At 55.3% G+C, this 121,171-nt stretch overlaps 1 protein-coding gene and 1 long non-coding RNA gene across 2 annotated transcripts; one reads left to right on the forward strand and one right to left on the reverse strand.

The window, feature by feature from the left end:
• Positions 1-11,598: 11,598 nt before the first annotated feature.
• On the reverse strand, positions 11,599-13,780 carry LOC109550680 (uncharacterized). The gene is made up of 2 exons (XR_002177294.3): positions 13,600-13,780; positions 11,599-11,852 (listed from the first exon to the last, which is right to left on the reverse strand). It is a non-coding gene; the product is annotated as an uncharacterized lncRNA (long non-coding RNA).
• An 11,111-nt stretch (positions 13,781-24,891) lies between these two features.
• Positions 24,892-115,428, forward strand: CFAP46 (cilia and flagella associated protein 46). The gene is made up of 59 exons (XM_073793776.1): positions 24,892-25,007; positions 25,477-25,601; positions 25,756-25,887; positions 26,545-26,609; positions 28,190-28,354; positions 29,216-29,339; positions 29,806-29,900; positions 30,849-30,959; positions 34,003-34,102; positions 40,188-40,286; positions 42,084-42,274; positions 46,709-46,937; positions 47,098-47,218; positions 48,478-48,601; positions 48,812-48,942; positions 49,480-49,607; positions 50,627-50,760; positions 52,026-52,238; positions 53,371-53,536; positions 54,246-54,395; positions 55,248-55,355; positions 55,859-56,025; positions 64,004-64,187; positions 64,512-64,760; positions 66,450-66,534; positions 68,669-68,807; positions 69,170-69,353; positions 72,045-72,219; positions 72,674-72,879; positions 73,740-74,003; positions 74,617-74,766; positions 79,653-79,801; positions 80,825-80,923; positions 81,557-81,689; positions 82,393-82,539; positions 84,177-84,377; positions 84,478-84,584; positions 85,815-85,991; positions 86,860-86,995; positions 90,634-90,822; positions 91,554-91,742; positions 93,427-93,561; positions 93,643-93,822; positions 94,254-94,424; positions 99,015-99,112; positions 99,600-99,676; positions 99,837-99,967; positions 100,258-100,385; positions 101,163-101,242; positions 102,173-102,334; positions 108,788-108,858; positions 108,960-109,020; positions 109,091-109,126; positions 109,616-109,718; positions 110,234-110,346; positions 111,613-111,694; positions 112,339-112,475; positions 112,574-112,654; positions 113,421-115,428. The coding sequence occupies exons 1-59, from the start codon at positions 24,959-24,961 to the stop codon at positions 113,543-113,545; spliced, it is 8,061 nt and encodes a 2,686-aa protein (XP_073649877.1). The 5' UTR covers positions 24,892-24,958; the 3' UTR covers positions 113,546-115,428.
• The last annotated feature ends 5,743 nt before the right edge of the window (positions 115,429-121,171 follow it).

The raw sequence follows: 121,171 nt of genomic DNA on the forward strand, positions 1-121,171 counted from the left end.
CTCTAATATCACATGATGTGGAGCATCTTTTCACGTGCTTATCTGCCATCCCTATATCTTGTTTGGAGAGGTCCGTTCAGATCTTTATCCCAATCGTAAATCATGCCGTTTGTTTTCTTATTTTTGAGTTTAAAAGTTGTATGTACATTCTGGATCTGAATCCTTGATCAGATGTGGCTTTGAAACATTTCCTCCCATTCCGTGTCTCGTATTTTCATTCTCTTAACAGTGTCTTTCACAGACGCAGGAATTTTGGGATCATGCTTTTGCTGTTGTATCTAAAACCTCATCACCAAACCCCAGGTCATATAGATTTTCCTTTATGTTGCCTTCTAGGAGTTTTACAGTTTTGCATTTCTGAGTGAGTTTTGAGTTTATTCTTTGCGTGTCCGGTGGTCCCAGCACCAGCTGTTGGAAAGTTTGTCCTTCCTTTACTGAATTGGCTTCTCAGGGACCCACACTGCTGGGCAGGGAGCAGGGGGTGTTGGCACCGGAGCTGCCCTCCCACCCTCCAGTTCCGGGCACGGGAACAAGGTGGCGCTGATCAGGGGCCGCAGCCGGGTGCGTCCAGAGCCGCCACCACCGGCTACCATCAGCTGGCAGCACCCTCAGCGGTGGGCTGGAACCCGGTCCTCCCAGAGGTGGAGGCCCCTTTGCAAAGGGAACCAAGGCGAGGGGTCCCCCGTGTCAGAACTTCTGCTGGTCACCTGACGAGCCCTCCCTGCTCTTCCTGCCACCCGGGGACGCCTGCACTGCCCCCCAGAACGACGGGCCTCTCCTGACCCCGTGCGGGCCTCCTGCTGCTCTCCGGGGCCGCCCTGTTGGCCATGAGCTGTGGACCCCAGAACTACCCGATGGAAGCCAGCACCAGCGGATGAATGCTCTCCTCCTGCATTTAGGGGGCTTAATGGGGGCCCTGGGATAGGCAGCCACCGCGCCCCGCTGCAGCCCACTGTCCTGAGACCCAGGCGCACAGGGAGCGACCCAGGCGTCCGTCTCGGCTCTGCTTTCTGCGGGAATTGGGCCCGCGAGACCGCGTGCCGTTGGCCCAAAACCCAGCGCCTGGGTGCGGGAGGAAACTACACGTGTGTGCATACACGCTTACACATAAGATGCACACACGTACACTCACAGGTGTGCACACATGATTGGTGCCCCTACACGTACACACTCATGCACACCCGCACACACGTGCACATATAGACGCGCGCACACACATACAGGTGCACACGTGTACGCACACATGTCCTGGTACTTGCATTTGACAGGCAGTGAGGGTCCTGCAGGTGTGGGATGAAGGATGCCCCCTTCGTGGTTGCCAGAGGCCCTCGGGGCTGGCGGGAGGGGTCCCTAGGAGACAAAGCAGCTGTCTCCAACCCCGGTCCGCTGGGAGTCCTCTCCAGGGACAGCTTAAGGGTCTTCAGAATCAAAGCTACAGAAACACCCCAGGACAAGAGGCCAGCAGTGAGCTGCCCTCAGGGTGTCCCCTGCCACACCCCTGCCCCAGGATGGAGCCAGGCCTCGTGGTGGTGGCACAGAATTGGGAGCCAAGCCCCGAGTTTGCACAGGCTCTGAGCCACGGCCACAGGACTCCCACACGCATGAAGGGCTCCCATTCCTCCCCTGGGCACGGGCCTAGAATATGTTTACATGTAAAAGGTCCGAAAAGCATTTGTTTGTTCTTGTTATAAAATTACGGCGTTTTCTTGTCTAAGGAATGCTAACTCGCTCTTTTCATTTCGATTGGGATAAAGCCACCAATAAAATCCCAACAGACTCCAAGGGGCGGCGCAGAAACCCCTCCTGTGCTTTCTTGGACCTCGACCTAGCCCTTGACCAGACCGTGTCAGCCCCACGGGCAGCAGCACAGGCCCCTGGTTCCAGGGGACTCTTTGTGATTCTGTCTCGTTCTCTATCACACACCAACTTTTCTTAATCCTTCCTCAAATATAATGCAATTCCCCACATGGTAACGACGCTGATTTATTATACCATTGGGAGGTTCAAGTGACTGATTTAAGTATTGATTCGAGTGATTTATTACAGTATTGAGGGGCAGGGTCTTTTCTCAAGACTCCAAGCACGGCTACAATCCACGCACGCAGGCTTTGAAGGACGCTGCCTCTGAGGACTAGGCTGTGCCCCCGTGGGAGGGAGGGACGGAGCCGGCCGCCTCTGAGGACTAGGCTCTGCCCCCCGTGGGAGGAGGGACGGAGCCAGCTGCCTCTGAGGACTAGGCTCTGCCCCCCGTGGGAGGGAGGGACGGAGCCGGCCGCCTCTGAGGACTAGGCTGTGCCCCCCGTGGGAGGGAGGGACGGAGCCAGCTGCCTCTGAGGACTAGGCTCTGCCCCCGTGGGAGGGAGGGACGGAGCCAGCCGCCTCTGAGGACTAGGCTGTGCCCCCCGTGGGAGGGAGGGACGGAGCCGGCTACCCTGGGGGGCAGTCCCCCCACACCCAGCTCCACTCCTGCTTCTGGGGCAGGAGCGTATCTCAGGGCTGGAGCTGTCTTTGTGACCAGCCCGTCCAGAGCCCCGGCCCTTGTCTGACGGTGCAGCACACGGGCCTGACCTCTTGACACGTGTAATCTGACAGGGCTCTAGGTCCTGGCTGTTTATGCTGAGATCTTAGCAGTGTCACCTGCTTCTGGAGTCTGCGTCCTCCTCCCTCTCTGCTCCCCACCCCCCTCCCTGCTCCCCTACCTGACCCCTCCCTGCACGCAATCAGTGATCATTCATTCCGTGCCATGTGTGCGGCGTGGCACTGGCACCAGAGGCCGCGTTAAACGGGCACAGACCATCTCCCCAGTGTGCACGCAGGACGCACTGCTTCCTGGTCCCTGGGCTGCGCCAAGCCTCTTTCCTTATTTAACCCTCAAATAGCCTTGTTTGTCTCCGCCTTTCCCAGCTGGGGGATCCGGCCTGGGAGGCTCACCAAGGAGCCACAAGTGCTGACTCCAAGCGGGGGAGCTGCTCACCAGCCCTGGCCCCCGTCTGGCTGGTGAGCCCCAGAGCCTCGGGGGATTATTTGATGAAGCTGGAGCTGTGCGCAGCAGGGGCAGAGCGGGAGGTTCTGGTCCCCTCGCTGTCGGCCCGGGGCAAGCTGAGGGCTCAGCAGCCTCCAGACCAGCAGCATCTCTCAGGAGAGCCTTGGGAGATGCTCAGACCACTGTGCCCTTGGAAGCCATTATCAGAGCCCACCCTCTCGGGAGCCCTTGTCATTCTTCGTCCTAATTCCTCAGCCTGAACCAGCCCATCCTGAAGCTGGCACTCCGCTTCCCTGCCACGGTCCAGCCTGGAGAAGCCGCTCTGTGTGCACTTACGCGCACCCAGGGTTTCTCTGCCTGGACTGGCCATGTAGCTGGGCGGGTGGTGACAGACACACAGGACGCTCTGTGCTCACAGGCTCGGGAGATGTGACGGGAACTTGACGTTTACCAGATCGCCCCCAGTCGGGTCTCCCTAGGACCAGAGGGACGCGCCTCGTGTTTACACATCCATCCCTGGACAAACCGCCCCGATGAGCCGGGAACAGTTCTTCCCTGTAGAAGCATGTGGCGTTTCATCAGCACACGTGCTCTGATCCTTTCTGATTTTAGAAGGTGGCTCTGGAACACCAAAGGGCGAAGCTCCTCGGGGCGCCTGACCAAGAGCCACCTTTTGTCTGCTGACTCTCCCTCCAAGGCTGGGCGCTGGCCCTCTATCTGTGTAATTAACCGTGGCCCACAATGTTTAATCATAGCTGGTGCTCCTTGATCCAGAACCCCAACCCCTCAAAATCTGTCCCAAAGCAGATGCTGGCTGATCCAGTGATGGGCTCGGAAGCAGGACCAGTTGGGACGCAGGGGCCAATGCCGCCCCTCCGTAGGCCAGCTCGGAAACCCTGGAGGGGGAGCCCTCGCGTTCACGGGGTCTGACTCACCCAGGAACTTCACGAAAGCAGACAACCCTGGGAAGGGGTTCACTGAAAAGAGGGGTTGGGAGCCCAAAGGCGGGTTCAGGTGGGGGTGGGAAGTCAGAATGGAGAGGTCAGTCTCTGGGGGGCCCTCTGAGCAGGCCTCACCCTCTCAGCTCTGCAGGCTGCCCTGATGCTCCAGCCCCGGGAAAGGCACACCCGCTGTCGGCACGTATGGAAAGGGCCCAGGTATCCCAGAAATGCCCCAGGAAGAGGGGCCGGACTGTTTGCAGAGAGATCAGCCCTGCGTCCTCCGTCCGTCCTTCCAGAGGAGGAAGGAGGGCGGGTGGCCCGGTGGTTTCTGCGCCATCCCCGACGGCAGTGGCTTCAAAGATCGCAGCTTTTCCCTTCTGTTAGAGTGTGTTTGAGGGCCCCTCGGTCTGGAGGGTGCACGGGCGGGTGGAGTCCCACTGGGCCCACCGGGCCCCTCCATCCACCTTGCCCCAGGGCACTTCAGCTGAGCTTTGGAGAGAGGCAGTGAGGCCCCTCCCACTCCTGTGCCCACTGACCCCCCACTTAACCCGGCTGTCTGGGGCAGCCCCGTACAGACGGCACCCCGGCCGCTCTCCGCTCCCCAGAGCCAGGCTGAGAGGCAGCTCATCCCACCTCCCGTCGCCCGCAAATACTGACCCTGGGTGAAGCGCAGTCAGGTCCCTGAAGCGTGTGGGCTGGGCTGTGGCTTCCTCTGGGCAGACGGCCTCTCAGGTGCGCAGGTCCTGGGGGCCATTGCGGTGTGTCTCTGCCCTCCTCCGGCATGTGCGGGGACAGTGACAGAACTGCTGACCTTCAGGGCATCAGGCTGACCTTCGGAGACATAGCCGCTGACCTTCGGGGCCTGCCATGAGCCCCAGTCCCCTGTGAGAGGCACTGCCTGCTGGGGATTGCAGAGGCGCCCGTGGGAGGGGCCCGTCCACACCCACCCCTCCGCTCCCCGCCACAGGAAGGAGTCCAGCAGGGTAGACAGCCCTGTCCCCAGGGCCGCTGCTGGAAGACCCTTCCTAGGGCCCTCACCCCTCGGTCTGCGGACCCTTCCCTCCCAAACGAGGTCTTTGCGAGTCCGTGCAGCCCCCACTTACCCATCTCAGCACGGAGGTCTTCGCAACTGGAGGGCGGGGACGGTTCTGTCTCCCTGCACCTGCTCAGGCTTAATACAGAAACATTCAGGAGGCTTCATTTCTCTTCTTGAGGCGAGAGTGGAAGATGGCCTGCCGCTGGGGGAGCCCATCTTCGCACGGCCTGTTCCCTGACCCTGGGTGCAGGGGTCTGTGTGCGACCACAGAGCCGGGCCAGCGCACCCCTGGGGCAGCAGGAGGCCCCAGGTGCCGGGACCCCGGCCAGGCGCCCCTGCCCAGCCCCTCTCCCAGGTGGTCTCGGGCCTCCTCAGCAGAGTTCGTGGGCATCACCTCCCCCAGGCCCAGACCTGCAGCGCAGCCCCTCTGGGCTCGGAGTGTGGGCGGGCGCGGCTGGACAGGGAGGGCGAAGGCACTGTCCTGGGGCCCAAAGGGGACGGGCTGTCTCCCTCCGGTTGCCTGGACTCCGCAGGACCAGCGGGAATCCTGCAGGGTTTCATGGCATGAGCTCCCGGAAACACTGGCTTCTACTGCGAGGAGCTCGTGAAACAAGAAGTTTTGTTCTCAAATACCCGCCAGGCTCCAGACCAGGAGTTTTAACTAAGTGGCCAGGGGAGGGGGACGACTTGAGCCATAGGGGGGCCGAGGGCAGGGGACTCGCTCAGTCCAGGGCCTCACATGGAGGCGAGTCAGGGCGCCCCCACACACCGAGACCCCGGGAACCCCCGGAACTGGTGGAGCCGGGTCACATTTCTTGGGGCCCCTGTGACAGGGCTGCTGCCCTAGCCCACTGCGCGCTGGCCTTGGGGGCTCCACGCCCTCAGCTCTCGGGGCCTCACCCTCCGGTTCCGAGTCTGCGAGGAGGGTGTGGCATTTAGTCCTGTTTCCCTCTGCTCTGTCCACGGTGTTTTCCTTCTAGGCCCAAAGAGCAAAGCTCTCCCTGGGGGATGAAGCCGAGCGGAGTCTGGGCACCAGAGGGTCCCCGGGCCCGGGGACAGGCTGCATCGGGCAGGGGCCCTGAGCGTGAGGCAGCACGGACCCTGCACAGAGCCCACCGCCCCAGGCACCCCCCCCGGGGTCACAGTGAGCCCTGCTCCGGCCGCTGTAGAAGCAGGCTGAGGGCCCTTCCAGCCACGTGCTCCGGCCCTACACCTGCCCGCACGTCACCTCTGGGAAGACGAGGGGCTCCAAGAGCCGCCTGTGAGGCAGGGAGCGGCTGGAGCCCCACCCTGGGCCCCTGGGGTGACACTGCACCCCGGGCAGCTGCGGAGGCTCTCAGCTGGGTGACCCCCAGCTGCCCTGAGGACACGAGTCTACACTGTGGCCGGCGGTGACTTTAGAGTTGCCCCCACCAAGCGTGCTTTCCCAAAGGCGCTCTGTGTCCACACGCCCCGAGGAATCTCTGCTCGCTGACCCCTGCCCGTCCACAGGGCTGCCGTGCAAGCTTTCCCGCCATGCAGGGAGGTTTCGCCAGGTTGGGGGGCTGCCCCGGAGGGTCTGAAAGAAGTGGCCAATCCAATCTGTGCTTGCAGTTTCAGCTGCTGGAGGAGATTGTCTGAATGTGTAAACGACGTTAAATGCTTAGGGAAACTGTCGTGTGTATGAATTAATCAAATGGCGAGTAAGATGACTGACATTTATTATTTTATGCCAATATTAATAAATCCATAAATAATATAACAAGATCTGTGAGTTCAGCCTAGAGGCTTAAGGAAAGACATTTAAATTTGTAACTTGAATAATATTGATTAAAACCCAAGGACTGTTAAGTGTTTCCTCTGGAAACATGCTTGCATGGTTGGGACCCGGGACCGGCTCCACGCCCCAGTTGGTCTCTGATCTTCATTCTGGCCACAGAGATGCTCTGGCCCACCAGAGTCAGGCCTTGCCCACCTCCCAGCACATCTCAGGGGCGCTCATGGCTCAAGGACACTGCCTGGTTTTCTCTTGCTCACTTCTGGACGCATTCGCTTCATTTGTTTGTCTCCCGACTGGAGGTAATTTCAGGGAGTAGGGCGCTCCCATCTTCACCGTGGGCGGAGTGGGGCGTGGTCAGGTCCCTGATCTGAGAACCCAGTCAGAGACCCACCTGGAAGCACCGTTGTCGGCAGCCTCACCCCAACACCATTCCAGTGGCCCCAGGGTCTCCCCAGACGGTATACGAGCTGATCCTCACCAGTGCTCTGTTCTTCAAGAGGATGCCCCCTCTCCCCTGCTCTCTCCTCCGAACACTCCCCACCTCTCGAGGCACCGCCCAGTCCCCTCTTCCCCACTCATTGAGGCCCTTTGGGCCAAGTCTCTTCCCGCAGAGAGGGGCCCGCAAGGTTACCCTCCCCTCTGGCGTGACCTTGCACTCCTGCTGGGTTTGGTGAGGTCTGGGGGAGGAGGATGCTCTGGGAGGACAGGACTCCAGACACAGGGTGCCCCAGACTGCAGGGTGCTTGGGTCACCTGGTGCTTTCGTTCTTTCAAGGAGGCTCTGGCCTCAGGCTCGTTTTCACTGTATATAAACAGCACTCTTCATTTACCTCCATGTGGGCTTTTAGAAATGGCTAGTGTTCACGGTTTCTAAAGAAGACGCTGGCAAGCACACAGAGCAGCTTCACGTTCTGATGATCTGGGTTCATCTGAAGCAGCCTCTGTGTGACTGAAGCCCTTTCTTTTCAGGTCCAAGTTTTTGAATTAAAGAAAGTGTGCGCGAATCCTTCAACTGATGATGGATAAACAAAATATGCCATCTCCAATGATGGAATGTTATTCAGCCATTAAGAGGAATGAATCGCTGATTGATGCTAAAACACGAGTAGACCCTGAGAACCTTAGGCTAAGTGAAGAGTGCCAGTTGCAGAAGGCCACATTTGTATTGCTCCATTTACAGGAGATGCTCAGCATAGACAAATCCATAGAGACACAAAGTGGATGAGTGGTTGTCTGGGGCTGGGGAACAGAAGGGATGAAGGGTTACTGCTCATGGGGTTTCCTTTTGGGGTGATGAAAATGTCTGGAATTAGATAGTGGTGATGTTACATAACTGTGAATTTACTAAAAACCACTGAATTGTACATGTAAAAAGATGAATTTATGGTATGTGAATTATATCTTAATTTTAAAAATATAAATAGTCTAAATACACCAAATAGAAGATAGAGATTGGCAGAGTAGTTTAAAAAACATGACCCAACCATTTGTTGTCTACCAAAAGCTCACTTCAAATATACAGGCCGGTGGAAGGTAAAAGAATGAAGAAAACTATATCATGCATACATTAATCAAAAGAAGTAGAAGTGGCTATATTAGTATTGATAGTATAGACTTCAGGGCAAAGAAATTACAGACAGAGAGACAAGGAGGGATATTATATAATGATAAAAGGGTCCATTCACCAAGAATACATAGCAGTCTTAAATGTGTATGTACCAAACAGCAGAGCTTCAAAATGCTTGAACCAATACTGACAGAATTTAAAGGAGAAATAGTCAAATCCACAATTGCAGTTGGGGAGTTAAACATCCCATCTATCTCTCTGTACTGAAAGATAGAACATCAGCAAAGATATAGAAGAGCTCAACAATACCATTAACCAACAGGATTTAATTGACGTTTAAAGAACCTCCACCCAACAACAGCAGAATTCTTTCAAGTGGCCACGGAACATATACAAACATAAACCATGTCCCAGGCCATAAAGCAATCCTCAACGAATTTAAAAGAACTGAATCCATACAGGGGGTGTTCTCCAACCACAATGAAATCAATAACAAACAGATAACAGGTAAAACTATACATGCTTGGAAAATAAACAACACACTTCTAAGCGACCCATGAGTCAAAGAGGAAGTGTCAAGGGAAATTTTAAAAATACACAGAACTGAATTAAAATAAAAATACAACACATCAAATATTGTAGGATGCAGCTAGGGCAGGGCTGAGAGGTAAATTTGTAGCACTAAAATGTATATATTAGAAAAGAGGAGATGTCTAATCAATAATCTAAGATCCCACGTCAAGAACCTAGAAAAGGAAGAGCAAAATAAATCTAGAGCAAACAGAGGAAGGACATACTAAAGAGCAGAAATCAATGAAATTGAAAATAGTAAAATGGAGCAAATCAATGAAACAAAGAGATGATTCTTGGAAAATATAAATAAAATTGACATATCTCTATAAAGAATGATTAAAAAGAGAGAAAATTCAAATAACTTATATTGGGAATGAAACAGGGGATATCAATTCAGAGCCTGCAGACATCAAAAGGGTAATAAAGGGAGAGCTACTACAAACAAAATTAAACACATAAATTTGAGAACTTAGATGAAATGGACCAATATTTTAGAAAACATAAACTACCACAACACACTCAGTATGAATAAATAATTTGAATAGCCCTATAATTATGAAGAAAGTTGAATTTATAATTAAAAGATTCTCCCAAAATTAATCTCCAGCCCCAGATGATTTCCCTAGAGAATTCCATCAAGCATTTAAAGTTGAATTAACACCAATTCTATACAAACTCTTCCAGAAAATAAGAGGAGGGAAGACTTCGTAATTCACTCTATAAAGCTAGTAATTACTCTAATACCAAAACCGTACAAAAAGAGAGAACCACAGACCATCATCCCTCATAAATATAGACACAAAAATCCTTATAAAAAATCAGTAAATAGAATTCAGCAACACATAACAAGAATTATACAGCACGAAAGTGCGTTCATTTCAAGGATGAAAGGCTGTGTTCAGTTTTTGAAAATCTATCAGTGTAACCTACCATCTGAACAGGTTGAAGAAGAAAAATCATGTGTTCGTATTGACTGATGCAGAAAAAGCATTTGAAAAAGTCAATATACATTCATGATGAAAATTCTCAGAAATATAGGAATAGAGAAAAACTCTCAACTTGTTGAAGAACATCTAAAAAGAACCTGCACTAACTTTATACTTAATGGTGAAAGTCTAAATGTTTTCCCCCTAAAACAAGGCACAAGACAAGGATGTCCACTCCCATAACTCCTATTCAACATTGTACTGGGAGTTCTAGTCAACATAATAAGGCAAGAAGAGGAAATAAAAGCCATACAGGCCAGAAAGGATGAAGTAAAACTGTTCGTGTTTGCAGATGACATGACTGTCTATGTAGAAAATCCCAATGACTATCAAAAAATCCCAGAAATCAAAACAAAACAAAAACCTCACAGAAAACAAAAACAAACAAAAAACTACGAGAACTAATAGCAGTTCTCAGAATACAAGATCAAAAAAATCAATTATATTTCTATATACTATCAGTAAACACATGGAAATCAAAATTAAAGATAAAATGACATTTAAATCGCAAAAGGAAGGAAGAAAGGAAGAAAATGAAGGGGGAGAGGAAGAAAGATTTACTTGTAATAAATCTACCAAAACATGTACAGAACTTTTATGTAAGAACCACAAAATGATAATGAAAGAATCAATGAAAGATATCAACTCTCTCCAATCGATATACAGGCTTCAACAACTCATTAAAATTCTAGTTAATTTTTTTCATACATACAGGCAAGGTTGTTCTAAAGTGTATATGGAAAAGTAAAAAAGAAAGAAAGAAAAGAAAAAGTGGAGGTATTTGTCTATCCAATTTCAAGACTTATTCGGAAGACTGGATAGTGTCTATGGAGGGACGGACACACAGATCAGTGCGACAGGACAGAGGAGCCAGACGCAGACCCACACGAATGTGCTCAACTGACTTGTTAGAAAGACACAGAAACAATCCCACGGAGGAAATACAGCCTTTTCAACAAAGGGCACCGGAGTAAGTGGGCACCCAGGCAAGAAAGGACCTTGGCTGAAACCTCACACCTTACACGAAAATTAACTCAAAACAGGCCACGTACTTCAACGTGAAACTTAAAGCTAAAGCTTTTAGAAAAAGCAAAGGAGAAGATGTTTGATAATATCTCCAATATCTAGGGCTAAGCAGAGCTCTCAGACTCGACATCAAAGGCTCAGCCCATAAATGGATACATTGATGGGCTGGACTTCATCAAAATCCAAAACATTTGCTCTACGAAAGACCCCATTAAGAGGAGGAAAAGATAAGCTATGGCCTGGGAGAAAAAACTACAAACTGCATATCTGACAAGGGACTAGTATCTAGAACATATAAAGAACTCTCAAAACTCAACAGTTTTTTTTTTTTTTTAAAAAGAAAGAACAAATAACCCAGTTATAAAATAAGCTAAAGTCACAAAGGGCTTTCCACCAAGAGGATCTACAGATGGCAAATTAGCACATGAAAAGATGTCCAACATCATAGCCATTAGGAAAATGCAAATTAAAACCACAATGAGGTATCACTACACGGTTTTCAGAATGGCTAAAATAAAAAATCCCAAATTCTGGCAGGAGGCAGAGGAAATGGATCCCTCAGATACAGCTGCTGAGGAGGTACAATGGTAGGGCCCTCTGGAAAACAATTGGGCAGCTTTTAAAAAAACAACTAAACATGCAATTACTATATGACCCAGCAATTGCACTCCTGGGCGTTTATCCCAGAGAAAGGAACATTTTTTTCCCACAAAAAACCTGGGCACGAATGTTTATGACAGTTTTATTTATAACAGCCAAAGTGTAGGAACAGGCCAGATGCTCTTCAACAATAAGGTAGCTGAGATGCGCCCAGACCACGGACAACTACTCAGCCCTAGAAACGAGGGGACGACCCGGTGAGCCTCCAGGCAGCCACACTCCTTGTGTGAGCCTCCAGGCAGCCACACTCCTTGAAAAATGCCAGTCCCCAGGGTTACGCACGGCGTGATTCCTTTTCTGTAACATTCTGGAAATGGAAAACCTGCAGAAACGGAGAAGAGATGAGGAGTTGGTGGAGCTGAGGGGGGTGGGGGGAGGGCACACGTCCGTGTGTGGCTGGGCCTGCAGGTGAGTGTGGTGTGTCTCGTGTGCACACGTGTGCACACCTGTCCGTGTGGGGGTGCGTGAGTGCATGGGTGTGTGCACACCTGTGCGTAAGTGTGTGCATGTAGGCGTGCCCAGGTGTGTGAGTGTGCATGCGCTGTGCATGTACAGAGCGTGCACAGTTATTCACCTGGGTGCCGCCTGTCCACTCCACTCCTGGTGCCTGGCCCGAAACAGATGACTTCACTACGTCCTGGGGCCAATGTGCTTTCTGGAAAAGTCCATGTCTGCAGTGGCACTGGGAATGGGGCAACAGGACTCGGCTCGGAGAGTGTTTACTTTACACGGTTCCTTTGGACCAGCTCCATGTGCGAAAGGAAGCCGGCCTGTGGGAGGGGCTCCTTCAGACCCGGAGTGACAGGGTCTGTGTCAGTCACTTGTGGAAGCCTGTTCCTGGTTTTAAGGAAAATAAAGTGAGCTGGCATCACCTGCGTCAGCTCCTGCATCATCTCCTGCATCGAGGCTCAGCAAAGCTCCTTTTAAATAGAGAGCTCTTCCATGGGCTGTATTTAGAATATAACTCGATTAACTGAAAATAAAGTTTTGCACAACCCATCAGAACGACATCATCAGGCGAGCAGAGCCCATGGTAAGCAGCTCGGGAGCCGCGGGCCAGGCCTCATGCCATCTATGAACTGCAAGTGTCCCCCACCACGTGCTGGACAAGCTGCCGCGTTCGTTCTGGAAATCAGCGTGGTAGGAAAAGACCATGTCCTCCGCCACCTCAGAATAGGGTGTCTTAAGGCTCCCTTTCATACATTTTTTTAAAACCAGTGAAAACACGTCTTTCACGATTACAGAGCCGACTCATGCAAACCCAGATACAGACGACCCAGTAGGTCTTTGCACAGAGGGTCCCCAGGAGCGACCTCTGACAACAGCGGCATCCACCACCTCCCTGCCCATCGTCCCTGGTCAGCCCCGAGTGGGGCCACACCCAAGGCCAAGTCCACTCGGCGCCCACACCGGCAGGGAGGCACACCCCGCACCACCGGCCCTCACCCACGGGGAAGCTAGGGATGGAGAGGCCAGTGGGGGGCCCTGGGCACGGGAGGGCGCCTCCTGGCTGGCGGGGTTCAGTAGGCACCAGCTCAGCCAGCAATGAGCAGAACAGGAAGGACGAGGGCCAGGGTCTTCAAAGAAAAACGGAGGGGGCGGGGAATCGTGTTTAAACTCAGAGAATGAAAACACAAAGTGGCAGAAATTGCACATCAGAGCGAGCTCGGCAAGTTTTGGTCACGGGCGGGGCCACACATCAGCATCAAAGCGTTGGTACGCAGAGGCCGGCAGCTGACTCCCGGGAGGCACTGCTCTGACGGAAGGCAGCATCCTCACGGGGGGGTGAGGGGCTTCCTGGGAAAAGCAGACGGTGGGCGTGGAGGGAATCAGAGATGCGGCCTGGCGCTGGCCTGCAGAGCGGGTCCCAGAGAAGTGGCTGCTCTGCGTGGGCGGGCAGGGCTGCTGGGCTCCCGCACAGACGGAAGGGCAGGACCAGGCCCCTGGGCTCGGAGGCGGCGGCAGCGGCTCCGGCACCGCCCGGGCTTGGGTCAGCTGCAGTCACTCCTCCCGCAGACAGAAGCCAGCTCGGGTGGGCTTCTCCCCTCCACTGCCCACTGACCCCTCACCTGCCGTCCAGCCCAGGTGGGCACCAGGCAGGGCTGGGGGTGAAGAGAGCCCGGTGAGTGCAGTGGGCCAGGATGGCATCCATCCAACAACAAACAACACGATCCTGGATTTCTAGTCCCCATGACGACAGCTAGGAGCATGGTGGTCGCTTGTTCTGGTTTTATCAACGTCGAAGCACAGATAACGTCTTCGGGCCGAGCTAAGCTCAGCCAGGAGGCCAGGCCAACGCCTCTGACAACGTGTTCTGAATAGTGAGCTGTCATCATCGTCTGCATTTGCTTTATTCTTCTGACAGCAAAGACTTTGCCCTGGGCTGATTTCCCACAGAGACAGGCCAGACAAGGCTGGCGCAACGGGAGAGGAGGCCGCGTGAGTCATGGAGCCAGACGCTTCCCAGCAGAGATGGCCTCAGTCGGGCAAGGGGTGCCGAGCTTCTCGGGCACAGGCTGGAGCCCAGCGTCTCCAGAGGAGGAATTTTGACAACTTTTCTGTACACACATTCAGAAAAATTGCTCTTTCTACAGAAAGTGAATGCCTAACCTAACCCTAACCCTAACGCGTCCACCAGCACAGCCAGGCTCGCGGGCTCAGAGAGCCCTGTCTCAGGCCAAACACACAGCCACCGCCTCCTCCAGCGCTGTCACCACTGAGCGGGGGCCCAAGTAAGGAGGAGTCAGCCCCACCCCACCCTGACCCGTCCTCGCCCCAGATACCTGGTGACGGGCCATGCAGTCTGGACGCAGGTTTCCTCTAACGGGTGACCAGAGCCCTGGCTTTCTACCCTGGCCCGAAGACCCCCTCCCCTGACACAAGCTCACGTTTGGGGCCCAGTCCCCAAAGGCCGCCAGCTCGCCCTGCAGAGACCCACGTGGAAGCTGAAGGCCTGCAGCCATCGCGGGAGGAGCCGGCAGATACCAGGTAGGGGCCAAGCCCGGGCCCGGCACAGCCTGGACGGACCCACACGCTCCTTTCTGGTCTCCTGGGTCAAAGGTGACCTGCTGCTGGGACTGTCACTCTTCTGCCTCGGCCCCCATGTGGGCCCCGTGCGCTTCCCGGGACGGGGGTCTCCATCGTGGCAACTCCTGGGGACCCTCCCTCTGCCCACCCAGAGCCAAGACAGTCCTTTGAAACCCTTGAGCTCCGCAGCTTCCCTCAGACGAATGAGGTGCCCCTGGTTGACAGGTGGGACACACAGGGACCTGGGGTGGCATCTAAGGGAGAGACGATTGGCGTGGGGACCCGAGACACCAGACAAATGGAAATACGCCCACGGGGCACGTGTCCACGGCCGCAATCAGGGAACGTGTTTTCGTGGGGTCTGAGTCCTGTATTCCCCCGAACAATCCTTTGCTCTGAGATAAATACAGAAAAAGCCCGACCAGCTAAGGAAGAAACACAGTGTATAATCCCATTCCTCAAAACTGCTATTAATTCAGACCCTCCCCCGAGGGCCAAGTCCAGCTAGAAGCAACCGTGGACGGACCTGCTGCCTCGGTTGCACGCGGCTTCCATTCCACCAGCCCCTGGGGAATTGCTGCTGCAAAGATGACAAACTTCCCCCAAGAGGCGCTGGTTTATTTTTATACCCAAAGTGCTCTGAAAGAGGCCTTTTTATTATTTTGAGGATCTCACCTAATTGTGTTCATCTAAGTGATAACGTTTGTTAAGATTTTTAATTTAAGAAACCACACAAGTCATTTATTTTATAAATACAAAACCGCTCAAGCCCAAGATGTATTTAAATGAAAAAGAATCAGCTTCCCTGCTCTGCCTCATAATTCAGCGCAGCTAAGAGAGTTTCAAATTGTATGAATTTTCACATCAGAATGACAGTTGATAAACAGATAACAGGGGCTGCTTGACGCTGAGCTCCGCTAATGCTTATTTTAAATATAAGGTAACACATGACTGAACCTATGTCAGCAGCATATTTATAAACTGTGTGCTTTGTATAGACACCCGAGTGCATGCAGTCACTCTCCTGTACGGGAGAGGGATGAGATTTCCTCAGAAAGTTAAACCTAGAACTCCATAAGACCCAGCAATTCTACCCCTGAGTATACACCCAAAGAACCGAATACGAGAACTCAAACAAAAACTGTGCACTGTGTTCACTGCAGCACGATTCACAGTAGCCCAAAGGCGGGAAGAGCCCGAACGTCCATCAACAGGTGAGACTGAATAGATGAAACCCCCGGAACGTGACTCGGCCGCGAGAAGGAGTTAAGCCCTGACACTCGCTACAACGGGGGTGAACGCTGAAAACACTGTGCTCCGTAGAAGAGGCCAGACCAAAGGCCACGTGTTATATGATTCCGCGCATACGAAGTGTCCAGAAAAGGTGACTCCAAAGAGACAGGAAGCAGACCCGTGTTGTCAGGGGCTGGGGGAGGGGCACGCGGAGCGGCCGCTGGCGGGCGCTGGCGCTCGGGGATCAGAGGGTCCTGGAGGCGGACAGTGTGATGTCTGCACAACTGGGAACATGCACTGAACGCCCCGAATTGCCCTGGAACCTGCCGGCAAGGGGAGGGGGGGGAGCCGGGAGAGGAGATTGAGTCGGAGGAGGGAGGTCTCGCCCAAGGTCCCCCGAAGCAGGCCTCCAAACAGGCCAGGGAAGCAGGCGTGCGTGAGCGCGTGGACGCCCCAGCCGGGTTCCTCCCTGCCGGGGCTCTGGGGGCAAACTCGCTTCACGGCCTCTGTCGGGGCGAGGCAGACGCTGCGAGAGGCCGGTGGAGCCCGAGGCCGGTTCTTCCCATAAAAGGCTCTGCCTGGGTCCTTCTGCATCACAACAAACATCACAGAGAGTTTTCTCATGTCTCATTTGCACAAAGGAAACGCCAGTCTTCTATTCGGCCAAAGGTGACCTTGTAATTAATGTGTCACACTGAAGCTGAAACAGGAAAACTGGACACTTTCAAATCCTTTCAGCTGTCGAGTATCCAAAAATCCTTCTGCCCCTACTTTGGGAGCCCAAATATTTTATTGCAGAGGTTATGTTAAGGACTAAAAACAGATATAGCACCTGAATTCTGACAGTAAAGAATGCTAGACGTGGGCTTCCCTGGTGGCGCAGGGGTTGAGAGCCCGCCTGCCGATGCAGGGGACACGGGTTCGTGCCCCAGTCCAGGAAGATCCCACATGCCGCGGAGCGACTGGGCCCATGAGCCATGGCCGCTGAGCCTGCGCGTCCGGAGCCTGTGCTCTGCAGCGGGAGAGGCCGCAACAGTGAGAGGCCCGCGCACCCCCCCAAAAAAAACAATCTCAAGTCAACGACAGGTCCAAGGTCCCTGTGGCATCGGGGAGCTGGACCACCCACGGCAGGGGCAGGCCTGGCCACAGAGCAGAGGGTGAGGGACCCGTGGGCGCGGGCGATGCCAGGATCCAGAGGTGCCTATGGGGCTGCAGAGCAGAGCCTGCAAGGGCCGGCCGCACCCACCTCCAATCCCCCGACCGCGTGCCCTCCACTGTCTCCACCCAGGACTGTTCCGGGGTGATCTGTGGTGTCCCCTCTGGGGGGGAGAGTCTCTGCTCTGCAATGTCATCCCCCATCACTGCCCAGCCGACAAGGAAGGAGCCCAGGAGCCGCCACCATCATACTCTCACAGGCTTGTCCACAGACTAGCTTCTCTGACCAATCCTGCCCCAGTCCTCACCACAGAAGCAGCAAAGGACCCCCTGGACAGCCTGGGAGCCCTCGGGGCCTTGCTCCGAGCCCATGGGATCCAGGAGGTTATCAGCCCAAGGAGCGCCCTCAGTGATGCTCAGCCCTGGGATCCCAGCCGTGCAGTCAGGAGCCTGGTGGAGAACCGGCAGGAGGGCCCAAGGCTGCCATCAGAGCATCATCTCCCTCTGGTGGCCACTTCCTGAGGGCGCACACTCCTCAACTCCACCCGAGGCTGCATCCAAAGCCCAGGATGCCAGCGATCACCCTCCCCACCCCAGGGACACCGCCGTCACCTCCCCACCCCAGGGACACCACCGTCACCTCCCCACCCCAAGGACACCGCCGTCACCTCCCCACCCCAGGGACACCGCCGTCACCTCCCCACCCCAGGGACACCGCCGTCACCTCCCCACCCCATGGACACCGCCGTCACCTCCCCACCCCAAGGACACCGCCGTCACCTCCCCACCCCATGGACACCGCCGTCACCTCCCCACCCCATGGACACCGCTGTCACATCAGACAAGGTTGGACTCCAGGCAAAAGAAATGAACAATACGACAGAGGTGATAACCCACAGTGCAGGTGGAAAGGCTGCCCACCCAATGTGCCACGTGACACAGGACCAGAGGCCCTGAAAGCAGGGAAGCCCGCAGGTGAGCACGGAGACCCAGGCAGAAGCACACCAGTGATGCTGTGTTTTCAAAGGTGAGGATGCAGAGACCTGGACAGTAGAATCGGCGCCAGGTTCTAACTGACGTGTCATGATGTTTCCAGTGCCTGCGGGACCGTCCTGAGAACCGGTTGCATATCTGGCCCAAGATGCAGAGCAAAGCAGGCGCGGCCGGGACAGTGGCTCTGCTCACAGTGCGGCACCGCGAGAAGTTGAAGCGGCAGGAAACAAAAAACTTTCAACTTGCATAAGAAACTCCTGAGCCAGAGAAGAAAGAACTCTCATTACAGACTATCTAGAAAGCAATCCTAGGGTAATCCCTGCTGCTCGAGAAAATGCATCCAGAATTTGGAAGTAAGGCAGCTAGGGGCTCTGGTTTTCAGCATCAGGCCACGCCCTCGCCCGCCCCGTGCAGCGGGCAGAGCTCTGGGGGCTCCTGTCGTGACCCCAGGGCTGGCCGGCCAACCTGGGAAGCCAGAGGTCACCCTGTGGAAAGGGGATGGCGTGTGGGTACAGAAGTGACCCCAAGGCTATACACTCATCGTCCCGTGCGACGTGCACCAGGTGTGGATCTGAGGCAGGAAACTGATTCACTGTCCCTGGTCCACTGGCGGGACTCTATGTCCTGCAACCTCGGACCTTATGGCCATCCGCCAGTTTCCTCATCAATGGGCTAGCGGGTTCTCTGCCACAGCCCCAGCTATTTGTATAAAAAACACATTTCAACAGTTTGAGAATCAGGCTTCTGCATTATATATCAGAAATCATCGGATACAGCTAACAGAGCGCTCAGATGAAAAGTCACTCTTTTTTACTTATATTAATTACTAAGAAAAGGTGAAAAGAATAAAGCAAGCATCCAATTCAATAAGAACTAAAAATACAGCTAAGTTAAGCAGACAGGAGGACGAGATAAGAACCAAGGAAGAAATTAATGATTTAAAAAATAAAAAATGATAGGATCAATAAATGAATCCAAAAGCTGGTTCTTAAAGATAGGAAAACAATAACATTTAAAAATAAGTTAGCTAGCCTAATCAAGAAAAAAAGAGAGATACAGAAAATAAGGAAATAAGAAGAAAAATCAGCCCCAGATACAGAGAAAATGGAAAACAACCATAAATGACTACTTTGTTCAACCCCATGCATATTACAATTTGGATGAAATGAATGCTTTTCTAGGAAAATATAAATTACCAAATTGAGTCAGGAGGAGCCAGTTACCACAGATGAGAGTGTTGCGAAAGAGCTGCAACAGTACACACGCGTGCAGCACACACACGCACACACACACACACACATCCATACACATGTACACATACGCCAGACACACACACGAGCATATATGCACACGTACATATCCACACAAAGACCCCCACACACATACACAAAAGCACATATACGCACATCACACACATGCACACACACACACACACACCTGCTCAAAACAAGAAGAGAAAATGTCCAGTTTCACAAGCTCTAGTGAACCTTTAAGAAACACATAATTACAACGTTATGAAAACCAGTTCAAGAGCGCAGGAAAAAAAGGAAAAAAGGACAAGCTTCCCAATTATTTGTTTGAGAAGAAACCGCAGGACAACCTTATGTACTGAGGCGCATATTGTAAGCGCAGTGCTCGCAGTGCAGGAGCAGGACCTTTCCTCACGGCCCAGAGGGAAGCCCACGGGGCTGCGGAGCACAGGCAGGAAGCAGCCACGCGGAGGGCTCTGCGGAGCTGCCTCCTGGGCGGTCAGTGGGCCCCACCTGGGCAGACGCCCGGCCTTCTATCCAAGCTCCTCTGCACGCTGAGCTTTTGGAGGGAGCGGAGGAGGATTTCAGGGGGAAACGCGTGGCGCCCCACAAGTTCCAAGTTGATTCTTGGGGAGATAAAGCAAAGAGTGGGCCTGACCTGAACTGTCTTTGCTAAATGAAATACCATCCGGCAAAAAATAATTTTTGTTTTCCACTCTTAATATTTAAGGCTGCTGTAAAACTGGAAACAGGAGTTTTAATATTTAATGCTCTAGGACTCTGAAAGTCTTACTACACAATGTCTGTGAGACACTTCCTCGGTGGGAATAAATACTTTATAACTGCTATGCGTATGGTGCCGGATGTCTTTATGAATAAACAAAGACATGTTTGAGAACCATCTGTGAGGACTAATTGCTGGCTAATTTGACAGGGACTGGAGCCTTCTCCCTCCAAGGTGGTGCACGGCTCCGGACGCCGAGGAAGAAGGGTGTTTAGGTTTCAAAGTGATATCCAGGGAGAACTTCTTTTGTCATGTGTGTACACTTGTATCCATATTTCATCATGCGCTGGGCTCTAAACTTTAGCTAAGAAAACCTAGACACTTGTCAGAAAATGTGTCAGACGTCTTCCCTCCCTCCTACTGCCCTGTGATCTGCATTTGCGTCCTAACCTTCACCAACGGGCACAGCTAAAGCCCTGGTGAGGATGGCGGTTGGGGGTGTCTCAGGAAACACAAAGCAGCCGTGAATTCAACAAGAGAGAAGTCTACTTCTTTCTCACATGAGGCTACCCAGGACTGAGCAGCTGCCCACAGAGGGGACCCGGGCTCCTTCACCCCAGCACAGAGGTTTCCTCTTCATGGCACAAAGTGGATGCTCAAGCTCCAGCCTTCATAGCCACTGTCCCACCAGCAGACAAAAGGGCCAAAGAAGGGGCTGCTCTCCCTTTGAGCACACTCCCCTAAGGCTGCATTGCAGTGACCAGAGCTGGGTTACTTGGCCATACTGGTCATAAGGAAGGCAGGAACTGGGGACGTCTTGTGCCTGCTAAAAGCTGGGATCTATTCCCGAGGAAGAAGGGGAGAAGACAGAGTACGACAAGATCTCCCCGAAGCCTGGGAGGCCAGGTGAGGGAGGTCTGCTCTACTGCCCCTCTGCTGCTGACTGTCAAATCAAATCATCCACGACACCTTCCTGTTTGCAGGCTGGCCTTCTGGGCTCTGGCAGCCACGGCACCAGAGCCCAGCCCCGCCCAGGGCACCAAGACCCACCCCACCCTGCCCGCCAGCTTCCCCTCCCGGTCACCTCCGCCCGATGCCTGCACCCACCTCCCCTGCTCCTTCAGCCTCCCACCCACAGAGGCCCCAGGGGACCTTCTCTCACCCTGGACTTGGGCAGCTGTGCCCTGCGGGAGCATCTTGGGGATGGGGGTGCCACTCGGGGTTCATGGCCCCACAACGCAGGGCCCACAGGAGCTTCTTGTCACCCACTCGCTCACCCTCCTCCACGCCCAGTCCTCCCCAGACCACCTGGCCTCTCTCAGCTTCCCAGGCAAAGCGCCCGCCAGCTGACCCCTGGTTCTGGTCCACCCGCCCGGCCCGCGGACCCCGGCTCTGAGTGGGCCCAGCTCATGGTTCATTCCGGCTTGGCTGTCATCACAGTAAAAGAAGATGCCCCTGCTTTAAATGTCGCTTCGCTGCATTTTGAAAAATGCATACGACCACGTGCCCAACTGTCCAGTCAAGACGTGGACCTTGTATGCCACCCCTCCCCAGTCAGGCCCCCACCCGATTTCTGTCACCTCAGTGTCCCTTTGCCTGTCCTAGAATTTTGTGGAAACGGGATTGTGCAGATGGTTTCCACGCCTGGTGCTTTTGCCCCGATTCATCCACCTCGGGGTCGTGTGGCTGGTTCACTCTCGTTGCCGAGTTGTGGTCCACCGTGGCTGTGCCACAACTGTCTACCGTTGGGCGTTTGGGGTTGTCTCCACCTTGGGGCCATTCAGGATAAAGCTGCTGTGTAAATTTCTCGTACACGTCCCTGTGCGTACATGTGGTCATTCCTCTGGGTCAATGCCTGGGAGAAGGATTTCTGGGTCAGAGAGTAGGGGGATGTTCAACTTTATTAAAAACATCGTTTTCCAGTGATAGCACATTTCATATCCCCACAAGCAGTGCGGAAGAATCCCAACCTCCACCTTTGTCGGCTGTCTCCATTGTAGCCGTTCTAGTGGGTCTATGGCGACATCTCTTTTTGAACATTTGTAATTTGTATTTCCCTGATTACCGACGATGTTGAGCACCTTTTCACGTGCTTATTGGATATTCAAATATCTTGTATTTTTGAGAGTCTATTCAAGTTTGTGCCCGTCTTTCAAAATTTGTGTTGTCTTTTTATTGGTCTATTGGCTTCCTTTCTATAACCTGGATACATGTCCTTTGTTAGATGTTCACTGTGGTTATTTTCAACCACCCTGTAGTTTGCCTTTTCATCTTAACAGTGCCTTTCGAAGAGCAGAGGCTTCACTTTGGATGAGGACAGCTTTCTTTCTTTTCCTTTGATGCCATTTTTTATTTCCTACCTAAGAAACCGTTGTCTGCTCCAGGGTGGTGAAGTATTTTGTTTTACTCAAGAAGCTGTACGCACTTAAATTTTCCTTTTAAAGTCTACCTATGGTCCATCTCAAATTAGTTCTGTCCATGGTGTGATGCAGGTTCCAGGCAATTCACGGCCCACTTGTTCTGGCATCACTTGTTGCGAAGACTTTCCTTTTCCCCCTTGAAGTGGCACATGTGGCAAAAGCAATGGACCGAATCCATGTGGGTCTGGTTCAGAACTATTTATTCTGTTCTATCGGTCTATTCATTTGTCTTTCACCAACACCACACTGTCTGAAACACCGTGGCTTTATTTATTTTTTATTTTTTGCCGTACGTGGGCCTCTCACTGTTGTGGCCTCTCCCGCTGCGGAGCACAGGCTCCGGACGCGCAGGCTCAGCGGCCATGGCTCACGGGCCCAGCCGCTCCGCGGCATGTGGGATCTTCCCGGACCGGGGCACGAAGCCGTGTCCCCGGCATCGGCAGGCGGACTCTCAACCACTGCGCCACCAGGGAAGCCCACACCGCGGCTTTAGAGTAGGTGTTGAAATCCAGGAGTTTGAGTCCCCCAACTTTGTTCTTCTTCCTCAAGGCTAGCTTGGCCATTCTAGGCCTTTGTGTTTCCATATAAATTTTAGAATCAGCTTTCAATTTCCAGGAAAGCACTTCTGGGATTCTGACTGAGATTTCATTGAGTAGAAAGATCAGCCTGGGGAGAAGGACATGTCACAGATAAGCTCCAGTTCACGAGCTCAGCGATCCTCTCCTTTCACGGGGGTCTCCTGGAGTTTCGCACAGCAAGATGTTGTAGTTTTCAGTGGAAAAGTACTAACACATCTTTTGTTAAATTTATCCCAAGGTAGTTGGTTTTGATGCTATTTTAAATGGTACGTTTCTGCCCTTCTCTGTTGGTTGTCAGTATACACAGATACAATTGATATCCACGCATAGCACTGTATCCTGCTCCTTGCCAAGTTCACTTAGTAGTAGTTGTAGTAGTTTTGTAGATGCCACAGGATTTTTTACACCCATGATCACTTTGTTTACGAATAAAAGCCCATCAACTTGAAAAGTGCTTAATTGTCTTTTACCTTTAATAAGACACCTCCCCAGACACCAAAGGCCCTACATCATCTCCCCCAAGTCTCTTTCCTCCCCATTAAGAGCCAGACTTCTTAAAGAATTATGTACCCAAGTCTTTCCCTCTGCCTCCTCTCCCTCGCTCACTCTTCCACCCCCTCCAACACCCCCCCTCCCCCCCTCCAGTTAGAGATGTAGCTATTCCTGAGTCACCGGCCTCCTCCCCCGGGTGCTGTTAAACCCGACACTGGCTTCCCAGGGCTCACCTCACCACTGTCTGGGCCACATTTGACCTGGCCGATCCCTCTCTCCCCCTTGCCTTGGCTTGTGGACTCAGCCCTGCACAGGCCTCCTGTCCACCTCTCCAGTCTCCCCCGCACCTGCTTCCTGCCCACGGCCCAGGGGTCTCAAGAGCTGCCTCCAGCACTCCTCGCCCCGCCACGCTCCCCCTCTGCAAGCTCACCCGCACGCCGTCACCTCTGCACACCTGCTCACAGGCCTGAGCCTCCAGCCCCGGACCTCTCCTCCCAGCTCAGACACCTCCCACAAATGTGGGCTCTGAGCACCCGATCCACATGTCCCACAGAGAAGGCCCGACGTCCTCCTGAGCCCCACTCCACCCGCCCTCTCCCGGAGCTCCCCAGGCTGGCCCGTGCCCCCATCCACCCCCAGGTGTGTAGTCCCCTGGCCCTCCCTGGCGCCACATCCATCACCCAGTCTTCACCTGGCGCCCACGGAACATGCTCAGACCCACGCACACCGCTTAAAGCAGTAGGAACGAGAACCCGCCCTGGCAGTCGCGCTCTCCTGCCCCCACCCCCATCCGCACTGCTGTGCCCCCCACCCCGCGTGCCCCTCCCCAGGCCTTGGCAAGCGCTACTCCTTGGACATCCTCTCCCCTTCCTTCTCTGTCCAGCACCTGGCCCCTCTTTCAGACCTCAGCCCAACTGCCCTGAGCTTGGGGCACTCTCCCCAACACCCACCTCGGGACCACACCCCTCTACAAGTGGCCTGGCTCCCGCGCTTGCCCTGGCGGCGCCCCGGGCGCACAGTTACTCCGTGCGGGTGTGATGTCCTCTCCCCACGGGGGCGGCCGTCCACCCGGCTGCCTTTTCAGGCCCAGCTCAGCCCCGGCCAGTGGCAGGGGGCAATTAACTATTTGCAGGATACATGAATGAATGAGCTAAGGAATGCAGGACCGCTTTGTGGGAGACTGCGAGGGGGTTTCAGCAGAGGGTCAGGGCCCGAACCCTGGGCATCCTGGACCGGCAGGGACCCAGATCGGAACCCGCGGCAGCTGCACTGGGCAGCCCCGCTACGGGGGTGAGCACGGGCGGGAGGCGGGGCAGAGCCTGCGGACCCGCCTGCGAGGACGCGACCCCGGTCAGGCGGGCGCCTCGCCCTCACGTCCTCTCCGAGGGGCTGAAGGCGCTCTCACCGGGTGGGCGCCGGAGCGCTTCGCCTCCGGACAAGTATGGCCCCGCCGCCGACCCGTAGGTCCGGCGCCCTTCTCTGTCGCTAGGCAACCCCTGGGCCGCGGAGATAAAGCCAGCGGACGTTGGGCAGCGGGCGCCTCAGACGCCGGCGCCATGGACCCGGTCATAATGCAGGAGCTGGCCCGCGCCGAGAGCCAGCAGGGTGGGTGGGGGGCCGGGACCCGCCCGCTCCCCGCCCCTGGGGAGACCCCGGGACCCGCCGGTCACCGCCCTCCCACCGGGAGGCTGTCCCCACCCTGTTGACCCCCGCCCTGCCTGATCCAGTGACCCCTTGAAGCCAGCGCTTCGAGGATTTGTCTGACTTGGGCAGACTAAGGCGCCTTTTTAAAAGGAAGCCTTTCGTCCTTCCTAACCGTTCCTCAAGGATTGTTCACCTCACGCTGCTCCTGAAGCCGGAGCCGCAGGGCTGCTGCGGGGCCCGGAGGGCTGAGCTCGGGGCATCTCGCTGCTGGGCTCCTTCCCCCGGCGAGGACCGGGCCAGCGCGGGGGCCAGCACGGGCTTGCCTGCCCGACCCCAGCCCTGTCCCGGGTCCTCCTGACCGTCCCCACTGCTGCTTGGTGGGGCAATGGCTGCGTGATGACCAAATCTGCCTCAACTCCTGTCCTGATAGATGCTGCGTCCCTGAAGAGGGCTTATCAGTTGATCAAGTCCGCCAACCTGGGGAAATCAGAGTTCGACCCCACAGAAAGCTTCAGCCCCGACCTGTTTGTTTTGTGTGCAGAACAGGCCCTGAAGGTGAATAATCCCAGGGGTCCTAGGGAGGCGCCTTCAGGGGACCCCGATTTCTTGGTTTGTACTAGAATCGGGAAGCGGCAGCCCCTGGTGGGTGGTCCACTGGGCCGCCCCCTCTGCGAACCTCCTGGGGGGGGGGATCTGTGTTCTTGCGCAGATGGGGCAGCCCGAGATGAGCGAGGACTGCATTCGGATGTACTTCAAGGTGAAGGGGCCGGTCACCCAGTTTCTGGGCCGAGCGCACCTGTGCAGGGCCCAGCTGTGTGCGCCCAAGTCCACCGAAAACATGGTGAGAGGCGATTCCGGGCCCTGTCCCAGCGTCCCCGCCAGCCCTGCGCGCTGCTTCCGCCGGATTTTCTTTACTGTCCTTTGGATCGTGAAGGCTTGGTGTGCACAGCCTTGAGTGTCTTGGCGAGGTGAAGCGCACCCTTAGCTAGCTTGCCATCCTGAAATGAATGTGTAATTGTCCTACTGTGTTTTTCCCCTGAGAGGTTGCTTCCATTCTCCTCAAAGTTCCACGGCTTGTACCGCCACAGTTAAAATTCCCCCACCTCCAGACGGCGTCAGGCTAGACTCACCTTAAAACGGCTTTGTTGGGAGTTGGGTGACCAGATTCTTCTTCAGTGAAGTGAGATGCCGCATTTCCCATCTGTGCTTTTCCCTGAGGGGTCTGGCTTGTGTCCTTTTGACCTCTGCCCTTTGTGTCCCCGTGCCTGGTGGTGCCTGCAGCACAGGTGGGGCGCAGGGTGGGATGGGGGTGGACTTCCAGGCTTCCAGGGAGGGGGCGGAGCTCCTGAGAGCTTCTGTGGGCGTCCACTCCCCCTGTTGACACCCTGGGGGCCAGGCCGTCTTCAGAGAGGCTTAACGTTCAGGGGAGTGACGGTGAACAGTGATTGATGTTCTAGTAGCAAATTTGATCTAATTGTGCATTCTTTATGTTGTTTAGGAGGAATTTGAAAATTGCGTGACTCAGTATATGAAGGCAATCAACTTTGCAAAAGGAGAACCAAGGTGAGCATGACGGAACGGCCGTTTCTAACTGAGTGTGTACAAGGTTTAGAACCAGAACTTACCAGGTGGTTCTGTCTGTTTGGACGCCGGGATTTTTGTCTTGTTTTGTTCGTGTTTTACTGCATCTATGGCTGTGGGCTCACGTCTCTAGCGTTGGAGCTGGGCCGCGTGCACACTGGACCCTTTAGCTGCACCCTCTTCCGTGTGCAAAGGTCTCTATGACCTGCAGATGCCTTTTGCCTGCTTTCTCTGTGGGAACCTCGCCTTTGACCAGTCCCCAGGCACCTCCCTTTCTTGTCCTCTCTGGGGGGTTGGCATCTGGGCTCCCTCCCTGCCCTGCCCCCACCGACCTGTGCTCCCCCTGGCAGATCGCCTGGCCCACGGCTTCGTGTCTGGAGGTTTGATTCCTCTGAAACTCCAGCACAGTTTTCTACTTAATTACTGCTTAAATATTATTGAAATTGTTAAGTTTGCATACAAACTGGTATTGATACAGCCTATTTAAACAGGACACAACGTTTAAAGCACATTTAAGTATAAACCCTAGGTTCATTCATTCCTTCTCCCAGTGTCGCTGTGGATGGCCTCCGCTGGCCAGCCCCTGTCGTAGGTGCAGGGGATACAGGGCCCAGCTCCGCAGACCCTTCCTCAGCGGGGACATCTGGACGGCAAGGCCCGGCCTTGAGCCAGAGGTTCTAAGGACAGTGGGTGTTTCAGGGGGACCATGCCCTGGAGCCCTGAGCCCACGCTGTGGGCACCCTTGGGGAGGGGCCTGGTCAGTGCTGCACTGCAGGGGTCTTGGGGGGACGTGCAGACTGCCTGGGGAGGACCAGGAGCCTTGGGGGCTGATGAGGGGTCTGAGTAGACCCCACGAAGGAGCAGGCAGCCTTGTCTTCCTGCTGGGCCTGGCCTGCCCTCCTCTGGGTCGCAGTGGTCATCGGCAGCACCGTCCATCAGACAGCCAGCACCGCCAGGTACCTGGGTCCTGCAAGGCAGAGGTGGCCCCTCCAGAGAGGCGCCTGTGTTCCCTCACTCGGGTTCTCCTGGGGGCTCCTGCAGCCCTCAGGGAAAGGCCCAGCTTCTCGGGGCGCTCTGCTTCTGCCCCAGCATTCCTCCTCACCCACCGTGCACTTCATCCGCTCGCACGGGGACCCCACCCAAGCCGCTTTCCCTGTACTGCTCTCCTGGCTGATTCCTCCAGGCAGCCTTCCTCGATGCCCCCTGCGCTTGCCCATTCTTGTCTATCCCTTGAAAGCCGAAGGAGGCCTTCCTCATTGGGTACTTTTATGGGGAGCTGATCGCTTTCCAGAATGACCAAAAGAGTGATGGGATTCTCTGGTCTGGACCCAGGAGCCTGTGGCGGGGTCTGAACTGGAGCCACCTACGCGGCTGAGCAGGGCACGTGGCTGCCTCTGGGAGGATGCTGCGTCCACCCGACATGTATATCTGGCAGCCAGGCCAGGGCGGCTCGGGCAGGGCTGTTGCACCTGCCAGAGACAGAGGCCCTGGGTTCCCTCAGGAAGGGGCTCAGGACGGACTGGCTCTGGGTGAGCCTCACCCACCCTCTTCTTGTGCCCCAGGTATTACTTCCTGGTGTATAATGCATCGGTCCTCTACTGGCAAATGGTGAGGCCATTTCGCAAGCCTGGGTATCATCACCGCCTGATCCCCAGCCTCTCCCAAATCGTGAGCGTGTTGAGTCAGACTGAGGAGGAAGACAAAGGCTGGCGGGCCGAGCTGATGCTGTGAGTCCCCACACACCCGGCAGACGCTGGCCTTCCCCTCCCCGCTCCCGTGACCACATCTCACACCGCAGCCCTGGCAATGCTCTCTAGCCCGAAGTTAGAATCAGGTTTTGTGTGTCTTGTCTGCACATGTTTCTAAACTCTGCAGATGGCATCACAGTGTCCTGATCAGACAGGTGTTACCACAAAACACGTGCTTCTACTCAGAACCCAGGAAGTGGGAGCCTGTGTCATAGTCCTGGCTCGTGGTTTTGAAAATAAATAAGTTGTGAATCTAGTAGACATTCTAGCAACATACAGCTTGGCCCGAGTGCTCACGCATCCAGGTGGCCCCACTTAGGGAAGCTTGCCCTGAGCGCATAACCCCAGGGACAGACAGCCCTGCGTGGATGTCAGCAAGTGGTCCCCAGGCGGGCTGAAAGGCGCTCGGTGACACTTTCCTGTATTTGGGTGGCATTGTTTGCGGCCAGTGACTTTGTGGATGCTACTGGCGGGGCCCAGAGGGTCGGCCCTGAAGTTGGAATCTAGAGTGTGCAGGCGTTCCTCACCTGCCTTACAGTTATTTGGGGAGGCTTTAACCGAAAATAAGTAAAACTATGCTCTTTCTGTAAAACACCGTTGTTTGAGTCCTTGGTACTCACAGCCAAACAGTCCCCTTTCCCTTTGCAGGCAGTGGCTGAGCTTTCCAGCCCCGGCCTCAGCTCAGTGAGCCCCATACTGGGCGTGGGGTAAGGAGCTGGCCAATCCCTGCATCTTTCTGAAATTTGTAAAACATGAAAATATAATAACCGGGTTATTAGGCGTTTGCAGCAGAAAATGACTTCATCCAGGTTTAATATGGACGATTTCTGTATTATCCAGGGAGCTTCTGGAGTGTTATCTACAAGCTGGAAGAAACGAGGAGGCCGCGAAGTTTTGTGCCACTGCAGCCCCGTTCATCAAGGCTAATGCGCCACAGAAGTATCGACAAATATTTGCTCTTATGGTAAGTTGGAATATTCCAAACTGTAGAAAGAAGTATTTTCTTAAGCCATTGTTCAGGAAACTATGTATAAAAAACAGACAAGACCATCCACTGAGAGATACAAAAACATACATACATATGTACCAGCATGAACAGAGCAAAACAAAATCTTTTCCTTCGTTGTGACTGAGTATTTCCTTTTTAACAGCACTGAATTTTTAAAAAAGTGAGCAGAAAATTAGTAATTTAAGTAATTACGGCAACAGTGTGTAAAGAGCATTCATCACCTATTAATTTTTTATATAGGAATCAAATTGTATAAGAAAAACTAAACATAAAGCATAATAAATGAGAAAATAATTGTTAATTACGGAATTTTACTTTTAAAGGAGGAATGTTTGTAAAATAATAGCTAAATAAGATATCTGGTCTTTCCCTAATTATTTGCTCAAATCTCTGTTAATATTCTGTTTTCATCTTACAACAGGTCCGACATGAATTAATGGATGAGCTTCAGTTAGAGGAAGAAGAGAGAAGCTCTGTCAGCCTGTCTGTCACTTTCCAGATTAATGTGCTAAAAGCGTAAGTGCTTTGGGAAGGGGGATGGGCGCCGACCAGTCTCTGTGCCCGGGGCGGGTGGGGGGGGTGGGGGGGGTGGGGGGGGGTGGGGGGGGTGGGGGGGGTGGGGGGGGTGGGGGGGGTGGGGGGGGTGGGGGGGGTGGGGGTGTGGGCGGGGCGCACGTGCAGGGATGGTGAGGCTGGATGGCGGCTCGGCCTTGCCTCCCTTTACTGAGGAGCTCCGGGGAGGATGCCAGAGTTAGTGCAGCTCGTCAGCAGTGAGGAGGGTGGTTTTAGAAGAGAGGGACGGCAGCCATGTCAGATGCTTCAGTTGGCCCTGCCAGAGGAAGCTTGAGACCTGGCCATGAGCTTGAACAAAAAAAGAGTAGTCGTGGGTGAGACCCTCATGGGACTGGGTGACAGTGCATGGGGGAGATTATACCGAGGTAGAGACCTGCTGTGGCGAGAGGGAAATAGATGGTAGAGAACCTGGTGTGTGTGGTGAGGAGATCCCGGTGTGTGTGAGTGAAGAGAACCCGGCGTGTGAGGAGATCCTGGTGTGGGTGCGTGAGGAGATTCCAGCGTGTGAGTGAGAAGATCCCGGTGTGAGTGGGGAGGACAGCTGTCCAGGGGGAGGCAGGTGCTGGTCTGGGTTGGATCTGGGCAGATGGGAAGGGCCAAGCCTCCCTTTCGGTGGGCTCTTGGTGTGGGACTCGTTCTGGGTACAGGGCCTGTGCACGGTGTCCTCGGGATCCGTCCTTAGTGATGGAGGGAGATAGAGCCTGGGCTGGCAGTGAGGGAGGAGGGCGTGAGAGGTCATCAGGAGAATGGAGAAGGAGAAGGTGTTACCTTAGACCTTCTGTTCAGTGAGGACACAAGTTCATGGACTTCAGATTTTTTTAGGATAATTTAAAGAAATCTGACAGGATCTTTTGGTTATTTAATATTTGATTAAATCAATCTATATTCTAGAAAACTGGATAAAAATGATTTATCTGAAGATACCAACAAAATTCTGAAGGATACCTATAAATGTTTAAGTTATTACGATCACCAGAACTTGCCTTCGGTCAGAGAGGAAAAGTAAGTGTTTATGTTTCTGCAGTTTCACATCTATGTACAGCATTTCGTAGCTATAGGAGAATGTGGAAAACCACACAACCATCATTACGGAAGCAAGTGTCAGGCATCGTGGAGGTGTCAGTGTTTCCCTCTAGTCTTTTCATGTCCTGAGGTGTGTACTGCTTGGCAGCACCTGGGTTATGAAACTTCACATCGTACTTTTTAAAGGTCAAATTCGACTTCTAATCACAAGTGCTTTTCAAGTTACGACACCATCTTACACCTTCTGAATAGACGCCTCACAGTTGAGCCGCAGAGGAGCGTGCCTCTCCCTGAGCAGTTCCGTTGTCAGCTCTCTGCTGCCTGAGTCCTGCGAGCACTGCTCAGAGCTCAGTCCTGGATCGGATTCCTGGGAACTTGTAGTTGAGCCAGAGGCTGAAAGAAGGGTCTGGAATGTACCCCCAGTTCAGCTCTTTCATCAGGTTCTCTGAGTTGCTCTAACTCAGAGCAGGTCCTGCTCGTCCCGTGCCTGGGCACAGCCTCCCTGAGGGGCCCTGGGAGGTTCCAGAGGGGGGACCGTGGGGACAGAGGGGACCACATGACACCAGGACACCTGCCCCACCTCCTAGGACTGCACTGACTCCACTGCAGGTCCACTCCCTGCTGGCGAAGTGGAACTTTTTTCATATATTTATGGACATTTTTTTTCCTCTCGTTAATTTTCCAATGATTTCTTTTGCCCAGTTTTTAAAAAGTAGGTTGTAAATCATTTTACTAAGGACTTGCAAAAGCTTTTTCTGTTTCAAAATTTGAGCCCTCCAATTCCAGTATAGTTATCAATTGTGTCAGTATGTTTACTTTTTAGGTCTTTTAAAACAATTTTTGATGTACAGATGTGTTTTATTTTTATTTTTTTATTTATTTATTTTTGGCTGCACTGGGTCTTCGTTGCCGCGCACGGGCTTCTCATAGCGGTGGCTCCTCTTGTCGCGGAGCCTGGGCTCTAGGCGTGCGGGCTTCAGTAGCTGTGGTGCACGGGCTTAGTTGCTCCACGGCATGTGGGATCTTCCCGGACCAGGGCTCGAACCTGTGTCCCCCGCATTGGCAGGCCGATTCCTAACCACTGCGCCACCAGGCAAGTCCCCAGCTGTGTTTTATTTAAGATAAGAATAATTTGAGCTGACGTTCATCCCCCAGCATCCTGGACCAGGCTCCATTTGGACCCGTCAGGGAGTCCCCACGCTTCTGGCCCAGCAGCCCGGTCTGTGGGCGCTGACCTGGCTCCCCCAGGAGCCCCGGCATGTGGCCTGCACGGAGCCAGCTGCGCCCCTGCTCCTGCGCCCGCCACACGCCCCCCTCCCCCACCCCGCCTGTGGGCCTGTGGCTTCGCGGTTGCCAGGTTACTGCATGTGGCTTGTGATGTGGCTTCCCGAGTGCTCAGCCCAGCTGCTCCCCAGGCCTGGGAGGGGCGTGGCCCCTGCTGGCCTGGGTCACAGGCTCAGCCGCTTGGAGATGCTGTCTGTGGGGTCAGGTCCTTCCTCAGCCCTGAGGCTCCAGCCGTCTGTGAGGCGCCCGCTGACCCCTCCCCACCTGAGCGTCTGTATCTAGAATTCGGGTAGAAATAAAAGTTCTGTGAGGTTAAGACCGAAAAAGCACTGAAAATCAGTGCTGGCTCCCTGTGTGGGTTCTCCCTTCTTCCCTGCACAACAGGCCCAGGTGGCTGGAGCTCGGGGAGGTCAGAGGGGCTGTGGGTCTGGAGGCCCCACCAGGGTGCTTGGAGGTCCGGGCTGCACGGGTCGGGGCAGAGGGCAGGAACCTGCACCCACCCCCGTGAAGGGAGACGGGAGGGCGCCTATTGCAGCGGACAGGGTGCTTGCTTCCGGGGTGGGTGCTGAGAGGTGGAGGTGTTGGATAATGTTCTCCCGGCTGAGAAGCGTCTCTGAGACTGAAAAACAAAGCAGGCAGCTCTGTAAAGTGCAGTTAGGAAGTTCATTGCGGGGACTGACACACGGGCAGGACCGGTCTGCGGACAACAATCCAGAGGCGTCCGCAGCTGTGCTCCGAGCCACCAAAAGGGGCGCAGGGGACTTAAGGAGGACTTAAAGGGGCAGAGCTAACACTGGCACCTGACTACCAGTGGGACCGAGGGTCTACCTCCCCTGGGGGTTCCGTGACCACTGTCAGCACAGGGCACTCTTCAGTTTTCGTATCAGGTGAAGGCAAGGGTTAGCATTGCCGGGGCTCCTCTGCTTTGGACGCATTCCTTGTGAGTGGGCAGAAGCTGGGTCGCGGTCACTAGAAGGAGGCGGGGGTGAGACTGCGGGCCTGAGAGGAGCTGACCAAGTGCAGCCCGTGTGGTCCAGCCACAGTCAGGTTATGACGCCTGCCTCGGAAAGAGCAGGGAGGTGTTGGCTTATCCCCAAGGGAGGCTGGCATGTCTGGGGACGCTGCTGGTGGCCACCGTTGCTGGTGACCAGGGGTGCCGCTAAACACTCCACCGTGTGCAGGACGGGTCCCCACCCAGCAGAGAACTGCCTCATCAAGACGTGATGGTGTCAGGCTGGGAACCATTGCCTTGATTCCTGCAGTTTTATATTAAGTCTTAAAATCAGGCAGTTTAGTCCTCTGACTGTTCTTTTTCGGAGTTGCTTAGGAGAGCCTAGGTCCTTTGCATTTCCGTGCACATCTTAGCATCAACCTGCTGATTTCCACAAAGACCACGATTGGCACTTGGTGACTGTGAGTGCTCTGGTCACGGCCCCGAGGAAATGTGTGTCTGTCTCTTGTCACCCCTGCCCCCCACCAAGGGCTCAAATGGTGATGCCCAGGGCTCACAGCCCCTCATCAGGCTGCACCTGCACCTGCCCTGAGTCAGTGGAAGTCCCTCCAAATCCTGTGTCAGGGCCAGAGGGGGCTGGGCTTAGGGACCCTCACCATAGGATTTCTCTTCTCTTCCATTTTATTCCTGCCTCCCGCAAATGACAGCTGAAGACTTATTCTACCCACAGGTGGGTGTTTCTTGTTGTCTCCTGTTGACCCAATGCTGTTTTGTTTCTGTTTCCAGAATTCTTTTGCTTTTTGAATTAGCTCATCTTTCTCTGATCTTGAAATGTGGGGAGATCACCTCTGACTGCCTCTCAGACTTGAAGAAGATGGACAGCAAAGTAGGTGGTCAGGGACTGGGTGCACCACCCCTACTCACTGTGATCTTGACATGAAAGGCAAAAAAACAAAAACAAAAACGGGAAAGGAATTCAAAAGCCCCTCACCAGGAGGGCCTAAATTGTTGTATTGGTAAATTTCCTTTCAGTCTTTTTTAAGTGCAATTCATACAGTTGAGATGATGTGATTTTTGCAGTTTTGCATCAATAGTATCATTAATGATAAATGGATCAATTTGTCAAGAGGATATAACAATTGTACATGTATATGCATCCAACATTGGAACACCTGAATATATTAAGCAAATACTAACAAATCTGAAAGCAGAAATAGACAGCAATGCAACAATAGTAGGAATCTTTAATACCCGCCTTTCAACATGGATAGATCATCCAGACAGAAGATCAATAAGTATGTATTGGGCTTGAACTACACTTTAGACAAAATGAGCCTAATAGACATCCGTAGAACATTCCATTCAATGGAGGAAAATACACATTCTTCTCAAGCGCACATGGAACATTCTCCAGGACAGATCATACATTAGATCAGCGGTACCCAACATTTTGGGCACCAGGGACCAGTTTCAAGGAAGACAGTTCTTCCACAGATGGTGGGTGGGGGTTGTTCAGGTGGTAATGCGAGTGCTGGGGAGCGGCAGGTGACACTTCGCTCGCTTGCCTGCCGCTCACCTCCAGCTGTGCGGCCTGGTTCCTAACAGGCTGTGGACTGGTACTGGTCCACGGACCAAGGGTTGGGGACCCCTGTGTTAGATCATGAAACAAGTCTCAACAAATTTAAGATGATTTTCTGACCACAGTGGTGTGAAACCAGAAATCAGCAACAGGAGGAAAGCTAGAAATTCACAAAAGTATGGAAATTAAACAACATACTCCTGAACAAAGAAAAAATCAAAAGGGAAAAAAAGATTTTGAAACATAGGACAATGGAAATACAACATACCAAAACTTATAGAATATAGCAAAAGCAGTCCTAAGAGGGAAGTTCATAGCCGAAAACACCTACAATAAGAAAAGAGAAAGATTTCAAATAAATGACCTATATTTATACCTCAAGGAACTAAAAACAAAAAACAAAAAAACAGAACAAAGCCCAAAGTTAGCAGAAGGAAGGAAGTAACAAAGATCAGAGCAAAAAACAAATGAAATAGAGACCAGAAAACAAATAGAAAAGATCATTGAAACTGACAGCTGGTTTTTTGAAAAAATAAACAAAATTGACAAACAGCTAGACTAGGAAAAAAAGAGAAGACTCAGAATCAGAAATGAAAGAGGAGACATTACAACTGATAACATAGAAATACAAAGGATCATAGAGACTACTGTGAACAATTATATGCCAGGAAGATGGGTATCCTATAAGAAATGGATAAATTCCCAGAAGCAAACAACCTACCAAGACTGAATCATGGAGAAATAGAAAATCTGAATAGACCAGTGAGTAAGGAGATTGTATCAGTAATCAAAAAATCTCCAAACAAGGACAAGATGACTTCACTGGTGAATTCTACCAAACATTTGAAGAAGAACTAATGCTAATCCTTCAAAAATTCTTCCAAAAAATTGAAGAGAAAGGAACACTCCCCAATTCAGTTTACAGGGTGAGCATTACCCTGATACCAAACCAGACAAAGACACTATAAGAAAAGAAAATTACAGGCCAATATCCCAGATGAGCACAGATGCAAAAATCCTCAACAAAATACTAGCAAACTGAATTCAGCAGAACATTGTAAAGATCAAACACCACGATCAGTGAGATTTATCCTGAGGTTGAAAGGATGGTTTAATGTAGGCAAATCAATAAATGTGATATATCACGTTAACAGAATGAAGGGTAAATATATGATCATCTTAATAGATGCAGGAAAAGCATTTGACAAAATTCAACATCCTGTCATGATAAAAACTCTCAACAAATTAGGTATAGAAGGAATGTACCTCCACATGACAAAGACCACATATGACAAGCCCACAGCTAACATTACATTCAATGGTGAAAGAATGAAAGCTTTTCTTCTAATACCAAGAATGAAACAAGGGCGCCCACTCTTGCCACTGCTGTGCAACATAGTACTGGAAGTTCTAGCCACAACAGTCCGACGAGAAAAAGATATAAAGGTCATCCAAATCAGAAAGGAAGAAGTAAATGTGTCTCTGTTTGCATTTGGCATAACCTGTTTATACAGAGAAAACTCTAAAGACCCCACCAAAAACCATGAGAACTAATGAGCAAATTCAGTTAAGTTGCAGGATTCAAAATCATCATCCAAAAATTGGTTATGTTTCTGTTCACTAAAAATGAACTATCTGACAGAGAAATTACGAAAACAATTCCATTTACAATAGCATCAAAAACAGTAAAAGACTTAAGAATACATTTAACCAAAGAATTGAAAGACTTGTGCACTGAAAACTAGAAGACATTGATGAAAGAAATTGAAGAAGACACAAAGAATGGAAAAATATCCCATGTTCCTGGATTGCAAGAATGAAAATTGTTAAAATGTCTATACTACCCAAAATCACCTACAGATTCAATGCAATCCTTATTGCAATTCCAATGGCATTTCTCAAGAAATAGAAAAAAAAAAATTGTACGGAACCACGGAAGAGCCAAAGCACTCTTGAGAAAGAAGAACAAAACTGGAGGCATCACACTTCCTTATTTCCAACTATACCACAAAGCTATAGTAATCAAAACATATGGTACTGGTATGAAAATAGACACACAGACCAATGGAACAGAATTGAGAGCCCAGAAATAAGGCCACACACATAATGTCAACTAATCTTTGACAAGGGCAACAAGAAAACGCTGTGGGGAAAGGACAGCCTCTTAAATAAGCGGTGCTGGGAAAACTGGCCACATGCAGATGAATGAAATTGGACCCGTACCTTACACTACTCACAAAAATTAAATGGATTACAGACTTTAAGACCTGAAATCGTAAAACTCCTATATGAATACATAGGGCAAAAACTTATTGACATTGTTCTGGGCAATGATTTTTTGAATATGACAACAAAAGCAAAAGTAAACAAGTAGGACTACATCAAACTAAAAAGTGTCTGCACAGCAAAGGAAACAACACAATGAAAAGGCAACCTATGGTATAGGAGAAAAATATTTGCAAACCATGTATCTGATAAGGGTTTAATATCTAAAATATATAGGGAACTCATACATCAGTAGGAAATCATCATCATCCAATGGGAAACATGGGCTAAGGACCTGAATAGACATTTTTCCAAAGAAGATACTCAAATCGTACATGAAAAGGTGCTCAACATCATCAGGGATATAAAATCAAAACCTCAGTGAGTATCACCCCACACCTGTTTGAATGGCTGTTATCAAAAAGATGAGATGACAAGTGTTGGTGAGGATGTGGAGAAAAGGGAACCCTTGTGTTCTGTTGTTGGGAATGTAAATTGATACAGCTATTATGGAAAACAGTAAGGAAGTGCTTTAAAAAATTAAAAATAGAACTACTATATGATTCAGCAATCACACTTCTGTGTGTACGTCCAAAGGAAATGAGATCAGGGTCTCAAAGAGATACCTACACCCCCATGTTCACTGCAGCATTATTCACAAAAGCAAGATGTGGAAACAACCTAGGTGTCAGTTGATGGATGAATGGATAAAGAAAATTGTGTGTGTGTGTGTGTGTGTGTGTGTAATGCAGTGTTATTCAGCGATGAGAAAGGACATCCTGCCATTTGTGACAGTGTGGATTAATATGCTCAGTGAAAGAAGCCAGACAGAGAAACAGAATAGCCTGGGGGTTGCCAGGGCCTGGGGGTGCAGGAAGTGGGGAGGTGCTGATCAAAGGGGACAAACTTTTAGCTTTAAGACGAATACGTTTTGAGGATCTAATGTGCAGTTTGGTGACTACAGTTCAGAATTTTGTAGAGTATACTTGAAATTTGGTAAGAAAGATCTTAAGCATTCTCACCAAAAAGAAAACAAAACAATAACAATGTGAGGTGATGGATGTATGAATTCATTTGATTATGGGAATCATTGCACAATGTCTATGCTTGTACACTTCACTCTTTAAATATATACAATTTTATTTGTCAATTATACCTAAATTAAAATTTTTACATAAAAATAAAGCAGAGTAGACATTTCAGAAAAAAACATTAGCAGACTTTCGAAGGTATAGTAATGCAAACTATCTAAAATGAGACAGAAAGGAGAAACACTAAGGAGGATATAGGGAACATCAGTGAGCTTGGGACGACTTGAAGCAGACTCTAATGTATATGTAATCAGAGTCCCTGAAGAATAGAGAAAGAAGGGGACAGAAAAAAAATATTTTAAGAAATAACGGCTCAAAATTCTAAATTTAATCGTCTGTAAAGAGCAGGAAATTATGTACTGAGGAACAGAGAGAAGAATGACAGCAAACTTTTTGTAGGAAATAATACAAGTCAAAAGACATAAGATCAACATCCTTAAAATATTAAAATAAAATTAAAAATAACTATCAACCGGGCTTCCCTGGTGGCACAGTGGTTGAGAGTCTGCCTGCCGATGCAGGGGACACGGGTTCATGCCCCGGTCCGGGAAGATCCCACATGCCACAGAGCGGCTGGGCCTGTGAGCCATGGCCGCTGAGCCTGCGAGTCCGGAGCCTGTGCTCCGCGGTGGGAGAGGCCGGAACAGTGAGAGGCCCGCGTACCGAAAAAGAATAAAAAAACAAAACCAAAAAAACTATCAACCTAAAAAATCTACACTCAGGGAAAATATCTTTGAAAATCAGAGGCAAAATAAGTATTTATTAAAATATACAAAATCTGAAAGAGTCTGACTTACACTACAAGAAATTTTAAAGGACTTTTTCAAGCAGAAGGAAAATGATGGCAGGCAGAAATCTGGATCCACACAAATAGTGAGGAGGACCAGCAAGGGGAGCCGCATGAGTCACACAGAGACGGAAAAATCTGTAAATCTCTTGAAAAGATAATTGGCTATTTAAAGCAAAGATAACAACATGGATCAAAAGACTCAATATTGTTAAGATGTCAGTTTTCTCCAGATTGAACTGTACATTCAATGCGATTCAATCAAAGTCCCGGCAGGAGTGTTTCAAAAATTGGCAAGCTGAGTATAAAATTTATGTGGAAATGCAAAAGATCTAGAATAGCTAAAAGCAGCTTTGAAAAAGCAGAACGATGTCAGAAGACGAGCACGACCTGATAGAAAGTCTCCATGGTTGAGACAGGGTGGCCTTGACGTGGAGACTCACAGAGACTGAGGGACAGGACAGGGTGCAGAAGGAGACCCACAAGCGCGGGGCCTCCAGCTTGCATGAGGTGCAGAGGCTTCCGGTGGGTGACAGAGCATCTCATCCACAAATGGTACCGGACAAGGAAACAACCACGTGCGAGAACGCGAGCATCGGCCTGCACTTCATACCGTGGACAGAAATCAACTCAAAATGCATCATAAACCAAAAGGTGAGTGAAAATGATAAAACTTCTGGGGAAAACGTTAAGAGAAAACAATAAGAGGAAACTTTGTGAGCTGTTATCTCACAAGCACACACCTAGTAGACGGCTAAGCTGGAGACTAGCCGCCCCAGATGGCCAGGAGCGGGACGGGAAACGGCAGCCCCTGGGAAAAGAGCTGAGCAGTTTGTAGAAGTAAAGTGTGTGTCAGCCACCCACCCAGCAAATCCCAGGCCCCCACCACCCCGCCGCCTCCAGCAGGACGCCCCGTCCAAACCCGGCAGGGATTCAAAGAAAGAAATCAGCCGTTTCATAACAGAGCGTTTGTCTGAAGTTGGTGTAGTTATTTAAAAGTTCTGTGTCCAGTGAAATTAACTATCAAAGGTGAAAAACAATTTTTTTCTAGCTTTCTCATTCAAATCTTTGCATCTTTTGGAAACATTTGAAGTTTTTCTTATATATATTTGTATCATCTAATTTTTATTTGTTGAATTTCTACCTAGTACACGAGTCATATTTTTAAATGGTCTTTGAAGTTAATGAATGTGCGTGATCGCTTTCGTTAAAACTCTCCATCTTACACAGCAACTCCTGTGCCCCGCAGGATCCCGGGGAGCTAATTGAAATCGAATGCCTGGAGTATGAATTGGAAGCTGAAAGACTTGCAAATAAAATGAAAATCTACACCCGAGAGGCTGTGGAGGTAAGTCCTTGACTGGGAGCCGCAGCAGATGCTGAACTGTTGTGCAGGTTCCCTGGACCCTGTGATTTGACTGGTGCCAGGTTTGGGGGGGAGACCTGACAGGCACGGGCCAGCCCCCTGTGCCCTGGTTTCCCACCCGTGACTGTGGCCTCTCTGGCAGGAGCTCCAGGGGCCTGGGTGTCCCCCAGCTGCCGAGGCCGGCTGCCGTCCTCCTCTGCGGCACGGAGCTGGACCCCCCACGGCTCCCAGGGCCACCTTGGCCTGCCGGACGTCTGGGTTCATGCAGCCCATTCTCTGGGCCAGGGGCTGGGGTGGGACCATCCTCTGGCCAAGCCCTCCTGCGGCCTGTGTGGAGCGGCCCACCCCAGCACACTGATAACACTTGCCATTGGTGATCGCTGAGTCCCCATGAGAGCACTTTGCCATCCTGACTCAGGTCCAGGAAGGCACACGTTGCCCCGGCTCTAGTGCGGGGCTGTCGGCCTCGCTGGGCTTGGGAAACAGAGGGGCTCCAGTGAAGTGGTGAGGTCATCACGGGATGGGGGAAGGGGGACCTCGGGGAGGGTGGAGGGCAGGTCCAGAGGACCCACACGAGCGTTCCTCCCTCGCTGCCCCCTTTGGAAATCCCTGACTTGTCTAGAATATTCCACTGGTATTTACTGAGGAGGCAGCTGTCTCTCTGAGGAGTTGGCGCACGGCAGCCTGGTGAACACGGTGGCAAAGTGACAGACCATGTGAGCTCAGCATCCTATGTAATGCAGTCAGAGCTGGTCCAGCAGCCACCGCCCGAAAAGGAATCCAGCAATCATTTATGTTCTTTAATAAGAATCCTGCAGTTGGAAAAAGGGAACCAAAATACCCTGAAACAGAGTGATGGCGGCTGGCATTTCTTTGGGGCCCAGGTGTCCGCCCCCTGGCTCAGCTCCTGGGACCCTCTCTGGAGCCCTGGAGCCGGGCTGTGCTGCCCCTCTGGAGCAGGAGAGGCAGCGTCGGTGCCGTGAGCTCTGCCAGGGGACGATCAGCTGGGCCGGGGCTCCGCGAGTTCGAGGCCACCTGGGGGATGTGCGTGTTCCCTTTGGACTTGCCCAGGTGGCTGCCCCTGCCGGCGTTGATCTTCTCGAGGGAGGTCGTGGGCTACCTGTTGACCGCGTGCTGGTGCTGGCTGGTGGTGGCACAGAGACTGCAGGGCTGTGTCCCTCTGCCTTTGTCGGCCTCGGACCTCGGGCCAGGGGCCCTTCAGGGGCACCGGTTCAATGAGGCCTTGATGGACACATCTTGGCAGGCAGGAGTCACAGGGTCTGGACCCCAAGCCTGAGCTGGTCCCTGTGGCTTGGGAGCAGCACGAGGGGAGGCCCCCAGGTGCCAGAAGCCCATGGACATGGCTGAGCTTAGGCGGCAAGGCAGCCCTAGCGGGCGCTGAGGGAGGCATGGAGCTGGTGAGGCCCCTTGCACAGGCTGAGGCCGGCCAGCGCCTGTCTGCTGGGCAGGGCGTGTGGGGCACGGCCTGGAGGAGCTGTTCACTGGACGTCACTGGGCGTGGGCCCCATAAATATACAGGGCCAGGAGATCAGCAGCTTCGCTCAGATGGGCTCACAGAGGAGAGACGCACCCAGAGGGCGCAGAGCCCGTTCTAAGGCAGGGTCTCGACCGCAGGCCATTTCCACGGACAGACTCAGACTGTGGGCCTGGGCGCCCCCTGCGGCCTCCTGGGCTCAGGGTCGGCCGGGGCTGCCCTGGCTCGCCCTGTGCTGCGCGTTTGCCCCCAGCCTCACACATGGGCCACTGTCTTTTGTGCAGACCCAGCTGAATATAGTACAGAGACTGGACATGGTGCTCCGGCGAGCTGTGCGCCTGGGCGACCCGCGGGTCATCCACGTGGTGTGCGCCACGCAGTGGAACACCTGCCTCCCGCTGCTGCAGCACGACCTGCGGCACCATCTACGGAAGTCGCTGGCCAGCCTCGCGGAGGTCCTGGAGAAGATGGACAGGTGGCGGTCCTGGGCTCTCCCCGCGGGGGGAGACAAGCGGGCGGGAGACCCTTGGGGTAAGGACGAAGTCCAACTCATTTTCCCAAAAAAGTGGGCAGGAAGGGCAGCAGGACTCCACGGCTCCCCGCAGAAGGGCCAGCTTGAGAGGCCGGCAGGCCGTGGGGGAGGTGTGTCTGGAGTGCGGGGGGCAGGGCCTTGAAGGGGGGAGGCTGGGGGGCACCCGGGCGGCGCCCATCTGAGGTCGAGAGGGGCTGAGGAGATAGGGCTTTGTCAGGAGGGTCCTGGGCTGCATGGCAGGGGGATGGCAGGGCACAGGGCCTGTGGGCACAGGCGCAGGAGGGAAGGTGGAGTGGGCGGTGAGGCAGTGAGGCCCCCCGGCTGGGGGTCGCAGCCCATGGGGATGCTGCAGTTGGTCCCTGGCAGACAAGGGGTCTGGGAGACGGGGACTTGGTGTGTGGGCAGAGAGGAGCTGTGGGGGGTCACCCAGGAGGGGCTGCAGCCGCCGGGAGGGGCGGTGGGGAGAGCTGCCCTGCCCCGTCTGCTCCTGTGATTAATTAGGGTTGGGTTTCGTCGCCTACTTGAGCCCTCGGAACAGGGGTCTCGGCAGGGGAGCCAGGGGCCTGGTTGTCAGCCTGAGGGTGGGCAAGGGGGGTCCCCAGGGTCTCCGGTATGGTTCATTTCCTGCCGGCACCTGGGGGTCTTGGCTGTGAAGAGCTGCATCTCTCTTCAAATCTGGGATTTTTACCCATTTTGAAAATAGTTTCTCCTTCTGGAATCCCATGGGGATGTATGACAGGCTCCTAGCCCAGCTACCAACCCCCCCCACCCCGCCCCCAGCGAACTTTCCACGCTCACGGCCCCACCCCCCATGTGTGACACGCTGAATTCTGACAGATTTCCTCCAGGCCATTAGTACTCTTTTATTTTACAAATTCTCTAATTTTCCTTCCTTTCTTTAGCCTATGTTTTTAAATTTTAATGACTATTTCTTCCAAAATATCCTTTTAGTTTATTTTCATATTTGCCTGATTTTTAAAAATAATGTCTTCTAGTTGCCCTCTTTTCCTCTGACAGCTCTTTTTCTGATTAACTTTATTGAGATATAATTGCACACAATAGAATACAAACATTGTTAATGTCCCTTCGTTGTGTTGTTTTTTAATCATGGGTGGGTGTTGAGTGCCGTCAAATGTTTCTTCTGCATCTATTAAAAGGTCTGTGACTTTTCTCTTTTGTTCTTTAATCTGGTGAATTATGCTGATTGAACTTTGAGTGGTGAACCAACCTTGCATTCTCTGCATGGTCCTGACATATGTCAGCGTGTTGTTAAGGATTTTTACGTGTAGGTTCATGAGGACGTTGGCCTGTGATTTTCTTCTTTTGTAATGTCTTTGTCAGGTTTTGACATCAAGGTCATGCTGAATTTATTAAATGAATTGGGAAGGTGGGAAGGATTCTTCCTCCTCTGCTTTCTGAAGGAGTTTGTGCAATCTTGGTGTTTTCTTCCTTAAATGTTTGATAGAATCCAGTGAAACCATCTGGGCCCGTCTGAAGCATTTCTTTTTCCATCCTTTCAATTCTCATCCTCTGTGGATCTTCCAATTTAAAGTGTAGAACACAGCTTTTAATAGCATGTAGTTTGGCCTCACTTCTTTCTGTCTAGTATGATAATCTCTGCCTTTTAACTGGAGTGTTTAGTCTCTTTGCGTTTAGTGTAGCTTTGAACTTGTCTACAATCTCATCATTTGTTTCCAGTTGTCCCTTCTGTTCTGCTGCTGCTCTTTCCCTGCCTTCTTTGAGGTTAATTGAATTTTTTACCATTGGATTTACTTCCTCTATCAGCTTTTTTGTCCACTGTACCCTTGGGGTGGGGGGGATTGCTGTAGGGATAACAGTGCACATCCTCCTTAGCTAAGTCTGTGTGAGGTGGTGCTTCCCACCCGGCAAAGGGAAAACCTCACGCATTTCCCGTCATCTACCCCACTTTGTGTGGTTGTTGGCATGTCTTTTACTTCTCAATGTGTTATGGGCCTCATCTTACAGGTCATTGTTTTGCTTTTAGCAGCCAGTGGTTTTTTAAAGAAAATTACAGAGAAAATCAATAGTCTCTTATATTTGCCCACTTCTTTGTCAATCCCACAGGCTCGCTCTTCTTTCTTACCCTCAGATCCAAGTTTCTTTCTGCTGTTATTTCAGCCTGAGGAACTTCCTTTATTTTTTTCTTGTAATGCATGACTGCTGGTGATGAATTCTTTTGGCTTTTGTTGATCTGAAAATGACTTCACCTCACCTTCATCTTTGAAGATTATTTTCACCAGTTGCTGGATTCTGGGTTTACAGATTTTTTTTTCTTTAAACCCTTTGAAGAGGTTGTTTCATTTTCTTCTGGCCTTCGTAGTTTCTGATAAAAACCCAGCATCTGGCCCCTCTTACGTTCTGACTGTGGGTTACCTTTTCCTGTTTCCTTGCATGTCCAGTAGTTTTTTATTGTGTACCGAATGTTGTGGTTGGTGCACTGTGGAGTCTGTGGATTCTGTGATCTTTTTAAAGAGAGTGTTGCTTTTTGTTCTCTTGGGTACTTCAGTTACGGGTTGAGAGCTGGCTTCTTGTTTTGTTGGCCATATCTCTGGAAGTTTACAGTGTCTTCCAGCCTGTCTCAGTGGGGCTCAACCTCTAGCCCAGTTGCACCCGCGATCTCCGTGGGCTCGGCTGACATCTGGGGTGTGAGTGAGGGATACCCAGCTCTCTCCTCTCTGGTGGGCAGGCCTGCAACAGCTGCTCTGGTACCCGGCTCCTCTTCTCCAGCCTGGAGCAGCCTTCCCAGCCCAGAGCAGAGACCCTCCCTGTGGACGGCAGGTGCCCTGGTTCTGGGCCCAGTGCTCTGCCCGTAATGCCACGGGACACTGTCTCCAGGCAGGGTGCGGGCTCCTTCCTGAGTTCCCGCCTCCAGGGACCCCAGGCTTGTGCTGCTCAGACCCAGTGCTGTGTTTGGTCCAGCTTCACAGTGGATACTCGTGGCAGAGACTTGATCACAGTTGGAAGCAGAAGGAACTCTGAAAATTACTCATTTCTAATCCTTTTCATCTGGTCCCATTCATCCTGTTTTGACAGGGACGGAGTCTCTCATTCGAGTCTGCTGTGCTTACTCACCATCATCTCTGTGGCTTCCTTGAGCCAATGGTTTACCAGGTTGTTCCTGACGCTGGCTGTTCCGCTGTGTAGCCCTCTCCGCCTGCCGGGTTGCTCCTGACCAGGGCTGTGCCTCTGTGTAGACCTCTCCGCCTGCCGGGTTGCTCCTGACCAGGGCTGTTCTGCTGTGTAGACCTCTCCGCCTGCCGGGTTATCCCTGACCAGGACTGTTCCGCTGTGTAACCCTCTCTCTGTGGTGTCAGCTTGCCTCAGATGGCTCCTCGCGTGGTCCAGCCCTGGATGAGTCTCGCATTATGGATTCAGGGTCAGGCTGCCCAGAGCACACAGTTCGGTGCTGGTCCAGCTCCCATTCTGTGGGCCTCCTCTTCCGCTGCCTCAACACAGAAGAAAGTGGCCTATTACTGGCTGCTGTCCAGGCTTCCGGGCAGAGTCCGTGGAACCTGCTTCCCTGATGGGAGCGCAGACCTCACCCTTGGCATCAACCAGGTGCCCTCTCCTGCCCACCACTCCCGGCCCCCGAGCAGCGGAGCGCCAGCCTCCAGGCGCCTTGGGCACTGCGTGCTCTTCCCTGAGGTCACGGGCCTAGCGTGTGACGCTTGTGCCTTGCCGTGGCTGAGGGTCGGCTCATGGGTCTCCTAGAACTTTAATTCGACCAAATTTGTTGGCTTTTCTGATGCTCACGTCCAGGGTGGAGGCTGTGGCATGGGGCTCTGCGTGCTGTGGATGAAGGGCTTTGAGGAGACTGTGTTACCAGCTTAGACACGGCCGTCTCCAGCCCCGCCCAGCCCAGGAGGCTCCAGCAGAGGCAGCAGCAGGAGCAAACGCCAGGCAGGGCCACGGGTCCACGAGAGGCGTTCTGAGCAGGGGAGTGTGTGCTTCGGCCGATGAGATGGAGAGAACTCAGAGCAGAGCCGAGACGGCCCATCCGCTGAGGCAAAGCCTGGGCTTCGGTTGTGCTAAATTCACCTGCTTGGCCTCGCCAGGAGCCTCCCGGGGTGCTGGACGAGACGCAGCGTCGGGCGCCCCGCGTTTGCTGAGCCCACCACCTGGCTTTCGTGCCGCAGTCGTTCTCTGTAGCGTGGAGCCCGGCTGGGCCCAGCTGCCGCTCCTTGGCCCTGGTGCGCCTGTGGGCTCCGAGGTCTCCTGTGGTCTGCAGGGACCACCTCTTGGTCCTCCGTGGGTCCTTGGGGTAACGAAGGGCAGAAGGCGGGGCTGGAAAACCAGGCACCAGGGGTGTCCCGCGACAGCCCCGCCGGGCTCTTGCAATGCTGTCTGTCCCCGCAGCCTCATGGTCCTGTTCCGTTGCCAAGTGCACATGGAGATGGCGTACATTGAGGAGGGTGCGGACCGGCTGGAGCCTGCCATGGGGCACCTGAGGAAGGCCGTGCTCCTGGACACCCTGGGCCTCTACCAGGACACGCTCAGGATGGCCCTCAACCGCCTGCACCTCTGCGCCACGCCGTGCCAGGTCCCCGAGCGCACCGAGGACAAGGCCACCTTGGCCATTGAGCAGGTGCGCCCCGCCCCCCCGGACCTGGGCCCTGGGGCCTCTGCGCCTGGGGAGGGCAGGCATCCGGGGCGGGGCCCCGTCAGGCCAGGAGCGCTCAGCAGAGACGGGCAGCGGAGCTGCTCTGGACGACGTGGGTGCTCATCACGCCATCTACCCTTCGCAGGCAAAGAAAGCGATGCCGGAGGACAGTGTGCGCAAGAAGCGGGCGCTGCTGGTGACCGCGGGCCTGGCCCTGGCCCCTGACACCTTCCAGATCGTGCTCGACAGTGAGAACGAGGCCAAAGGTGTGCAGGCTCTCTCAGCAGCGCACACACGCCTGAACCCACCCGCCCTCGACCTCCGCCCACACGGGCCTCAGGTGCTGGTGTGCAGCCTCCTGTCCCCACTCTGCGCGACAGAGCACCTCCCGTGGCGAGGGGGGAGGCTCACACAGCCTGGAGGCCCGAAGCCTGAGACCAAGGGGCTGGAGGGAGGGGCCGCCTGGGCCTGTCTCCGGGACCCACACGGCTGGCTTGCCTCTGCACCCGTTTCTCTCTGTGTCCAATTTCCCCTTTTAAGGACACCCGTCATAATTGATTAGGGCCCACCCTAATGACCTCACTTTAACTTGATTTTTCCTGGTAAGACCCATCTCCAAACAAGGCCACATTCTGGAGTTCTGGGGGTCAGGGCTTCCTCGTATACTTTAGGGGGCACTGCCCCCATGCCACTGTCCCCCTCGAGGATGGGGGTCCTGGGCTTCTCTGCATTACCCCCAAGTATATCGAACCCTTGCAGATGGCAGATTAGCGCCCGGCTCTGGAGCACCCCAGCGCCCTTCCTCTCAGAGTCCCACCTGAGGTTGCCCAGGGCTCCCTTAATGTTGGCTCCCCCGGCAGCCTTCAGCCGGGCAGCCCCTGCCGTCTGCAGATAGGAGCCGCGGAGGGAGCCCACGGTGGCCAGTGTGGTGGATCTGGGATGTGGACTGGGGGATGGCTCTAGGATGTGACCCTTGGCCTCGGTGGGCCACGGACCTTGTGCTGTCTCTGTGGCCGCCACACGTCACCAGGTCCTGTTGTCACCCCGTCCGGGGCGTGGTAGTGCCACCCCGTGCTTCCTTCTTGTCCTGCTGGGTGTGAGGGGCACGGGCCCAGTGGGCAGCCGCCCCGGACACGCTCGGGCTCTCTTGGTGCGTTTCACTCGGCGAGGGGCCGGGCAGGAGTACCTGGCCAGGCGGGGGCCTTCCGCGGGGTCCCTGCCAGTTGGCTCCTGGAGGTGGGGGGCCGTGGGGACAGAGGCCACCACTGTGCTGGGCGCGGGTGGAGGCTCTTGGGGCCGGCCTGGCGGGTGCAGAGGGGGTCGTTCTGTGCACCAGCTGCCCCTGGTGCCCGGCGCCCCTCCCCTACAAAGGCACAGCTAGCGGGACCTAATCTTCATGAAAAGGTCAAAAGACGCCCGGGAGGCGCCACCACACCCGTCCAGAGTCCTGCGCGCTGGGGTTGCGGGAACGTGCCCTGACCCGGGACCCGCCGCGTCACTGCCCCGTCCCGCTGTCCACCCTCAGTTTCCACCGGGGAAAAGCGGGGCCGCTTCACCTACCTGTACGCGAAGGCGCGGCACCACTCCCTCAGCGTGGATGAGGCCGCGGGGCACGTGCAGAGCCTGCAGGGCCGGAACGCCAAGGAGAGGTGAGTGGGCGGTGGCCGGGGGGCGTGCGGGGGCTCCTGGGTCGTCGCGGCGGGGGCACCGGACCGCTGCCCGCCCCCTCGCCTGGCCCCGGGCAGCACCCCCGCGGGTCTGCCCGTCGCCTCGCGTCCAGGCTGGGACGTCTATTGGGCTCGTGGCAGGAGCCCTGCGCCGGTTCTCCCGAGCAGAGAGCTCATCGTGCACCTGTGCAGGGTACAGATCTGGGCCGAGCTGGCCAAGGTGGCCCGGAAGCAGGGCGTGTGGGATGTGTGCCGGACGGCCAGCCGCTTCTGCCTCGCGTATGACGTCGGCAAGGTGGAGCGGCAGGCGAGGCTCAGGCGAGGTAGGCCCCGGGGCCATACCTGGGCGCCCGCACTGGCGGGATCTCCCCAGGCGACCTGGGGTTGCTGCGGGGCCCGCGGGGCTCAGCGAGGGGACCCAGGGCTGCAGGCGGGGGCCTGCGGGCAGAGCGTGGGCCTGGGCCGGCTACCCCGTCAGCGCTGGGTCCGCACGAGTCCGGCCTGCAGGTCTCTGGAAGAGGTTGGTTTTGCGGACGGTGAGGATGGGGGGGCCTGCAGGCAGTCCCAGGAGGCCCGGGGCCTGGGTGTTGGGGGCGGGGCCGGGGCCTCTTGAGGGGCAGAACAGCGCAAACAGAACCAAGAGCCCAGCTGTCAGGGAATCGGTGGGAGACTGGCCATGGCCAAGCTGGCTTTGGGGACACCTCGCCACCCCGTGGGGCCCCTGCGCTTGGGAGGTTTCTGCCAGCCCCTCCTGGGCACAGTGCCACCTCGCAGAGACCCCGCCGCCGCACCCGGGGCTGCGCCGCGTTCCCTGAAAGGCTGTTCGGGTTCTGAGCATCCTGCCGCTCTGCTGTTTCCAGGGAAGAAGAAGAAGGGCGGGGACGGCGCGGAGCAGGACTCCTCGGGCCAGTCAGACGCCACCCTGCATAGGCCGGTGTCCCCCAGCCTGCTGCGCGAGTTCGCGGAGGTGGGGTTCATCAACGCTGAGGTGCGTCCCTGCCCACGGCCCCTCGGCCCCCGTGTCACCTGCCTCTGCACGGACGTGGCCCTATACCCCAGCCCTGCTCCCGAAGGAGCCTGTCCTTTAGGGAAGTTTTCCCGGGTTCTTGGGAGATTTTCTGGGAGAAAGACATAAATCAGAATGTATCGTGAGGGGTGTAGATGTTAATTTTCCTTAGAAGTAATGTTTGAACTGTGAATCCACGGTGACGTAGGTACTGCAGGCTGATGGTTACTGGATTTGGGAGTGCCCTCTGCATGGGGATAGCTTCAAAAGCACTTTGAACCCATTGTAAGGGAGGAGCGTGTGTTCTCATCTCAGCCCCTCAGAGGCCGCTGAAGGCTGCTGGCGACCACCCCCCTCAGCCCTGACCTGGGGTCACTCCCGCCCCCTGCAGTGAGCATGCAGAGACCCCAGCGTCAGCCAGGTGGCTGAGCTGGGTCTAAGCTGGCACTGGCATCCCTGCACCTGCACGTGGTGGTGATTTTGGTGATACTTTGTAACTTCGGGATTCTTGGGGCCACTCGAGGTTGTTTATTTTGGGGGTCGATGGGGTAACCTGGACAGAACTCCCCGGCTTGTTCAGTGAGGGTTTGCTGAGCGCCTCCTGAGGGCCAGGCCATGCTGAGAGCTGGGGGCAGGTGACCGCGGAGCCAGGGATGGAGCCGGCATCACCCCCGGGAGGCAGGCAAGGCCACCTGCCCCCCGTCCTTGGTCCTGTCAGCCTGCAGGGCTTCCGTGCACAGCCGTGGAGGGACGGGGACTGGGTTGCCGTGGACGCCTGTGGTGTGACAAGGGGACGTTTGTGTCCCTGGGGGCTCAGGCTGTGCTCTCGAAAGGAGCCGGTCTCTCTCTGAGATGCAGCGTGTATGGGTGAAGCAGCGGCGTGGGGTGGGGGAAGTGTCGCTGCAGGCAGGGAGGACCCAGGGGCTGGGAAGGCCCTGGGGGCATTGCGCTGGGTCTGTGCTCCCGGGACCTCTCCTCCACTCCACTCACTTCCTCTGCAGGCCACCGTCCACCTGCTGCGATCAGAGGGCGTGCAGCTAAATGACCATCCCACGCCCCCCGAGGACCTGAGTCAGCACCCGGTGGGCTACATACCCGAGTCCCCAGAGGACAGCGCCGAGTGGGTCACGTACCGGTAGGGGAGCCGCGGGGGCGCGTCCTATGCACCTGGCACCGCTCATGTGTGGCCCGGGGGCATAGGCTGGGCCGCGGGCCGCGCCCAGACACGTGAGAGAAGTGGCCGGCTGTCCAGCACGGCTCACTAGCTCACGTCGTTGTTCGCTGTGGTTAGTCTTCCTCGTTATTGGTGGAAACGAGATGTGAGGGAGTTGGTGTCTGCGGAGGGAAGCGGTAGTCGGGGCTGGCCATGGGAAACTGTCCCGGGAAGTATGTGCATGGAAAGAGGGTCCACAGGGAACCCCCAGAGACTTGCCCACGTGAGATGCCAAGTGCGGTTTAATCATGAAATCGAGGTGCTGTGGAAACAACCACAGTTTTTAGCCATTGTTTCATCTAAAATTAAATATTCGAGAGGTGAACGCGGTGGTGAGTGAGAGTCCGCATTGCGGTGTCGCAGGAGCCGAGGCTGTTGGCTGCTTCCCGCTGAATGCGGACAGGGGCCACTCTCCTGTTTGTTGCACCCAGTGGACGGGCCCGCACACCCGCCTGCTGTGGAGGGGTTGGGGATGCCGCCGGACTCCCTCTGCCCACGAGAGGCACAGGGAGGAGGGCCCTGATTTTGCGCAGATGGGGTTTGTCCTGGTGTTTTAAGTCGCCTGTGAGAGCACAGCCCGCAGCCTTCCCCAGGGGCCGCCGCCGCTTCCGACTGGGTCGGGCTCCCCACGCCTGGGGGAGGGCCCAGGCCACACCTGACCACCGCTTTTGTACAGCCCACGAGCTAACGGTGGTTTTGATGGCTTTTAAGTTTGTGAAGTTAAATAGCGAGAAACACACAACAGAGACTCCATGCAGCTGTCGAAGCCCAGGGTACTAACTGTCTGGCCCTTTAGAGAAAGGGCTTGCCAGGCGCTGGTCTGAGGCCAGCAGGTCCCACGCGCCCATGTGGACGGAGGAGGGCAGCCTGTGTGTGATGGGCCGGGGAGACTGGGCACAGGCAGGTGCAGAGCTGGACTGGCGGCCTGCAAGCCTCGGCCAGGGGTCCGTCCTCGGCCAGGGAGGGGCAGGGCGAGGGGCATCCAGCAGGGAGATGGGAGAGCCAGGCGGATGGGGTGGAGGTGGGAGGAGATGGGCAGGCTGGGTCCTTCAGCGGGAGTGGCGGGCAGCCCCCAGCAGGGCAACTTTCTGACCCCTGGGCTCTAGGGATGGCTTCACACTGGTGTCTTCCTGCCGCTTTGGGAAGGGTCTTAATCCCGGGGAGAGCCTGACGCACGCCTTCTGTAGGACCTGGATAGAGGGCCTGTCGCAGTACACCATGAACAGCTGGCTGCGCTCGGCCGACATTGGGCAGATGATACAGGAGGCGTGGCTCGTGCAGAACGCCGTGGTCTACGTCCTGAATCACAACCAGCACCTCATCACGGCCGGGCGCCAGAGGGAGCTCGTGGACGCCTTGTACCACCTCCTGGGCATCGTCAAGGCCATGGGCCACAGCGGGTGGGTGAGGCTGCCGGTCGCTGTGTGCATCCTGGCTTCCCAGGAGGGCCCCATCCTGCCCCTGCCAGAGACCCTGGGATCGGGCCGGGAGCTGTGGGGTGGGACGTGCGGGGCCACCCTCACCTAGTGCGTAGCAGTGACAGGGCCTCTGTGTACTGGCCGTGCACCCCGAGCAAGATACTCACCCTCTCTAAGCCTCAGGGCACCGTGTGGGGATCGATGAGGTGCTCAGACGCCCTCGGGCCCGTACACGGATTCCCAGCAGCACCACTGCCACGCAGCTTCCCGGCCTGTCACACTCTTGTTGCAAACAGTGCGATTCTGAGGGAGGTTGGCGAGGCCCAAGCCTCGTAGGAACAGGGGTGGAAACCGACCTTGGTCTGATTTGGGGCGGGTTGGAAATCAGTGTCCGGGAGTTTTCATATCCAGGTGGTGTGAACTCATGAGAGACCGATGTTTTCACTACCTGAAGTTGGAAGTGTGAAAGCGTCAAGTCAGGCCAGACCTTTACCTAATGAGGGTGACTGTGTGAAGCCCTCTTTGTGTTCTCTGCTGCTTGGGCATTTAGTCTAAACACTCAACTTTAAAGTTTTCCGCCAGATCCCGAAGCAGAAAGGCTTGAGTGAGTCAGGACGCAGCTACATGTGCACATGGGGACTTTTACACTGCGAATAGGACGGAGCAGCCATGGAGGACGGCCTGCCAGTGCCCTCACCTCTCCTCTGGGCGCGAGGCCCTGGCAGGGTCCCCAGGACTGTAGGGGTTGCGGGAGCTCCTCTCTTTCTAGGCGGGTGTCCGTGTCTCTGTCGTAGACACAGGTCGGACCGCGTTTGATGGTTTTAAATGTTTTGGTGCTGAGACGTTTCAGGAAGAAGCAGGGAGGTTCTGGTCCAAGCCCGCTCCATCCGTCGCCCAGTGGAGGGCCTGCTGGACGGCCCGGCAGTGGGCACGGTGGCCAGGTGGGCCTTTCTGTCCAGGCCCCGCAGGACTCCCTGAGGAGTCCAGCCCACACGGCACAGGTGTCTCCCAGGCGTGAAGGCCGCCTGGTGGAGGACGAGCCTCCACCGCAGCCAGTCCTGTCACCATGGCTTCCTCCCTGGGATGGCCTGGCCCGGACATGCTTCTCTTCCAGAGACTTGGCGCTGCTGGCGACGCTCTGCAGCACCCTGGCACGAGGCCTGATCATCGCCTGGATCCCAGCCCTGACGCCAGAGAAGTCTAGAAGACACACACGCTCAAACCCACTTCATACGCCGCTAGACCCTGAGGCCGCCTCTGAAGTCAGGACCGCAGTGGAGGTGCCGCGCCCGAGGGTGGGATCGGAGCCGGGGGAGTGGCAGACCCCGGTCAGTGCAGGCGTCAGTGGGAGAGCAGTTGAGGAAGGAAGCTGCAGGCATTCTCAGCTGCCCAGAAATGGGGCGTGGGGTGGGGGGACACGCTTTCTCTAAGAGCAAGGAAACAAGACGAGAACACCTGGGTGTCAGTGGTGGGGACGTCCCTGCAAGTCCCAGAGCTCAGAAAAAGGTGGACATAAGGCCAGAAAAATAGGACCAGTGCCAGTTCAGAACAGGAAAGCCGCAACACCAAAGGAAAGATGCACAGGCCGGGGATACGGGCGGTTCCACGGTGACCGAGGGGGGCTGTTTGTGCCCTGATTGCGTCTCCCGGGGACGTGGACTGTGTGGCGGTCTTCCCAGTCGAGGACGAGGGATGTTGATGGGTGCTGACAAGCACGGATGATCCCTCACCCATTCCTAGTAAACGTGAGCGAAGGTGAGTTCCGTAGTGAGCCTGAGGGAGGCGCAGAGCCTGCGGCTGCCCCAGGTGTGGCCGGGAGCGGTGCCTCCTTCCCGCTGAGGCTGTGCCTCAGCCCCAGGACTAGTGCGTGTTCGGGCCACCGTCCCTTCTGGACCCAGCGCCGGGTCTGCTTGTTTTTGCAGCTTTAGGTCTTGGCTCGGGTCCCCTGTTTGGATTCAGGTGTCATGAGCAAGGACACCTCCGTTTCAGGTCTGCGAGTTCGCCCTGAACCTGACCAACGGGACGGTGCCTGAGGAGGCGGTGCCCGTCAGCATCCGGCAGCAGCTCATCGCCACGTGGGTGAAGGCCAAGCAGCTGCTGTGGCAGCAGATCGGGCCGCGCCTGGGCACGGACGAGCAGGTGCCAGCCGGGGGGCGCCCCCGCTGAAGTCTTCCCCACCCGAGGGCGAGCAGCCTGGGGGACGGGGCGGCGGGGCTGCGGAAGGGGTGCTTCCCTTCAGGAGGGTCCGTCCTTGCCCAGGCCGACCCCCGAGAGATGGGGCGTGAGGCCTCCTCTGCCTGCCTGGCCGCTGGAACATCCCCTCGTTCCTCCAGCCGACTGGCCACGGTTCTAACTGTCCACCAAGAGCCGCTGGGCCTCTGGGGGCGCTGTCCACCCTCGGTGACACCTCGCTGTGGCTTTATCTGGAGGTGTGTCTAGGCTACAGGGGGACACCTCCCTGGCAGGGCCCCACGGGCCACCTGAGCTGTGAACGCAAGGCCGTCGGGGTGAGGATGCAGGGACCCAGAGGGGAGGGGGCAGGGCCAGCCCCACGGCTTCTCCTCCTGCAGACGTGGGCTGTGGATGGAGGCCAGTGGGAGGTTCCTTGGGTCCCCAGCTGGAGCCAGGACACGTGGCTCAGGTGGGAAGTGAGGCTGGCAAGGCAGGGACCATCAGGGAGGGGCATCTGAACCTGCCGGGAGTGAGCACCGGGTTGGAGCAGGACCAAGGGAGGGGCCTCTAGGCAGAGGGCCACCGCTGTGCCTGGCCACCTGCCCTCCACCTCTGGCCGGCTCAGCCAGCCTCCGGGCCACCTTGGGGGCTGCAGCGCCTACTCCTCTTTATTACGTGAAGAGGTAGCTTGGAGACAAACACTTACACAAACAGCTCCGATCGTTGCCGCAGAGCTGATGTTTCACAGGGTCACTTCCCGAGTAGTCCAGATTCTCCAGCCCCGGGGCTGACGGGCCCTCTGCACTTCCTTCCCACCAGAGCGCCAACGAGGGCATCAACTCGGTGACCGGAGTCCTCGTTGCTCTGGAGATGCACTCCTGCAACGGGCTGGGCCTCATGGACTTCACGGTGCCCCCCTTGGCTCAGGTAGCTGTCGCTCCCTCACCCCACAGGTGTCACGTCCCCCCAGAAGTCACCTTCCTCCCCCTTGGCCCATGCAGGTGTCACTAGGTGCCTGGTAGGCATTCCAGGGGCTGTGCCCCGACAAGGCTCCCCAACTCGAGGTGCTTATTCGAATTGTGCTGTCGAGACAAGGAGCCCCAGGTGGCCAGCGGCCCTGCCGTGTTCTCTGCACAGCGCTCCCAACAGAGCCGAGGGTCCCCTCAGGGCCCCTGAGTCTGGTCTCCTGGCTCGTCAGAGGGCAGGGCTGCCCATGTGGCAGGAACGCAGTGTGGACACTGGGACATTTGTCCTCAACCCACCAGCCCCACCCAGGCTTGGCCGCAGTTGGCAGCTGGAGCCTCAGCCTTGCAGGTGACTCGGCCTAGGCCGGGTGACCACTGGACCCATCCATGTGATGTCAGCCGTGAGCTGGCAGCAGAGACGCCCCCCACCCACTCACAGACGCCCCTCTCCCCCGCCACTGGCAGCTGGTGAAGATGGCCTTGGAGTGCAGCTGGTCGGACCCCTTCGTGGAGCTGCAGACCCTGACGCGGCTGACCCACTTCACCTACGTGGCCCGGGACCACGAGGCCACCATGGCCTGCTCGCAGAAGGCCATCCAGACGGGCATCAAGCACCTGCAGGCCTTCAGTTCGTGAGTCGCCCCAGCGCCCGACCTGTGTCCCTGTGGCGCGGTGCGTCCTCTGAGCCCGCCAGGCGGGGCAGCCTCACCCACTCGGCCCTGGAGCCACCCCGCCAGCCCCACGCCGGCCGGGGCAACGCCTCAGCTGCGGCCCCTGGAGAGCCGTGTTCAGCAGGGTCCCGAGGCCCCACGAGCCCCGCCAGCTGCGGGCGTGACGGGGGCTCAGAGGCCGAAAGGGCCGCAAGGCTCGACCGGCGGCCGCTCCCACAGGCAGGCAGCTTTGTTGAGTTAGTTTTGAGCAGGCGACTTAGGAGGCCACGTAAATTCGGAAGTAACTGAAGGGTGATTTCAGTGAAATGAAAATAGCCCCCCTGCCACTGGCTCCTCTCCGCCCGAGCGCTGCTGGCGGTGGGCTCTCCAGGGTGCCCGGGATGGCCGCAGGCGCTCCAGGCCGCTTGCTCCTGTGCCCCGGGCCCCATTCAGCTCGTGGGTAATCAGGGCTTCTGATCCTTCCGTCTTCCTAAGCAGGAGGTTGTTTTAAAGTTGTTTCTGTTGTGAGTATTTCTGCTGTAAAGACTGTTTCCCTTGAGGCTCTTCTCTTTGCCTTACTTCTGAGTCTATTTCCTGAAAGACAGGATCCTGGCCCCCAGGCCAGGAAGATACCCATCGTGGCCGCACAGCCAAGCTGACCGCTCGAGGCCGGATCCAGGGAGGCCTGGCCTCCTGCCTCTGGGTGATGGGAGTGGAGGCCTGAGCCTCTTCCGGTCAGGATCCCGGGGCCAGCTGCGGGAGCGCGGCCGACACGTCCCAGCAGCTGCTCTGGGGCCTGCGTGGGACACCCCCGTGGGTGTTTGGGGGCTGACAAGTGACCATGACCCGAGCTGTGGTCACCCGCCTCGCATGCAGCCAGGGCCACAGGCTGCTCCGAGCTCCCGTGGAGGCCCCACCCGCACCTCATCTGTCCCTGCAGCGGCTCCTGGGCAGGGGCTGCCGTGCCCGCACTGGGAGCAAGGAAACCAAGGCAGGCAGAGGCTGAGGCCCTGGCCGAGGCCACCCAGCAGGTGGAGGCGCAGCGGGGAGCCCCGGCAGCTGCTGGCGTGAAAACCAAGGCAGCTGAAGCAGAGGCTGGACGGAGCCCCCAGGCCAGCCCAGCATGTCTCACTGCGCCCACCCCCGCAAGGGGCTTTCCCTCGTGACTGCCTTTCCTCCAAAACGGAGGTGGCTTTTGCTCAACAATCCATCCTGAGAAGGACTTGGCTTCTGAAAGGCTTTCGAACGTCCTGCCCTGGCCTCACCGTGCAGCAGGTGGGGGCCGAGGGCTCCGTGACGGCCAGGGGGCCGCTGGCTCAGGTGCCCAGCCTACGGAGATGGAGAAGGCGCAGCGGTAGCGCACGGAACACCCGCCCCCCCCGGCAGGACATCTGATAGCAGCCAGGGACTCGGGGTTATTCCCGGAAGCCTCTGGTCCTTAGCACAGGGGTCCCCACCAGACACTGGTCTCCACCAACAACTGTAAACCTGTGCTCGTCAGCAGACGAGCCCTTCCGAGCTCCCCACAGCATCTTATACACACTCTCCAGTGTGAACCGAGGTTCCTCAGACTTTTGAGAGGCCCTCAGCTCTGAAGAGAAGACCAACGAGAAGAAATAGGGAAAATTACTCTGGAAGAAACTGTCAACTTTTATAATATAATATGTCCAGTTATCTCACCAGGAGAGGCGGGTTCATTCAGGAATAGCAGAGGAATTGCAATTAGGGAAATGCAAACTTCGGTGGACCACAGGAAATGTGGAAAACAAGGAGGGGGATCTTGCTTTTCTAGGAAAAAGGGGGAGTCAGGGGGGGCTGTGATAGCCAGAGTCCACTGGGGGAGTTGGGGGTCCAAAGTACCGAGGCTTCCTGTTGGCTGTCTGTGCCGGACTCTGATCGGCCGGGCTGTTGGGGGTGGAGGGAAGGTTCCTTCCTCCTGCTGCACAGTGAGTAGAGGCCCCTTCCTGTCTGAGATGTAGGCGAGGCCCCTTCCTGTTTGGGGTAATTGCGGTGCGTGGCGGACGTGGGACCTCCCTGACAGGCCTGGCCTGACTCTAGCTGTAGCTGAGGTTTCTGTAATTCATTCCACAGAACAGATTACATGATGATCAGAAGAAGTATTAAAAAAATAATAATAATAACGTCCAAGGTATTTGAGAAGATGCAGCATTTAGAAGTTAAAATGTGTTATGGAAAAGGAATGAGGAATAAAAGGAAAAGGACTACAGAGCTCTTCAAAATTAAAAAGGTAATTTCTGAAGTTGAAAATAAAGTCAGTGAAGGGCTAGAAGATAAAGTGTGAGGAAATCGTGCAGGAAATATATGAAGAAGGACAGAAGGAAATGTGACAGAAAAGCCAGAAGAAACAGTAGGAGGTCCTAAACCCAGCTATTGGAATTCCAGAAAGAGGGGAGAAAGCGTTCTTAAGAAAGGGGTGAAAAGCAGCAGCTTCCCTGAGCAGAGGACACCGTCTCATGACTGACCCTCCCACTAAATGACCGGCGAGAAGAATGAAGAGATACTCACATCCAGATACGTCATGGGGTCATCAGGTCACGGTAGATACGGAGGCTATCCTACAGCGTTTAGAAGAAAAGAAAAAGAAGAAGGAAATAGAAACGCATCAGTCTTCTCAGAAACCATCACTAGCAGCTAAAAGAGAGTGGAACGTTCTAAGTGGAAGTAGTTTTCAACATGTAATTCTAACTCACCCAAACTTTCAAGTATCCTGGTAAAGAAAGCTACTTTTAAACAGATGAGGACCTAGAAAATGTATTTGTCACACACCTGTTTTTAGAAAGTTAATTGAGGATACACTCCAGAAAAACAAGGGAGTAACCCAGAAAAGAGAAAGATGTTGGATGCTGGAAATGGAGATGCAGTCCAGAAAAGGTGCCCAGCTGCACTGCTTGCTGAGAGAGCCTCCTCGGCAAGGATGCAGGGGAGGGCCCTGGGGGTGCGGGCAGGGCCAGAGGAGGGCCCAGTGTGGTGGAGAGTTTACAGGTGTTGTGGTAAAGGAGGGAGGGAGAAGAGCCAGTTGGAAATGCCAGGAGGTAACAAAAGTAATAGCTTGCCTCTTCAGTGAGAAACACAGACATTATCTGGGTGTTTATTGATATTCCAGTGTTAGGATTAGCATTTTGACAAAGAAGGCTTATTTGTGGTTACCCAGTAAAATATCAATGTTACCAATTTTGACAGTACGAAAGTAAAGTAAAAGCACAGATAACATACTTTAGCAGCGGGAAGGGGGACGAGGACAGGTGGCGTGAGACCCTCATCTGAGAAGCTGAATATTCTGAGGTACAAAGATAATAAGGGAATTAAAAGTAATGCTGGGACCAGCTATATTCATAAGTTGGGAAAAGGGACTTCTGTAGGTAATGTTTAAAATTCATAAATTGGGAAATCAAGATAGAAGCCAGTTTTTTGGAGGAAAGCGTATACCTGCTAGAAGATAGAGCTGAAGACCTGGAGTCATTCCCTCTTGGGAATAGGACTGGGGGCTGGGTAGGGGAGTAGTTCTCAACCATGTGGTAGGTACCACTTTGATAAAAATTAGAAGGTTAATTCTAAAAGAAAGAAAAAGACTACATTCATAAAGAAAGAGTCGGTGTGTGAGGGCTGCTGCCTCGTCTTCTTACAGCGGAGTTAAGGCTGATTTCACTACTCGTTGCCGGCACCGCAGAGCTTGTCAGGGGACGGGGTGGCAGGGTGCCTGCTGCGGTGATGGGTGTGTGCCCCAGCTTCGCCGTTCTTTCCTCAGTGACCCTTAAATTAACTTTTATTTTAAAACAGCAATTCTTATAATAAAATAGGCTAAAAATAGAAATGTTTACATATGGTAACAGGGAAAGGGGGGGTCGTGCAAGACTATGTAAAAGTTTGGTTTTCACCTCAAGACCTTGGAGAACTCATTTGTAGACTGTTGCTGTCCTCTAGTGGTGGTCGGTGTCACTACTCTCAGTGGGGTCACCCCTACCCGGGCTTGACTGTGGACCTGACCCGTTTTTCACCACACTGAGGGCCAGCTGTGTCTAGGCCTGGAGCTGGGTGCTGGGAGGCTGGACAGGCAGAGGTGGGCGGCCCTTGGCTCTCTAGGGGATGCCGACTGCACGGTGGTCTTGCTGGCCCCTCAGAGCCCTGGACCCGGTCCCCAGTCAGCAGGATCCGCGGTCAACTTCAGCACCTGGCGTGTGCCGCAGGTGATGCACCTTTTTTCAAAACAATTATACATATTTCAAATTTTTATGCTCATGTTTTCTATTTTGCGAGTTATGTAAAGAAACTCAGTGTGGAATTGGTCACAGTAATTTTTATGATAGCATTTCACAGTAATAGTGAAAATAGTTTTCAGATCTTGGTGAAAAATAGTGCAGTTACTAATCAATTAGTATTCTCACCTCTGAGTGTGTAATTACCAGAATCAGGTTCATATTTATACTATTAATGTAAAGGAATATATATTAATAGGAATTTCATGTAGATCCCTAAAACAGACCAACAGAGATTACCTTTCTACTTTGTTTAGCACTTTTATTTGACATAATCATCATCACTGTTGGGTTTTTATGTGAACTTAAAAGTCACTTTTTCTACCAGTTCTGGCCATGACACACAGTGGATCTCATACTCTTGTGCTGTTTAAAAAACTGTAAAACTTGACAAAATACATGAAACAACTGCTTCCAGACAGTGGCCAACAGATGGCCCAAGGCCACGCTTCTTGCAAGAAGAGGCCATCAGAAGTGAGCCCCACGTGCACCCTCGCGCTCTGCCTGGGGGCGCGGGGCGCTGCCCAAACGGCAGCCCCGGGAGCTGGAGCCCAGACAGAAGAAATGCTCTCGGGAGGCAGAGACCACACCCTGGGGCTGCTGGGGCCTCTGGACTCCACAGAATGCAAGACGAGCGAGGAGGTTCCTGGACAGAGAAGGCCAGATCCCGCAGGCCTGGCAGGAAGCAGGCGACAGAGATGCCAGAGGCCCCGTGCTGACCCAGGAGAGTCAGGGAGCCCTTGCTGAACCGCCGGGGCATTCAGGAAGACCACGCCTTAGGGGCTGGGCTCTAAGGGCCACGCGAGTCTCGCCCTAAGACGCCTAGTCCAGATCTCAGTAGGATAAGGGTGAGCCACAGGTGAATCCACTGCCTGCCAGAATGAAACCCCACCTTCCTTGAAAGGAAGGCAACGTAATCCACACTCTCAGCAAGACAGCCCTCCATCCTGCCCCCCGCCCCCCGCCCAGCGTAACAGCGAACATCACCAGGCGTGTGGAAAAACAAGAAACTGTGGCCCATCCCAGGAGAAAAAGCAGTCAGCCGACTCAGACATGACACAGATGTTGGAATTAGCAGACGATGGATTTAAAACAGTTATTGTAAATACAAGAAAGGAAAGAAAGGATTTTAATGGGCAAATTGCAGGTGGTGAATTCCAACAAAGAAATGGAAACTCTAATTAAAGAACTAAGTGGAAATTCTAGAAATGACAAGTACAATCTCTGACATGGAAATATCAGTGGGAGAGCTTGACATTTGAACACTGGAGAAGTGATCAGTAACTCTGAACACAGGTCAGCACACTATGGAAACTGAAGCACAGGGAGAAAGTCCTGAAAAACGGAGGAGCAGTGCCTTGGGGACCAGTGGGCTAGAGCCCATGGGCCAGCACAAGTGCAGGTGTGGTCTCAGAAGGACAGAGGACAGAGGGCGAGGTGGGAATACGTATATTCAAAAATGGAATAGTTGAAATTGTTTCAAATTGAATTAACAGTATCAACCCAGAGATCCAGGATTTTCAATGAACTCCAAGCAGGATATACACGAGGGAAGCCACACCTATTTTTATTGTAGGCAAATCGCTGGAGACCAAGGTGACAAGAAAACCCTGGAAGGACGGTGGAAGGGGAAAAGGATGCATTGCACACAGGGAAACAGGGAGGAGAGGCGAGTTCTCAACAGGAACAATGTAAACCATCTTAAGTGGTAAAAAAGAAAAAACCCTGTCGATCGAGAATTCTGTATACACCAAAAATAGCCTTTGAAAAATGAAGGCAAAATCAAGCCATTTTAGATTAATTAAAACTAAACCATTTTAGATTAATTAAAACTAAAACTAATTTTAAGTAATTAAAACTAAGAGAATCCATTCCCAGAAGACCCACAGAACAAGAAATGCTAAAGGAAGTTCTTCAGCCTGAAGGGAGATGGTACCAGATGGAAACTCAGTTCAGGAAGTAGTGAAGAACGCCCCAGGTGGTGACTGTGTGGCTGAACATAAAAGGTTTTCCCCCCTTCAGTTCTTGAATTCTTTAAAAGACATACGCCTGTTTCAAACAAAAATGCATTGCATTGTGGGATTATTAACAAATGTGGAAATACAATGTGTGACAGTGGCAACACAGAGGGCGGGAATGGGAGAGATGGGGGTATCGAGAGCTCTTACACCGTCTGTGAAGTGGTATAATATTAATTCACCATAGACTGTGATTAGTTAGGGATGTATGTTGCAGTCTCTAGAGCAAGTACTGCGGAAACAATAAAAGAATTATACCTAGACATCCAATGGAGAAGATAAAATTGAACACTAAAAATATTCAATTAATCCAAGAGGGGAGGAAAGAAAGGACGAACGTATGGGACAGAAGGAAAGCGAATAGCAAAATCGAAGGTTTAACCCAAAACCACACCAACAGACCCGTTAAATGTAAACGGACCAACACTCCAGTTAAAGTGCAGAGTTTATCCCACTGGACCCAAAAAGCAAGACCCAACTCGAAGCCATTTTCAAGAGACACTCTTCAAATACAAAGACACAGGTGAAAAGTAAAAGGAGGGGGACAGATGGCCTCTGCGGCAGCAGCTGCAAGAACGCCGTGGGGCTGGAGTAAGGCTCCCAGGATGTGCGATCAGAGGTAGAGAGGCGTTTCACAAAGATAAAAGGGTTCCATCAGCAAGAACACATAAACGTCTTAAACGTGTATACACTTAACAGCAGAGCTTCAAAATTCAAGAAGCAGAAAGTTCGATACAGCCACAATTACAGCTGCAGATCTCGACATTCCTCTCTCAGTGGCTGATAGAACAGAGTAAGCCGTAAGCATATAGGTGGTCGCCATCAGCAGATCACCCAGTTGTCACTGACAGACTCTCCCCAAGGACCACGTCCTAAAGATCCAGGTCTCCAGGACAGCAACGCCAGGGCCCAGCGGGGCCAGGCTCTCCTCCACCTCCTGCTGGGTTGGCACGCCCATCCTGGGGGACGGGGCCAGCCTCCGATTCACCCCTAGAGCATGAGCTTGGCCGTGCCCTGCAGATCCTTGTAGGCGGAGGGACAGCCTCTTTCTCCCCTAGACTCCTGACGGGCAGGGTGGCGGAGCAGCTGGCTCCTGCAGGTGGGTACCTGCCTTTGGGGCCTCCCAGGCCATGGCGGGGAGGTCTACCCAGAAACCAGTGCTTTTCTCCTAGAGTAAGCCTGGTGCCCCCTGAGCCGAGTTGCAGGGACGTGCGTGTGGTTGTTACGTGCACAAGCCACGGCTTGGCTGAGAGAAGAGAGCTCGCGGCACCCTTGACGTTGCTGAGTCTAAATTGTACGTTCTGAGCTCTCAGCGCAGAGCCTAGGCCCCCTGAACAAGACGTGCTCTGGGGCACGGGGAACGGGGCCCCATCGCTCCGGCAGGGCCCGGCCTCGCTTGGGGTGGGCGCCTTGTTCTGCTGCTGCTGCCGCACAGGACACCCTACGTATTAGTCATTCAAACATCAGCTTATGATTCTGTCTCGTGGTTCTGCGGGTTGACTGGACTCAGCCAGTTAGTTCTGGCTTGGGGACCTTCATGACGTTACTCTGGACTCCCCAGGGCTCTCTCCAGGGGCCGGGGTGGGGTGTCCCCAGGGCTCTCCCCTCTCGGCGGCACCTCCCTCCCCTAGGAGCCTCCTGGGAGCCGTGGCGCTTGTCTGTCTGCAGGGTGGAGGCTGAGTTGGTGGCGGAGATGCTGAGCACCGCAGCCTGCATCCAGGGCAGGAGCATCATGGATAACCTCAAGGGCTGGAAGCAGCTGCGCCTGACGGCCGCCAATGCCTTCGTAGAGAGTGCGAGGTGGGCTGCGGCCCCCAGTGGCCAGGGTCGTCGTGTGCGTGGCGCGTCTGGGGTGCGTGTTTTGGGTGGGGACGATGGTGCCTGCGGGGCGTGGTGCTCGCTGGGGACTGTCCCCGAGGCCGGCCCCTCCCCCAGTGGCCCTGTGACCAGGGTCATCGCCTGCCCCGTGCGGTGACACCCACCTCACCCCTGGGTGCTCCCGGCAGCCCTGAGCGTCTGAGCCAGGACGGGCCCGAGGAACGGGGAGCCGGAGCTCGTGAGCGGGTCACGGCGGGGCTGCCCTGAGCAGAGCCCGTCCTGGTCCTGCAGAGATGTCTTGGGGCCCCACCCCTCCCCTCGGCGCCTATACCTGTCCAGGTCAGACCTTCCCTTCCAGGTTTGGGGGCATCGCGGGGAGCAGCGCCCTGGTGATGCAGGCCGCCCGACACTTCTGGAACACCTGGCTGCCGCTGCTGTCCTCTGCGGTCAACAGGAAGAAGTGCAAGAGCGCCACTCAGGAGGTCATCAGCATCATCAACAAGACGGAGGCCAGAAAGCAGGTGTGCCCTGGGCCGCCTCTCGCGTCCTTCCTCCAGCACGGTGCGCGAGGCTCCCGAGGAAAGACGGGCCCCGTGGAAGCACTCAGGCAATGAACACGACGGCTGCATGGGGGACAGGGGACGCTGACACCCGTGAGATCCCAGCGGGGCAGGCGGGGCGGCTCCTGGCTGCGCTCAGGGCTCAGCTCTGTCCTCCCCCATCCCTGAGGGAACCCTAACTCAGACCTAGAAAGCGCCAGTAGGAAAGGGGAGAGGAGGGAGGGTGGGGGCGCAGACCCACTCAAGGCCCAGGGAGGTTTTGCCTGACAGTGGACAGGCATCTGGTGGGCCTCGGGGAGTGAGGCCTCCTTCCCCCTCCGCCGTCACCCAGGAGTGCGGTAGGTCGCGGCCCGGGGACCTCCCTTGATCTGAAAGAGAAAGCGTCAGTCTGTCACCTTTGAGTATCACGCTAGCTGTGAGTTTTTCATAACTTTACTGTGTTGAGGAATTTTCCCACCACTCCTAGTTTTCTGAGAGATTTTGTGATGAAACGTTTTTGGATTTTGTCACATGCCTTTTCTCCATCAGTTGAGCTGATCGTGTGGTTTTCTCTTCTGTCCTATTAAGGCGATGGGTTACACTCCTTAGGTTGGACCAGCCTTGTGTTCCTGGGACAAATCTCCCTTGGTCGTGGTGAATAATATGTTTACTGTGTTGTTGGATTTGATCTGCAATTCAGCAACTTACTCTGTTGAGAATTTTTGCATCTATATTCATAAAGGGTATTCATCTATAATTTTCTTTTCTTGTGATGTCTTTATCTGGACCCCCTATCAAAGTAATGCTAGTCTCATAGAATGAGTTAGGAAATGTTCCTTCCTCTTCAATTTTTTGAAGAGTTGAGAAGGATAAGTGTTATTCTTTTTGTTAATGTTTGGTAGAATTCACCTGGGAAGCCAGCTGGTCCAGGAATTTTCTTAACTGGAAGGTTTCTGATTACTGATTCAGTCTTTACTGTTAGAATTTTGTTGCCATTTTTTATTTCTTCTTAGGCAATTTGAGTGTTTCGAGGGATTTTTCCGTTCCTTGTAGGCGATCTCATTTGTTGGAAGACAGTTGCTAGTAGGGTTCTATTATAGTTCTTGCTATCATTGTGGGGTTGATAGTACTGTTTCCACTTTCATTTCCGAGTTTAGTTATTTGGGCTTCTTTCTTCTTTTCTTTGCCAGTCTAGCTAAAGGTTTGTCTATTTTGTTGGTCTTTGCAAAGAATCGATTTTTGGTCTCATTGATTTTGTTCCTTTTATTTTCTATGCTCTAATCCTTAACATTCCCTTCCTTCTGCTAACTTTGGATTTAGTTTGTTCTTTTTCAGGTTCCTTAAGGTGTAAACTTAGGTTGTTGGTTTGAGATCTTTCTTCCTTTTCAGTGTCGGCATTTGCAGGTGTAAACTTCCCCCTGAGCCCTGCTTTTTCGTGTCCCATAAGTTTTCCTAATGTGCTTTTGATCCTATTGACTCAAAGCTATACAACCGACTTGTCTGCTTCGTGTCATTGTAGCCGTAGACTGTGCTGCAGGGCTAGTCTGTGCGTGTGTGTGTGTGTTTTAAGGTAGTGAACCTTGAACTGGAGCGCCTTCTCTTACAGGGGAAATGTGATTCCACTTTTTGTGACTTAGTGTTTCAGAAATTTAGCCGCAGCTTCCGTAATTCAATGCTGAACCAAATGAAAAGCAAACTGGTGAAAGAAGAAACTGCAACTTTCAAACGTCTGTACTGTTGATTTGTTTTTGCTTTAGGAAAAAGGGAAGACGCTGCTTCTGCACCAGTGGCCCACAGCCGACTTCCAAAGTGGAGGGACGTTGGAAGGGTGTTTTCTCTCAGGTTTGTAGATGCAGGACAGACAGAGCCGCAGACATGAGGCCGGGCAGGGCCTGGTGTTGTTAGATCCCGAGCCTTGTGTAGAACAGGTGAAGTCGTGGCAGTGACCACGGGAAATGCCTGCTCAGCCCTGAACTCGGGCAGGCACGGTGAGGGTGAGGGCTCCTCGCGAGCAATCGGGGACCCCCACTGTAAGCATGAGGAAACCCCCCAAGCCTAGGTGGCCCCCCAGTTCAGGGCCACCCTGCGCCCTCCCAGGCAGCCTTGAAATCTAGCCTCTGGGTTTTTCTGACAGGTAAATCACACTTTTCCATTTCCATAAAAATGTGGAGATATACTTCTGCGAAAAAAAGTAGTGACCTTAATAAAATAAAACATATTGTATAATTTATTTCTAAAATAAAAAATGATTATCTGCTAAAAAATTATCATCCCTGTTAGCGTAAGGGCCACGGTGTGTACTGCAAAGCGTGCATGTGTGGATTAGAGCCGTGGCCCTGCATCAGGTGCCTCAGAGTCTACGAGAGAGAGAAACTCGATTTAAAATAGTGAACAAAGATGTGACCGTGTGTAATTAAATACTGAGTTGAACTCTAGACCCCCAGGTAAGATTGTTTGCTGGTGCCGCAGAGGGAGATGCAGACAGCAGCCCAGACCCGCAGGACTGCAAGGGCCAGCGAGGAGCCGGCTGCTTGGGGCCCCGGCACCGCCCGGAGCGCGTGGAGCCCGTGTGCGCTGTGCTCCCCGCGCTGAAACATACTCAGCTGAATGGTCTAGCAGCGTGAACAATTCAAGCCATAGGAAAAAACGGGAAAGTAGAATTGAGCGAAGCAACGCTCTGAGGAAAGACTCCTGCCTAAAGTTTAGAGTGATCAAAGAGGCACACTTTCAAAATACGTGAAAATTTAAATAATGAGAAATGAGAAAATTAAAAAGTAAACACTGGAAAAGTACTGGCATCAAATTTAGCGGCTAAATGATCCATTTCTGTAATGCACGAGCAGTTGCATTAGTCAGGCTACGAGATGCCACACTGCAGTAACAAATGGCCCCGATGGCTCAGCAGGTGAACTCGCATGGGCAGTCTCTCCCTGCTCATCCGAGGCACCGTCTGGAATTTCTGGCAAGCGGGGTTGCCACGTCCAGGGGCATGTGGCCCTGCTGCCAACCAGGGGGTGCAGAGCCCTGACTGTAAGAGCCCTCACCACCGCGGCGTGTGGTTCCGAGTTGGCCCGGCCGAGATGAGAGGAGGAAAGCACGCTATGGAACCCACGTTCCCAAGTGTCAAGACGTTGACCAGTTTATCTGGTCACGTGCCTCAATCCCCCTGCTCCTGGGCACCTGTATTCCGTCCCAGCGCTGGCAGTGGGGGGCCACGGTGAGCCCTCAGGCCCTAAGTGGTGTGAGTTGGTGCTGTCCTCTTAGCCAGCAGCCGGACAACATGCCGGCAGGATCCACGGGCGTGTTCACCCCTTTGCTATAACGATTCAAAAACGGGAAAGAGAGCTACACGGTCAACGAGGTAAAACAGGACAACGTGAGTGTCTGGCACCAGGGGCAGGGGCTCTGCTTTGCTGGACGGCGCGGCTGAGGCGGCCCCTCGAGCGGCCTGGGGAGGCTGGTGGGGAGAGGCTTCTTCTTTCCTGACGCTCCCATTGTTTATTTTTAAAATTACGGAAGAGTAACGGGAGTTTCCAAAAGGGAAAGGGCTTAGAGGACTGCGGGGCCCGAGAAAGCCTGGCGGGGTGGGGTGAGGGGCAGCTGGGGGCACCTGGTGCAGGTGAGGCAGGTGGGGGAGGGAGGACAGCAGCGCAGGTGTCGCCCGGGAGGAGGCCCTGAGCCTTCAGTCCCAAAAGGACTGATGTGTTTCCCACGATCGGGTGCTCGAGGCCCGGCCCTGGAAGGGCAGCTCTGCGTGTGTCTAAGGGACGCAGATGACGAGGTCCTGTGGCTGGATCTCCACGCGGTCCCACCTGCTGTCCGGCTCTGCGGCATGAGGCCTGGGATGTCCCAGACAGGCGGCCGTGTCCCGAGTGCTCCCTGGGGGCCTCCCGGTCCTGTGGACCCCCAGCTGCTAGCACCTCCATCCCCAGACCCCCTGACCGGCGCCCCTCCTGAGCCCCCTCTCCCACCGCAGGGGCCGAGGATGACCTGACGCTGAGGGCCGCGCTGTATGGCCTGCTGTTCCACAGCCACGCCGACCAGCATGACTGGGAGGGCTGCCTCAAGGTGCTGGACGAGGCCCTGCAGGTGCTGCCGCGGACGGCGCACCGCCTGTGAGTCCCTGAGGCCCCCCAGGGCGCCTCCCCTCCCCGCGCCTCCCCCCCAGGGGTACCTTCCCCTGCAGCCCCCCAACAGGGTGGCTCCCTCCTCAGCCCCCCACTCTCCCCTTTCCCCTGGTGACTTTATTTCCCTACCAAGAAGTCAACACACGAAGGGAGGGGATTTAAGCCCAACACACACAAATGATAAACGGAAAAAGCAAAACACAGCACGACCCAAGACCCCCGAGGCACTCAGGTCTCCTGGTTTCTCTGCGTGAGCAGGAGCGCGCGCAGACACTCCAGCGGGTGTGCCTTCTATACGGGGACGACCTTCACCATCCAGGCGCTAATTTCTCTCTTTTACTTTTCTTCAGCTTGATTTTCAAACATATGGTCGTGGTGAAGGCTAGACTCGGCCAGAACTTCGTGATGGAAATTCAGAGATTCGAAGGCCAGAGTGAGGAGTATCTGGCGCACATGTGGCGGCGCCTGGCCCTCAACTCCACGAGTGTCCCCGGGGAGCTGACCTGCTACCTCCACGCCATCCAGGCCCTGCAGGTCTGGCTCTGACTCACCGTGTGTCTGCGGATGAAGCCCCCGGGGGTGGGAAGGTGCGGGGGGAGGGGGGGCGGTGCGGAGCCCAGCCCCTCGGGAGAACCGGAAGGGAGGGGGGGCAGCGGGACACGAGCCGGGGTGGCAGACGGAGCCTGTCCTCCCACATGAGGGACGCAGTCCTTGTGAGGCCGTGTGGGGAGGGCAGGGGGTGGGCCGCGGGGCTCTGCAGCCTCTGGGGTTTCGGGGTCTTGGGGACGGCCCCCGCCCCCGAGAAGCCAAGACACGTGTTCCTCTCGACGCGCTTGGAGATTTGGGGGAGGGCGGGCACCTTGATTTGGGGCAGAGCTTGTGGGACTTGCCTCAGGGGAAAGAAGGCCCCTTGATTGTGGGACTGAAGCCCCCAAAGACGTGCCCTGCGGCAGGCACCTGACAGGCTTTTCTGTTGAGCAGAACGTTTCCCCTTCACGGAGCAGATCCCACCGAGGTTTTCAGAGCGCTCCAGGGTCGGGGTGTCCCCAGGAAGGGGTCCGAACACAGGCTCCATCGATGGCCGTGCGGTCATGACCCATCGGTCAAGCAGAGGCCCGGGCCCACTACAAGCGGCCGTGGGTGCCCCTGCGTCTCGCGCCTGGAGCCCAGGCCAGGGTTCCTGGGGCCAGGCAGCTGTGCCGGGGCAGCAGGCGGTGCTATGGACGGGGCGGCTGCTGGCCGAGCCGAGCTGCCGGAACCCTCTGCACAGACTCCGTGGAAAGGCTCTCTGCCACTTCCTTCCTTCGCTTCCTTTTTCTTAGGGGTACAAGGTGCTTTATAGTAAATTCACGGGGTTATGCAGCCATCATCACAATCAATTTTAGAACATTTCACCAGCCCCCCAAAACCCAGGTCCGTGGGCACTGTGTCCCTCCCCCCACCCCCGCCGGCCCCAGTGAGCCAGCGTTGCACGCATGGAGCCAGACGAGGTGGGTCCTCTGTGTCCGCTGCCCTCCCTGGACGTCTCGTCCAAGCTCCATCTGTTGAAGCGCATGTCCGGGCTTCGCTGCTGCTGGTTGAATAGTCCTCCATCGTGTGGACGGAGGCTGCGCCGGTGGGCCTCGGCGTTGCTTCCTCTTAGGAGCTCTTGTGACTGGGCTGCTGTAGACAGCCGTGTGCGAGTGTTTGCACGGACACGTTATAGCTGTTCTCTGGGGCACATAGCTGGGAGTGAACTCCCAGGTCACGTGATGACTGTCTTTAGCTACCTGAGTCGTGGTTTGACTTGCGTTTCCCTAGTAACTAACGTAGTAACTGGCAGCATGTTTTTCCTGTGCTAATCGGCCATTTGTGCATCTTCTCTGGAGAAATGTCTACTCAAATCCTTTGCCCTTTTAAAAAAAAATTTGGTTTCTTGTCTGTTTATTGCTGCGCTGTAGGAATTGTTTATGTGTTTTGGATACGAGTCCCTTACCGGATATAAGCTTTGTGCGTATTCTCTCTCATTCTGTGGCTCGTCCGTTCAACTGCCTTCCCGCATTCTTGATGACGTCATTTGCAGCACAAAAGTTTATAATCTTGGTGACGTCCAACTTGTCTGTTTCTTCTGCTGCTTACGCGTATGGCATCGTAGCTGAGAAACCAGCGTGTAATCCAAGGTTACGCAGACTTCTACGTTTCCTTCCAAGGGTTTCATAGTTTCAGCTCTCACATTTGAGTCTTTGATCCGTCTTGAGCTCAGCCGTGTGTTTGGTGCGAGTTAGGGGTCCTGCTCCTTTCCTCGGTGTGTGGCTGCCTGCTTTCCCAGCACCGTTGTTGAAACGATGACCCTTCCCTCTTCCACCGCCCTTGTCCCCATCGTCTCTCTCGCACAGCTCTTGTCAAAGCCACCCGTGACCACATGGTCACGGTCATTCTGAGGCCCCATCCGACCCCTCCTCAGCACTCGTGGTCATCTGTCACCTGGCTTCCAGGCCCCACTGCTCAGGGCCACTCCTTCTTCCCTTCTGCCCACCTGCTAATGAGGGGGAGGACCCCACTCAGGGCTGGGATGCCCCCGCTCCCTGGTGACGTCAGGCAGTGTCCTGGGGAGAGTCCACCCTGACCTTGCGTGTCCCACCAACCGGCCCCTTCCCTCACCTCCGGCCGCGCATCCTCCTGGCATGTGAGGCGTGAGGTGTGGGGTGTGGGGCCTGGGGCCCGGCAAGCGGAAGGCAGGCTGGCTCCGCTCTCGGGGGGGCAGGGAGGGCAGCTTCCTCCCTTCGTGCAGTGATGATTGATGAGCGATACTGGGTCTGACTCGGGCTGCACACTGCACGGTGCAGCATCTTCAGTGCCCTCCGAGCCCTGTGAGCCACAGAACCGTCCATACCTCCGAGTGCCGGAGGAGACCCGGGGCTGGTGGTGGAGCGCCCGCAGAGAGCCCCTCAGGCCGGCGTCGCCCCGGAGGCGGGAGGGACACGCGGGGCCCGCGAGGGGTCCGATGGGCAGGTGGCGGGGCGTCCACAGGGAGCAGAGGCCGGGGTCACTCGCCTGGCTCTGGTCTTGCTGCCCGCTGCACGTGGGAGGTCTTGCCGAGCCTGGTGGTCTCGTGACGGTAGAGACGGGTGAGAAGCAGCCCCTCTGTTTCTAGGAGGTGGGGGAACACAACACCTGCCGTGTGGTCCTCGGGCTGCTGAGTGGCAGGTGTGTGTCTTTACCACCCTTTTCTGTTTAATCCCAAAGAAGCCAGAGAGTGAGTGGCAGAAGGTTGACTGCATCATGGAATTCAGCGAGTGGCTGTACCGCAAGCAGTTTCCTCTTGAAGACGTCGTCTTCCACCTGGAGTGGGCGATCGACATCCTGCTGAGGATGCGGCCCGACCGGGGCTCCCCGGAGCCGGCAGGCGCGGGGGCCGCAGGTGAGCGGCGCGGTGGCGGGCGGAGGGACCGCCCGCCGTGAGGGGCTCCTGGGCTCCGCTATCCCTGCGACGCCCCTGCAGGCCAGCGCCCTGTGGGCTTGGCGAGGTCAGGGCCCTGCCTCCCCGGCTGCTGGTCCCTCCCGCTCCAGCAGAGCTCATCCACCAGGAAGGCCCAGCCCAGGCGTGATAGGGAGGTGGTGGGAGCCCAGCCAGATGGACGGAGGGAGGGGCGGCATCCCCTCACTGCCCCGAAGGTGGCTGCAGCGTCCCTGCAGGTGGGCCTGTTGTCTCCGCTGGGGGAGCCCTGGGAGGCCCGTCCCCGAGGGTGGCCCCTGTGAAGGTGGCACGCCCCTCTGGAAGAGTCTCAACCCCAGGCCGGGTGGCAGGGGCCCCTGGGGACCAGGCGGGCACAGGGGGCGGGCAGGGAGGGCACCCAGCGGCCCCTGTCTTCCAGAAGAGCAGGTGTCCACTGCGGCGGCCCCGGAGGGCCCGGGGGCTGAGGGCTCGGGGCCCCCCTCCCTGGAGAAGCTTCGGAACGTACGGCAGCTTGAGACGCTGGCCCGCGCCTACACGCTGCTGGCCCTGGCGGTGACCCCGCGCGCCGCCGGCCACCAGGACTACTGCCTCATGGCCTACACCTTTCTCCGCCGCATCTGGCAGGTGAGGCCCCGGGAACCTGCACTTGCACGGGTCCTGTGTCTCTCCCGGGACAGCGTCCCTCTCCCCTCCTTCCCAGCAGCACCCTCCCTGCTTTGGGGACTCAGGGGAGGAGGGAGGGCCTCGCTGCTCCCTACGAAGTGGCCCCTCCTCCCCAAGACTCACCCCAGCGCCTTTGCCCAACCACCCGCAGAAGCCTGTCTTTCCACCATGCTGCCACTGGGCTTCCAGAACCTTCTCTATGCCCCCTCTGCACGGCCTCCGAGCTGCCCTCCTTCCCACCACCTCTTTACGGGGCCCCCGGGGCAGCTCCTGGTCGACTCTTGTTCTCAAGGACCTCCCGCCGTCGGTGCCCGCCCAGTGGGACAGTGTCGGCAGGACAGGCCTTTCTTCTGGGGGCAGGTTTGCACCCTGCCCTCAGCCATGTGCTGGGGACAACAGGGCCATCGCCCTTTGGCAGCAGGAAGGACTGGGAAGGCCGTCCTGGGTCTTGAAGATGCCCCAGGCCACTGCCACCCACCACCCACCACCCACCACGCAGCGGCTCTGCGATTCTTTGAGAACCGCTAAAAGTCACTTGAGTGTGTTCTTCATTAGAGACGTTAATTCATTTTATGGGGCTGACAAGCTCTTCGTAAGGGTCAGCTGTGCGTCCCCGCAGGCCCAGAGTCCTGGAGGAAGCCCCCCGAGGGCAGAGGAGGGCGGCCGCGTGTCCACCCGCCGAGGGGCACTGCCGCCACCTCTGCGCCGGGCGGCTCATGGCCTGGCCACTCCCTCCCAACCTGCCCTCATACCTGAGTGCGTGGGAGGAGGGGGACCCGCTTGTGTTATCAGTGTTGCAAAGTCGGATTTTCTTTTCCCAGGTTTCTTTATTAACAGCAGGAAAATCAATTTCAGAAAGTAGAATTCCAGCAGCAGCGAGTTCACATTCATTGTTGCTTCAAAAGGAGAAGGAGAAAAGCAAAGACAGAGAAAAAGACAAGGACAGAGACAAGGACAAGGGCAGAGACAAGGACAAGGACAGAGACAAGGACAAGGGCAGAGACAAGGACAAGGACAGAGACAAGGACAAGGGCAGAGACAAGGACAAGGACAGAGACAAGGACAAGGGCAGGGCCTCGAAGCAGGTGACCGTGCCCTCCCGGTGGCCAGGCTCTGCCCCAGCCGCCCTTGAGGCTCCTCGTCCCAGAGGCTGGGCCGCAGGGGGCAGAGCCGTCCCGGCTGCTCTGTCCGGTTTCTCCCCCTGGGAAGTGGAGCCAGTGGTTCTTGTCCCCCTGCCCCGGGTGTTAGGAGGTGACACGGGGAGGGTCTGGCTTCTCCCCTGTGGTCTGTCGTCTGCGTTCCCAGAGCGGGTCCCTCCCTCTGCCCAGGTGCATCTGGGCCCTGGCCATGTGGGGTGGGACAGCACCTTCTCTCCATCCACTGGGGGCCCGTGCTGCACGTCACCTTGTCACCGGAGGAATTGCCTGTCTCTGGGGCTGTGCTCACGACAGCACCCCTCCCGGCTGTCCCGCCTCACTGTCCCCACTGGGGACGCCCCCGCCTCCCTCCCCCATCACTGCTCTCCAGGAAGTGGAGACACGTGTGGGTCCGGCGTGGCTTGCCGTCGGGCTGGCAGCCCAGGGAGGGCGCCACGCACGTCCCCAGAGGCGCTGCCGACCCGTCCTTTCCCGTGGGGCCACCTGGGCGTCTGCTTCGAGCTCCACCTCCTAAAGCAGAGCCTGGCTTCCTGCTTTGCAGTTTCAAAGCCCCACTCCTGGCAAACGCCTTGAAGACGTACCCGCAAGCATAGAAGAGTGGGCTTCCTACGCTTGCCCCGAAGAAGCTATATCAGTATTTAAGCAGGATCAGAGCAACTTTGCCGTCAACCGGTCAACTCTCCAGAAGCCGGTGAGTGGACCTGAAGATGCCGTCCCAGGCCTGTGTCCGTGTCCTGCCTCCTGGCTTGTTGTCACAGCTGACGCTTTCTGGTGTGAAGTGGGACCAGAGAGGGATGCGCAGAAACAGGGCTCTGCTCAGGGAATTGTGAAGCAGGGCCTCCCGGGCATGAGCCCCCAGACCCTCCCACAGGCCCGTCCCCGGCCCCCTCCCCCTCCCCGAGCACCCGGGGACTTTTCCTCACGCATTCCCCGCACAGGTCACACTCCTGCACGTGAACTTCAGCCATGCCTGGGAGTGCCCCACGGCTGCTGTGACCGGCACCGCAAACCAGGTGCTGAAAGCAGCACAAAGGGTTTCCTCACAGTTCTGGAGGCCACAGGTTCAAAGTCAGCATCACCGGGCCGAAGTCAAGATGTCGGCGGGGCCACGTTCCCTCTGGAGGCCCCAGGGGAGGGTCCTTCCTGCCTCTTCCAGCTCCTGGGGGCTCCTGGGCTTGTGGCCGCGTCACCTCCCCCACCCCCCGCCTCCGTCGTCACGTGGCTTCTCCGCTGTGTCTGTGTCTCATCTCCCACGTACAGGGGCCCATACGATGACACGTGGGGCCCGCCTGTATCATCCAGGGCAACCTCCCCAGCTCGGCATCCTTACTTCGATCACACCTGTGCGCAGGTTCCAGGGGTAGCGCCGGGCTACTTCGGGGGCTGTTTTTCAGCCCCGCACCTGCCTGGTTTCTGTGCTTGTGGAAATAGAGACTCTCGGCCTCTAACCGCCCATGGCTGGCTTCTCTCTGGAGCGCGGTGTCCGCGGGAATCCTCCGCGCTGCTTCGTGTGTCTGGTTGTGTTCACATCGTCGGTGACGAGTATTCCGTCTGGTGACTCGACCACGGCCTGTCTGTCCTTCAGCCACGGAAGGCACGGGGCTGTCTCCAGCGTGCCTGTTACAGATGTCTCAGGGCCCACGTGCCCACGTGCCTGGAGGGCACACCCGGCAGCGGCGTTTCTGGGTCACGGAGCACGTGTATCTCCAACTACAGCATGTTGACAAACTGCCTTTGGCAGTGGTCGTGCCGTGAGGCCCGCCTTCTCACCTGGCCGTCTGGGGGGCGTGGGCCTCTCACTGGGCTCAGCCGGACACTCCCTGACTACGGTGAGGCCGGACGCCTCTCAGCGCCTTTTGGCCACTTGAATGTCCTCTTTCATGGCCTGCGTGTGCAATCGGTCGCCCATATTTTATTAAGCCTCTGTCTTTACCTTGTTGAATTGAAGGAGTTCCTTATCTGTCTTGGAAAAAACACTCTGACAGTTTAGGACAGCAGGTCACCCTCCACTCTGGGCCTTGACTGTCTTGAGGGCTTCTTGTGAATACGGATTCCAAGTTTTAGTGTACGAAAAAGTATTAATCTTTCCCTTTATGACTAGTGCCTTGTTGTGTCCTGTTTAAAAAAATGTTTTCCTTCCCAAAGGTCATGAAAATGTCCTCTTATGGTATTTTCCCAAAAGCTTTATACTTCTACGTGTCAGATTTAGATCCACTTGAAGTTGGTTCATGTGTGTGCTGTGAGGTGAAGGATCCGGTTCTGAGCTCTCCGATCTGGATAATCTGAATGTTCTAACACCACTCATTGAAAAATCGGTTGCCGGGCTTCTTTGCCACACTTGTCATGAATCGGGCGTCCACACCTGCACCAACACCTCACTGTCTGAGCTCCTGAGGTTCGCCACCTTGACTGCTTGGGAGAGAACATTGCCTGACCTTGTTGCGCAGGAAGGTCTTGGATGGCGTCCTTTCCATTGTCCTTGTGTCTCCACGTGTCTTTCAGAGTCCGCTTGTTGGCTTCCATTGGAAACCCTGGTGGGGTTTTGGCTGTGATTGCACTGAATCTCGAGATCAGTTTTTGGTTTGGGGGAGAACTGGCGTCTTTGCCACATTGACTATTCCAGTCGATGAGCATGTTCTAGTTCTCTATTGACGTAGGTCTTCTGTGACTTCTCTTGATAATGGATTTGAGTTTTATGCATGGAGGTTACACACATTAGATTTATTTCTACGTATTTGATGTTTGTGCTGCTGTTATAAATATACCTCTTTTGTTTCATTTTTTTAAACTCCAGACGAAATCTAGAAATATAATTGTTTTCATCTTGACCTGGCAGCCATCAGTTTAGTTAACTTCTAGATAAGTTTGGTAATCGATCTGTAGATTCTTTGGATCTTATGTGTATACACAGAGTCTGCATGTCGTCCGCAAATGTTTTTCCTCATTTCCGATCATTACACTTTTTATCTCCTTATTCCGCTGGCTGCCACCAGCACAGCGCTGAACAGAGATGGTGACACCTCCTTATCCTGCCCCCTGGCTTAGCAAGGGGGCTTCAGCATTTCACTCAGTGTCATCGATGTTTGCTGTAGGTGCTTATAGGTATTCTTTATTGATTAAGGAAGTTCCTTTGTTTCTATTTGCTAAGAGTTTTAATCACAAATGGCTACAGATGTTCATCAAGTATTTTTCTCCATCTATCACATAATGGCTTTTTTCTCTTTCCTTACTTTATTCCCTAATGCTTATCAGAATAATGTCAACTTGGTTGAGACATATTATTCGTTTCACTTATCATCAGATTCAACTGGCTAGTATTTTGTTCGGGGTGTTTGCCTCTGCGTTCATGAGGAAATTGGTGTTTAATTTTCCTTTCCTACTACACGCTTGTCAGGAAGTGGTAAGAGGCTGCACTGACTCTGAACTGTTTTCTGCTCCCAGCACTTCTGACTGCACGTGTGCGGGTTTCCGCACAACAGCCAGTTCTCCGCTCCCCGTGGACACCAGCTGGGTGTTCCCCCATTTAACTCAGTTCTGGCACTATGTGCCATGCTCAGTGCAGGCCCCACAGAGTCAGGGCTCCGTCCCTCGAGGCTGCCCCCACCAGGCGCCGGTCACAAGTGTCGGGTCCCCAGGCCACTGCACTCCATGCAGTGTGGCCATGAATCGGGTTCCCACCACCCCCTCCTCAGGTTCGATGTTTGCCATGACAGCTCCCAGACTCAGGAAAACGCTTGACTTAACTAGATCGCTGGTCTGTTACAGAGGATGTTGTAAAGGATGCAGATGAGCAGCCCGATGAGGGGGTCCATGGGGCAGGTGTGGAAGGGTCCCGAGCACGGGAGAGTCTGTCCCCGTGGAGCTGGGGTGTGCCGGGCACCACCCTCCTGGCAGGTGGACACGTTCACCAGCCCAGAAGCTCTCCAAACCCCTTCCCGCAGGGTTTCCCTGCAGGTTCCGGGACAGGGCACGGCTGATCGGCTCGCGGGCTGCTGGGAATTAACTCAGCCTCCAGCCCCTCCCCCCGCCCCAGATGTCGGGACGGGGCTGAGGGTTCCACTCTCCCATCATGTGGTTGGTTCCTCCGACCGCCAGCCCCCATCCTGAAGCTCTGTAGGGATGGCCAGGAGTCACCTTGCGAGTGTAAACTCAGGTGTGGGTGAAAGGGGCTTGTGAACCACCAGATCCCAAGGGTTGTAGGAGCTCAGTGCCAGGAACCAAGAACAAAGACCAGAGGTAAGTGTCTCATTATATCATAATATCACACTGACCTGTTAGTCAATTAGAGAGTGTTTCCTTTTTGAACTCTTCTTGGGAAGAATTTGTATAAGATTAGCTGTTATTTCTTCCTTAAACGTTTGGAAGAATTCCCTGGTGAAGACTTCTGGGCCTGGATCTATTTGAGAAGATTTTCAAATGTGGATCCAATTTACTTAATAGTTACAGAACGCTTCAGATTTTATAATTTTTTTGTAATGTTGGTGGGTTGTGTTTTTCTAGGATGTTTCCAGTTAATATAAAATTTTTAATTTATTGGCATAATGTGGTTCTTACTATCCTTTTTTTTTTTTTTTTTTTTGCGGTACGCGGGCCTCTCACTGCTGTGGCCTCTCCCGCCGTGGAGCACAGGCTCCGGACGCGCAGGCTCAGCGGCCATGGCTCACGGGCGCAGCCGCTCCGTGGCATGTGGGATCCCCCCGGACTGGGGCACGAACCTGTGTCCCCTGCATCGGCAGGCGGACTCTCAACCACTGCGCCACCAGGGAAGCCCCTTAATACCCTATTATCATCTTTTAGTGTCGGCCTCACCAGGGATGATCAGTTATTAGTCTCTCAAAAAAACACACGCTTTCCAGGCCACCCAAATGCCACTGGGCTGGGACGTAACCCCTGACAGGGCTGTTTTATTTCGTTGCCCTTGAGCCTCAGGTGCGGGCTTTGGGGACCCAGTCGGGGCACTAGCCTTCAGTGGGCCCTCAACTCCACCTGCAAAGGAAGAGTCACAGGTGCTGTTCAGGCTCTCAGCTGCCTCTTCTGTCAGCAGACATCCCAGGACACGTGTATCCCAAGGTGCCAGGTTCACATCTCTCGATTCACATCTTCTTCCATGTCTCGGCCCAGTCATTTTTGCCTGCATTGTTCACTCTTCAGTGCTTTTAAGCAGATTTTTAAAATAGCTCATCCAACTTCTCTAATTTTCTACTGAGAATATCAAACCTAGTGTGACATTATAAGAAGTATTAGTTCGTCTCTGTCTATATTGAATTTGAAAGCAATTGTATGTGTATCTAAAGAAATGAAACAAAGACATTAATTTGAAAAGCAGGTGGGTTTTTCTTGTGAGCGTCTTTATACTTGGGTGCTGGAGATTCCAAGAGATTGCACACCACAAGCTGAAAGCCATTAACTGAAGGGCAGGAGGCAGAGAGCACATCACTCCTTCCCTCAACAGACACTAGTTCAGCCCCTGTGCACGTGACACTGTGTGGACAGAGTTTCTGGAGGGAAGACCCTGTGAGCTGGGGGCCCACCCTTCCCCCGTCTTTGACCTTACATGTTTGCTGTGTATTGATGTAGACGTACAGTTTATATTATCTGGACCACTTGGTCGAGGCCCTGCAGAAGATGTTCCTTCATGAGCTCACCATCCCGGTCCTGCAGTTGGAGGTACTCATTGCAGCCTCCGTGGTCGACAGCAAGAGCCTCAAGGACCTCTACCACCTCCGGTTGGTACCACCTGCTTTATTTTGGGGGGAGCTGGGAGACATTTAAGTGGCTAAAGTGAATATTTCCCAAAGCAATATAAAACCAAACCAGATTTTAAAATATTAATTCTGTAGCTGACGATTTATATAAATAATAAAGTCCCTACGATTTGTAAAGCCAAATAAATCAGAATACTTAAACATAAAAATAGTATTTTTAGTTTTAAAATTTCTGCCTGGTTCTTAAGAGAATATGATTATTCCAAGGAAATACACACTGAAGTAGAATAAGTAGAAAAAAGGAGCATTTTTGTGTCTCCAACTTACTCTCAGATAGTTCAGGAAAACATTTGATATATATAAATTTAATATAAAATTTATGTGTAAATAAGTTTTAATTATTTCCTGAACTATATATGAAAGTTTATATATAGTTCAGGAAATAATTTTTATATATACAATTTTTATATTTTTATAAAGTTTTATATAAAATTTTAATAGATCTTTACATATATAAAATTGAGAGAGAGAGAGAGAGAGAACCTGGGTGGTGAAGGATGTAGTAATTCTTTGTAGTGTTTGTGTAACTTTTCTGGAAACGTGGAATCATTTCACAATACAACTGTTTTACACAAGAATCAAAGCAGAGCTTGTTTGCTTAAAGTTGTAACGGGTCAGAGCCCCACCCACTGCACCTTGTCTTGACCTCCAAAGATGACCCTGAGGCTATAAATGCGTGTGGAGTAAAGTTCATGAATGAATGGAGTAAAAAAGTTCATGAATGAATGGAGTAAAGTTCATGAATGAATGGAGTAAAGTTCATGAATGCGTGTGGAGTACAGTTCATGAATGAGTGTAGAAACGTGCTCCAGCTGGAACTTGATAGAGCCGTCTGTTATGTTTCCCTAGTAATCTGGCTTAGCTTTACAAATTATAGAAAATAGCCTCAGATTATCCATTCCTTTTCCCGTTTACCAACTTGTATCAAGTTGGCTGAGCCCAGGGCAGCCCGACTCAGGGCGGACGCTCCTCTCGCCCCCCCAGACTTGCCCTAGTTTGTTCTGATTTGAAGTTGAGGGAAGCAGCCACTTTCCACGAGGAGGTGGTCGGGCACGCCTACATCTGCGACGTGGAGCAGGTGAGGTAAGTCAGCCGAGCCGCGGAGCTCCGCCTGCTGCCGTGCCGCTCAGGCACCGGCCCTGCTCTCGGCCACGTCTCCTCGAGCCCCAGGCCCCGTCTCCCACCACGGCTGGGCAGCAGGGGCAGTTCATTCCTCACTTGCCCTCCCGTGTGTGGGCGTCTCCCGGGCTGGGGCCGCGTGGCGGAGGGACACAGCACACCAGGCGTGTGCAGGGGGCCGGGGGAGCGGGACGGGTGAAGGAGGCGGCGTCCTGAGGGCACACGGGGAAGGAGGGTCCCACAAGAAGCAGGGGCTGGGCAGGGGCCTCTGCGGGCTGCCTTTCCAGATGGGGTGGAGTTCTGGCCTGGATGTAAGTTTGAGATGCATGCTAGACATCCAGGTCGGGATGTCAGACGAGTAGCTGGATGCATGAGCCTGGAGTCTGGAAGAGAGAACGGGCTAGGAGTGCAGATTTGGGAGTCATGTATGCTGCTAAGCCATGGGAATTAAAAAAAATCTCCGTAAACACGCGAGTGGATAGCGGCTTCTTGGAGCTTCATTTGTATTTCTTTGATTCCTACTGAAACTGAACATTTTCAGGAGTCTCTGGCCATGGTATTTCTTCCTTGGCATAATGCCTGTTTTACTTATATTAGCTGCAGAAAAGAAATTGCCTTGAAAAAGGAGAAAAATAAGGAACCTCTATTAGAAGAAAGTCTGCCAACACTGAGGGAGCCCCCCACTCCAGCCCAGCAAGCAGAGATGAAGCGCCGCGTAGCAAAGGATAAGGTAGCCTCTCTCTGCAGAAGCACCTCGGTTCCTAGCCCAGCGGGGGCAGTGACAGGTCCCGCGCCAGCCAGTAAGCTCGGACTTGTCTTAACTGCCTGCTGCCTCCAAATCCTGGTGCGGGGTTTCCTGGGAAATCCAGGGACTGATGGGATGTGTCCCCTCCCTGCGGGCCCTGGAAGTCCCCAGGGAAGACGGGACTGCAGGGCCTGAGCTGCAGTTCAGAGAGGCCGGGCTGGGAGTAGCGGGTGCCCCCCCGGGAGAGCTACCGCACCAACCAGAAGGGGGAAAGGCCGAGGCCCTCGCAGGCCTGAGCGCCCACCGGCCTGCCCCCGACCCCGTCCGGTGGTGGGCTCGCCTCATATGGGCTCGCCCGTAAAGGAAATAACCATCCCCACCCCATGCTCCGAGGTCATGAGCACTTGTTACCATGGGAGTGCCACACCTGGGACTCCCTTCGTGGTGGGGGATGGCCGGGACCCGGAGTGCACAGAGCCCTCCTGCAGGACAGGCCAGGCGAGCCACCTGCACCCGGGACTGCTTGGTGGGCCTGGTGGGTGAGGAGAGACAGACTTCCCGGGGGACAGCCCGGCCACGGGCACTGGAGTGGGGGCTGGGCTTGGCGGGTGTGGGGCCGGTGGGGAACCTCGCTCGACAGCATGGGCCCTGCACCCACGCAGCACCGGAGGGCCTGCATGTCTTACAGACTTTGAAGATAGACGGAGAGACCGGCAGGGGCCTGGATGGAATGTCCTTCCCGCAGCTGTGGACCCTCAAGGCTGAAGTCCTGCTGGAGATGGACCTGTGCCAGCCTGCCCGGCTGCTCCTGTCAGAGGCGTACCTGGCCTTCCAGGTGAGGCCACACCTGCCCGGCCCACTGCACCTGTGGGGCCTCTTCCCCCGAGTGGCAGCCCCCCAGCTCCGTGCCCCCGCTGAGACCCTTCTCTCTGGGAGGCAGGGACCTGTCTGTGCTGAAGCCTGTTCTAGAGCACCCGTCCCACTCCCACGTGCAGATCCAGCTCTGCCGGAGGTCTGTCCTTCACGTCCTTTGTCTGTCGGCTCCTCTGGTTTCTCGAGCTCCTTCATCAGAGTGTGGTAGAGCCTCTTTCTCCTCCTGGGCTGGGGGGCCCCTTCTGTTTGTGAGCCGGCCTCCCGATGTGCGTGTGGATGGGCGCCCCTGGCGAGGCCGAGGGCTTCGGTCTTGTTCCGAGAGGCAGATAGATAGATGGGGCCCCGGGGCCCCGACCCGCTTGGCTGCTTTGTTGCCGCTCCTCGGTGTGGGCCCTGCAGGTGTCTGTGGCATCTCCGGGGTCTCACTGGAAGCCTGGGGTTCACCCGGCCTCCTCAGAAAGGCTTGACTCCAGCCTGGACGCTCAGATCTCAGCTCAGCCCCTCAGGCCCCCACTACTGTCTGCTGGGTTTCTTGAGCCTGCTCTGCCCCTGAGAACAGGTCTTTGGACCCTCCCCCGGCCCCGCCCCCTCCAGTGCCAACTTCTGGAAGCCCCAGGCTCCTGCCTCCTCCCCCAGCTCAGATGTGGCTTTCTTCCTGGGCTCTGTCCCCCGTGAGGACAGACGCCCTCGGGAAAAACCCCGGACAGAGCGGAGCCACCCGTGTGTGCGTCTCTCCCTCCCCAGAGGTGGTAGCTCAGCTGCAGCGCCAGCGGCTCCCAGGGCCTCAGACGGACGCTTCTGTCTCTGGGCGGCTTCAGAATTGTTCCCTGGGAGGGCGGGGCCCAGCTACAGAGCCACACAGGCTGACACTTTCTTTGCAGAGGAACTCCAGAGAGAGAAGCACCCCTAATAAAGGCACAAAAAATTCACAGCCTTGGGAGATTCAGCTCTCTGTCTTAGGCAGGGGGACAGGTGTGTGCAGACCAGACTCAAGAGGGAGCGTGGCCTGGGAAGGGACCGAGAAGGCCGTGCGGCTGCTGAAGGGAAGCGGCCAGGGTGGGCCCTGGGGGGGTGCAGAGGAGCACAGGCACGGAGGGGCTCCCGGGGGCCAGGAGTGGGGACCAGAGGGCGGACAGGTGGCCTAAGGAGGTGGGGGGCTGTGAGCCGACACCCACATGCCACAGGCGCCGCAGTCCCGTCTCCTGGCCTGTGGCCGTGCATCCGTGACCCTCCCTGTCAGCCTCCCCCAGACTCACGGAAGAGTCATCCACGCGCTGCCCTCACCTCCACCTGGCCGCCACCCGACCCTCCTGCTGCCAGGAGCGGGCTTTCCAGGGCTGTCAGTGCTTTCCAGAGTCAGGGGAGTAGGTTTTAACACACACACAGGCATCAAGCCCAGGCCCTGTGCCCTCACACTGCAGGCATGTCTCCAGACAAGAGCTCAGACAGTGTGTGCAGAGGCCTGGTGCCACGGCTGCCGTCTCTCTCTCTCTCTCTGTCTCAGTTTCTCTGTCTCTCTATCTCTTTGTCTCTGTCTCTCTCTCGCTCACTCTCCCCCCGCCACTCCCCGTCCTGTCTCAACACGCACCTCTTTTTTAGGAGCTCGACGATCCTTGTGCAGAATCGAAATGCCTGCACCTGTTGGCACGGTTGGCAAACAAGGAAAAGAAGTACGGCCAAGCTAGGAAGATGGCCGAGAGGGCCCAGCACCTGGGGGGCAGTGAGCAGTTCTGGTACGAGTCCACCCTGACCCTGGCGGACACACTCCTGTCCACCGAGAACGAGAGGAGAGAGGCAGTGGTGAGGGGCCGGCCACGTGCCCGCCCGGCGGTGCAGCCTGCGGCGGGGGGGAGGGGGCGGAACAGCGGGGGCCGCCGTGACCCTGCTGGGCCTGCCTCAGGTCTGCCAGCTGTTCCAGAAGCTCATAGATACCTTCAACGTTCTTAAGAAGGAGAGACCGAACCAAATGCCCATATTGGAATTCATGACCACAGACCTAGAAGCCAGGTAATTTTTTGTAAGAAAAAATGTTAATCGGGCTTTCCTGGTGGCGCAGTGGTTGAGAGTCCGCCTGCCGATGCAGGGGACACGGGTTCGTGCCCCAGTCCGGGAAGATCCCACGTGCCGCGGAGCGGCTGGGCCCGTGAGCCATGGCCGCTGAGCCTGCGCGTCCGGAGCCTGTGCTCCGCAACGGGAGAGGCCACAGCAGTGAGAGGCCCGCGTACCGCAAAAAACAAAAAAAAAAAAAAAAAAAATGTTAATCAACGTGAAAATAGTGGTTTACTTTTTTCCATCTATTAACTTTTAAGCCAAATTTCAAGCCTACGAAGTTCAGAGACTCCCAGGACAGGGCCCTGTGCCCACAGCGTCCGTCTGCATCCCTTCCCGGCCGCAGGCATTTCTCTCGGGAGGGGGCGGGTGGCCTTGTGTGTCCCGTGGATTCTCAGCTCCCCTGGAAGTGGCTCCGTCTCCGGGAAGCCTCTAAGGCTGGGGCAGGCCCGGCCTCTCCCCTCCCCACGTTGCCAGGCGGTCAGACGTCCTCCTGGGGTCTGTTGGTCTGTCTGCTCCTCTGCTCATCAGCTTTCAGATCAGCAGCTTATCTTCGAGCCATCCTCCTGGTCGTTTATCTTCTCCCAGAGAGTGGTTTCCTCGCGGTTTCAGCACGGACGTTCGTGGGTGCCTTTCTCGTAGCTGCGCGAAGCCGCGAGGTCTGTCTCCTGAGTTGGGTTTGCAGATTCCAGCTGGATCCGCCTTCTCAGCGCATCTTCTGCTTCACTGACCAGAGAACTGTGGATTTCGCCCGATTTTGGTTTTCTGTATTCTCTCTTGGTCTTTGCTGAGTTCTTCCTGTGCTGGGAGAGGGCTTGTTCTGTCGTGGCTGTTCTGTCTCTCCCTCTGGGATGGGTTCCGTGGCCCCTGTGCTCTGTCTCTGCCCCTAGCAGAGGCACCTCTGACGCCCCCTGCAGCAGCCTGCTGGTGTGACCTGTGAACGGATTCCATTTCCAGTGGGTTTTCTTTTCTGCCCCTGAGTGTTTTAAGAGAGGGGTGGGGTGGGGAGTTGTTACTTTCTAATTTTATGGCATTGTGACCAAAGAACCTGCGTGTCTTGTAGGATTTCTGGTGTCAAGAAACGCTGGGGAAAGTGTTTCTCCCTGCGCCCAGAGGGAAGCTAGAGGTGGGTGGTGGCCTTGACCACGAGTCTCAGGGAAGCGCCTCCCCGCCCCACCCCCCCCTCAGGTGTGTGAGCCTCCAGCTCCAAGCCGCCCAGGAGCCGGGGGACTCTGAGCCCTTCCAGAACTCAGCTCTGCTGATGGAAATGGAAAATCGCTTGCTGGAAATGGAGGAGAAGTTTACCAGCATTGGCCACAAGGAGAAGTGTGTGGACATCAAGCTGGAGCGCGCCAAGATGAAGAGGTGGGTGGGCCCACGCCCCCTCCCGGCCCTCCGCAGCGCTTCCCTGCTTCCCCCACGCGCCCGGCTTTCCTCCCGGGCCACCCCCGCCGGCCGCCAGCAGGGCCTCCCTACGGCTTGGCTTGGCCGCGGGGTTCCGCGACCCTCCCCCAGAGACACGTACTGGGGTCCGCAGCCTCTGGGGGGCGTCCGCCCACGTCGTCCCGGCCCAGCCCTGGCCCCAGGCGCGCGCGTCTTCCCACGACCATACGGGCGCGGACACGCGTGTGCACACGCGGCCACACGCACGTCACCTCGGGAGGCCCGGGCGCTGCCCCCGCTCCAGCGGGCCGACAACCCTCCCACGTGACGCTCCCCTGTCCCCGCACCCCGCCCAGGGCCCCCCCGCGGTCGGGGCCACGCAAGCGTCCAAGACACAACAAGCAAACCAAGGGCAGGGTATTACAAACAGCCTTTATGCGGGAAAAGCAACCTGACGCCTGTGAAACCCAACCTAACACAATATTATCATAGAAGCAGTATATGTAGAACTTTAAAAAATGCAAAAAAACACAGACAGGAAAATTAGGGGTTTAAACCAGCACAGCTAATATTGTGGCATTGCTTCCCCTGATGTATCAGCACCAGTTTAGTTATGAGCATAGTGTCATGCTGTGCTTACTGCATTCCTCCAGATCGCTCCTGTTTTTTTATTTTTTTCTGAGATATATTGAGAATATATTTCCAGGTAGAACATCTAATTATAAAATTTAAAGGACCAATAAAATATGCGTCATAGTTACGAGAAAGCCACAGCTACACATTTTGTTAGTACTGACGGCGCAATGCTTTGACGTTTTTGTTCTAAGTTCCACTCTTCCGTCCAATAAAGGTTATCTGCCCAAAACGAGAAAGACGCAGAACAGAAGACTGCGTGTTACTTGGAGGCATACGACCTGGTCCAGAGAGCTGCTGCTGAAGAGGAAGAGCTATTTCACCGTATTCAGGGCTTACTGTCCCTTCAGGGTGTAAGTGTGTTATGTGATTTTTACCTCAATTTTAAAAAACCTAGAAAGCTATGGAGGAAACGCCCAAATGTTTGGAAAGTAAGTAGCGTACATCAAAATAACTATGGGCCAGAGAAGAAATCAAAAGGGAAATTATTTTGAACTGCAGTGCTGCAGGGGGCGCATATCCAAATGTTTAAGATATCTCTAATGCAATACTTAGGGGAAATTTTGTGGCACTAAACACCTGTATGAGAAGAGAAAAAGATCCCAAATCAATGATCTCACCACCCTCTGCAATGTGAAAGGAGAAAAAGCAAATCAAACTCAAAATAAGTAGAAGAAATTGAAGATCACAGTACAAAGCAATGAAATAGAAATAAGTAGAAGAAAGGAAATTGAAGATCACAGTACAAAGCAATGAAATAGAAAACACAAAAGTTAAAAAGAAAATCAATAAAGCCAAAAGCTGTCTCGCTAAGAAGATCTGTAAAGTGATAAACTTGTAGCCAGACTGATCAAAAAAAAAAAAAAAAGAGAGAGAGAGAGAGAGAGGACATAAATAAGCAATATCAGAAATAAGAGCTGTGACATCACCACAGACTCTACACACATTAAAAAGATAATAAGGGAGTATCATGAGCAACTCTATGCCAAAATATATTTGACAATTAGATGAAATGGATGGAAAATGGCTTGGAAGACACAAACTACCAAAGCTCACTCAAAAAGAAACAGAAACTGAATAGCCCTCTGTCTACTAAATAAATCGAATTTGTAGTTCAAAGATTTTCCACAAAGAAAATGTCAGACTCATATGGCTTTACTGGTGAATCCCACCAAACATTTAAGGAAAATTAATACCAGTTCTGCACAAACTCTTTGAGAAAATTGAAAAGGAGGGAATACATCCCAACTCTTCTATGAGGCTGACACCAAAACAAGGTAAAGATATTAAAAAAAAAAAAAAAAACCTACAGGCCATTGTTCTTCATGAATATAGATGGAAAAATTTTAAACAGAATTTAGAAAATTAAGTCCAACAATGTATAAAAAGGATTATATACCAAGTTGAGGTTATCCCAGGACTTGTTTAACATTCAAAAATCAATCAATTTTGTTCACCGTATATTTTTTTAGAATTTTCTTTTTTTTTAAAATTAATTTATTTATTTTTGCTGTGTTGGGTCTTTGTTTCTGTGCGAGGGCTTTCTCTAGTTGCGGCGAGTGGGGGCCACTCTGCATCACGGTGCGCGGGCCTCTCACCGTCGCGGCCTCTCTTGTTGCAGAGCACAAGCTCCAGACGTGCAAGCTCAGTAGTTGTGGCTCACGGGCTCAGTAGTTGTGGTGCACGGGCCTAGTTGCTCTGCGGCATGTGGGATCTTCCCAGACCAGGGCCCGAACCCATGTCCCCTGCATTGGCAGGCAGACTGTCAACCACTGCGCCACCAGGGAAGCCCTCACCATATATTTTTAAAAATTAAAAATAAATGATCATCTTAATAGATGCAGGAAAAGCATTTGGCAAGATCCAACATCCATTTCTGATTAAAAAAAAAAAACTCTTAGCAAAGTATTAGTAGAAGTGATCTTCCTCAATCTGATAAAGGGCATCTATGAAAAGAACTAGAGCTCACATGTTGAAAGATTGAATGCTTTCCCCTTAGGTGAGGAAAAAGACAGCAATGCGTCCTGCACCACTTTGATGCAGAATTTTATTAGAGTTCTAGCCAATTCAACAAAGCAAGAAAAAGAAATTAAAGGCGTCCAGACTGGAAAGGAAGAAGTAAAACTGTCTTTGTTCACAGCTAACGTGGCCATCTGTATAGAGAATCCTGTGTAATCTACAAAATAGTAAAGCTGTTAGTACTAAGGAATGAGCTCAGTAAGGTTGCAGGATACAAGAACAATATACAAATATTATTGTGTATTTCCATATACTAGGAGTGATCAATTGGATATTAAAAATTTTAAAACAACACCATTTATGACAGCATAAATATGAACTTTGACAAAAAAGTGAAAACTCGTACCCCGAGAACTACAAAACATTGCTGAGAAAAATTAAACAATACCTAGATAAATGGAAAGATATATCAAGTGCATGGCTCAGAAAACTTGACGTTATTAAGATGTCAGTTCCCCCCTAAATTATCTGCAATCCTGATCAAGATACTGCAGGGTTTGTTTGTTTTTTAGAAAGTGACAAAGTGATTTTTAAATTTATATGGAATTTCAAAAGACCTAACATAGCCAACACAACTTTGAAAAAGAAGAACAAAGTCGGAGGACTGACACCACCTGATTTTGACTCACTATAAAAGCTACAGGAACTGAGACAGTGTGGTTTTAGGGTTAAAAATACACAGACATCAGTGGAACGTAATAGAGAATCCAGAAATAGATACACGCACAGAGACAGAAAACTGACTTTCAGCAAAGGTGCAGAGAGTTCAGTGAACAAAGTCCCATCTTTAGAACAGTGGTGCTGGAGCAACTGGACGTCCGCATCCAAAAAATAAACTTCAATTCTTACCTCACACCATATGTAAAAATTAACTCAAAAATGGATCATAGGCCTAAATGTAAGAGCTAAAACTATCAAACTTCTAGAAGAAAACAGGAAAATACCTTTGCGGCCTTAGGTTTAGCAAAGCTTTCTTACGTGTGACACCAAAAGTGTGGTCCATCAAACAATAAATGTATAAATTGGACGCTGCTCTTCAAAAGACACTAGTAAGAGAACGAATAGACACGTCGATGACGGGGAGAAAATGTTTGCAAATCATTTATCTGACAAATGTCCTGTCTCCAGAGTATACAAAGGACTTTCAGAACTTAGTAAGACATAAACAACCCAATAAAAACAGACCAAACGTTTGAACAGACATTTCTCCTAAGAAAATATGTGGATGGTAGATAATCAGGTGAAAAGATGGCCAACGTTATTAGTGAGTCAGGGGAACGCCGATTATAACCACAGTGAAAAACCGCCGCACACCTGTTAACATGGTTACAACTTGAAGGACCGACCACACTGAATATTAGAACAGCCTGAGGAACTGGGACTCTCCTACGCTGCCCGTGGGGACACAACGTGTGCAGCCACCTTGGGAGGTGGTTTGGCAGCTTCCTGAAGAGTTAAGCACAGGCCCGCCGTATGCCCCAGCCGTCCCGCTCCTAGCTGTTTACGCAAGAGACGTGAAAGCACGTGTTCGCACACACACGTGTGCACGAATGCTCACAGCAGTGGCATTTGTAACAGCCCCAGACTGTGAGTGGGTAAGCACACTGGCACATCGACACGACAGAACACTGCTCAGCCGCACGAAGGGGTTAACATACAGGCAGCAACGTGGATGGACCCTAACGTAACCACGCCGAGTGAAGCTCGCCAGGCAGAGAGTACCTGCTATACGATTCCATTCGTGTGAAACCCGAGAAAGTGCAAGCTAACTTGTAGACCCAGGAAGTAGCCACATGTTTGCCTGAGAAGGAGGAGGTTGAGTCGGAGGGGGCAGGGGGTTTGGGGGCGAGGGTGCAGCCGCCATCTTCGTGCGTATCCGTACGTCGGCACGCGCGCGCCCGTCGGGGCTGACTGGGTGGAGGCGGAGCCTTGGCGGGAGCGCCCGTGCCGTGACTGCCTGCGCGCGTCTCAGTTGCAGCACGTCAGCACCCCTCTGGGGAGGAGGCTGGCGCACCTCAAGCTCAGCCTCGTGGAGGTGTGTCTGGACACTCTCCAGCGCACGTGGGAGGAGACCCTGGAGCGGCAGCTGGAGCAGGGCTCGGTGGACAAGCTGCTGGCCGACTACCTGCAGAGCCCCAGTGACTACACTTCTGTCGGCCTGGTAACCGTCCACGGACACTCACCAGTCCCCCGGGGCCCCCACCAACGGGGGCTGTCATGCTGCGGTGGGGCCTCCACCTCCGTGTGCCTGAAGTGCAGACCAGCCAGTGGGAGTCCAGGAGGCCAGGTTTCACAGGCCTCCCCCTGAGGTCTCTGAACCCTCAGAGTGGGTTCCCTGCCCCCGCAGCTCCCGGCAGGTCCCAGCAGCCCCCAGCAGCTCGGTGGGCCTCAGAAAGGCCCCGTCTAACTGGCTAATGAAAGCGGGGTCGTACTTAGGGGGAGACCCCCTGTGCACAGATGGCTTCCCTTCCCAAGGCGCGAGTTTGCTCTGACGGTCATGTCGTCACAGTAAGGAGTCCATAAAGGTCAGCTGCAGTCTGTTGAGAAAATAAGTTACATTTGCAAAATATTTGTTTTAGGGAAACATGTCCTGGCATTTTGGACGTTGTCTTAGATTTCATGAAGTATGAATCAAATAATTTGATGTAACTCTAAATGGATCAAATTAGTCCTGAAATGGAGCTGCATACAAACTCATGTCCCTGTCAGTCAGCCCCAAATTAAGGTTCCATCAGCAGACTTCAGACCCTCCCAACACCTGACCCTTGGAGACCCTCGCCACAATGCATGGGGTGTTAGAGGGTGGGTCCCACTGGGGAGGGGCAGCAGTGGTGGGCCTATTGCGTTTCTGGGGCGGGGGTGGAGTAACTGAGGCGGTCTGTGTCCCTGAAGAAGTGGTTCACCCTGAAGCGGACCCTGGCGCACACCGTGCTGGCCCAGCTGGGGAGCCTGCAGCCACTGTGCACCGGCTGCGTGGAGCTCCGTGCCCAGCTCCTGAGCCTGGCCGGGAAGGCCCTGCACCTGTTGGCCATGCACGCAGACCCCCTGCACCCCGCCTTCTACTGGGAGGAGAGCCTCTTGGTATGTGCTTCTGCTTCTGGCTGGTTCACAAACCTACCACCTGCGCTTAAAAAACAGAAACAAGATATTTAGAGCTCACCTGACCTCAGTAAGAACTGAGGTAGCAAACAGGTCTCTGATCATCCCTGTCAAGAAGGGCGATGTGGGCTATGGAAGGAAGGAAAGGGCGGCAGCAGCCCTGCCCGGGGCCTGCAGGGAAGGACGGAGACAGGGACTTTGGGGACAGGCCCGAGGAGGGGCGGCCGCCCTTTGCAAAGAACGGGTGGGAGAGGAAGGGCAGGCACACGGCTGGTCCTGGTCTGAGGGCAGGACGGACCCATCCTAAGTGGGGCATCCCACCCCACCCCAAATGTGGGTGTCCCTGGTGTCTCCCTCACCCTGGCAGCGCTGCACCTGGGCGTCTGGCCTGCACCTGAGCACTGGACCTGCATCCTATAGCACAGTGGGGGGCCCCGCCCACCTCGCTCCCTCCCCCGCCCCCTCACTCCCCTGCCCCGCCCCCTCACTCCCCTCCCCCTCACTCCCCTCCCCCACCCCTCACTCCCCTCCCCCTCACTCCCCTCCCCCACCCCCTCACTCCCCTGCCCCGCCCCCTCACTCCCCTTCCCCACCCATACGGTCAGGTGAAGCCCTGACCCCAGCAGCTGCATCAGTGCACAGAAGCCCACACCCTTCTCTCCAGCACTCCTCACCCCCCACAAGGCTGCCCAGCAGGCCTGGCGCCCCTCGGAAGGAGCTCTGGTGACAGCCACCGCCACCGCTGGCCGTGGAAGCTCCAGGTCACCGTCCTAACCACCTCTGCAGATGCCACCTCCTCCAACTGGAAGGCACCTGCTTGGCGGTGCAGCCAGGCTTATCCCCGTAGACCCTGCTCTTTCAGGAGACCCCCAGCCCCGAGCAGCCAGGCGCCGCACCCCTGTGTGATTTGGGGCTGGTGCCTCCACTTCCCTGACCCAGCTGGGTGTGCAGGCCCCGGGGTCAGCCCGTGACTGTCTGTCCTGGGTCTCCAGGCCGCAGGACGTGACTCACATTTGAGTGAATTGATGGCGTTTGGCCCCTTGTTCAACCTGTATTTACTGAGCACCAGAGCAGGTGGCTCTGAGTCAGGCAGACGTGGACCAGATACACAGCTCCTTTCTGAGCGGGCGTCCCATCTATGAAGCGGCCCTCACCACACCCCAACTCGCAGGGGCCGCTGGGGAAACGTGCCCCCCAGGCCTCGCTTCATGTCATGCCCCTCGAACCCAGGCTCCCCTTCAACCCGAGTCCTCCTGGGCCTGCTGCCCCCTAGGCAGTTTCCCTTGGCACCCTGAGGACCCCGTCAGGGGGCTTGTCTTGCAGACAGGAGGGCCTTGTTTGTGCCTTCGCCCCCCGGGCCCCTGGGGCAGACTGGCAGCTGGCTCCCCGGGTCCTGGCCGGCCTGATGCAGGGGGAGGTGATTCTGAAGGACTGAAGGGCAGTGAGCACAGAAGGCCCTTGACCTGAGCGCGCCGAGGCCCCACCCTGGCTGTACCTGCCGAACGCCAGGCTCTTGGGCCAGGGTCCTGCCGGTCACCCAAATCAGCGAGATGCCGGCCCAGTGCCCACAGCGCCCTCACCCAGGGGTCCTACAGAGACGCCTGGCCACGGCGGGCACTGCCGTCCGTGCTGACGTGCGGGCCGACTGGAGGTGCGTGTTCCGTAGGAGGGCGCTGAGCTGAACAGCCGCGAGTGTCTGGAGATCATCCAGGAGGACGAGGACCGCAAGGGGCCCTACGGTGGCCTGGTGGCCCTCAGGGCCACCCCCGAGGGGCACAGCAGGAAAGGCTGGGATCTGAAGGTACCCCTGCCCCAGCCCCCAGCCCCACCCCGGGCGCGCCCTGCCTGCGGAGCCGGCCTGAGCCTGAGCCTCTCCCCGCAGAGGAGGATGGCGCTGGCCCAGCGGTACCTGGCCCAGGCGTCCGAGGTGCTGCTGCAGTGCCTGCAGGTAGCCCTGGGCAGCAACCTCCTGGACATCGCCGCAGCCGCCAGCCTGGAGATGGTGGAGTGTGTCGGCACCCTGGACCCTGCGGCCACCTGCCAGTTCCTGGCGCTGTCGCAGGTGCGCTCTGCTCTGGGCGCCTTCCACGAGGTCCCTCTTAGCCACTGGGGAGAAGGAGGGTCCCCGAGACCCCGGTGCTCCCTCCGTTGGTGGCCCTGCCAGCCAGGCTGCAGTTGGGCTCTGCCTCAAGGGTGGCGCTCATTGGAGGAAGCACCGTGGACACCAAGAGAAGGGGGCCGGCCCCCCGAGGTTGCCCGGAGGCTCACGGGTGCATGAGCAGCAGAAGCCCTCCAAGCTCGTGTTCCTGCGACGTAGGGCAAGAGCGTCGAGCCCTCCTCCCTGCGTCCTGAGCTGCAGGCCTGCGGGCACAGCGGTGAAGGTCCGGCCTGGCCTCGCCCCGCGGCTGTGCCGGCTGCCAGGAGGAGCACCTGGGCGCCCACCCGCGCTGGACGGCGCCCGGGCCCCTCGGCAGCCTCCGTGGTCTGTTTCAGAGCTGCTCAGCCTCGGAGGGCATGCGAGACGTCCTGCTCACGGCCACGGCCAACACCAGCAGCTCACAGCTGGCCGCGCTGCTGCAGCTGCAGCACAGGCTGAGGTGCCAGGAGAGGACGTCCACCAACCTGTTTGCCAGCGTGGAGCAGAGACTGGCCGCCATATCCAAGGTGACCAAGCTAGGGACGCCCTTGACCCTGCCCCTGGTCCCGCGGCTCTACGGACATACTCGGACCGAGTCCAAATCCTGGCTTGCTGTGTGGCTCTGGGAGGGCCACTCAACCTCTCTGAGCTGCAGCTTCCTCATGGGCCCGGTGGGGGGATAGCAGCCCACCTCCTCGGTGACAGCGAGAGTCAGCGAGCTCGCAAGTACAAATGCCCAGGGGCTGCAGCAGGCCGCGAGGGGGACAGTACCCCGGGGCTCTGCTTTCAGCCCTCACTGTGTTTGAAGAAAGTTTTATACTCAGTTAAGTCTTAGAGTTTAATTTTGAAAGAAATTTGCAGAGCATGGTAGCTAATAGCACCTCTGCTTTTATTTGGACTAGCAAATATGAATTGGAGATTTAAAGAAATTAAACTTGACGCAACTCAACAGAGAAAACAGGCCCAGATGCTCTGGTCAGGCCCACCCTCCTCCTTCATGGGGCTTCCACGGTTACTTGCATGGGCCGACCTCATATCCCTTGACCCGGCTGCTTTCCTCCTTTTGACCTCTGAGGACAGGATGACCCTCTGTGGTGGGGCCGTCCTGTGCGCCGTGGGTGTTCAGCGGCAGCCTGGCCTCCAGCACCTCCCCAGGTGTGACAACCAAAAAAGTCACCAGGCCGAGAGCCAGTGCCGTGACCCAGGGATGGGAATCCTCCCTCCTATGGGGCAGAGGCAAGACGGGGTGCAGGCTGCTCTGGGCCAGGCCAGCCTGGAGGAGGTGAGAAGCAGTACATGAACCGTGAAAACACTACCAGGTGAGAAGCAGTGAGCGTTCTGCTAAGATGCCTTACTGGAGGGAAACGGCCCAGGAGCCGGGCAGCGCGGACCACCATCCTGAATCCATGAGCACCAGTGATGCAGCTTCAAAGGCGCAGAAGAGAACTGCCAGAGACAGAGCAGCTGCAGACAGACCCCCGGCTCTGCGGGGAGGCTGCAGCCGCCCTCTTGGCTGCTGGCACGATGAGCAGATGAAGAGGCAGTGGCCTGCAGAAGCGTGTGGGGCATCTGTGAGTGCAGGAGGTCTGGACAGACCCGGCCTGGAATGCTGCGCCAGTGTGACCAGCCCTGGGCCACGAGAGCCTCAACAAGTTCCAAAGCACTGAAGTCATTCAGTTTGTTTTCTAACCACAAGGAAATTAAAACGGAAATCAGTAACTAAGAGATACCTGTAAAACACACAACTGCCTTGAAATTAACCAGTATGTCTATCATCATCAGTTTGTCAAAGAGGAAATCACGATGGAATTTATAAAATATTTTAAATTGACTTAGAGAATAAAAATACTGTATATGAAAACCTAGGCGACTTGTCCAGAACAGGGCGTGGAGGAAAAATACAGCCTTGAATACAAAAGAGAGTCTTACAGTGATTTAAGCTGTGATTTCAAGAAGCTAGAGTAAAAACACCTAAGAAAAATAGAAAACAAATAAGAACGAGAACAGCAGAAGCCATGAAATTAAAACACACTTACGGCAGAGGAAATCATCATGACAAGTGTTGGTTCCAAAGAGAAGACTAATAAAATTGATAAACACTTAGAAAGACCCGATAAAGAAAAAAGAGAAAGAAAACAAAAATTTCGGTATCGGTAATAAAAAGACATCACGAGATCCTTCAGACATCAAGAAGCTAGTAAGAGACTATTTTTTATAACCTTACTCTAATAAATTTGACAATCTGGATGAAATGGACAAATTCCCCCAAAAATATTACCTACCAAAGCGGACAGAATGGAAAATCTGAATAATATCGCTTCAAGAAATGGCAGCTTTTATTAAAAACATTCCCACAAAGAAAATCCCAGACCCAACTGGCTTCGCCAATAAATTCTTCCAGACATTGAAGGAAAAAGTAATCCTTCAAAACACTTCCAGAGGATAGGAATAAAAGGAATACTTCCTAACTGTCTTTAAAGAGGCCCAGTGAGCCTCGATACTAGAAACCTAGCAAGGACGTTACATGGAAGGAAAATCTCTCTCATCAACGTGGACACAAAGTATTAGCAAGTAAAATCCAGCGATTATAAAAGGGATAATACATGAGGATCAAATGGCTGTGTTCCATGTGGATTAATACTTTTAAATCATTCAATATAATTCACCGTATTAACAGGAGGAAAAGGAGAAAATCATAAGATCATCTTGATAGACGCAAAAAAAACATTTGTCAAAATTCAGCACCAGTCTGTGATTTCAAAATATCAAGATAGAAGATAATTTTCTTAATTTGATAAAGAATGTCTTTAAAACTCCATATCAAACATCATACTACAGGACTTCCCTGGTGGCGCAGTGGATGAGAGTCTGCCTGCCGATGCAGGGGACACGGGTTCGTGCCCCGGTCCGGGAAGATCCCACAGGCCGCGGAGCGGCTGGGCCCGTGAGCCATGGCCGCTGAGCCTGCGCATCTGGAGCCTGTGCTCTGCAACGGGAGAGGCCACAGCAGTGAGAGGCCAGCGTACCGCAAAAAAAACCCCACATCATACTATATACTAAAATTTTGAAAAATTTTCTCCTTGAGTCAGAATGACACAAGAAAGCTATCACTGCTTCTATTCAATGGAACAATTAGACTCGAAAAACGAATAAAGGGCAGAAGCACTGAAAAGGAAGAAGTAAAACTGATTATTCACAATCAGCATGATTGTGGGCCTTGAAAATCAGTCTCTCGATAACAGATTTAACATGCAGATTTGGCAGGTCACTGCTGAAGGCTGTAAACATGACTTGTGTCTCTACATGCCAGTTACAAACAAGCAATGACAATGTCCGAATAATACCGTTTTCAGTAACATCAAAAACAATCAAATACCTAAGGAAAATCTAACAAAAGATACACATGACTTCTACCCTGAAAACTGCAAACCTATCCTAAGGAAAATTCAAGAAGAACTAAGTAAGCCCAGAGGCAGCTGTTTGTGGGGGAAGGCTCTATACTAAGATGTTTGTAAGGAAACGCCAGCTTACTATACAAGATACCAAGACGTATTTAAAACTATAGAAGGTAAGACAGGGTGGCATTGGCACACAAATGGAGAAAATGACCGATGGGACAAGAAAACGCCCAGAAACAGACCCACCACCCACACCTGACAGATGAAAAGCGCGACACTTACGGCAGAAGAGCGGATGGTGCAGCCCTGCACGAAGGGCAGCTCTACCTGAGAAGGTAACACAGCAGAGCTTTCAGAATAAGCTTTAAGGGGACCTCTTCATGCCTTCGGAGTAGGGAAGACTTACTACGCAGGAGACAGAGGTGCTAACCATCAAAAGGGGAATGATCAGTTGTACTGCACTGACAGTAAGAACTTGTGTTCATCAAAACCATAGCCCAGGAGTCAAAAGGCAAGCCCCAGAGGAGATACAACACACGCGGGGGGCCAGGGGCTGGTGTCCTGTGTGTAGACAGGAGGTGTCCCCTCTCGGCAGGAGAAAGACTGACTGTCCCACAGAAAACAATCACAAGACTGGAATTTCACAAAAGATACCCAAGTGGCCAGTAAACTCTGTAAATGACGCGCAAGTTCACTGCTCATCAGGAAGATGGAAAACTTAAAGCCCCGTTCAGGTACTGCTAGACACCCACCAGAAGGGCCGAAAGGGAACAGGTGCAAACCCCAAGGGCGGGAGAGCAGGCGGGGCCCTGGCGGGGGTGGGGCCCGGTGGCCCCTTTGGAAGCGACGTCCCCCAGCAACTCCCCTGCGGCCGGTGGTCCCCAAAGAACAGACGTCACAGCAGCATTTGTGGCCCAAAAAGGGAGCCCACCCAGGTGCCCAGTGGCCACAGAAGGGACGACGAGAAGCGGTGCCCTCACCGATGGGACACTCTGCAGGCAGCAAAGGGCAGCGGGGTCAGCCGCCACGTGCGCCAGCGCGGAGGGCCCGGGCCTCGCACAGCGGGCCGCCCGAGCTGCGGAAGCCTGCCGGCGCCTCCCCTGGAGCGAGGCCGTGGCCCCTGTGAGCAGCCCGCAGCCTCCCGAGCGCCGTTCCCACGGCTTCCGTGTGTCCGCTCGCCGCCGGGGCAAGCGTCCCAGAAGCCCCTCCGCACCTCCGTGGGCTTGAGTGCCGACGCTGGTCGGCTTGGGCAAAGCTGAAGCTCATTTCATCCGAAAGTGGGGAATGGGCTTCTGAGCAACCGCTGCTCTTTGGGGAGGCGGCCCGCGGGGTGCTGTGTGGCCCCCGCTGCGGACCCTTCCCCGCAGAGAAGGGGGACCCGGGTCCGGGCAGGCTGAACCGCCGGCCGCCCCCGCCCCCCGCGGCCTGCGGGCCGGGAGCGCGGGTCCTGCGCGTGCCCTGCCGGTGTCTGCGCGGGGGGCGCTGGGACCGCGGGGAGGGGAGAGGGCGCCAGCTGTGCTGCAGGACGTGCCGGGGCTTTTCCGTGCGCCTTTGGGCTCGGTGCCTTTGCGGGTGTGCGGCGGCGGGTCGGGCTCTGGCGGTACCGGCGGAGCCAGTGTCCAGGGCAGCGGTGAAGTCCGCGTGCGTCTGCTGCCCCCTTGTGGCGGCGCCCGGCCCCGCAGCCGCCGCCCGGCGCTGACTCCTGACTGCCCCCCGCAGGCTTGGCAGAATCTCTGGGTCACCGAACAGCACTTTAACTTCTTGAGTGAAATCCCTCCCACTTTTCGGATCCTCTTTCTGCACCACTCACGGGACAGGTGAGGCCTTCTCTCTCCTGTTCTCGGGCTTGCTACCCAGGCTTCTGCCCGCTAAGGTCCCTGTGGACACAGCACGGGGCTGCCAAGCCGAGGGACAGACAGGCCGGCGGGGGCTGCCCGCTGAGGGGGGAGGCGGGGGGCGACTGTCCCTCTGCCACGATGGCCAGGCTGGCCCGTACGACCCGGGGAGGGGAGAGGGCACGGTGCCACCTCCCGCCAGCACGTGGCCCTGGTCTGAAGTTCACTGCTCAAGTGGCGCAGAACCCACTGGTCTGGGGAGAAGCTGGTGTCCCAGCCTCTGGCAGCACCGCACACAGACCCCCCAGGGGCCGGTTTTAACCCTGTGTCTGACTTGGCTGGGGCACCGCAGGGAGGAGGCTCCTGTTCCCAGCAGGGTGGGTATGTGGCACAGAGTCGGCCTCGTCGTCGGGGCTCCTCTGGGATCCCCGGAGCCGGGCTTTGACCCCACCCTACGTCCTGCCAACAGGACCCATCTGTATGGCGCTGCCTACGAGAAATCCAAGTTCATCCCCGCAGCCAAAGGCAAACTGCCCCAGGTCGGGGGTGAGTTCTGCCGGAGCACCACCCTCGGGGTGTGTGCAGGGGTGCGCCCACCGGCACCAAGGCCGAGCGTGCGCACCGGTTCCCACCCGCGGTCCCCTCAGCCCCGGGGGGCGTTCTGCGAAGCCGCGTGTGGGGACAGCGGCGGCGTCTGTCTCTGCAGGCTCCTGCAAGGTGACTCGTATGGCCGTGAGCCCAGCCGCCTTCTCCTCCCTGTTGGCCAGTGCCCAGCAGTTCCGGGAGCACACCCAGGCTGAGGCACACAGTGAGGACACGGCCCTGAGCCCAGGCTTGGTGAGGCCCCGAGCCCGGTGCCAGGGCTGCTTCCACCCCGCAGGGCAGGATGGGGAGGCCTGGGCGAGGACCACCCCCCAGGCGCTGCTGGACGCCGGGTCAGGCTCCCAGACCAGGCACGGGACCAATCCTTGAGCCAAGTCTGTTGCAGACGCCTCCGCGATGCTGGCAGAGGAGTCGGGGGTGGGGGGCTGCTGGCTGCTGAGCTGGGCCTGTCCTGGGGGGTCGCCTGCAGGGTCTCGCCCCTCTTCCCCTTTGACGCCTCTGACTGCGGCTGTCTTTGGGGCAAGAAGGAGTCAGAGGGCGCAGCCCTGAGAGGGGAAGAACACGCTGTGCAGAGGCTCGCGGAGGTCGTGAAGCCCATGGAGGAGTATCTGAGGCCACTGTTCCCGCTGCTCAGCTGCCCCCCGGAAGCCAGGTACCCATCGAGGGCTGATTCCTGAGGAGCTCAGGGACAGGGTGCGGAGAGCAGGCGCCGTCTGGATTGCCCGAGCCCTCGAGGTACAGGGTCGTGTCGTCTCTCTGTCCCCACAGGTGCACCCAGGTGTGCACAGGTACAGGGACACCCGGGGCTGCGGGGCGCGGCCTGCAAGCACTCCCTGAGTCCCAGGGCCAGCTGAGCGACTGGCTGTGGGCGTGGGAAAGTCAGAGCTGTTTCCTTCGTGGAAACTCGCATCTCTGAGGCCACAGCGCCGTAGGCTTGGTGGGATTCTCTCTGCGCTGAATCGGACCGTTCGATTAAACGGGAGACGTGCACAGGCTCTTTGAGAACAGAAGCCCGGGCTCTGTCCGCCTGCCGTCGGGAGGAAGTCTGGCCCTGCTTGAAACCTTTTCTGGGGGCGTCCCCGCCGTACGGGCCCCTGCCGCCCTCTGAGCCGCTGGCCTGGGTGTGAGAAGGAGGGGAGAGCACGGTGAAGTACCTGGCCCCTTGGGTCTGTGTTTGGTGGGAGAGAAGGTAGGGGTCGGGCAGGTGAACTTCCCTGATTGGCCAGCAGGCCAGAGCATCCTGAATCCTGTGTGTTCACATCCTGCCTGTTGTCCCTGCCCGCATCTCAGGAGACCGGTCCCCAACAGCGGGCCGGGAGAGTCTTGTGGCCCTCACTGCCCTGGTGGGAACAGCCTGAGGAGATGCTGTCCCTGTTCTCAGTGATTTTCATGGAGTTTTTAAAACTGAATCTCTGCCTTTGCCTTTCAGAGCGCCGATTCCCACAGTTGTTGCGGATTTGGGAAAATACAAGGGCAAAGACAAGGAGAGGGAAGAGTTCCTGCCGCAGGGTGAGTGGGGCCCCAGGTCCGTGTCTGTGGGATGGAGGCCGGCAGAGCTGTGCTCTCTGTGGCTGCAGCGGGGCTGCCGGGGGCAGCCTTCCCGGAAGGTTTGCGCCACCCCGCCACTGCCCACGCGACCGCAGATGCCCCTGCCCTGCCGGATGCCCGGGCAGAAGCCATGGTGACGTCGCCGTCACCCTCCTGAGCACGTCGGACGGCAGGAGGGCAGACGGGCCTCCCAGGTCAGCAGTCTGCTGCTTTCCTACGTGGAAGCTGAAGTGCTCTTGTTTGCTCCCCGCCACCTGCCCCGTGGCTGAGCCACCCGGTGCCCGAGGTCCCAGGCCGCGCCGAGGTGTGCAGCTGCCGGGAGCCCAGTGACCACTTGTGTGACGGAGCTTCTGCCCTAAACGTTCCCAGATGAAAACCCGCTGGACTTTAAGTAACTTGACTTTGCAAACACATCAATTCCATTGACATGTCTGGTGGCCTCAGCCTTTGCACCGGTTTCCCGACGGCTGGAGAAGCCGTGGTGTCAGGGGAGCGCCACTACCCTTCCTCGAACGGAGCTGTCCCCAGAGGCCGTGGCCCCTGCCTGGACGGCCCTCGGGGAGGGGGGTTCGTGCAGATGTTCGTCCCTTGAAGGGGCTCCCTGGTGAGGCCGCGGAGCCTGGGCGGCCCTCAGAACCTCAGGGGACCTGACGTCCCCATGGCCTGGCCTCTGTCCAGGTCCTGGCTGTGACCCGGCCGCACCGTCAAAACCAGCGTGTACCCCCAAGACGGCGCTGGCGTGCCTGCGAGCTGTGCCCGGCTCAGATCCTTTCCGCGTCTCCCGCCAGGCGGGGGCTGCACAGCAGCCAGACGGCCTCAGTGGCGAGGGGCAGAGCCTGGCCCTCAGGTGTCTGCCGCTGCCTTGGTAGCCGCTGGCGTTCCCGCCCACAGTGCAGCCCGAGGTCGCAGACAACGTCATCCTGATCGCTGACAGGCACCTTCTGGAGCTGCCGTTAGAAGGTCTCTCTGTGTTCGATGAAGGGATGGTCTCCTCCGTGTCACGAGAGTTTTCTCTCCAGATGCTGTGGAACCGCTTGCATAGAAAGGAGACAGGTAAGAGCTACACTGATACTTGACTTTAAAATGCAAATATTTAAGTGACTTTCACGATAAGAGAATGTAACTCTTGTCAAAAAATAGTTATCAGATGTTACCATAGTTCTCGAGGCCCTGGTTCATTCCGAGAACACCTGCTATGTGCCGGTGCCCTGTTAGGTGCCAAACGTGCCCTGAACAGGAAATTTAACTTTGTTCTTGGCCTCACATACTTCTGTTTCAAAGGAGGGGACTGGTGATAACCAACCAACTACACAGTTAGTCATCAATCAGATGACGAGAGGCAATGAGGGAGAGGACAAGGGGGACCTGGCTTGGCCTGGGGGTGGCTGGGGACTCAGGCATGATCATGTTCTGTGACTTGGCCGTGCCTGGGGTGTGAAAATTCTCCAGGATGTACACTGGTGCTGTGTGCAGTTTTCTGCATGTGTGTTGCACTACGATAAATATCAAATTACATTAAAAGTAGATAGATTGGACTTTTGTTTTCATCCAAGATGAGGTGACAGGGACCAAATTTGCCCTTCCAGCTGGAAGAACAAAAACTCAGACAAAAATACATGAAACAGGGACTTCCTTGGCAGTCCAGTGGTTAAGGCTTCACCTTCCAATGCAGGGAGTGCAGGTTCGATCCCTGGTCGGGGAGCTAATGTTGAATTGTAACAAATTCAATAAATACGTTAAAAATGGTCCACATCAAAAAATAAATAAATAAATAATTTGAAAAATATCTGAAACAGCGGTTTTCAGATATTGGAGAACAGGCAGTGGGGGACAGCAATCCCCAAGAGAGAGAAACAAGCAGGTGAGCCCCAGCTTTCTGCCTGGAGAGAGTCCACAGGCTGAAGCACATGGTGCGGGGGTGGGGGACCAGGCAGAGCCTGGCGGTCTCCCCGAGGCGAGGAGACGAGGGGCTGGGCACCCAAGGCGGTCCTGGGAGGAGAGACCTGCAGAGGGCCCCCCTCAGTCTTCTGCTGAGAGCCGGTCAGTGCAAGTGTGTGTGGAGACTACAGCCAGAATGGAACATCTTACAATTCACAGCTATCAGGTACAGGAACCAGAGGGCATTGCCTGTCTGCACTAGGGAGACTGGCTTTAGTCCCACCAACAGGACTTAAAAACAGGCCTCAAGGGATCAAACTATTTCCGGGTAACTTAACCGCATCTCGAAATAAAGCTCAAGATGGGTAGAGTGTTTTTAAAAATCCAGGACCCAACAAGGAAAACTTCAAAACGTCTGACGTCCGATCAAAACCACCTGGCACGCAAAGACCCGTGGTTAAGAGAAAAGCCAATCGAAAGCGAACCAGAGGTGACCCAGGTGACAGTTCCTGGAACTATAATCCAGGTGTTCCAGGAGGCGGTAAGCAAAGACACGGAAGATGTAAAACGGACCAGAACTGAAGTTCTGCTGAGGAGGGACATGCCCTGGGCAGCATTCATGCAACTTGACACGACAGGAGAAGAGACTAGTGAGCCTGAAGAAGTAACAGCAGGAAAAAACTGAAAAAAAACAAAAACAGAAACAGAGACAGAGCACCAGTGCGCTGCTGGACAAAGTGAAGCGGCCGGACCTGCCTGCAACTGGAGTCTTTGCCGGGGGAGCATTTGAGTTAATAATGGCCAACTTTTCCCAATTTTGATGGAAACTGTAATCCTGCAGACCCAAGAAGTTCAATGAATCCCAAACAAGACATAAAACCATACCAGGGGCCACTGTAGTCGGGGTGATTAAATCCAGTGACGGAGTAGTTTACAGGCAGCCAAGAAAAGAGACACATTACATATCCAGAAACAAATACAAGAGAGTTAGCAGACTTCTCGGCTGAAACAATGCAAGCCGTGAGGAACGGCTTTAAATTATTAAAGAAAATATCTATCAATGCAGATATTTTTGAAAATAACTCTCAAAAACAATGGTGAAATACTTTTTCAGAAATAGGTGAGCTGAAAGAATTCTTCCCCAGCAGGCCTGCCTACCCCACAAGAAATGCTGCAGAGTGTTCTCCAGGCAGGAGAAAAAAGGATGGGAACCTGCATCTGCACAGAGAAATAAACACCAGAAACTGGAATTAGGTGGGTCAATATTTAAAGCTTTTTTCTTAATTTAAAATCTCTTTAAAAGATTTTGACAGGGGCTTCCCTGGTGGCACAGTGGTTGAGAGTCTGCCTGCCAATCAGGGGACACGGGTTCGAGCTCTGGTCTGGGAGGATCCCACATGCTGTGGAGCAACGGGGCCCGTGATCCACAACTACTGAGCCTGTGCGTCTGGAGCCTGTGCTCCACAACGAGAGGCCGAGACAGTGAGAGGCCCGCGCACCGCGATGAAGAGTGGCCCCCACTCACCGCAACTGGAGAAAGCCCTCGCACACAAATGAAGACCCAACACAGCCAAAAATAAATTAATTAATTAAAAAAAAAGATTTTGACAGCTTGGAGTGAAAAATAATAGCAACGTGTCGTGGGGTTCTACAGCAGTATACAAATGTAACTTGTGGGGCAGCAAAGGCTGGTGGGGGGTGGAGAATGGAGGCTCGGGCTACTGGACCAGCACAGCCACTGAAAACAGAAACAAAGAGGTACAGCTAGTACACAACGAGGAAGTCGAAATGGAATCATAAAAAAAAATATGATTAATCAGAAAAAGGCAGAAAAAAGAAGGGACATGGAACAAAGAAGAGACAGGACAAATAGAAAACAAACAGCAAGATGGTGTGTTTCCACCCAACCACATCAGTAATCACAGTCTCCGCACAAGGTCAAAACATCCCAGTTAAAAGGTAAAGATCACCTTTGGGGATGGAAACGCAAGGTCCCAAACATGCTTCTTTAAGGAAATCAGCGTAAATAAAAGGACGCTAATGGGCCAGATACAAAGGACGGGAGAGAGAACAGGTCTTGCGCCCCCAAGAGGCCACGGTGCTGGGCTCACCAGGAGCTGCGGGCGGGGCCTCGGGCTCAAGCCCCGCCTATCTGCAGCCCCTGCTGCTGGCGAGCCCAGCCCTTCCACATTTTATGGGCCGTTTGATGTCCTCACTTGTGAAAATCCGTTCTAGTCTTTGGCCAGTTTTTCTCTTGGGTTATCTGCCTTTTGTTCTTTAGGTTTGTATAAATTTTCTGATCATTTTATGAACTACAGATGTCCTCCCAGTCTGCAGCTGGTCTTTTCACTCCTTTACGTGGTACCTCTTGGTGAACAAAATATTTGAATATAGTCCAATGCATCCATCTTCTCTTAACAGCTGGTGCTTTTGGGGTCTTTTTATAAAGAACATTTTCTTACCTGAAGATCATGAAGGTTCTATGATGTCTTCTAACTGTGTCTCTCTTTTTGTCCTTCACGTCTTCACGTACCTTCCATCCGAAATCGGTTTTGCACACAGTGTGAGATAAGGGGCAGGTCTCTCTTTCCCACGTGAGTCCCCCGCTGTGCACGCCCCATTCACTGAAAGGGCCTTCCTGTCCCCGCCGCTCTGCGCCGCCAGCGCTGTCTGGAAGAGCAGACCACCCCCTGGTGGGGTTAGCAGAATAGCGGCCCTAAAGGTGCCCACGCCCTGACCCCGGGCCCCAGAGGAGGTGCCCTGATGTGACAAAAGGGCCTTTGCAGATGTGATTCAGTGAAGGGTCCTGAGATGGGGAGACTGTCCTGATTGTCTGGGTGGCCCAGTGTCATCGCCAGGGTTCTGAAAAGAGGGAGGCAGGAGGGTGCGGCGGTAGCGGAAGGGGCTCGTGGCGCCTCTGGAGGCTGGAAAAGGCAAGGGAGCCGATTCTCCTCCGGAGCCTCCCAAGGGAAACAGCCTCCCTCGCACCTGGACTTTAATCCAGGGGGACCCCTTTCGACTCCTGCCTCCAGACTGTAAGGTAATAAATTGGTGTTGTTTTAAGTCCCAACATTTGTGGTAATTTGTTACAGCAGCAACTAGACCCTAATACAAACTCTCACCATAAAGTAACAAAAATACTGCATAAATGTGAGTGAAGTCTTTTCAATGCATTACGGAGTGGGGATAAAAAGGATTCTGCAGGTCCCAGAGTGAAGTGTTCTCAGAGCCTTGAACCCTTCAGGCTGGAGGAATGCCCTTTGAGTGTTAAATATTCATGGCAAACCTTTAAGGATAATCACGAAAGAGCATAACTGGTGTATAAATTCCAAACCAGTAAAGAGGGAAAATGAATAAGAAAAACAAGTGAACCAACCCCTCAGTCGAGTTACAAAGAGCCAGTGGTGGAGACGCACACACGGAGCAGAGGACGGAGAACCCACGGGCGAAAAGGTGCGGTGGCCCATCCATCAGATCAGGAACCGAACCAGTGAGTGCAGCACACCTGCCGACTAAAGACACCGTAAACAGGAGCGCGTAGATGGGGTGCCGGCCACGTGAGACTCTCCTGAACAGAAAGGGGGCGCAAAAGCCAGAAAGCAGAAGAGCGGAAAGAGGAGCCGGGCGGGCGAGCCCCCAAAAGGGCCTCCGTCGCACTGTCCGCCGGAGCCGACTTCACCGCCGCGGGCGTCCGTAGGGTCATCACACAGTGATAGCGGTGAAGTTCGTGGCAGGATCAAAGAGCCTCGATACGGGAGGCAGCAAGTAACAAGCACCGGGGGCGAGGCTGGTGGCCACTCCCGCGATGGGAGATTCCCGCACGCCCCCACGACCGAAAGGTCAAACAAGCAGAAAGAGCGCCAACAGCGAGAATTGCGGCAACACGCTTAACAGACTTGGCTTAACAGACACGTGGGCCCTGCGTCTAAAACTTAGAGACTCCCATTCTTTTCAGGTGCACGTGAAACAATCACAGAAACTGGCTGAGGCCACATGTGATTAGGTTAGAAACCAATTCCCAAAAGACGGATTTTTTAAACTCCCATACATCTGGAAATTTTAAAACACTGACTTCTAAAAACTCCCGGGACTCAGAAGAAGCAATGATAGGAATGCCAAAGATGGCTGGATGTTACCACAGCAGAATCTAGAAGGATCCTTTAGCTTTAAATGCTTAAAGGATCACGAACAGACCCTAAAACAAAATAGGAAGCAAAGACAAAAATTAGTTATTTGGGAAAAAATAACCTCATAAAATAGACACATTTGGGTGAGAATGATCCAGAAAAAAACAGACAAGACATAAATAAACAATGTGAGAAATACAAGAGACACCAGCTCTAAAGAGCATCAGAGATTTAAGAGAATAAGAGAATATTATGAACAACTTTTCGACAATATATTCAAAAATACTCGGAGACTCAAGAAGGAAAGAAAACCCAGCGGCCTCATAGCGAAGAAAGGACGATCAATACATTTACATTTCCCCACAAAAAATATTGCTTTTACCATTTTTCTGTTGAATTCTACCAAAATTTCAAGAAACCGTTCATGTCAGTCTATACATGTCTCCCCAGGTAGAAGAAAAAAAAGCCATCCTTCTGCTGGCCAGTCCAGACCCTGACACCCAAACTTCTCAGGAGTAGCAAAGAAAGAAAGAAACATGTAACATTTCATCACCCAGTCTGACCTTAAAAACTTACAGGTATCACAGAGGAATAGATTAAAGGGAAATCGAACTTATAAACATCCAAGATGATGCAGGAAAAAAAGCATTTGATAAAATGCATGCATTCGGGTCTTCCCTGGTGGCGCAGTGGTTGAGAGTCCGCCTGCTGATGCAGGGGACGCGGGTTCGTGCCCCGGTCCGGGAAGATCCCACATGCCGCGGAGCGGCTGGGCCCGTGAGCCATGGCCGCTGAGCCTGCGCGTCCGGAGCCTGTGCTCCGCAACGGTAGAGGCCACAACAGTGAGAGGCCCGCATACCGCAAAAAAAAAAAAAAAAAAAAAAAAAAAAAGCATGCATCCGTAATAGAAATTCTTAGCAAACCAGGAGTTCTTCTCATCCTGGTGGAGAAAGCCATCCAAATCTAGGGCAAGCTGCTTCCCAGCGGTGCCCCCATAAGGCTGGGACACGGCAGAGAGGCCCACATCAGCGCTTACATCTCTGAGGCGGCCAGACGGGAATGAAGGAAACTGGCATTATTTTCGGTTACCTTCACCAGAATGGGAGCACAGCGGGGGCAGGTGTAAATACTCCTGCAAGAGGGAGAGGGGCCAGCAGGGCCCAGCCCTCTGCGACTGGGCCAGCTCAGCAGGTGCACCGGTAGGTGCCCAGCGTGGTGTGTGATTGGGCAGCCGCATGGGCCCGGGAACCTCTGGCGGCCGTTCCTTTCTTGAGGTCTCCTGGCCCGGGCCTTTCCCAACCCTGTGAGCCTTTACCTTTGAGAGATTACTGCCATTTCAACTTTACAAAAATGGAAATCAACTGTTCACACCACTTCTTGTTTTTTTCATTGAGGTGAGATTCACGTAATATAAAATTAAGCATTTAAGCATTCGAACGTCGTGTACCACGGCCTCTGTCTAGTTCCAGGACATCACCACTTCTTGTTATTGTCTCAACAGAAGGGAATGTGAAAAAGGAGAGCAGAGGTAAAGATCACAGAAAGAGAGGCACAGCAAAGAAGGGAGCAAAGGTAGGTGGTCGAGGCCCCGCTGAGGCAGAGAGCCGGGCGGGGCCCGAGGTCCGGCCGTGCCCCCAGGACGCATCCCCAAGGACGCCTGCCTGTCTTTGCAGCGCGTCGTGTCCCGGATCATCCCCCCCGACTGCATCGCGGTCGACGCGGACAACTTCAGATGTATCCTTTGCTGCTGCTTCTGCCCCAGACAGCGAGTGTGTGGTCCTGTTTCTCCTTAACCAAGGCCCAGTCGTTGTGGACCCCTACGAGGAGGCCCGAGGCCCAGGTGAGCCCTCCCGCCCACGCACAAGCCATACGCCGCCCACAGCACTCGGAGCATCGTGGACCGGGTGCCTCGGCCTCTGCTGCCACCCGGCCCTCCGTCACCTCCTGCTACACTGACGGTGGGCAGGAGGGGGACACTGGTGTGCTCCGAGACCCCGCCCTCACCGTCTGCGGCCAGTCAGGGCGACAGCTGTGTGACCTGGGCCCGAGGCGGCGCCGTGCCCCACTCCGGGCCTGCGGCTGTGGCTGAGGGCTGCCTCTGCGGCTCGGGGACAGGATTCCTCAGCTCCTCTTTTGCTGAGCTGGTGTTTTCATCTCTCCACAAAGGAGGGAAGGAGTACTAAGATCTCCACTCCCCCGGGGCCCCCGTCTGTGAGGGCCCAAGGCCCAGGCCGCCCTGCCACGCCAAGAGCCGCCAAGGGCACCGGGACCGCCCGTGCCCACACGCGCGGTGCGCCTAAGTTTTCTCACCATCCGATTCTGGCTGCAGAAATGCTGACTCCTGTCTCCGTGACCCGGGAAATTTTGGAAAGATACCGAGACACGTTCACTGCGAGATGGGCGGGGCATCTGGGAAAGAAGCAGTTTCCCAGGTTGGCATCTGGGTTCCTGGGACGCCGTCCTGCGGTGGCTGGGGTGCGCCAGCCCGAGGGGCGCTCCGCATGCGGCCCCTTCCCCCCTCCCCGTCCCGCCGAGGCTCCCTCCTGCCCTGACCCCCACTTCTGTCCTGTCAGACCCTTCCCTCTGGTGCATGGAGGCGCCTAGATCCCCAGATCCTGGATGCGGACCTGGGCCCCCGCCGCGTGTGCGCCCCTGCACGAGGGCCGGGCCCCTCCAGGCGGGGCCTCGCGGAGGGGGCGGGGGCCCCAGAGGGCGGGGCGCGATGGAGGGGAGGGGCTCTGTCGGGGCGGGGCCCAGGAGGGGCGGGGCCCTCTGGGGCAGGGACCTGGGCTCCTTGGCCGGACGGAAGACCCTCTGCGGCTTTTCAAAGTAACCGCCCCGGGGGCAGGGTGTGGAACGGAACGCGGGGACAGTCTGCTCCGGATCGCGTCCTTAGCCCGCGGCTCCCGCAGGCACCCACCCCGGGTCTCTCTCCTTCCCTTGGCAGCCAGGCAGAGTGGGAGCAGCTGCTGGGCAGCTGCGGAGGCTTTTTCTTCTACGGGATGGAGAGCTTCCTGTCCCACATATTGGTAGAAAGGTTGGCCGCCATGAACTTGGAAGGTGAGACCCCCCCAAAAGCCCGCCTCTCTGCCAGACCCGCCGGCACAAGTCGAATCCACACGGGGACAGAGCAGGGAGCCCCTGTGTCTTATCAGGTGTCTCCCCTGTGCTCTGATGGAGGGCTGGGGGGGCGCTTTAGGAAGGCACAGCGGGGCCTGGGTTGGGGGCCCCTCCTCCGTTCCTCTGAGAGGCCTGGCCAGGGCCAGGCGTTGGGGGGCCACCCCTCCAGGGCTGGGCCTGCAGAGCGCAGGAAGGCTGGGTGGGCGTTTCTGGAAAGTGCGGGTCGCAGCCCCTTCCCACCAGTTCTACTCCAGATGCAGGCGCTCTGGCCCCGCTTTCCCTCCCGCTGTCCACTGGCCCCTGCGCCACCCAGCCCACCCCCAGGGTGCCCGTGAGTGTCGTCTGGCCTGCCCTCAGGTGACCTTCTCCTGAGGGGATTGCTGGGTAGCTGGCCACTGTGCACGGTTGAGTGGGGGCCTTTTCAGGGACCCCTCAGAGAGGCCCCTACCCTTGGGGTGTGTGGCCCAGGTGGACACTGTCCGTGGTCGGGATACCTGAACCCAGCCTGTCACCCCATCTCCTCCGTAGGCCCTGCCGATATGGGTGGGGTCCGCACGTTCTTACCCCAGGAGAAGGTAGAAACAGGCTTCTCTGAAACTTGAATTCTAGACCTTCTCAGACGAGCGGTGAGTGACACTGAAGAAATCATAGGCTCCCAGGCGCCTGTAGGGGTGACAGCATCGCTGGGTGCCCCCGCCGTTCCCAGCCAGGCCTGTCCTCACACAGCTGGAGGCTCTGCCCCCTCTGGGGACGGCCCCTGACGCTTGGCCTCAGCATCTGTGGGGCTTTCCGCACACCCACATCCAAGAGCTGCGTTTTGGACACTGGCCCCGTTTCAGTGGGCACACGGGGCCAGGGCCACCGACGCCTAGCCCCTGGCAAGCCGGAGTGCCTCATGGGTGGCCTCTGGGAGCCAAGACCCCTCTGCGAGGCAGGGAGAGCTGTGGCAGGCCCCGGGGTGGGCTTCCCTCCCTCGCCCAGCCCGGTCACCCAAGGAGGACGTGAAGGGTGTGGGTCGGCCAAGGCAAATAACGGCCGGCTTGCCCGTGCAGCCCACGCGACCCAGGACGGGGACGAGTGGTGTCGGAGCCTCGGTCGGGTCAGGCCGAGTTCCCGCTATCCTCCTCGCCCTGGATGACACCCCCGCCTGCACGGCACCCTCACCCTGGGTGCCCTGCCACTGAGCCGCCCTTCCTGTGACCACAGAGTGCCAGATGGTGGTGCTGCTGGACCTGGCGCGGTCCTGCGAGAGCACGCGGCGCCACGTGGAGTCCTCGCAGAACAAGAGGTGCCCGGGGTCCCCTCCGCTCGGGCTTAAGCCTGCAGCCTGGCCTCCGGCAGCTGACGAGGGACCTGGGGGGGCATATGAGCCACGGCTGTCCGCCTGGGGCACTGTCCTTGCACCCCCTGGGCAGCTGGGGTGCCGTCATCCGGCCCCCAGACCCTGCCTGGCAGAGTCCCAGGGCGGGGGGGTGGATGGACGGCGCCGGCACAGACCACAGGCCTGCCTGGAACCTCAGGCAGCTGGGTTTGGGCCAGGAAGCGATGGCTGGCAACTGGGAGGACACCCTGGCTTCAGGGCTCCCCGTGTCACCTGTCACCCCCCCACCCAGGGCCTCTGTGGGCTGCAGGCGGGCGGAGCAGAGGACACCCTCTGGCGGGGCTCCCCTCCTGGCCCCGCACCGCATGACTGGGAGCGCCCAGGGGGACTTGGCAGGGCTCGGAAATGCCTTTTCTTGTTAAATGGTATTTAATTGTGTGGGGGGCGGGGGCGGGGGCGGGGGAGGAATTCTCGGTTCTTTCGAGAACCCTAAGAGCTGTCAGTCCAAATACCCGGTCCAACACTTGGCGCTCTTCGGGCTGTGGGTGGAGGAGGGCTCGGACCGGGCCCTTTGGTGCTGGCCCGGCCCCCAGGAGCTCGGTCCCCTGCAGCGCACCCCGACTGTCGTTGGAGGGGCCCGTCGAGACGGCCGTCCTCCTGAGTCTGCTGGGGGTCAGGAGCATTGTGGCGAACCAGTGGCCGACGGTCCTGCGGGACAACGCGACGCGGGCCAGCATCCTGTGGGAAAGTGAGTCGTGCCGGCAGCCGCCCGTCCTGCAGCCCCGCGGGGCTCCCGGAAGCCTGTGGGCTGTTAACGGTCCCTCTGAAGGGCTGCTTCTTCTCCAGATCTGTTGACAGCTGGCAAGCCGATCGGGAGAACGACCCGCCTCCTTCAGAAGAGGGGAACCGGTGAAACTGTCCACCACGGTGATTAGAAACGGCCCTCCCTCCTTGCTCGTCCCTCGGGCTGCAGGGTCAGGGGTCCCCCACTTCTCCCGTTTCTGCACAGCCTCCGAAGGTCAGCCTGCCTGACAGAGACCTTCAGCCTCCTACAGGCCACTGCCTACAGTGAGATCTGGCTTCGAATGTCTTTACGGAAACACACATGGGTCACTGGCACGTCTTCATCTTCAAAACAGCTCAAGTCCCACAAATCCAAAAGCCCTGGTGTGTTCTCTGGGAGGCGGGGAGCCCACTCCTCCTTCAAGGCAAATGGAGCCCTGAAGTCCATGTGTGGCAGCGGCCTTACACGCGGATTCTGGTGTAAAAACCTTAAATGGAGCGCGAGGGAGTCTGAGCTTTAGCAATACGTTGATTGGAGAATCTACCGTAACTAAGAAAGGTTTATCCCAGGGTCATTTAAATCATGAAATTTTCAAATATACAAGGCGAAAGGGGCTTCAAATTCAAAACTCACATGGTCCACGGGTGCCCGGGAGGTAGTTGCCGAACAACAAAAGCTCGTGGAGCGAGCGCGCAGATGAGCGAGTGAAGGTGTGAGGGGTGGGCGAGCGCTGGCCTCTGGCTGCTGCCTCCGCGCCCGGCGTCCCCGTCCGGGCTGCGACCAGCGGCAGGGCCAGCAGCACCCTCACCTCTGCTGTGCTCCCCGCATGCGCCGTGAGCCTTGGTTGGGCCGCAGGCATCCTGTCCCCGTGAGCCCCGTGTTTCACAAGCCCGCCTGCTCTCCCCACAGATGAGGCTCTGCAGACCTGGGAGGACAGGCTGGTGCTCTTCCGGCCGCAGCCGCAGGGCTCGGAGCGGCTCCCCGTCACCCTCAACCTGGTCCTCTACGGGCTGCCGCACCAGGCCATCGTGTGATGGGGCCGCGCCTCCCCACAGCCCGTCCCCACCATCCGCCATCCCCCTCCCTGGTGTCCCCGGCCCCTCCGCCCGTGACCTCCTCCCAGGCTGTGCTGCCGCCCGGCCCCCGTTCTGCACAGGGCAGCAGCCTGCTTCTCCCTCCACGGTGAAGCCAGGGCCCTGTGGGCGGGAGGGGAGCATCTTGGGGGGCTCGGCAGCACGGGTTGGGGGAGGAATGCGTCCAGGCCCACCCCACAGCGGCCTGGGCCCCCGGGTCCCTTGTGCCCCGGCTGCTAGACCAGAATCGCTGGGAGGCAGAGTCTGTTGAAGTGCTTTAGTAAACAGCTGCGTCACCTCCGAGCTGTGTTTCTGTGCCCCTGGAAGCAGGGACCAGCTCTGGTTCTGCACCCCCGGCCGACGCACACGCCAGCACTGCCCAGCACCTCAAAACTCAAAGAGAGGAAGTGGCTGTGTGAAATGAGCCCCCAGGCCTCCCCTCCCTGCCCAGAGCTTTCCACGGGGTGGGGACTCACGTCCCGGGCAGAGGCGACCGTATCCTCAGGGCTCCCAGGGTCCCAGCCCGGGACCTCGCCCACTCAGTTCCACGGGGCTTTGCCAAGGAGATGTGAGGGGGTGGGACGTCCGCTGCAAATGCCCCTCAGTGGAGTGGCCGGCACTACCCTTGCCAGCCCTGGCGTCCCGGGCAGGGGGCAGGCGGGAAGAGCCAGTGGGCAGACTGGGTCCAGGACCTCATTTCCCCTGAATCACGGGACCAGAAATGGCCGTGTGAACATGCCAGGAATCCTCGGGGAGGCGGGGGCGGGCCTGCGACGCCCTGTTTGTCCTGTTCCTCGCTGACCACTCCTGGTGCGTCACAGTCTGTGGTCACCTCCAACCACCGGGCTGGGAATCCCTGGAGAGGGGCACTGTCCAGCGCCAGGCCGTGGCGGGGCCAGCAGGTGCTTGCAGAGCGAAGGGATGAGCGGGCGCGCCTCGGAGGCTGAGCCCAGGAGGCTGAGGGCGTCACGGGCTGCAGGGTGACTGCAGCTTCCAGAGACGGGAGTGGGGAGGGGCCCCATCCCTGATCTCAGAGCCCCCACTACTACGGGACGTGCAGCAGAGGCTCCTCCAGAGCTGGACGTCCAGCCACCACCTGTGGGCACCGCTCTGGGCAAAGTGAGCCCTGGGAGAGGCCACTGTCCCCAGAGGTGGACACTCAGCTGGAGCTGAAGGTGGCTATAGGAGGACAGATGCCACAGTCACCGGGAGAGCTCCTCACACCGTGCCCAGGCCAGCCTGGCCCACGTGTGGGCAGCAGACTGGCCAGGACCCTGCGTCCCGAGAGCCTCCAGGTCTGTGGCTGAGGGTCGAGGGTGAGCCCACTCCTGGCCTCTCTGGGGTGGAGCCAGCCCATTAGAGGGCGCACAGGCTGGGGCCGGGGAGGGTCAGAGCCCCTTCTGGCATGGGTCCTGGCAGGCAGCCCCCCAGATCCGCTGAGGCCAGGCCGCAGAGTGCACGGTCTGGGCCGCTGGCCCCGGGGCTGCTCGGGTGCCGTCTCCAGGGCGCCCAGGTGTTCCTGGGGCTCCCGGGCCCGTCCTGCCAGGCTCCGAGCACAGGTGCAGTGTCCACACAGAAGTCATGTCCCCAACCAGGCCTCAAGTCCGCTGCCTGCCTCGCCTACCTCTGGGGCCACGTGGCAGATGGAAGAAGCCACCCAGTGGCCAGAGGATGCCAAGTCCCAGGCTGACTGACCCTGGTCACCGCCCCGTCTGGGCTGGGAGGCCCAGGAGCTGAACACGTGGGAGGTGGCACAGCAGGGGAAGGTTCCCCTGGTACGTGAGCAGGCACGGAGCTCCGTCCTGACCTCGTGCCCTGGACACCAGCTGGCGAGACTGCATCCCTGCGGCGTGGCCTCCCTGCTCTTAGGCGCAGAGTGAGCAGTGCTGAGATTCCTGGGCCGAGACACACAACAGCCCAAATAGTAAAAAAAAAAAAAAAAGGCCCAAATTAAGACCGAGATAAAATATCATTACCATATCTACTAAAACAGCTAAAATGAAAGAGAGCGACAAACACCAAATGCTGGGGAAGATGCAAAGAAACTGGGTCTCCCAATACGTCACTCCTGGGAATCTAAAATGGTGCAGACTCTCCGGAAAAGAGTTGGGCAGGTTCTCATAAACTGTGGGTGCAGTTAGCGCATGGCCCAGCCTCTGCATTTATCCCAGAGAAATGGGAACTTAGGGTCACACAAACACATGCATGAACGTTTATAGCAGCTCCATCCCCTCAGAGCAAAAGCTAGAGACGACCCGAATGCCTTCACTTCTAACAGGTAAGCACATTTACTCGCTAGAATGCCCACGAGGGGCTGGACGGACCTCAAGGGCGTCCTGCTGAGTGGAGAGCCGACATCAATGAGGTCACGCCCTGTGGTATCGTTTATACAACATCCTCAAAGGACGGAACACCTGAGCTGGAGAATAGGCCCACTGGAGCCTTGGGGCAGAGCCAGGTTCTGTGCCTCGGTTGTGACAGTGACACAAATCTCTACATGGGATAACATTTCACAGAGCCCCTCCCACACACTGACACACACACACACACACACACACACACACACACACACGCCTGTTGAAGTGGTGGAAACAGAACCGGGTCCACAGCCCGGATTGCAGCACCAACCTGGGCTCCTGGTTTGCCGCTATCTGGGGCAACTCCCCAGCGGAGTGTGTGCTGTGTAGGACGCGCTGCACTGCCTTTGCTATTTCTGCAACTTCCTGTGACTCTATAATTAATTCACCATAAAATTTTTTTTAAAGCTCACCTTTGATTAGATTGGGAGGTGGTGATTCCCCTCCTTTGTGTTTGATTTTTTTCCTTTTTTCAAATATATACACATGCTTGTTCCAGTTTTTTTTTTTTTAAAGCACTAACTAATGACCAGGGAATAAATTCAAATCAAGCAGCGTTGGAAATACGAGCTTTCTTCTAGAAGGATGTTGGCAGCCACCCAAACAACAAGAATAAAAGCTTCTGGGAATATTTCATCTGTGCAGTGTCACATTTTTCACCTGGTGCTGCATCTGCTCCTGTGAGAAATGTTCAACGGTGAGTGCCGTTCCGTGTACCAAAGCCGCTACAGTAACTTTCTGAATTATGTCCCAGCGACATAACAAATCACAGCATCAATTAGCTCCTATAACAGAAGTGGCATTCCGTAATATATCCAAGCATGAAAGAACTGCGTAACCCTAAAAACTATAAGGAGAAGAAAGATCGCTTGGAATTTATTGGTAATAATAGGAGACAGAATGTAATTTGAATGGTGGACAGCCCTTCAGCCCTTTGAGAAAGGACGACCAGATCTGCAAGTTCTAAACGTTCCAGAAAGGACGCAGGTGGATGACGGGGCGCCCTGGCACGGGGCACGGGGGGCCGGGGGCCCCGGGAGATCCCGCCACTGCCCTCGCCCAGCCTCCGACTTCCCCATCGGCAGTCGGCTCTGGTCCAAGCTGAGCTCCAGAATCCGGATGGGCTCCACGGCCTTGAGCTGGTCGCCCGGGAGCCCCAGCCCCTCCCCCGGAAAGTGCAGCACCCAGGGCGGGCCGGATGGGGAGGAGCGGGGACCAGCGTCGTCCTCGCAGCCGCTCTGCCTGCGTCCAGGCCCCGCCCCCGCCCCCCCCCACCGGGTCCCCGGCGGCAGCGTCGGTCCCTCACCCGCGGCAGCCGGCGAATCGGACCGGTCGCTTCCTGCTCGTCAGTCACCTGCTTAAAAGTTCAGTTTGTTTTCCGCATTTATGTCTTGGAAATAGTGATTTTCATATTTTTAAAATATGGAGTTTCTTTTCACAATATGTTATATTGTAGGAAATTGGGGGGGGATTAAAGGGAGAAAAGCCCTCAGAGCCACACAAAGGCAGAAACCCATGTTCTGATGGTTTCTGGATTTTTCTCTGTGTTTTTGCACAGTGAGCTCCTGGGTGGTTTCATACAACATGGTAAAGGACTTCCCATTTCAAGATATTAATCAGAAACCTCGTTCAAAGCATTCCTACCCTCACACAGGCTGCTTGCAAACACGACAGATCTGATGCACGGGGACAAGGGTCCTTCGGGCTTGGAGGGGAAGCGGGGGGACCGGAGGGTGAGTGGGGGCATTAGCAGACTGGGCTGGGGGCCCGGGGACGGTGGGCTCTGCAGCTGGGCCAGCCGGGCTGTGGGGGCCTCATGCTTGTAGGACCTGCCTCGTGGGTGGTCCCAGCTCCCGGCCGGGTCTGCACCTCCATCCTCATCGAATCCCGAGGAACAGCATCACCAAGCACAGACCAAGGTCCACCTTCCATGACGTGGCCACCGCTTTCGCCGCGTGGGAGACCCTGGCCTTGGTATGCCATGGCCCCGGGCTCACACCTCCAGGCACGGGCTCTCTGAGCTCCTGGACCGCCCCCCCACCCCGGGATTCCCATCTGAGGGCACGGCTGCCCCTCACCACGCTTCCCAGGAGCCTGTGCTTCCTGTGGTTCCGGCCAGCTCCCCCATCCACCTGGGGCCTGGGGAGCCCGGACCCACCCTCCTCTGCCAGCGGTTAATTCACAATCACAGCTAAAGCAGCCCTTCCAGGTTGATCTGGATTAAGAAATTGGCAGGTTAATAAAGCTAAAATGTTCATAGGCGCTTGTATATAAATTTCTATTAAGTTCCCTCATTCAACGCTGGTCTCTAATAGTTTAATTTCTATATTAAATAATTAAAACTCTATTTTCAATTACTGTGAACAATTGTTTTCCTTAATGATCGTCCTGGAGGAGCCAGTAATTTTATATCTTGTAAAAATGATTAACTGGCATCATTATCCCATATCTCTGAAATATAACCCAGCCGCTTCAAGAAAGGCCATCTGTATTCAATTAATGTTCCCTTGCATTAAGACATACAGTATTACTTCATGCCGTGCACAGCCCACTGTCCTCTCATTTTATTATGACGATGATGGAGATAGAAACAACCAGTTTAATTATCCCGTTTCCAGCAGAGAAATCAATTTTCAATACGTCTCCACCCTTAAAAAGAAGGCGGCGGCGTGGTTCCTGGGAAGTGACGCCTGCAAGCTCCCTCCCGGCTCGGGCCTGACTGCAGACACCGGGGCTTCTCCACGGGCCAGCCCTTCTGTGTAGAGCGCTTCCGTGGGGCAGACTCTGGGAGGGGCCTGTGACCCCCGCCTCCAGGGGTCTGTCCTGTGCGGGTGCTGCCTGCCCCTCCCCTCCCCCCAGCATCACTCTGGTCCCCAAGGCCCCCACGCCCAGCAGCAGGTGTCCCTGGGGACAGCCCTGCTCACTGCACCAACGCTGACCTCAGATGGACCGGGTGCCCACGCAGACTCGGAGGGGGTCCCGGGGGATGTGCTGCAGCGTGCAGCCCGCCCCTTGGTCAGGGTGATCCAAGGGATGCGCCCTGCCTTGCCAATCAATCACACGGCTCTCTCGGCCAATATAATCTAATTGTTTGACATTTTTATCACAATTCATTGAGACCAAAGGGAGATGAGGAGATTAATACCCCCGTGCGGTTGGCTAATGGCCGGGAAGGAGCTGATGGGAGCTCTTAAATTTTCTTATTATAGATTTTAATTCTTTGTGACACGAGGTGAGAGATGGCAACGGGATAATGAGGTAGAGGCCCCCTCTGCCCCCTCTGCCCCGAGATCAGGGGTCTGCTGGGCCTGCGCAGGCCCTCCCCACGGGGGAGACTCTGGCCTCTGCAGGAGGGGCAGCTGTGCCTGGACGGGCCCAGGCTCTGAGGAGAGGCTGCGGGGGGAGGCTGGGAATACTGGATACGGGGGCTGGGACAGTGAGGCGGGGAGATGCGGCGCGGAGGCAGGGAGAGCCGAGCGAGAAGGACAGTGTTTGGCCTCTGCCTCTGGGGACCGTGTCACGACACTGTCTGCGTGGACGCCACCGACACGGACAGCCTCCTCGGGTTGCGATGTAACCCGTCACACCTGACCCCTGAGGAACAACAGGGCAGTGACAGGCGATGGGGACAGGTTTCAGGAGCCAGGACAAGTGTGGACAGAGAGCCAGCTGTGGCCACAGGTGCAGCCATCCGCTGAGGAGCCGGAATCCTGGCCCAGGCCGCCGTCCACAAGGCTCTCACCCCGGGCTGCCTGTTGCCCCCCGAGCCCTTTCCTCCGATCCACTGCTCACAAGACATGATTTTGGATTTCCCTGAAAACTGAGCAGAGACATCACCCTTAGAGCCTAAATCTTAGCATTTGAGTAGAAAGTGGAAAGAAGATTTACCTGCAGCCTCTGCTGTCCTGGGGCCAACGTCCAAGCATCAGAGCTCTCACGGCCCCAAGCATCCACGCATCCTGACCACCCAGGCATCCCGGCTGATTCCGTCTGCCCAGCTGCAGCGCCAGTGTTACAAAGCTACAGAATCAGCACCTGATCCGCTGGCTCTGGAACCGGTTTAATGAGAAATTAAGACAAAAACAAACGATTTTGCCCAGACGCAGAGCTCAGATCAGTCGGAGGAGAGCCGCCTGGTCCTGATGGGAGCTTGTTCCAGGCAGGGCCGGGAGGGCTCGCATCCTGACGGGGGCCGTCCGCCTCCTGAGTGGCCCCTGCCCTGCCCTCCAGCCCCCCTCCACCCCCGCGCAGTCCTCCTGCCCTCGCTGACCACCACTGCGTGTCCGTCGCCCCGCCGGGCTCCGCCTGCAGCCGGCCCCTCTAGCAGTCCGGGGTGAGGCAGCTCGCAGGCACGCGCACGTCGGTGCGCTCCCGGCAAGGAGCTCGGCCGCTGGCTGGTGGGGTCCTCGCGGCACAGGCCTCTCCCAGCGCAGGGCGGCCCCGAGGAGGCCGCGCTGCTGCGGGGACCAGCCCCAAAGTCCTCGCACTCACGACAGCTCCCACGCAGGCACAGGGATGGCGTCGCGGTGAAGGTCCCGCGGGGTGCAGTCCGCGGTGGAGGCTCGTGAAAGCCAGGGCCACGAGCGGGCGAGGTCGGCTCGCGGATAAGCCCGAGGCTGCGGCCCAGCAAGCTCGTGGTGCACTTAGGAACCAGTCAGGGGGGACGTGCTCAGGGGACGGGGGCGTCACGGCCACCCCGTGGCCAGGACCACCTCGCCCCACGGCCTGCTTCGGGCAGTGCCTGACCGGCCACAACCCTCGGCCCGCTGACCCCGCTGCCGCCCGGCCCCGCGGGCTCGGCCATCCTCCTGCTGCGTTGCTGGTTTTGCCGACAGACCCACAATCAACAGGGCAGGCTGTTCCGAACTCACTTCGGCCGGAGAAAATGGTCCTCGAGCTCAAACAAACGCAGGTCTTCCCGGACCCCAGCCCGGCCTCATCAGTCATGACCAACGGCCACTCAGTTCCCAGGAATGTGGGCCTTTGTTGTTCTTATTAATAAAAGTAATCCCTGGGCTTCCCTGGTGGCGCAGTGGTTGGGGGTCCGCCTGCCGATGCAGGGGACACGGGTTCGTGCCCCGGTCCGGGAAGATCCCACATGCCGCGGAGCGGCTGGGCCCGTGAGCCATGGCCGCTGAGCCTGCGTGTCCGGAGCCTGTGCTCCGCAACGGGAGAGGCCGCAAAAGTGAGAGGCCCGCGTACCGCAAAAAAAAATAAATAAATAAAAGTA

The sequence above is a fragment of the Tursiops truncatus genome, chromosome 16 (genome assembly GCF_011762595.2).
Source record: "Tursiops truncatus isolate mTurTru1 chromosome 16, mTurTru1.mat.Y, whole genome shotgun sequence".
In the NCBI taxonomy this organism is placed as follows: Eukaryota; Metazoa; Chordata; class Mammalia; order Artiodactyla; family Delphinidae; genus Tursiops; species Tursiops truncatus.

What these genes read in the sequence shown, in the direction of transcription:
- CFAP46 (XM_073793776.1), top strand. Translation starts at nt 24,959, where the DNA reads ATGGACCCGGTCATAATGCAGGAGCTGGCCCGCGCCGAGAGCCAGCAG. An exon ending in AGGCGTACCTGGCCTTCCAG is followed by an intron (nt 82,540 to 84,176) that starts GTGAGGCCACAC and finishes CCTCTTTTTTAG; the next exon opens with GAGCTCGACGATCCTTGTGC. An exon ending in GGCCGCCATGAACTTGGAAG is followed by an intron (nt 110,347 to 111,612) that starts GTGAGACCCCCC and finishes CTGTGACCACAG; the next exon opens with AGTGCCAGATGGTGGTGCTG.